The sequence below is a fragment of the Fundulus heteroclitus genome, chromosome 23 (assembly GCF_011125445.2).
Source record: "Fundulus heteroclitus isolate FHET01 chromosome 23, MU-UCD_Fhet_4.1, whole genome shotgun sequence".
Taxonomy (NCBI): domain Eukaryota; kingdom Metazoa; phylum Chordata; class Actinopteri; order Cyprinodontiformes; family Fundulidae; genus Fundulus; species Fundulus heteroclitus.
In genome coordinates, this window is record NC_046383.1 from 25465984 (window position 1) to 25590334 (window position 124351).

The 124351-nt window shown below is 41.2% G+C and overlaps 3 protein-coding genes across 3 annotated transcripts; 1 reads left to right on the forward strand and 2 right to left on the reverse strand.

The window, feature by feature from the left end:
• Nucleotides 1-5843: 5843 nt before the first annotated feature.
• Nucleotides 5844-9115, reverse strand: dusp1 (dual specificity phosphatase 1). The gene is made up of 4 exons (XM_012863009.3): nucleotides 8463-9115; nucleotides 8127-8263; nucleotides 7786-8005; nucleotides 5844-7124 (listed from the first exon to the last, which is right to left on the reverse strand). Exons 1-4 carry the CDS (start codon nucleotides 8869-8871, stop codon nucleotides 6769-6771), a joined length of 1122 nt encoding a protein of 373 aa, XP_012718463.2. The 5' UTR covers nucleotides 8872-9115; the 3' UTR covers nucleotides 5844-6768.
• Nucleotides 9116-16024: 6909 nt separating this feature from the next.
• Nucleotides 16025-44957, forward strand: ergic1 (endoplasmic reticulum-golgi intermediate compartment 1). Its single transcript, XM_012863126.3, has 10 exons — nucleotides 16025-16181; nucleotides 29825-29886; nucleotides 36132-36204; nucleotides 36538-36632; nucleotides 39417-39541; nucleotides 40783-40887; nucleotides 40970-41030; nucleotides 41257-41357; nucleotides 42267-42389; nucleotides 43967-44957. The coding sequence occupies exons 1-10, from the start codon at nucleotides 16162-16164 to the stop codon at nucleotides 44072-44074; spliced, it is 873 nt and encodes a 290-aa protein (XP_012718580.1). The 5' UTR covers nucleotides 16025-16161; the 3' UTR covers nucleotides 44075-44957.
• A 1341-nt stretch (nucleotides 44958-46298) lies between these two features.
• Nucleotides 46299-120855, reverse strand: flt4 (fms related receptor tyrosine kinase 4). Its single transcript, XM_012863323.3, has 30 exons — nucleotides 120393-120855; nucleotides 92235-92331; nucleotides 88375-88649; nucleotides 80649-80782; nucleotides 80394-80553; nucleotides 78158-78297; nucleotides 77903-78074; nucleotides 75248-75365; nucleotides 74894-75078; nucleotides 73307-73472; nucleotides 70319-70454; nucleotides 69589-69697; nucleotides 68171-68530; nucleotides 67652-67798; nucleotides 65508-65639; nucleotides 64942-65048; nucleotides 60729-60864; nucleotides 60159-60263; nucleotides 58534-58647; nucleotides 56418-56506; nucleotides 56052-56202; nucleotides 55851-55945; nucleotides 53570-53692; nucleotides 53317-53428; nucleotides 53083-53182; nucleotides 52759-52864; nucleotides 52528-52652; nucleotides 49396-49516; nucleotides 49115-49200; nucleotides 46299-46855 (listed from the first exon to the last, which is right to left on the reverse strand). Exons 1-30 carry the CDS (start codon nucleotides 120448-120450, stop codon nucleotides 46642-46644), a joined length of 4173 nt encoding a protein of 1390 aa, XP_012718777.2. The 5' UTR covers nucleotides 120451-120855; the 3' UTR covers nucleotides 46299-46641.
• Between the last annotated feature and the right edge of the window lie 3496 nt (nucleotides 120856-124351).

The following is a 124351-nucleotide window of genomic DNA, read 5'->3' on the forward strand; positions in this document are numbered from 1 at the left end:
ATGATTAATTCAGACTGCTGGGTTGCTTTTCTGCAGGGACATGGAAGCTGGTCAAAGTTGATGGAAAGATGGATGGAGCCGAATGTGGGGCAATTCTGGAAGTAAAAGGGGCTGCAAAAGACTTGTAACCAGGGTGTAAGTTCACATTTCAGCAGAGAAGCAACCCCAAACCTAAATACCTGATCAGGCTCAAAATCTGGGTGTAGTGACGGACTCAGACCTGAAAATGGAGAGGCAGAAACAATTAAGAAAGTCGGCCTTCTATTACCTGAAGAACATTTCCAGGATTAAAGGACTTATGTCTCAGCAGGATCTTAAAAAAACTAATCCATGTGTGCTTGTCTTTAGTCAAACTGATTACTGCAACAGTGTTTTCACAGGTCTACCAAAAAAGTCGATCATGCAGCTGCAGTTGAGCCAGAAATCCCACGTCCTCACTAAGACTAAGAAAGTAGAGCACATAACCCCAGTTCTAAAGTCCTTACACTGGCTCCCTGTATCTCAGAGAATAGACTTTAAAATACTCCTGTTAGTCTATAAATCACTGAATGGCTCAGCACATTATATCACAGACTTGCTGTCAGTGTATCAACCCTCCAGACCACTCAGGTCCTCTGGCTCAAGCCTACTCTGCATACTTAGAAACAGAACTAAACAAGGAGAAGCAGCATTTAGTTACTATGCTCCACTTATCTGGAACAAAGTCCCAGAAGACTGTAAAATTGCTGAAACCCTGAGCTCCTTTAAACAAAGGTTAAAACCCTATTTGTTTAGCCTTTTCTTTGAATGTAAATGTTCTACTTAATTTATTGCTGTCAACTGATAAATCATTAGATTAGGTTTGCTGTCTGACTTACCTTGACCTACCGCTGTCATTCCACTGCAACATGCTTTCCTCTGTATGTTTTTCTCTCCTTATGTTTTGTTCGTGTACAGCACTTTGAATTGTCTTGTTACTGAAATGTGCTATTCAACATAAACTTGCCTTGCCTAAACATACAGCCAGAACTAAAGGTGTTTTCGATCAAAAACCCACCAAACAGCTGACGCAAGACTAGAAAATTGACCCACCATCACCTAAAGGTGATTGTATAAAGTTTACTCAGGCTAGAGTACTTCTGCTTTCAAACTGAATTTGTGAAGATTTTTGAAAATCATGTATCAGTATGGGTTAATCACATAAAATCCAGATAAAATATACTGCAGTAAATAAATTGGGGGGCATGAGAACAAATAATTTTGCACATCATTCGATGACTTCTCTTCAGTCATTTGACGACAGCATTATTGTATTTATGCAGCTTCTTAACCTAGCCCTTACAAGAAGTAAATTGGAAAGTAGCCAAATAGCATTTTATGTAACTATGGTGTGGTGACAGACAAGACTAGCAGAAATACCGAAGATGGCTGATGAGCCAAACACAACAGGGAACCAAATGACATTTATTACAAATGATGTTCTGTGTGACATTTGGATGAGGTGTCTTTTAGCTGATCAAAATAATGCAGAATGACTGCAGTTTAGATTCTAGAGCGGATTTACTTGAGCTGCTTTGTATCTTTCCTCTGTTTGCTCTAAGACGTGGGTGTATGTTGTGATCAGCATGGAAAAAGCTGAGATCTGCCCTATTATGGGGGCCAATGAGATAGATAAAAAGACCTATTGGCAATTATATGCAGTGCCTTCCATATGTATTCAAGTAGCTTAACTTTTTGCATAGAGTGATAGACTGGCGACCTGTCCAGGGTGTACCCCGCCTCTCGCCCATTGATAGCTGGAGATAGGCACCAGCACCCCTCGCGACCCCACAAGGGATAGATAGGTTAGATAACGGATGGATCGAACTTTTTGCATGTTTTGTTACAATATATCTTTAATTTTAGTCATTTATAAATCAGCCTTTATACTATTTACAAAGAAAAACCTGAAAAGCAGGGCATGCGTTTGATTTCAGATCCATCAGAGTCAATACTTTGTAAATAAATGTTAAATGAACTGAATTTATAGTATATGGATCTTTTGTAGTATTACTCACCCTGATGGCACTTAACACTATAGCCACATTCACCTGATTACACTTATTCACACACCAATACGCAGATTGGTAGGCAACCTGGGATCAAGTACTTTGCCCAGAGACACATCAAAATGTGGCAGGAAGAAGCTAGAATTGAACCCACAACTTTCAGATTGTAAGATAACTTCTAATAGCATTGAATTGGTGGCAATTACAGCTTCAGATATTTTGGGGTATGTCTTTACTAGTGTCTCTGCTGTAAAATAACTAAAATTGGTTCAGATTAGATGGAGAGTAAATGATGCCACAGATTTTAAGTCTGGATTTAGATCTGGACTTTGTCTAGACCATTGTAACCCATAAAAATGCTTTTACCTACCCCATTCTAACTGTAGGTCTGTAGATGTAGGTTCGTTGGAAGATACTTCTTACTCCAGCCTCAACTCCTTTGCAGCCTCTAACAGGTTTTCTTTCAGGATTGCCCTGTATTTATCTCCATCTTCCGTTCTATCTTCAGTGACTAACTTTCCTGCCCCTGCTGAAGAAAGGACTCCTCCGCACCATGATACTTCCCCCACAACGTTTCCCTGTTTCCCTCGTTTGTTGTGTCCCTCCATAAAAAGACTAAACATACAGCCAGAGGTGTGATGATGGTTTAGATATGGGGTGTCAAAAGTGTGGCCTGGGGGCCATTTGCGGCCCATGAACTGATTTTTTCCGGCCCAAAACTCCAAAGCAAGAATTACACAAACTTAGCCCCGCAGCATAGGAAGTTGACGCAGATTACGACATTTCCTTTTTAATCGGCAAAAAACTTTTACCGATAAATTAAAATCGTCTTCAAGGAAAATGTTAGAACACAGGGTATCCATGTTTTTGTTATTCATGTTAACTTCTTAGTAAATAGGACCACACCAATCCAGTGACTTTTACCCAAAAGCTGAATTTGGTGCACCAAAATCTGCTTTTATTTAATGTATTAAATTTGGCTAAATACAGCAACCATTTGCTTGCATTTGTTTCGAGGGAGTGGTGGCCTTGTGAGATCATGCCACTCTCAACCTGGAAAGGCTGCAAGGTTAGTGGTTCAAATCCCAGAAACTGACACTTTGGATCCCTAGCTGCACATTGACAACCCCCTGCTTTCTAAGAGATTAGCTAATGCTGCAGACAAACTTCATGGGAATGTATGTTCAGGGTTTCCCCCTGCTATGATGTAGGAGGACTGCTACCCTTTATTTATTTTAGGTAAGTTTTTTATATACCAGTAACATTAATACCAAACATGGCATATAGTAGAGTTGTCAAAATAACGGATGCCTCGGTTTTCAAGGGCAACATAAAATGGTCAGTAAAGCTCCTGTATCTGCAGCAGCGTAGCAGAAAGCCTCCCTGTCAAACATTAGCTAATGCTAGCTGCTATTAGCTTGATGGACCCAGTTAGCCCAATGACCGGGTACTGTCATTCAGAGCTCCCCTTTGAGCTGCACGGTGCTGTAGTACACAACGCTCCACTTAAAGTTGTAATTGCATCAGTTCTGCAAACTACCCACTCAGGTGGCTAAACAGAACATTTTCAGATGTTCATTTGTGACATACTGTTTTACCGTGTATCATTTTGCCTCCACTTCACAATTAAGCGTGTGAAAAGGTTTGAGGGAAATGAATACTTGTGCAAGACAACTGCACAGACAATGATATCCAAAGGCGAAGCACTGAGACTTCAATTGTCGGTTACAAACAAGACATTCAGTGATGGGAGTTTCTCCAGCCTGCATTTTTAAACAGCACTCTTGTCAGATACAAAATAGATTTCTCAGAGTGGGTTTGAAATATGCCATAGACCTTTGAGTCAGAGACTTGAAACTACAGTTTATCATCTCTTGCGTGTTCAGTATTCAGCTGGGTCATGGATGTCCTGTCTGACGGATCATACTGTTGTGTGGGTATGTTTTAACCTATATCTTGTAGCCTTTGAGACAGCTGGTGTTCTGCCCTGTTGTGGGAAACAGATACAGACGGGCCAACAACTAAACAAGCAGTGTGGTAGAAACAAATATAAAGAGGATTTAAATGTTGTGCTCCTTGAAATTGTCTCACCCCCCACACAGATTGTGTCACATACCAGAGAAATGCTAACACTACCTTCTTCTTTTTAGGGTGTGAACATCAGATCATAAAGTGTGCTTAATGACTTTCACACAAACTCCTGCCAGCTCCTTAAAACAGGAAATCTAAAGACACAAAGACAGCTGGAGGGGTGGAAGGAGGGTGGTCAAGGAGTGGGGGTCGGTGGAGGAAGGTTGAAGGATGAGGGGACACATATGTCACCAAAACTACAGATTGTCTTTGGAGAGATGAATAAGCCTTTTGTCAAGGAGCATCTATGGTGTTCCTTGACACATGTTTCTGATAATCTGATCATGGATTCCTGTAGAAATTGATTTTTTTAGGGAGTTTTCTTCCTTAAACCTTACTACCCATTTATAACAAAGATGTGTATTGTTTCAAAGTTTTAGAGGAATTCTTCATCTTACTTCTTCCTCTGACGCCACGCGACAGGTCCCAGCCAATCTTTTAGCTAATTTGTAACCCAAGCACACCGCTCTCCCTTTCACATTCACTAAGCCCAACCTCCACCATAACATGTGGAGGCAGAGGACACAGGCCGGTGCTTGACTGAGCCCTGAATGCTCTTTGGTTGTCACACTTTTCCCAAACGCCTTGCAGCTGCCTCCATTGTGGCCCGTCAGGGAGGGGGAGAGGGTGGGAGGCTCCTTAGCTGATCTGTGAGCCTCCTGCTGTTGCCCCGGTCTCACATGGGTTCACAAAGACGGAGTGTGGCCCAAACAATGGCTGACGCCATGACATCATGGCTCTTGTTATGGTGAAATCCTCGTGCAGATATACGATGGGATTCCATCGCACAAAACACATCAGGGAGAAGTACAAAAAATGACTTCTGGTTTGCTTTCCCTCCTTGGAGGTATTGAAGAAAACTTTTTTTTTCAACGTGTAATATTTTTTTTTTCCATTTAGAATTATTTTTTTTTACCTTTAATAATCAAAAACTAAAGTAAATATTCCTAGACGGTGTTATGTCTCAATAAAAAAAAATATATAAATACATTAAGATTCAATAACCTGTGTTTGGTTGTAGCCATAATTTTGTAACGCTGGCAACAAACACCAAATTAAATACAGAAGCTAAGTATGAAATACAATCCATGTTATGTTGCTTTAGCATGATCTCAAACTAAAAAAAAAAAAAAAATGGGGGCATAAGTGTAGCCTTTAATTAATTAAATTTCAATTCTTATACTGAAGTTGATTGGAGTGTTTAGGAACGTTTACTTGTTATTTCATTGTTTCTATTTGCCGTGCAACACAGAGGGCAACTTTTTTCTGTCACTCTTTAAAATGTGGGAGAATAGAGAAGATTTCCTTCAAGCAAGAAACCTTTGACTGGTTATCAATAATTTCCTGGGCAAAAAAGCCCTATCTCTTAGCCACTCTTCAAAATGGGAAAGACGAGTTCACACCTCATTCAGGTAATAAACTAGTACTCCATCCCTTTCAGCTCCCTTATGGTATAAACATGATCAGTATATTTAATGCTTAACTTTCTGAAAGGTAAGGCTCAGGGTCCCCTAGTTACGCTTCAGCTAGAAGGGATGGGACAACGGTTTGGTTTTAAATAAATGTTAAGATGGTTTTTAAATCGAAATGTCCCACATTGACACAAGCTGTGGGCTTTTGAGTATTAAAAAAAAAATCATCACATGGGAAATACAATTTGTCAAAGCAGAGACACAGGAGAGCATCTTTAACTGAGTAGGAAAAACTCAATGAGATTTATTCACACGTATAAAAAAACACTCTTTAACGAACATCTGTAAAAATAGCTGTTATAAAGAAATATATTAATTTAGTCAATAAATATGTCAGAACACAGTCAAACAGACCCACCGGTCCCCCATTTTAGTAAATTCTGGGGTTCCCGTCGCAGCGCTGCAGTACATAGTACAAAAACATGAGGTATTTCAAAGTCGGAATAACCCAACACGTCATGATCGTCAGTGATATCTAGGAAGGCAAAAAAAAATAAAAAAATAACAATAAAAGGAACAAACGTTTTGGATCCTAATCGCCAACCTGTTCAACTCTTCAAATGAACAGATTCTATGACACATCTAGTCCTAGCCTGGGATACATTCGTCTCTATTCAAATGCCATATTGGACACCAGGTTTTCGCACGGCTTCCTTAACAAATGAAGGCGTTTGAGAGGTTAGAAAGAAAAAAAAAAAAACATTCCTGAGACAACTGATAGCCCTCTCGGTTTTGTTTAAACATGATTGTGATTATCAAAAGCACTCGCCTTCATAAAAATAAGAAATCTGTCATTGAAAGAAAGAACACTCGAGACTTTCTTCTTCAGCGTCTCCCTAGCGGGGATGGCTTTCACATTAAGGAAGCAAAGCGTGAATACTGCCTGATGGTAGTCGTCAAATCTCCCTCTGAAATAGTCAGGTTCAAGCTGTGGACTGGCCCAGCAGAGTCAAGTGAACTGCCCCCCCCCCCCCCAAGCTACAGCACCCATTGTGTGTGGCGATACCAGCATCACCATACATGGACAAATGGATCAGAACCACTTTCTGTGAAGTGCTTCGTGCAAAGTCACTTGGTATTTCAAGTACAAACGCAGTCCGTTTTGTTTTGGTGCTTCTTTTTTGTGTTTGTTTTTTCGGTCAGCAGCTGGGGGAGGTGGTGATGGGACTGTGGCGGAAGGCGAGCTGAGCGGACGAGGCGTGCACGGGGATGGAGACGGGGAAGTTGAACACGGTGCTGCTCTTGCTGATCGCCGGGCTCCCGGCCTCCGAGGAGCAGGTGGAGGAGGCCAACACCTGGGACTCGAACTGGAGGAGCTGACCCATGAAGCTGAAGTTGGGTGAGATGATGCTGCGCCGCTGCTTGACGAACTCGAAGGCCTCGTCCAGCTTGACGCGGTTGGTGCGCATGAGGTACGCGAGGCAGATGGTGGCGGAGCGGGAGATGCCGGCCTGGCAGTGCACGAACACGCGGCCGCCGTTGTTTCTCACCGAGTCTGGAGAGAAAGAAGGGGAGAGGAAGATTAGGACTGCTGTAAACGACATGCGAAGGGTTAAAACGACGTCGTTAACAGGAGAGAGGGGAAACGACAGCTTTTGCCTCACGCTTTCTCTTTAAATGCGCTCATTAGCAAACAGGAACACGGCTAATGGCGGCGCAGGGCGTGAGCCGGTGGGGGTTGCTCCCAAAGGAGGCGTAATGAATGGACAAAAGAGGGGAACAGACCCCTGCTGGGGGTATTGAAGTGGCAGGAAGGCTGACAGTGAGTGAAAAGAAGTTGCCCTTTTGTTCAGCCCTATGAAGGGGTGGGGTGGGGGGTGGGGGTCTATTCAACCAAAGCCAGCTTCCCCCTTTACATAACTTGTATGGGGCTGCCGCTTCGCAAGTCATTATTTAAAAAAAAAAAAAAAAAAAGGACATCCCTCTTGCTACGCCTCAGGGGTGGCAATGATGTAACCACCATTGTGCTGCAGCAGGGAGCCAGCTGGTTAGGTTTTGGAGGGAACTTTTTTTTTTTTTTTAAATTTCAAATCAAGCTGAGTCGAAGAAGAAGAACAACAAAAAAAAGCGAGGGAAGAGAGGATGAGGGGGGGTAGGAGGAGGTGTTTGTTTTGCTAGCAGTCGAGGAACTAGTTCTGAAAACACCGTCCACTCACCGATAAACTCGATGGCCTCGTTGAACCAGGAGCTGATGTCGGCTTTGTGGTTGTCCTCCACGGGGATGCTCTTGTACAGGAAGGAGTCCTCGAAGTGGTTGGGACAGTTGGAAGAGACGTTGATGAGGGCGGTGATCCCCAGCATGTCCAGCATGTCCTTTCTGGACGCGTGGTAGGCACTGCCAAGGTACAGGAATGGCAGGATCTCCACGGGACCCCCCTGAATCAGGACAGAGAAAGGAAACAAACCAGTTAGTCACCTCCATTGGCAGCAAAACGGGAAGTAGGGGAGAAGGTGGAGGGGGGGGGGGGGGTGATGAGGAGTAAAAAAAAGCACAAACCTGATCATAGAGAGGCGTGTTGCATGGACTGCAGTTTGGGTCTGGGTTTCTGGCGCTCAGGGGCAAACTGAGCCCCTGGGGAGGGGAGGCTTTGGTGCACATCTCTGGATACTCAGAGGAGAAACGCTCAAATCCACCTGACAACAACAAAAAAGCAACGAATGCATCACTGATGATCGCGGGCCAACACAGAGGCAAGCGCTTTTATTTATGACTGACAAGTGTTCATGCGCGGCTATTTTCGAGCTTCGCTCAGGCCCAAGGACAGGACCGGCTGGCACGGTGACAGCTGCGACGCGCAACAACAAACTCCGAGTCGGGGATGGCTTTGCTTACCTCGGAGGATGAACACGCTGACCCCGCAGGGGCTGCGGCAGAGCGCGGTAACAGCCAGCGTCAGCGTCCCGTCCTTCTTGGCCTGGCTGAGGTCCGCGCTCCGGTCGTCCAGCAGCACCACGGACTGGTACTCCCCGGACAGGAGCCGGTTCCTGGTGTCCTCGTTGGGGACGATGTGCTCCAGACCCAGGCCGCCCCTTGCCCTCCGCCGGACGATGGTGCTAAAACGCACGTTGGTGGAGCCGGAGATGTGAGAGGCGTTGAAGGAGAGGAAGGAGCGGCAGTCCAGCACCAGGCAGTCCGGCGCGTCGCCTGCCATAAGAGCTCGGAGGGACGCGCAGTCGATGGTGGGAACTTCCATAATGACCATAGTAGAACAGCGGGCTATGAGTTTTAAATCCAAAAACATATAGGGTTCGACGACAGGGATATTCAAGGTCGACGCTATAACAAAAATAAGCGGCGATCTTTGGAGTGAGTCCTTTGTTCCGGTTAGCTTTTTATAAAAGAAAGTCGGTAAAGCGCAAAGAAAAACAAAACAAAACAAAAGTTTTAAGGCTGGGGTTTGTGTTCCGTATCTCCCTTGTAGAGTTCCGGGTTGTTTAGTTCCTTTAGAAAATAATCTTAATGTTTTAACGTTTCAAAGCCTAACTTCTGCCTGCGCTCCGTAAAGGGAGCCTTTTATATACGCACCTCCTTGTGAATGAGCGTGGACTGACGTCAGAGCGCCGCCTCTCCTGGCGAGCCGCCAACCTCACGGACGTCATCGCGATCGGTCTAAAGTGCAGGAGGGCACAAGAACGAGGGCTCGCGCACATCGGCACACTTCTGCATTAACGAACTGCACGTACGCGGGCACGCGGGGACTACGCTCTTTCTCGCGCTCTCTCGCTCTCTCTCTCTCTCTCTCTCCCTCTGTTTCTCTGTCTTTAGTTTCCTTGTTTTTGTGTATCCTTTCTGTGGCAACTGACACATGTATAAAACAAATAATAAGACATAAAATATAAATTTGCATTTAATATGCTTTGCTGTACATGAGGCAATTTTTGGTTAAACACGTGGTTGGACCACTGCTTTGTAAACAAGGTTGCTGTTCTTTTCCACGTCAAGCTGTATACATGCTAAACCGCAGTTAACACGATGTACCTCATATTATAATACCTACCCGGTTTTATGTCCTATGCAATGCAAAATGCAAGCACTTTGCATTACTGAAATGTGCTATACAAATAATAATTTGCCTTGCCTATGTCTTTATGCTTTTTATGTCTTTCAGTATTCTATTACGTATCTTGTCACAAGTACTTCGATATAATTATTTTGTATGTATTATATTTATGTCAAACGAATAGTGTTTGAAATTGAACACTGATTACAGTTAAAATACAACATTTTATTGTCTTTCTTTCTTTTTTTTATACAAATTTTGCATTGAACTTCCAAGTGTGTCCATTTTAAATAATTTCTGCTGATTTTCACAATTAGATTGTATATATATGTGTTTCATCTAAATCAAAAACCACTGCTGTTTTTATAAGCGTTTAGGAATGATGTTTCTTCTAAAATAACAATTTGACTTAAGATAGCTACAAGTTTAACTCCTCCTGGCCAATAGGGGCGTACTCGTGCTCGTTCCGACCTTCAGTTGTAATCCTTGCCAGCCAGTTGCCAGGTCCTTGTGTTAGCTCTAGCAACATCTGACTTAACTGTCCAGAACGAAAGCGGCAACCTCCATGTGGCTTCTGAGTCGGCACCAATGTTCAAAAGCTTGACCAATTTTACCCTTCGTTTTGCTTCTTTTTTGGTCCACTTGAATCTGAGAAATGTAGCGCAGAGAAGACGCCATTTCTCAACACTATCACGGAGCTACTACAATCTGGCAACCGCTGAGCTCCATCTCATGTGACTTCAACCTACTATTCCTATTGGTGCAGAATCCTTTTGTGTCGAAGTTGCCATCTTATCCAAAAGTAAATATCTATATATTTTGGACCCATCTAAATAAAAAAAAAAACAGCTATATTTTTTTCAGTAACATTAACATTGTTACGCTGCACTACTCTAGACGTTATGTGGATATTAATATTTTATTAATATCCACGTAATATTTTTGAAAAATTCATCGTTTTGAAGAAAAAGTTGTTGCAGCGACTTTTAATATTAATAGCAAAACCAATTATAGTGATACTCAGAACTATAAACCTGCCCTTTGAGACATCATCTGTTTGTTTTTTAGATTAATGATCAGTCAGATATATAAACTGCAAGATATATATATTTTTTTCTTTGTTATTTTATGTATCTTATATGCAATACAACATAACTTTTTTTCAAAACTTAAAAAAATGCAGCATTATATTATATTATATTATATTATATTATATTATATTATATTATATTATATTATATTATATTATATTATATTATATTATATTATATTATATTATATTATATAGCAATGATTCATCGCGCTTTAATTATTAACCAGGTTTTATTTCAGATATAAACAGACAATAATCAGCTATGCTTGTTTGGGTAAATATTATAATCTGAAATGTCAACTGTTTAGAATATATTTACAGACATACTTCTGACATCTAATTTTAAACATTAATTTAAATTGATGATATGTTGGTAAGTCAAGAATTTGCCAAAATTTCCATGATGTTTAGTATTTAATTGGATTCCTATTCTGCCTCTTCAGAAGAGAGTTGACAAATAAGATAATAAGTAAATATCTGGCATGGATGCCATAAAAGTTTATTCTTTGTTTTTATTAGTCTGTGGTACATAGTGTTCAATGTGGCGAGAGTGAAGGCTAACCATAAAAGTTAATCACGGTATAGAAATCTGAAGTCCAGTAAATTTCCAGGCGCAGAGAAACAAAACACTGTTGTACCAGGAAGGCTGCAGCAGATGAAGATCTCTTGACCTCTTAGTTTTGTTTCATATTACAGATAAATAGGGTGTTTCCCTTTTTTTTTCCCAGAGAGATGAGAGAATACATATTTCAAAAGGAAAAAAAACACGATTGCAGTCTCCATGGGAAACCCTTTTCATTTGTTGGTGTGGTTTGCTGACTCAGACTAGGCAACACTCCTGGTTCAAATTACGGAAGCAGGATGATTATTATTGACCTGCAAGGGGTGTGTGTTGAAAACAAAAGTTTGCTAACGAAGAGGTAGTAACAGACGGTCTGGCAGACACCAAAGATTATGCCTTTCAGTCAATGCAAAATGTCAAATCTTAAAAGTGTTAACCTGTGTGGTTCCCACAAAGATGAACTTCTGTTGTGTTTACTGAGCGGGCCATCGTGTCATTCATGTTTTACTGCAACCTGAAAAGGTGTGGAATCCACACGTCTACTGGTTTGTTTTTCTAAGTGAAAGAAAAATGGAAGTGTTATGGTGCAGAGGAAGAGGGGGAGCCAAGGCCCACTGAACAGAAAGCTAACCAACCACAGCTGAGTGTAAAAACTCTCCGGCAGGTTTAACCTCACACTCCCGTGAGATGAGTCAACTGTGAGGCACATGCTACAAAGCAAGAATGTTACACACGATATATGGGGGAGGGCCCAGAATCTCCTGAAAACACTCTGTACCCAAACATTTTGTTCTAGCAGCAAACGCGATTTCCCCCCAGAATCAGGAAGTGTTACGGTTAAGAGAAAAACTACAGACCCGGGGTGAAACTTCACATCAAAACAAACCCGTGTCAGTATTGTATCTTTTTAGTGACCTGCGGAACGCAATATTTTTGTTCTTTATTACAACAAGTTTACCAACCCAAACACATCCGTCAGATTATTGTTCTCTAATGTGATCTTTTAAAATTCCCAAGGCATTGCATGAGTGTACACTGTGTCTGACTTCTGAACCCGAGCTCCTCTGAAAGAGCCTGTGTTGTCACTGTGCTTTTGATTCCGACAACCATGGCTTGTAACCCACACCAGATCAGAAAGAGAAGTGAAAAAGCGGATGACGGAGAGGCATTTCCTGTGGTCAAGCCTAGCTGTCACTTGCTGTCATCCCAGCCTGTTTACTGTCAGTGTCACTAGGGGCAACAGTTGAGCCATCACTGGGAAAACACAGGGTATGTACTGTCTGCTAAGTTTTTATTGTGGACTTGTAATATGGGACAGATATATTATTTGTTTCCTGGTTGTGGCCGAAATCTCACTCTCTGCTGAGTTTGTGGATTTTCTGCTCTGACATATGCATTTTTCAAACGTGGCATATAATTTTTTTTTAAACTAAAACATTCATCATCAAAACAAGAAACGGAAAGGTACATTTGTTTAGGGTACAATCTCTATTAATAAAACACTAGCCATGTTTTTTTTCTCAATTTTTATTGTTGTTTGTTTGCTTTTGTTTTTTTATATTTTTTTGTAGCTTTGATTGTGTTTATTTTTGCTATGCTGCAAAGCTGGACTTATATTTGCTGCTGCATTTTTGGCCAGGTCACCCTTGCGAAAGAGGTTTTGTTCTCAATGGGTTTTTATCTGGTTAAATAAAGATTACTATCTTGGCAGAGCTGACCTGAGTCACACGCAAACTCAGTAGCTGCACAGGGCCCCAAAACCAACAAGGAGTCCCTGAAATTTCCTTATAGCCCAGGTTTAGGGAATTTAACGTTATGTTTTTACAAGTAAAGTTTATAACTATACTTAATAACCACAAAAATTAAGTGCCAAAAAGATAAAACAACATACTCATACTCATAATTGTGCACACCAAACCTTGTGATCCCTAGTATTGTAGAGGTTGTTGTTTCCTATCTTCGCATCTACACTGGTGTGATAAAAAAAACTAAACACATTTTTTTATGAAAAGATGAACTTCAGCAAATAAAATAACATTTTGTAAAGGTTTTGTCACGTATTTCTCTTCCTCTTTTGTAAAAACTCTGTATACATTATACATGTACATACATGTATATTTAAAAAAAATCTCTATCTTTATAAATATATATTCAAAATGTCTTAACTAAGCGCAAGGTGGAATCACAGTCAAATCACACATGTTTGTTTGCACAAACATGGCAACTAGAGCTTATTCTAAACCTGAAGCATGTGTTAAGCATGTTTATTGGGATTAAGGGTGTGGAGTTCACACAGTGTCTGCAATGGGAGGATGGGGTAACCTACTTTTGTCCTGAGCCTGGTATCTTTTGTTTTTTGTTTTTCATATTTAAGAGTTGACTCACCGTCTGACAAGGAAATTCAAATGCTCTACCAGTGCTAGTAAGTGTCTGAACCATTTTTAGCCAAAATAATCAGAAAGCAGGTCATGTCGTCAGTTTCACTTTGAACTTTTGGTATCCCACTTGTCAAAGTGAGTTACTCTGTATCAGCGCAGGAAGCATGGCTTATGAGGATATATTGTGTTCTTAATGGATCTGTGCTGAGGTATTTCAGTTGCAATTGCATCAATGTGTAGCAAAAAATGTGTGAGAGATGTGGTACTGGTGTAGTGGAGCTTTTCAACACGCTTGAAAAACCTGCTACAGTCTGGTTGGATAGAAATCGGATGATTAAATATCTATGCTAGTACCAGTTGAGTAGTGAGGCAGCTGGCACCACTTTATCTTCCCACTACTGAAACAAATGGAAGATATGAGCTAGTGTGATGGGCTATCAGACGTTTAAGAATAATTCAGAATAGTAGAGTGTTTAATTTTGTTAGTTTTTTAAAGAACATTATGCAAGTAGGACAACGGTTTTCATGCTACACCGTTCTACATGTCCCAAATACCTAAACTGCAGAAGTATGAACAAACTACTTATAATGGCAATGCTTAATGTGTCCTGCATATATGAGAAAAGATGGCTTGTATAAAAAGGGGGTTTAAGTGGATTTTGTGACTAATGATATTTGGAATGGGTCATATATCACATAGTGTTGCTACCTTAGATTGGTTAAAGATGTAGCGTCACTCGTACCTTGTTTGTGGGTGACTTCAGGGCATTTTTATAACTTGTCTCCCATTCTACACATTTTGAATGGCTAAATTTAGCAAAAGTTGCAGCAGCACACAAACACTTTTGGAAATTTGGCATTCACTGTGAAGAAACTATAATCAAATTAGCTGTCTTTGCTGTTAATCACAGTTTCTACATGCCTGCAAACAGTGGGTTTGAATATATTTGCTGTCTAGCCAAGACCAATGAGGAAATTTTACTGAAACCACAGAAATCACAACTGAAATGATGCAAAATTTAGTGGAATGCCATGGAAACTGAGAAAAAAACATGAAGTGCAGCCACAACAAATGATTTCCTTCTGAAACCTGAAACAACCTCTTGAAAAAAGGGGAACTGAAATAAAAAAGCTTTTTTACTGTGAGTTACTGTGCAACACACTGTGGGATAACAAGTATTTTCATCATCTTCATCATCATCGTCATCATCATCATCATCATCACCATCATAATAACAACAACAACAATAATAATAATAAATAATAATAATAATAATAATAATAAACCTTTAAGTTGAAAAAAATATGTATGAGAATTGTTTCAAGTTTTACTTATAGTTAGTTGAAAGTATTTTTATTTTATCCTTTTTAATGTTGACAAGATATCAGTTTTCCAGTGGCATTTCCACACAAGCACACTATGTGTTCAACAGTTGGTTGTTTTTTATATTGTGTTTAAGTTTTACTATTAGACAATTTTCTATTTAGAGAGCCTAATGTCTTTCTTATACTTCTTGATATCCTTTAAACCGGTTTTATAGAATAATGGACACATCCAAAACATTTGTCTAGTTGGGTTTTGTAATGAGATTTATTTATTTATTTTCAACAAATCCTAAAACAACAAAGTGCTAAAGCTGCTGTACTGATACGACGGGTCGGTAAAGGGCTATTGAACTGTTTTTGGCGTCTTAAACAGCTTAGGTCAGTTGTATTTACAAATCTATAAAACTCTCAAAGTTGTTAAATCAGGACTCAAATACCCCCCTTACAAAAACAGATACTTTAAAGACCACAGTGTGATGTTTGATGTATTTATTCTGTGTGTAAATGTTCATAAAATAAGAGCTGTGTTTGACATCTACACTGCCACTTTTTAGGGATCACCAGTCAACATAAATAGCTTTTAATTTTGAATGAATGTGCATTTATCAGTGGGTTAATTGGTCAAAATATCAACACCTTGTAGGCTAATATCTTTTTTTGGATAACATTTACATTTACTGAGATGCAAGTATGCACATTTCCACAACAAATGTATGCAAATATTTTGAATGCACGCCACGAAAAGCGCATAGTTATACTGCAATGTGCTCTAATTGTTGTTCTTTGTTGGATATCTGTGTATAAATTGAATGAGATTTTGATTTAAATAATTTATTTAGAAGAGACCAAAACCTTTTCTATTTCACATCATTGTTATAAGCATTCCAAAAGCTGATAGCTGTATGATAAGCTCCTTATTCACTTTATGAATGTAATTTTTCTAACGTTTGAGTCGAAGCAATCAGCAAGTATCACACGCCGATGACGCGCTCGCGGAGGAAACAGAATCACAGTCCACCGGAAGTAGCTCTCAGCCAATCAGCTTTTGCAAAGCGTCCTAAGCTGACGTTCCACCGGTTCGGATGAACAACCGGTAGCACTGGAGAAAGACTGAAAAACCCGCCCGTTGTTTCTCTGTGTCCGCTAATTTTCCCGTCAAACGCCCAAACATCATGCCTTTCGATGTTAGGAGGTGAGTAGGGGGTTTCTGCTCGCCTGGGGTTAGGATTAAAGGGACTGTGAGGATGTTTGCATTGTGAGGGTCCCGGATAATGAATCAACTGTTGGATACAGCCCCGCACACACAGAAAAGCCCAATATCAGCTGGGCTGTCTGCGTTTGTGAGGGAGTTAAATAATTGTGACCCCTGTTGTTTGCTTTTGAGTCAAAAGGTGTGATGCTCAGGTATGCTGCAAGAGGGGTTTTTCTTTTCTTTTCTTTTTTTCTTTTTTTGTTTCCTACGGGTTGCTACCCGCGCGCATGTGCAGATTTCTTCATCCAGCTCGAGGACATGAAACTGGTTTGAACAACCACAAAGTAGTCAACACCAGTGACAACAAAGACATGCCTTTATCTCTGCTGTTCTTGTTCCTAAACACCGACGATCAATAAACACTTCCTCCAGCTAATCGTGGGATAAATGGGGAACAGCAAATAGTCACGCCCAGAGTAGGTTCGGTGGGAGCTGTCAACATCCTAGTTGAAACTCGTGATGTTTGCTCCCTGCCACCCTTTACAAACTCAGCAATAGATACCTTACTCAGCTCTTCTTTTTTGTTGTTGTTGATCTTATTGTTTCAGCACATTAGGAGCTCCAGCATGGAGTCATGGTTAAACCACCTCAAACTCACATCATCACTATATTTATCTCACACACCCCCGCCCACCTAAAACCAACCAAGAAACCAAGTGTATAACTTGATCCATTTAGATTTAATTTTATTTTAGATGATTCTTCTAGAATTATTCCATCTGGTGTTAAAATAATATAACAGATTGATTATTTGATCTATTTGGTATGTTATCAATAACATTTATTGTTATTTTGATGCATACATATGAAACAAACACCCACTGCATTCAGTGGTAGTTTCCAAAAAAAAAAAAAAAAAAAAATTATTGTGCAGAGTAGGGCTGCAGCTATTTATTGTTTTAGTAATTGGTTAATCTATCAATTATCCCCCCCCCTATTTGATCTAAAAAGATAGATAAAGAAGATAAAGATAAAGAAACATTTTAGATGCATTGTAAATGGCAAAAAATGTGTAAATAAAACTCAAATCAATGCTCACACAATGGCAATTTAAATATCAAAGTCTTCACATGTATATCTATCTATCTATCTATCTAGCTTGATTAATATATTACTAATTGGATACCATACCGCCTTTATTTATAAGGCACTTTATAATAACATATAATAAAATACTAAGCAGATAGTTGGTTGGTCAGACCATCTGCTCTGGTTGTCAGGAAAGTATCTGAACTGGCATGCTGCTTTACTTATCTCTGTGTGTGTGTGTATATATATATATATATATAAAAGTAATGGGAGGTGCTCTTTAGTTTTCAGACTATAATTGGTGTGTTTTGGTGACGTAGATGTTTTCAGAGGGCTACAACCACCATTAATGTGTTTGATACGCCAAAAAACAAACTCTTCCCGGTCCAGCACTTTATCTGGCAACTCATTAAAGGGACTCTAAAATGCAGCAGGATCATGAGAGGAAGTGTTAAAAGTTTTGAAACTAACTTTTTAAAACCTTGATAAATTTTGATACTGGTTCTTAGCTTTAGAGGTCGACCGGTACATTGGCCGGCTGACATTTTGTGCCGATATTTGCATTTTTTTCCCCCCTTGTATCGATTTTAGCCGATACGTGCGCATGTGTTCGCCGATCCATTAACACACCGAGCAGCCATGCCGTCAATCACACGAAGCGCATCATACATTGCTGCTCCCTCCTTGGCAGAGAGCAGCTGATAATGTTTTAAGGCTCGGTGTCAACAACAGCAAGGGTATGTTTTGAACTTTTTAAAGTAGTTTAATTTAGCTGTATATTGCCTTTTGAGAGTCTGTCTCTGTCTCACTGTGAGCGGAAGGAAACAGCGGTGTGTCTAAAAACCCACATCTGATCTCCAGCTAACTGGTGGCCACCACTGTGCGTGTGTTCGTTTCCATGGAGAATCATGTACGTGCATGAAAACAATTACAAATCACCATGCATAAGGCATCTAGCTTTACGTAAAATGTCCATACACTGCAGCAGGGGATCCGTTGTTACTCTCCTCATCCGTCCCACTGAACTAAACAAGCCCTCTTCATTAATTGCGAGCAAAGAGCTGCCGTAACGTGACGCACGTGTTTTTTTCCGCTGTACCCTTCAAACTGCGGTCTGAAGGATTTTGTTACGATTAGCTGGTTTAAACGCAAGTTTTGAGACTTGTGTAACATTTGTTATCATTGTGCTATTTTTAACATGCCCATAGAGGAAGAAAATACATCTATTGGCTTCGAGAATTGGCCCCATAAAAATCAAATGAAACAAAAAGCTTAAGGCTGATATACGTTTCTATTACCTTTATTTTTTTTTTGTCAAGAACTAACTAGATAAGCAGGTATGCTAACAGTCTCAGTGTTCATTTTCTCTGAATAATTAGCTAAACCGGTCAGCGTTTGCTGTTTTTAGGCTCACAAGCAGTCTGTTCCCATAATGGGTGACATTTGTTCTCGGTTTTTCTCCCACTTTACAGTTTCATTGTGATGACAGGATTCATTTGCCGGACATCACGTCGTGAAAGGACCGCGTTCGGTGTGAGGTGTTTTTTTTTTTTTTTTTTTTTTGGGGGGGTGGCCATGGTCTGTTCAGTCTTGGTGCCATTGTTCGGACCAAGAGCTGCATTGCAACAACTGGAGATAACTCGATAGACCAACAAGGATCCCTGTTTCGGGGGTGTTGCATGCTGCGCACTCATGCGGTGTTAGTCATCAGTGCGAGAGTGTGTAACACGTTTCATTGCTGCGTTATTGCACCATGCAACAGGGTAGCGTGTGTTCCCAGAAACCCACATTGTGTTTTGCTTAACCACACCAGAGGGACAGTCAAACGTACGGGTGGATGTTGTTCTAAGTTCGTTTCTGACTGACCGCTGGCATCCCTAAAAGGAAAGCTTTTACAGTTCTACGTGTCCTTTTGAACAATGCCATTCCTAGTACTTTTATTTGGTTCAGTCAGAGAACTTAAGCTTTCATCCTTTAAAAGTAAAACTGACTGGTCCCTGTTCATGTTTAAAAAAAACATAATTACTATGCATAATTACTATGCGAGGTAAAGAGGAGTTAAAGGTTCCTGACATAAAAAAGATGAAATGCTGAACAATATGTAGATTTCAGAATAAAGAATAAATACACATTAAAAATGCTCTGTTAGGCATGCCTAATGCTGATTAAGCATGGCGTTAAGCATGACTAATAACATGACTTATACTTTTGCAAGCGGAGAAGGTCAAAAAAAGAGAGAGAGAGAGAATCCCAGAAAAGATGCTAGGTAAATTCAGCAGCATTTACAAAAAACTGAAAACAAAGCTACCAGGAAGCAGCTGTCCTCCAGTTTTAGTTATCGGCCCTAAATTATTACCAGAGTGTTAAAAATAAGCAGGTGTCAAGGGCTCATGAACATCATCAAGTCGTGCAAGGCGTGATCACGTTGAGGCTAATTAGGGGAAGCTAGAATGCTGATTTGGTGTACAGCGTCAAGCAGGCACGTTTGACTCTCTCTGATCAACAGTTCAGCCCTCGTGAGGCTGATTATGTGACGCTGGCATGCTGGGTAACATGTGCCGATATGCCGCCATCTGGTCACTTTTCTCAAGCAAAGGTGAGCGTTATGTGAGAACGGCTACAATCCTTAATCCTTCATACACCAAAAAGAATGTGTAATCCAAAAAAAAATTATTTTTTTTTTTCCCCAAGAAATCGTGCGCTTTATTACATCCATCCTAGACAAAGTCATGACTAACCTTTACAGTGAATGAGTAAAGTAATACCTGTTAAATAGTAACTTTAAAATAAAATCCCTTCTTGGAAAGGCAAACTTTCAGGTATTCAAATTGAATAAAAAGAGACAATGATATACGACATTTCAACCTTTGCCCTTTATTTCCACTGCTAGGTTTTGGGCTTTTGCACAAGGCAGTAGGGCATCTCTGTCTTTCATGTGTTGTACGGAAAAGCAGCGTGGCACAGCTTACTAGCAGAGCTGCACATTACATAAAGGAAGGTTTTGATGCAACATCTCTATTGCATTCAAAATCTGGCCACTTGGATAGACTTTCACTGGCTTCTACGCGGAGCTTACTAACGAAGGTGAACGGTGTGGGGAAAAACGCTGCTCAATCACATCAATATATTATCGTTGCAATATGCAACAATATTGAATCATGCAGTCCTACTTTAGAGCTCGTAAAAACATCTCGGTTGGCACAAACTCCACTGTGTTGTCTAGATTAATCTCCATATTAGTTTTTGGGTTTGCTAATCAGCACAGCTATATATATATATATATATATATATATATATATATATATATATATTCCTTAAATGACAATATTTTGATAGGGATGCACGATATATCGGCATTAAAATCTGTATCTAAATCTTTAGCTCATTGGTATTGGTCCAAAACCGGCCCAATATTAAGGTTGGCTGATTATTTCCATCTTGTTTCTGTTTCAAATGAAGGGAGGGTGTTGGCCATGTGATATTTGTTTAGTGATGTGACGGCGATAGTGATAGTGGGGTTTTTATCTGCAAAATCACTGGTGTCATTTCAACTTGTCACCAGAGGGGGAAGACGTCTGCAAAAACTCTGGAAGTTACACCATGGTTTTTAACTAACAAGTATAAGCTTGTTCTATATGTTTTATTCTTAAAAAAAAGAAAATAATATGCTATATATTATAAAATATATTTTTTTGTGATCAGAAGGTTTGATAAAGAACTGGCACACAAATTAGTTTTTGTATATAAGACATAAATAATGTTAGGGCTGTGTTAAAAAAAAAAAAAAGATTTTTCAATTCGGAATTGATTCTCATGTTAATTTCTAAAGATAAAATCAAAGATCGACTAAAAAAAATAAAAATAAAATCATTTTCCATTGTGACCTTCCGTTGGCATTTCTGACTCACGCTCCACTCTGGGAGGGAGCGTGAGTCAGATTTAATGTCACATTTTTAATAATGCACCAGGTTAGTGACCAAACAGCCGCTGTAGATATCTGTGGCGTCTCTGTTTTCTACCCTGGATCTGTTTGGGTATTCTGCCCCACAGCATGTCTGTGAAAGCAATCATCCCAACATCCAGGGAGAGGGTTTGGTCCTTACAGCTGCCATTAACTGCCATTACTTTATTAATTTGCTGTTGAAAGTTAATATAACTCTAGTATAAATATGTTGTGTAACTACACAGTCATGTAATTCAGGTAACCGCTAAAAAAATGTTTGATACCAGCAATTCAAGTTGAGATCAGATAGAAAAGAAGCAATTCTAAACTTGAGAATCAAAATCGAATCAAAACATTTATATTATACATTTAAATTTCCTTTTCTATGTAATGTGAAACTGTAATGATTTCCTCAAAGGTTATCTCTCAGGGAGAATCTCATCCCAGCTCATGCCTACTTGAGACATATAACGGTAACCTTATTCCACATGACGGAAGAGCTCAACATGTTGATGACCTGAGGACTCATCCTTTAAAGTTTAATGGACCTTTGTGTCCATTAAACTTGTGTCATCTATTGACATAAGGGATGTTTGGTTTGAGCTCCGCTGATGTTATGTGTTAACGTGATGATTAGATCATTTTGTCTAGAGCTGCCGTAACAACATGAAGTTTTTTTCTTCTCCTTTATATTTAATTAATCCTCTTATCTTAAACTGTGACAGCTGTCTCATCCTTGATGTCCACCTTTAGCAGATAAGTGAAAAGCCCATACACAGTAGGTGTAAGCACACCGTGCAGTAAAGCCGTCATAGTATGTGATAACCTTAAGTGTCCATTATGTGTACTTTAAGGAGAGGATGAACTAGTGACTAACAGTGACTCATTCTCAAGACAGGGTTTATTTAGTACGTTTTTCCGTGAAAAGCAGCCCCGTGCTTTCATTTCAGCACTTTAACAAAGCACTGCTGGTACGCCGTGTCCTTACCACTGACAAAACACGTCAGTCTCTTCAGAGAAGATTTGGCCATGACATGTCAAACATCAGCCAGAGGTTAATGTTACGGCAGAATATTACATAGATTTCACTAGGGCTGAACGATAATTCAATAACAATATATATATTGATCGATAGACGTATATCGATGATATAAAAAAAGGGTCAATAAAAAGTTCAATAGAGCAGTTTTCCTTTCTTTTGCATTCTAGTCTATCATGTAGGTTAATATTACAGTCATTACATCCTGCCAACCAATCACAAACGCAGACCCAGGAACGCTCCATCTCCAAGCTCCGCCCCCTTCAAAGAGTTCAGAGAGCAAGCGTTCATTTTCATTTTTTAAAAACTTGCAGTTTTGGTAAAAAATTGGTTGAGTAAAGAGTTGAGTTTGAATTCATTGTTTGTGTGTTCTGTATCATAAAATAGGTTGCTAAGCAACAGCATAAAACTGCCAGGGCTGCACTTAAAATATGGTTTGAATTTGTTGATAATAATCAATATTTTTTTCTATATAGTCCTGCCCTAGATTTCACCCACATGTAAACCGCTGAAGATATGTCACTGCAGCTTTTTAAACCTCGTTTCAATAATGCTGTCAGTGGAGCCGAAGCTTACCGTAAATGTTCTTGAATGTACGCTGTGTACATTCTCTTTACCGAGAACGATTAAGTAATTGATTTTAGATAAAGAAATTCTGTGCTCAAACGAGAACGTCAGAAGACTGTGACTCAGCTGCACTGCGTGATGGGAACTTTACAATTATTACTTCATCGTATTTATATTCATGTTAGTGTAATGTTTTAGATCATGGGTTCACAAATTGGGGGTCGCAAGATCATCCAAATAATGATCCAAATTCCTGATTTTACAATGTCAGAGATATACTTGGTTTCATATAGCAAATTTAATTTTATGCTTTTAATTGTGGAAAATAATTTTTTTCTCCTTAAATCATGACAATTTGACATCAGAAAACATTCCAGTTTTTTCTTGTCAATGTGTTAATCTAAACATTTGTGAGTTTCTTTTGCAGAAATGTAGTCATCTGTGGCCATTTTAAAATGTTATTTAATCTACAATGGCCATAATACAATTATTTTGTAAATTACGATAATAATGTTATGTACAATAATAAACAATATTTGAAGTAGAAGTTGTGTACAAGAATAGAGTTGTACATTACAGGAATAGTCACTCAGTTGTTTGCACAATCTTTTCAAAATCCTGATACTAATAATATTTTATGCTGACTTGCTAAAAAGATTTTGTTTGTCCTTATTAGTAAAATTGATACCAAAGTATAAGTTCACCATATACGTAATTCCTCATTTTAAGAGAGGGAGGACAGCGGTTTTTGATGAGTTTTCATAAAATGATTACTTTATTCTCGTGGTTTTATGACTTTATTCTCGTACTTTCCATAAAGAAAATAACCTTCCCCCGCCCCACCAAAAGGCGGTCACCAGTCTCTTGTGCTGTTATTTTGGCGGTCACGGGGCGAAGAGTTTGGGAAGCCCTGTTTTACAGGAACCTTATTGTATGTTCAAGGGTCTTTGGCCAGTTAGAGGTGTTTCCCAATTGCTCTCTTTACCAAAAACAAGCTCATACATGTGGGACAGAGAGACAAAAAAATAAATAAATAGAAAACCTCGATCACTGGAAAAATGTACAGTTGAGGATATAAAGTATGTTGGCTGTAGGTCCCTGCTCTGTTTGTAGTTGGACAAGGCTTTTCAGACGCTGGTTGCCGACCGATTTGGTGCTAAATATAAAGAGAATTCATGTTACCCTGTGACTGAAGCGTTGTCGGTGGAGATTAGTTCGCGATAATCACTTAACACGAAATAACAAAAAATGGGCAACATGATTTTATTGCTTCAGAATACCAACAATTATGTATGTTACGGATACTGTAACATATAACTTTTATTTTTTGGTGTTTAGGATTTACATTTACAGAAATTACTGTGTTACTTGCAGTATTTTACACCCTTCTGCCGTTCAGCTCTTTATAGAGTAAAGCAAGCATATCAAGCTAATATTAGCGCGTTAATTGGTCAGCCCATTAGCTCTGGGGGAGCCTGATGTCGGCTCCGTAGGACATGTATCTCATAGCTTGCTAATTGTAGTGTTGAGAGGAGTGGTGGGTGGCGCTTTTTTTATTTTTCACACATTGACAGTCTACATGGTAATGGAGAGATGAAATGTTTCGCAACAATAAAGCCGTGACTCTTATTTGCCTTTGTGTTGTAGTTTAGGCTCATTTGGGCTCTAAGACAGTAAAAAATCAGTGTATTTGACTCCTATCCTGAAGCCAATAAGTAATCTAGTTACTTTATTAAATTTTATTATGTAGGACGCTTCATTTCTGTGTAATTTTAGATTATGATGCTCTATTTGCTAAAATCACAGATTCTTTAATGCCCTGAGATGAAATTGGTCCCCCTTGTCAGCTGCTGCCTTTTTAAGTGGATGTTGTTTGTGCATGCTTGAATCATCGTCAGGAACAAACCATTCAGAGTGCCACACCTTTTGCTTGTCGTTTAATCTTTTATTTTCCTTTGTTAATGTTTCGTTTTTTTGATTAAAGATCAAAGTTTAATTACAGGTGTGTAAAAGTGTGCTAAATATTTGCACAGCCGTGAATAAAACATAACATTTTTGTTAAAGGCACTCTTTTAAAAATGTTTTTATGAGGCTGGCCCTGATAAGTCAAATCTCCCCACGTTTCCGTTTCCCCAGTTTCTCAAACAGTGCGCCGAGCAAACACGGCGTGTTTGCACGAGCCAAACTTCTAGTTCCTTTGGTGAAAGTTGTGTCCACAAGTCTTCTCAAATGGGATCAAACCCAGAGGAATGTGTGCGAAAACCAGATGAGTAAAAATCAGCTTCATTACACCTGAAAGCATTTCGGTGAGACAAATCATCTCTTTCCACCTGTCAGGTGGTCTCAGGAGACAATGAGATGACAGACACTCCCCCTTTAACACGCGAAGGCTCGACATTCAAGAAGTTTTCTCAATCCTGGCGTGTAACAGCGACTCCCTCAGCTCCCTGCAAACTCCTGTCTGAACCGCCTGGCTCCTGTATCCTGAAGAGCTGCCTGTCGGCATGCAAGGGGGCAGGCTAAGGTCACAGAGCCATGATTTATTATCTCCTGGCTTGACAGTCAGGGTGTTTTTGCAACTGGATTTTTTCCCCTCAAATGTAATACATACACATTTCTTTTGAGTGGAAACGATAGTATTAGCCTTTTTTTGCTAGCTGCCTAGCAGTGCAGCAGCGGGTGGGGGAGGTGCAGTGCTGTGTTCAAATCAACACAACACTCAGGTCACGCCAACCTTTTCTCTGGCATCTTATTAAAAGGCTTTTAAATCATAGAAGTTAACTAAGTATTAAGGTCACGGGTTTCTGTTGAGGTCATATTTGTCTCTAAATGTGTCCTTTGTTCAACTGCTACATCGACACACAGTCAAAACCGCATTTTGTGTCTGTTCTCAGGGAACATGCGCAGCTTCCTGGCCTTTCACCGGTGCCCTTTCAGACTCAAGGCTTTCTGGTTGAGTGTTACATTTTAACTCGGCACAGCTGTCTCTTTCAGAGATAGCCGGATGCGTTGTCTGAGCTCCGCGTCGGCAACATTTGGATTTCTAAATCTTTTACTTCTCAATGCAACATTGTAATGGAGAGGTGGGATGTTTTTGCAACAATAAAGCTGTGACGCTTGTTTGCCTTTGTGTAGTAATATTTCTCCAAGACTGCTGCCGTTGTGTAATGAAAGTTTCAGTGTATTTGTTTTGACCCTTCTTGACCAATAAGTAATCTAGTTGCTTTCTTTAATTTTATAAAGTAGGACGCTTCATTCCTGTGTAATTTTAGATTATGATGCTCTACCTGCTAAAATCGCACAGACTCTTTAACGCCCTAAGATGAAATTGGTCCACATTTCCAGCTGCTACCTTTTAAGTGTATCTTGTTTGTAAATATGGCCAGAGCTTCCCACCATGCATCTGTCCGAGGCTATTTACAGCTCGCATTTAGCGTTGAGATTCTACCCCGGGTATCGAGTGACCGGATGAGTGAGATTTTGTTTCCTCGCCGAGGTTTTAATTTAGCCGCGAGACGCTGCCGGCTAAAGATACTCGTGTCTGCCCGCAGATGCTGTTACAGCAGAAGGAAGAAGACCTTTACATGTGCACCAGCAACTCAGCAGTATTTACCCATTTGTTTGGTGCAATGCTGTCAGTGCTCCGGGTCAGACCCTTAAAACCTAGCTGCTGTAGTTATAAGTTTATAAAAAAAAAAAAAAAGGAGCAAGCATTGGACCGCTAAGAAAATGGCACGGTATGAAAACCACAAGTAAAAACACCACGGTTGCACAATATCAGTATATTTAAAGAGAAGTAGGCCCATACAACCTCTACATATTTTCCCTAGCTTGTCAGCTGTAGTTGCAGAGCAGCATTACCTAAGCGTGAACGCCACCACTCGCTTCAGTCTCTGCACAAGAAATGTTTCCAAGCAGCCACATTTGTCATCAGTAAGCAAGCGAACAATGTAAAAGCTCTCTTTCCGCTGACCGGCAGTGCACAGCAACATGTGGGGGAAGGGCAGGATTCTGTTACTGTATTCTACATATGACTGGAGCAGACTTCAGCCTTACTCTGCCATCTTATTAATCTCATTGTTTATTGGTTTTTACGTTTTGTGACTTTTAAAACCCTGGTATACCTTGATTTTAGTGTCTCACCGGTGCTTAACCAGGAATGAAGCAAAACACGGCAACAGAAGCTGTTTATTTGATCCGCTACAAATCATCTGTTTAAAAAATGTTTTTGAGAAATTCAATTTCAATAAAGCAATATTCACTGGTTAAATGTCAGGTGATGCCGATTTGAAGTTTGACGACATTGTCTCGGTCATCAAACCTCTAAAAGGTCATCGAGGCAGCTGCCCGACTGAGAAAAATTTAGGTAACAGAAAAGAAAAGTGAACTGTTTTCAGTTTAGCATTTGCTCATAATTTGGAATCGGCGTAAAACAGGAAAAGAAAAGGTTAGGTTGATGTGTGGAAAATCCCGAAAGCTCTGTTCAGATGTGCACCCAATTACTGGACGGAAGTATGATCATTTTGCTCATTTGACTTTGAAACAACTAAAGGATGTCTCACACTTTGTTTCTCCCAATAGTGATTCAACTGGTTCAAGATTAGGAAGTAACCAAAACCATGTCATGATTTAATACCGGCATCACCTCTATCTGTTCTTCATCACAGCGTCAAGCTTTATTTGACTTAACATGAGCAAATGCAGTTGTAATCCATGTTTCTCTCGATTGTGAGGAGGTTTTCATGTAGTTTGCTAAAGTGGTAGGCTAGGCTAAAGTTGGCATGCTTCCTCTCTGCTTTGTTATGACTTAATTCATTTGGCTAGTAAAATGTTTCAGTGATGTTCCAGTTAATCCAATTTGGACAAAACCTCAGGAAAAGCCTTCTCTTATTTTGGAAACTCTGCACTTTGCTTTAAACAGCACATTTATTGACAACAGCTTCAGCCGCTCTCTTGCCCTGCAGACCGCACACCGACCACTCTGAGCACAACATCCTTGTAAACAGTAAAATGGGTCATGAAAATTCATTATTTTATCAAAGTAACATGCATGGCCTTGATAGAGTTTTAAAATACACTCAAAAAGTTGTTTCTTAAAGAAATGTGCTGCAACACCATGACTCCCTTGCTCGCATTGTGATTAATGCTAACACAAAATCAGATTTTTGTAGGAATAGCGAGGATTTGGAATAGAATTTACTCAGGGACTTGCATTTGAGTGGATTAATTCAATTATTTTGGACCTAAAGTGAACATCATGGAAAAATCACTTGAGTAAAAAGTAAAATTTTTATTTATTTTTTACATTTTCCATAGTTAGGATTTTGTTTTGTTTTTTTCTAAGACAGTCTCAAGGAAACCATCCCACCACAAATGGAAATATTCTGCGTTCATGTGCATATTTGAATCATAGTGCCATTCACCAATCAGAGTGCCACACCTTTTGCCTTTATTTTATTCTTTCATTTTCCTTTTTCAATGTTTCATTGTTGTGATATAAAAGATAAATGGTTAATGACCGGTATGTAAATGTATAAACTTTGGAAACCGGTTCGATTTTTAGTAGTAGTCATACAAGAACAGAGGTTTTGGCTAAATATTTGCACAGCAGTGAAAAGAACATATACTTTTGTTTAAAAGTACCTTTTTATGTTTTTTATGAAGCAGGCCCTGATGTGCACAAGTCAAATCTCCCCGCGTTTCTGTTTCCCCAGTTTCTCGAACGGTGCGCCGAGCAAACACGCCATGTTTGCAAGAGCCAAACTTCTAGTTCCTTTGGTGAAAATTTTGTCCACAAGTTTTCTCAACAGCTCGGGTCAATTGCACTGAGGAATGTGTGCGATCCCAGACATAAAACCAGATGAGTAAAAATCAGCTTCATTACACCTAAAAGCATTTCGGTGAGACCACCTGTCTCCTGAGACAGGTGGTCTCAGGAGACAATAAGATGACAGACACTCCCCTTTAACACGTGAACGCTCGACATTGAAGAAGTTTTCTCAATCCTGACATGTAACAGCGACTCCCTCAGCTCCCTGCAAACTCCTGTCTAAACCGTCTGGCTCCTGTATCCTGATTAGCTGCCTATCGGCGTGCAAGGGGGCAGGCTAAGGTCACAGAGCCATGATTTAATATCTCCTGGCTTAAAAAAAAGGGAAGTGAAGGCAGAGGCTGAGGCAAAATGAGAGCAAAAGGCCAGTCCCGGGCGGACAGGAAGCCCTGCCTCTCATACTTCCTCCTCCGCCCTGCATTGCATCAACTGTGATCACATTTCTGGCTGCTGACACTGGAAGAAATGTGGACAGATGTGTCTGTTTTGGAAGGAAAGGAAGGAGAGTGAGGGTGAGAAGGGAGGGTGGGTACGTGGGTGGGGTGTGTGCAGCCAGGGATGGCGTTCGGGACCGAAAGTGTTTCACTGCCCAAAAAGGACATGTGCAAGAACTCCTGGATGGAAATAGTTTCTGGGTTGTGTTTTAGATGTTTTTTTTTTCCTTGAATTCACCCAAATAGGGAGCAGTATTATTACACAGAAGTACCGGGTGGAAACGATTTTAACCAAAACCTGCTTGTATTTTCTATTTTTATGAAAGGGTGACGCAATAAACCCCAAGCCGACTCTCAGAGCAGCTCCAAGCCCTCGCAGCTATGATTTTATTTACAGAATGCTGGTTTACATGTTTGGTTTTGGCTTTCAGTGGCACAGATCATAATAAAAGGGCAGCCCCCCCCCTCCCCTCCTCCTTACAGAGGAAGAGGTGTACCCTGTAAAAAGGTTTATGTTTTTCCAGCCTCAGCTTGCGGCCTGAGTCTGTTGCGTGTGATGGCGTCCGTCCAGAGCTAACATTCCACCTCTCCTCTGTAATATTGCACGCCGCCATGGGTACAGAAAGTGCTGCTTTTGCTCACCCCGTACTGTTTACTTTGGCTGCGTTTTTCCCTTTCTTTTTTTTTTCTCACACCCCCTTTCTTTGCTTTGTTTCCCTTTTTTTTTCTTTCTCCTCTTAGATTCGATATCTACAGGAAAGTGCCAAAAGATCTCACCCAGCCAACCTACACGGGAGCTTTCAGTGAGTAGGCCTCCACGCACATGCAGAAGAACCTATTTGTCTTTTAGATTATGTTGATGTTTATATAAAACCATGTACCCGTGTACTCTTGTAGAGAACACACCTGTTACGAAAGTATTCGCACCTCCTTGAAATGTATTTACAATTTGCCACACTACAACCCCTATCTTCATTTTATATATATATATATATATATATATATATATATATATATATATATATATATATATATATATATATATATATATATATATATATATATACTTTTTTTTTTTTTGACATGATGAAGCACGTGACTCTTAATTTTCCAATAGCAGCAAATATTCTCTGGGGTTTTGGTCTGGACTTTGACTGGGCCACTCTAACACATTAATATGCTTTGATCTAAATAATTTCAGCTCTGGCTATGGGGCAAGCCTTCTGCTAGAGCAGGGGTCTGTAATTTTTGCAATCCAAAAAGCCATTTGTACACTCAGTCCAGTTTAATAAAGCTTGACCTTCTGAAAAAAGAATACTTGTAATTTTTGATGAATATCCACTGTAGGTGGGTTATTGTAAAAAAAAATTTAAGGGGCCATCATTTATTTGTTTATTTTACATTTTCAGATTTTGAAATGAAGAAAAGCAGAATTTGTGCAAAAAGATTAATAGATTTTCTTTTAAGGGAAAATTATGTATTAGAACAAACAAACACAAAAAAAGCAGCTTTCATTTCCAGCCCAGTGACATAAAGATTACTGGTATTCGTACCCGTGTCTTGACGGCATCTAGGCAGGATGGTCGCGGATTTTCTGAGTTTCAATAAGAGAAATGAGGAGGTGATTTTATTCAGTCCTAACAATGATAGGCAGCCCATCTCTTCCATACCTCGGTGAACTCGAACCACATGTTAAGCAGCAGGTCACAAACCTCGGTGTAAGCCTGGATTCAGGTTTCAAGTTCAACAAGCAGGTCGGCACTGTTTTGCAGAAAAGTTGCTTTCGGTTACGGCAGGTTGCACAAACAAAAACAGTTGATGTCAAAACATAGCCTGGAGATAATAATCCATGCTTTATAACAACTCGACCAGATTATTATTCACTTTATGACATTTTATGACACTTTATAACCTCGAGCAGCTAGAGGTTCAGCCTCCACTCCAGTCCCAAGTCTTTTGAAGCGTCTAAAAGGTTTTCTTTCATTATTTCCCTGTAATTATCTCCATCCTCACATCAGCTCTGACCAGCGTCCCCACAGCATGATGCTGCCACCACCATGTTTCATCCTGGTTATGGTGTGTTCAAGGGGATGTGCTGTATTGGTTTTCTGACGCCCAGTGTTTTGGGCTGGTCAAAAACGTTAATTCTTGTCTCATCTGACTAGAGCCCTTTATCCCTTTGCCGTGTCCAATATGCAGCTTTTTTTCAACACAGCTTTTTTTTCTTGTCCCTCTACACCAGATTTGGGGCGTGCATGACCAATTGTGGACTTGGTCCACCAAATGACGGCAACTTGCATTTTTTTATGATGATATCAGCACAAATATGGTAGTTATGTACAACCTTTAATGCAGCAATAAATCTCCCCTCTGGTGAATCCAGTCCAGCTTACATAAGCCATAATGGGTTAAGAGGGAAAACTCGGAATATTGGTTAGTTTTTTTTTTTTTTTTTTTTTTTTTTTTTTTTTTTTTTTTTACACGCAAATAACCCACGTTTGGTAGCCCTTTCAGCTGTGGCTGAATTTTAATACTGAGTACTTTGGTTTGGTCAAACTCGAAATGTTCTGCGAACAACATTAGGGGCAAACTTTACTCTGAGTGAAACGCTTTCCATGAGATATTTAAAAAGGCATTTTAAGGATTGTAGCTGCAGATTTTCCTACATTTAATAAAAAAAAAATAAAGAAACAAATTCAGTTATACACTATTTAAACAATTACGTAGTAATTGTGCTACTGTAGATATTGACAGTCTGTCACTTTTATTATTGTAGTTTTCAAACACAAAATGATTTCATACTCATCTGAACTGTTTTTAGACAGACTGTGTGCTGCTGTTCCTTATTAAGGTAAATAGGAGCCATCTGAAGAAACTCATGCTTTCAAATTTCAGCATTCCTCTTCTATGACGTTCAACCTGCAGCCCCCTCTCCCTACCCTCCCTCCTTCAATCATCCACGTCTTTTTTTATTTATTTTTTCTATTTTGTTTCCCTCAAAGCAGCCACACTTTACGTAGAGCGATCCAGGGCAATACTTTGTCAGACCTCCTGGAAGTGTTTTAATAGATGTTATCTAGATGGTCGTCAATGTTCAATGTTCCTAACAAGCCTGTTAAAAAGTCCCGGCTGGTTCCCATTTAGTTTAATCGATAAAAAAAAATACCAAAGGCGATACAGTTTGCCACACAAAACAAACACCAAGAAGATTATTCACAAGGAGTGTTTGATGAACACTTGGCATATGGTAGGTCATAAGGATGACGCATCCCTCAGGTCAGGCTGTTGCTGGATTTAATCTTTTCTTTTCCCTGAAGGCATGACTTTCAGATACTTGTCTTACAGAGGGCCCATTTAAACCTTTTTTTGTCCTCCAGATGTTCAATTTCCTGTTTTTTTTTTTTTTGTTTTTTTTTAAATATGCTGCACCATCTGCCATGGTAAAGTGTGTGGACTTGAATGCAAAAGTGAGTAAAAGAAGTAGAGGAAGTCAAAAGAAAGACCGAAACACATCCAGAAATAGCGTTTTCATAAGATCCCAATAATATCTGGCTGATAACAGCAACATCGTTATAACCTCGTTCAAGGACCATGGCAAATAAAGGGAATGGCTTAAAATTGGGTTTGTTCAACAAACACAAAGCAGAGATAAAGAAAACATGACTGGCTAGAGCAGGAGAGGGAGAGAGACTCCCAGGAAGTGGTGGGTCTTATGATCTTCAGTGGAGGCACTAGCCAGCTGCCTCCAGCTCAGTAAACACCAAATTACCCGGAGCACTCGAATGCGAACACACACACATAGGGAAAAGTCAGGAGGAAATGCCTTGGGCTGCAACAACATATTTAGATAAATTATTTAAAACATTTTAAATGTTGCAACTCTGACCTTCATTTCAAGTTTTAAAAGGCATTTTGTCCTAAAATGATCCACTTCATTTCCTGCCTCCACATAGAGCCTTTTGTTTGATAGCAGGCGTAATCCTAGGCGGACGATGGAGGAAGTATCCAGAGCACCTTTGGACTTTGGTTAGCGGGCCATTTTAATAAATGACGAGGTAACCTTAGTTCACCTGGAAAAACAAGGCTGCTGTGGAAGAGTTTAGGGGGAGGGCCCGCCAGCTGGTACCTGTCTGTTCAGCACCGAGGTTTACCCACCCTCGGAACTGCGTAAACGTGGCACAACACACGTTTTAGGACAACTAAGTATGTTGGGAATGCTAATGATCCTGGACTTCCATTGCCTCAAGCACATGAGAAGCAATCAGTGGAAGGATAGGGACGTTTTCTTGTCGGGTCATGTTTTTTTTTCTTTTCCCTGCTTGTCATCAGTAACTCATCGTCAGTAACTCATCATCATCACGGATTACATTGGTTATTCACCGCCCGGTAGGTTACAATAGACCCAATGACACATTCTTGGCGCCTCGGTCGTTTTCTTGTTTTGCCAGTCAGCTGATGAGAGCAGAAAGTATCGCCCACCCCCAATAAAAAATTACAACAGAGCAGTTAAAACTGAGTTGCCGTTGCAAACTGAGGACTGGCTGTAGCACATGACGGAGGAGAGAGGAAATTAACTAGTTATGTACCAACATCCACCAGAGAGAAGGGAAGTGTGAGGAAGTCCTTCCTGTAGACAGTGGACTCCCTTCCTGTCGCCATCCACTGTCTAAGGGTGTGGGTTCTTTACTCATTCCCATATTAGACAGCTGTTATTGTTTCATTCAAGGCAGGGCAGCTCACACTTTGACTTAAGATAAAAAAAAAAGCTAAATGTTTGAAGCCTCTGTTTGTCTTCAACAGAGGCCCACATTCTGTTTGGGAATACGTTTTTAACGTTGTAAGCTATGAGCCTTACAACAATAGACCCGCGTTTGCCTCAGTAGTTTGCTTTTCCGTGCATTGTCTTTGCTTTCCCTCGGCTTGTCTCTGCAAAAAAGGGGGAAATAAGCCAGGCTAGCCTAGTAGTTTGAGAATAAATGGGACGAGGCATGGGTTGGGTACCAATATTGAGGTATAAGTTTTGAAGGAGTTAAAGTTTTAAAACAGTGAAAACCTTCCTTTATAATGTTATTTTGGTTTTAATGAGATACTAGAGAGAAGGGATGGAATGGCCAATGTTTTCTCCAAGTGTATCGACTGGGGCTGGGCGACATGGCTTAGAAATTTAAAAAAAAATATTTTCACCAAATCCGATTATTCGATTTTCTTCACTTTTGTTTCATTTATTTTTTTATAACCTACTTTTATTGCACTAATCTCATCTGGGAGTCGACCTGAATTCAAAGTGCAACTTATTAAGAGGTTTAACACCTGCTTATAAAACAACGTGGCGGGCCTCGCCATAGTAAATAATGAAAATATAACACGTTTGCTGCTAGTTGTATTACACATGTAGGAACAGACTTCACTTGTGTAGCTTCACACCAGCTTAAAAAAAAGTAAATGAATAAATTAAGTACCTTACCTAAGGGTAAAATGTTTCCTCTTTGGAGTATTTAGACAATATATTTTCCTAAACATATTCAACATTGCATGTTAATACCAAAACAATTTCCTCTTTCGGGACTGAAATAGTGCAAAGTTTCATGAAAGCCCAGGAGAGTACATAGGCAGGTTCCCCAAAATCAAATCTTCTGGTGTTGCAAATTCGAATGAATCGATAAAATCAATTTATTGCCCAGCCCTAGTGTCGATGGTAAAGTGATGGAGTGCCCCTCCCCCACCGGTTGCTGCAAAGTGTTGGTCAGCTGGCTTGGACACCCTTCCTGCGCTTACAAGAGAAAATAAATTGGCCGTTTAGGAATATGTCCAGTCCCAAAAAAAAAGGCCACTCACAGTCATTGCCTGAAAACCAGAGAAAAGTGCCAGAGTGATTGTAGTTTCAGCGAGCTGTCGAGAGCGTACAGGGATACTGTGATACAGTACTGCTGTGGTATATTTAGTCAGTGTTGTTGTACAGTGTAAGTTTCATACAGGGATGTGTGGTTTGAGAAGTGCTGGGCTGGTTATTTATCTGCCTCTTGGTGTCGCAGCCAGAGGAAAAATGTGTGATCTGACCTTTGAACAAAGGCCAGTCATGGTAAGTCTTTGTAAATCACTGTCAGTGTTTCCACTGCTGTCTGGTTAAAAAGCAGTTGTCACTCCTCACTCTGGGCTTTAATAACTCTGATAACGCGCTGCCTTCCTTTGATGCCGGGGTGAGGAGGGGGGGGGGGGGGGGGAGAGACTTCAAGTGTTTTGATGAACCTGGATTGGTAACCTGTGTGTCATGGTGACACTCCCTGCTGCTTGTTGGTTAAACATTACCTTTTGTAAAGTCTCCTCCATCGCCGGCGGGCTTGGCTGCAACGCCCTGTCAGCCGCAAGGGTCATGTGCTCGTGGGATCCTAGGAAACGGTTGCCACGTAAACGCGCCTCACCTGCTGACGGAGAATCTCGCCAGACCGGACAGACCGCAGCAGCGCTGACAGGGATCCATTCCTTCAGCAAACACATGATGCTTTTTTTTTTTTTTTTAGGCTCATTAGTTTGACACATAAAGTTGCTGCTTTTTCCCCTTGAAACTTTTTTTTTAATTATTAACTCAGTGTACGAGCTCTTTGATTTAACACAGACTATTCCTTATTTAGGCCTTTTGGAGGAGCCGCATTTAGGATGAGTTTGTTTATGGGAAAACTAGCTGTTTGGTGGCTCTCTCAAAGAATGGCGTGAGCTCACCTCTCTCCGAGAAAGGATGCTGTAATGGCTGCCTGGTGTGCTGGTATTCAACGGGTAATGAGTGTAGGATGGTCTTTAAAAACCTGCGTAATGGCAGCTGTAAAACTGGCAGTAAAACCGCTGTTTAAGGGGGAGGTAGGGAGGGGGGGGAATCATGACTTGTGTGATTTCATTTATGTCAATAGCTGAGGTCAGCCATTTCTAAATACGGCCGGATTAGTCCGGCTCGTTGGTGGTTTGCATCATTCCTTTTTACAAGCGGGTGTAACTTGAGGTGAATGTGGAGAAAAACAACGTTTTAAGAAGGCTTTCCTTGTCTCTGTTCCCACAGTATCCATCCTCTGCTGCGTCTTCATACTCTTCCTCTTCCTGTCCGAGCTGACGGGATTCATAGCCACCGAAATGTACGTAAGACCGTAACGTCCGGCGTCTGAGAAAGGCGAAGGGAGTTGCTAATGAAGGCCGATGCCCAAGCGGCGCTGCGGCCAGGCAGCGGAGACAATGTTCCTCTCAGGAAATTGACTTTGTGCATGCGTCAGCCGTGTGTAATGATGGGATGACATGGAGAAGGTGTGACAAAAAGGAAATTACAGACACGGGTTCATAAATACTCTGTCTGACAGAAGATGAGTCTTTATTGAAAACGTTGTGCAAATCAGTTGTTGTTTTTTTTTTTTTTTTTGGACAATTTTGACTCTTGATGTGTGCCTGACCCTTTTTGTCTCTTTCCCCTCCAGTGTAAATGAATTGTATGTGGATGACCCTGATAAAGACAGTGGTGGGAAGATAGATGTGAGTTTAAACATCAGTTTGCCAAACTTACACTGTGATTGTGAGTATTTACGAACACACACCTCTGCATAATCTCTATTCCTCTGCTCTGTCCTCTCTGCTGTGGTACGATGTTTTCTCTCGCATTGTTCGAGGCGTTCCCTTTAGGAATGCCCTGCCTGGCTTTTGTTGGCTTAAAGCTTACATGTACTCAACACAAGCATGGGTTATTTTTAGGGTGCATTAAAGTTCTTGTTTTTCTAGGAGGTAACTTTCTCTGATGGTGAAGATTACGCACACATGCACAAATATATCCCACAGCTCTACTAATAATTGGATGCCTGCGCTTCAGAAACCTGCCATCAACAAGCTTTGGTCTCCTTCTGGCCTGATCTTTGACCCTTTTTTTTTTTTTACCAGCGATTCAAATTTTTTGGTAATCAATTCAAGTAATCAATGGTTTGGGGTGTTAGGAGGGGAAAGCGGGGATTCTTCCATCCCAAAGCCATATTTGACGCGCATTTGAGATTGTCGTCCTTTCGAACCCCATCGTGTCCCAACTTCCAACCGTCCCTCCCAAGAACATCCCAGGAACGAAGGAACCTGAAATCTCTTATAAAACCGGAACCTGGTCCAATGCCAGTGGGACTTTTTGCAAAGCAGGGTTAGCCGTCGGTCAGCCCCCGCACCAAAATCAACATCCTCTAACTCCACTGAAAGCTGCTGCCACCCTCATAGACACAACTTAATACTGCCTGGAGAGAAAAGAGCAGTTTAGGTGAAGGAAACCTAACCAACTGTGAACCACGGTGTTGGTAGCATCATGCTGGGGGTCCGTTTCACTGCTGGAGATCCATCGCCGTCCACCATGCACCACAGGCTTGTTAATGGCGGAAAAAGTGAGACTGCCCGACAGATTATTGAGAGATTAGTGGGGGTGTATGTCTATATTTATATTATGTATGTATGTAGACTTGGACCCTGTGTCAAATGGAAAAGCTACAATAAAATATCTTGTTTTAAAATACTAGTTACTTGATCATTCACTCCAGAGGGGGGAAAAAAGCAGATCAAAGGCACCGTTTCAGGCCCAAAAGTGAAAGATGATCAGACGAGTGTTTGCAAACTTTTCACCGGCTCCCGTCTGTATGTTTTCATTGGCTGACCCAGATTCGTCATTGTGTTCTCATGCGACCCGAGCTCGGTTTCAGCTCAGAGCGTCCTGCTTCTGCTGCCGCTCCGCTTCGCTCCGTCTTTGACTCCCTCGTGTCAGCGAAGTGGGCCGGCAGCAGGCTGAAGCGTGCCAGGATACAGAGGAGTGACTTCTTATTCGCTCATCATGACTCCCCTCAGAAACTATGCCCATCATCAAACGCCGGCATGTCAGCGAGGCTCGAGGCGCCGCACAAAACTCCCAATCACTTCAAGATTTTTCTCCCAAAAATGGCAGCGTCTAATAAACGCTGGAACTCTGCTTTCCCTTACGGAGGCTCTGGATTAACGGCGCCTCGGCTGTCGGCCATAACTTTAGATGTCCGCAGTCCCCCGCCCACCCGCCTGCATGCCCAAACAAAGGCGGCTGTTTCTAATTGAGCCCCTCCATGATTGCTCGTTTTGTGTGTTTTGAGGATTGAAAGCAGGTTTTTTTCTTCCCCCCCCTCCCCTAAAACCCGATTGTGCCTTCAAACAGCAGCTCCACCGGGTTTAGTGTTTCACCACGCCGGAGCAGAGAGCAGCAGCGCTCTGTCGGGTCTGGCTCGCTGCGAGTTAATACTTTATCAGTCCGCTTTCCAGGCCTCCAAACAGGTTGTCATCCGTGGCTAATTTACGCAGAGCGAGAACCCATTTCGTCATGGAAGGCTCCCCCCCCCCCCTTTTTTTTTTTAAAATAAAACATCTTTCTTAGCTAAACATCTTCGATCGACACTGACTTTCTTCTTCTTGTTCATCGTCGTCTATGACTTCATGGAAAAACGAATAGCCCCCCCCCCCCCATTTAAAGACGGATCAGCTTTAAATCAGCCTCCTTCCAGGCCTGAATGTCTTAAAAAGGGAGAACCTCAGCGTCTCCCTCGCCTGCTTATATTTGTCCGCTGCATTATTTTGAGATCTGGACAAAAACAGAGTGAAGATTAAAGGGGGGTGGGTGGGTGGGGGGGGGGTGTAAATGGTCTTGAATGTCAGAGGTCAGACAGGCGGCTTGCAGATCCCAGATACAGCACACCTCTCTGGCTTTGCTGCTGGCCAGCTAGAGAATTAGGCCACTGCCAGTGTGCCAACACACAGGAGCCCGCATTGGGGGGGGGAGGGGGAGGCCTGGATGGAAAATCACAGAAAGAGAGGGAGCAACAACGGTGACGGCGTTTGGACTTTGTGTGTTGACTTTTTGTGGGTCACTGTGATACCTGCCGCTGTGCCATTCCTCCCCGTTTGACGATGAGGCTCAAAGCTGCAGATAAAACCCGATCTGGTATCAGTTTAATCAAGTTCAGCTTGATTAAACTGCCCCCCCCCCCCCCTCCCAGATAGTGACGGCACCTTTTGTTTCTGGTTTTTGCTCCAAAAGTCTAAATTTGTTGACAACATAAAAATGTTTGTTTTGACAACTGGCCGTGTCAGCGCCGGGCGGAAAGGTTTGATCGGTCGTTTTTGGTTTTCACCACGACCAAAACAAAGCGCTCGTCATCACGGAGCGAACCGGTCAATTATTTCTGCCTCGTGCTGTTCCAGCACCTCGCCCGAAACAAGCAAAACGTTTAAAAGTTTTAAAGTGAAGTAACCGTATTCCGAACTACATGTTAATCGTGTCTGTTGTTTTTGTTTTGCTGTTTTTTTTTTTTTTTAGTGGTGGGTTTGGACATCCAGGATGAAATGGGGCGCCATGAGGTCGGTCACATAGACAACTCCATGAAGATTCCTCTGAACCAGGGAGAGGGCTGCCGCTTCGAGGGGGAGTTCACCGTTAACAAAGTAAGGCCTCATCGCACCGCGGGCCGCAGCCTGATGCGTGGTCTAGATACAAACGTAGCCTAAGGTGGATTACCGTCGCAGGAACCTGGTCCAGAAACCAGGCGAGAGTCTGGGGGCCGCTCCTTTTACCAATGTTGCTTCCTCTTTAGGGACCAGGGCCCCTGATAGGACCTCAGAGGATAGTCATAGAGAGGAGTCCAGGGCTCTCATCTTTGATTAACGTGGTTCTGCTGGCGTAACGTTTAGAGCGGTTCGCAGCAGAGAATGAAGCAGCCGGGATTAAAATCAGGAGGTGGAGGCTGTCGCTCTCGGCAGAAAAAGAGCTGCACTCTCTGGGTCATGGGTCGTTGTCTGCCTGAAGCGGAGGAGCTAAAGAGTTTTGCTGCTTTTTCTTTCTCATGATTATGGCTTAAGGGAGCCTCAGGTGGATAGATAGATTTGAGTTTTGCCTTCAGTAATGTAGGCACTGCTCCAGACTGTTTTTTTTTTTTATTTGAGCCAATAAGGAGAAGCTCTTATTTTCTAATCCATGATCCTCAGCGGTGGTCATGAGATCGTAGATTCTAGCAGCTGACTAAACGGCTGCGAAAACCCTTTTTAAAACCATCTAAACTCCAGAACACGTTTATTGAAATTGTTGGGGAAAAACATCTTGTGTAAAGACCAAAACTTTGTAGTCTTTGTAGAAAAAAAACCTACTAGGGCCAAACTGGGTTGAACTCCCAATATGTGGGATTTGGATGAACTGATAACGAAAGCCAGGGATGATATCCATTCATGGACACATGATTTAAAATGGAAAAAGAGAAGGCAAAAATAAGAGGGAAAGAAAAGTCTGGGTCTATTTGTTTGTCCTTGTTGGGTTTGAGTGAAACGTTGAGTTCCTGCCCTCGTTCGTCCTTCCTTCCTCGGTCTAAATTGAGAAATGATCCCTGGGATTTGGTCACATCCATGTGTAGCGCGTTGCCTGCGACCTGCGCAGCCCAGTCTGCTCCGCCTCGCCACATCCCCCGCGTCAGTTTTTCCATTACCTTTTAAAATGAATAACCCAGCAGTTGCATGTTTAACGCTCTTTAGCTTAAAATAGTTAAAAATCTATTAAAAAAAGAAAAAGTGAAGTGGCAAAGAGAACATTCCGTTTCCAAACACGCCTGCATGCATGTAGACGCGCTGCGTGTGGCGCAATACACATCAGTTCACCAGCTCTGTGTGTGTGTGTGTGTGTGTGTGTGTGTTTGCAGGTACCAGGGAACTTCCATGTGTCAACACACAGCGCTACGGCGCAGCCCCAAAACCCCGACATGACTCACACCATCCACAAGCTGGCCTTTGGAGAAAAGCTGCAGGTTGGGACGAAGACGCCCCGCAGGTTTAGGCAGGTTAACGGAGTTAAGACTAACGGGATCTCTTCTCTCTCTTGACATTCAGGTACAAAAAGTCCAGGGGGCCTTTAACGCTTTAGGAGGGGCAAACCGCCTGTCGTCTAACCGTACGTACTCAGACCGCCCGTACGCTCGCTCACCGCCGCCACTATGCAACATCAATGCAAGCCTGCTGGCTGCTCACATCCCATGAGGCAATGGAAAGAAAGCACCTAGCGCAGGAAGGCTTGAGTCACAGAGCCAACACCATATCTAGCTTCTTCCAGATGCTTTACCTTTAAGAAAAGAGGCTTTTTACATTTCTTCTATTGAAATAACCTTTTTCTGTTGCAGCGCTGGCCTCACACGACTACATACTGAAGATTGTACCGACCGTGTATGAAGACCTGTCGGGCAGGCAGAGGTTTTCCTACCAGTATACAGTAGCGAACAAGGTTTCGTATCCGCTTTCTTACATTTGCTGCCCTTCGCTGCACGGCTGTATTTAGACTAGAAATCACGCACTTTTCAAAATAGGTGACTTCAGGGGCACTGGGATTTTATTTCGGGGACAGCAAAGTGATTAGAGGACAGATGATTTGTAAAAGAAGAGATGTAGCCATCACCGATGTGCTGCTTTTTGTTCATACGTCGCACAAAAACCTATTAAAATTCACCGATGTTTGCTAAAGGAAGCCGTCCCCACAGCATGACGCCGTCACCGCCGTGTTTCATGAAGGCGTGGGGTTGCAGCATGCCACGGTTGGACAATAGGTCCATAAATGCCTCAAACCTCCGTTGGTGAACCTGCAGTGACTGGAAACTCACCCAAGATGTCAACAAACCCATAAACACACTTCCTAGAACTGTGTTGACTGAAAACCGGGTTCAGAGTATAGAGTAACAACAGTGGCGGTCAACTGTGAACGTGGAAATGGAGGCTTGAGTGGAGAGTAAACACTGACGTGAGGATTCTCTGTCATGCCAAATGTGCTGATATGATCTCTTTTACTGAGGGGGCGACTGAAGACGGGGACTTTTATCCAAGTTTATTAAAACCGTGTCATCAGGAGCGCTGAAAGCATCGCTGCCTCCTCAAGTTTACCTCCTCCGACTTTAATTAGTCCAGGTTCCGTTTTAATGACTCATTTCTGACTTTTAAGCAAGTTTCTCCATAACGCGTTGCACGGCGACGCACCGCCTTCGCTCCCACAGAGAAAAAAGATCCAACACATTCCTCTGACATGATTCCCAAACTAATTGCATTTCCTTTATCTGTCACCACTAATTAAATTGCTTTGTTTTTCTCCGATGTTGCGACAAATCTGTATATAATGGTCTTCTTTTTTTTTCTTTCTACACAGGAGTATGTGGCTTACAGCCACACAGGCAGAATAATCCCTGCGATCTGGTTCAGATACGACCTCAGTCCAATCACAGTCAAGTACACCGAGAGGAGGCAGCCTTTTTACCGCTTCATCACGACGGTCAGTGGCGGCTTCAGTGAGAACGTTTATTTTTCAGGGTGGCGCTTCCAACGCTGGGCTGAAAGGCTGCTATCTCTTAAAACCTTCATAATAAATGTGTTTTTATCTACACAATTATTTTCACAATCATGTCTCCAGAGTTTATCTAGGTGTGTTAGTCGGATTTCATATGAAAGAGTGAAGAATAAATAAATGATGGCAAGATCCTTTAATGTAGTTTTTTAGGAAAGGCTAAGAGAGCTGGGAACATTTATCACAAAAATTGGCATAATTTCTACAGATTTTTTTTCTACAGTGAAAAAAATAGCCCAACCTCTCAGTATTAACACAAAAAATTCAAAAATTAAAACATGAAACATGATCAAATTGTGTTTATTCTAAAAGTAGAGCATTTGTTTTAAAATACAATTATTCCTACAGCCACTTGGATGAATATAGTTATAATGATGGAGACTAGAAAACATTTCTGCAATATTTCCATCAGAGTCAAATTTGTCATTAATATCTTTCCTCCAGTCAGCTGACAGGCACTGATTAGCAACAGGTTGGGGAGGGGCAGCGCTGCATTCTTTTATGCTCTGCACCGCCACGCAAAGATGTTAATTTATTAGAATATTCATCAGGTCATTTTCTTTTGTAAATAGCTGAATGCTTTTCGATAGGCATGTGTTACTGAGGCATTCTAACTCGGAGTCCGAAGGGTTTGCACCAAATGAGAGAATTTCTGCGACACGTTAACTTCCTGATATTCCTGTTAAATGCACCTTCAGGAGCGTCAAGCATGCTTTAGTCCGACCAGAAATGAAAGCTTTTCCCGCAGCTGTGTCACAAAGGACACGTAAGACGTGACAAATGCAATTCTGGGTATTTTACCTGCAGTTTGTCACGGGAGATTCCCAAAAACTCCGGTCCACTGCAGCCACTAAGAGGGGCCGCTGAGAAGACGGCCCTGCCAGAGGGGGAAACCACTTAATCCAACTACTGGAACCAACATGGCTCCCTTGTAGTAACTTAGTTCTGTACATTGATGCTTAGAAACAGTCCACCCTGCTAGCTCCAGGCTGCTCCATCCTCTGAAACTCAGGGTGTTTTTTTTTTTTTTATCTGCTGTTCTGGGTTGCAGTTTCTAGTAATCCTGTTTAATGTAAACACCCTGAACCTTATTGACTATCAAAACATATGAAGCTTTGTTCCTCTGGCGTCACCAACCTGCCTCTGCTCCGTCTCCTCCCTCGCCACCTCCAGCCCATCGGAACCGTTTCCTGCGGGTTCAAATCTGACTCGGCGGATGGATTGATTGATTGATCTGACGACCCGCGCCTTCTTTTGCGTTTTAGTTTCTCATGCAGCAGGTTTGAGACATGAGTGTGCAGGCAGTGTTGTCATTAGTCATGGCTGAAGACTGCAGAGTCCAGGGCCTTTTGGTCTGTTTCCAGCTCATTCTTTGGAGCGAGTGTAATGCATCCTGACCTAATGTGATCAGGACCAGCTGACTCTGGGCCACATTATGCTGAGGGGGGGGAAGAGCCTTGAATCACTCAACCATTGATCCTGACAGAGTGATGTTTTTTCTGCAGATTTGTGCCATCGTCGGAGGGACGTTCACCGTGGCAGGGATCATCGACTCGTGTATATTCACCGCCTCTGAGGCCTGGAAGAAGATCCAGATCGGGAAAATGTCATGAGGACTGCCTCTCCCCCCTCCCCAACCAAGTTCTTCTTTTATTTATAAGCTCAGAGTTGCTAGCCTGCTAGCTAAATCCGCTTCTGTTTGAAAACAAGCCAGCGACCAATGAGGAGGAGTCCCCAAGCATGCGATATAACTAGCAGGCTACCCGGCTGCGTCTCCGTTACTGAAGGTCCTCTCCTGCTCCGTCTCCTCTGCCGCTGACGCGTGCGTCCTGACTATCACATGTCTTCTCACGCCGTCCCCGGTGTCAGGACAGGAGAGGAAATCTCTTGTTACGACTGATCTGGAGGAAAGATGTGCCAGAAACCTACCAGTGTGCGCTTCTGTTGTGTTTGTGTTTTTTATTTTATATATATGACGTTTAAAATGGCTAAGATTGGCTCTGACGTGAAAAGTTTTAAACTTTGGTGCTAAAACGCGGTCCACCATAAATGAAATCACTCAGAAATGTAAAAGTATCTTCCGTCTGTGCCTTAGGGGTCACCTTTCCCTGCGTGAATGATCGCCGTCAGCTAATTGTTTCACTCTGATTGATGGTTTCGGTGTCGGTGCCGACTTGCTCTGCGGATCTTTCAACAGGACCTTTTTTTTTTTCGTTTTAAACCAATCATGTCATCAGCTGCCACATTATATAACACTAGATTGGACTGTCTGGGTGACTTAAATGATTGGAAGTTATGCAAGCACAGCATAATTGTTTAAATGGCTGGTTTTATTATTCCCTTTCATCGTACTGTTGTCTGTGATTCAGCACCATGATAGCTCAGTCAGATCCTGCTCTTCTGCTTTCAGAGCCATTTTTTTTTTTCCCTTTCATTTCTAACGACTTCTGTAATGGCATCTGTTTCCAAGTAAAGGGACCATATAGTTTAATTCTCCAGGTTCTGTTTCTTTTTCATTCATCTTCTCTTTTACAGTGAACCATACCTGATTATTCGATTGCTGAATAATTCGACACCTGAACGTGGTGCGTTAATTAGGTTGATCACAGACGCAGCTCAGTAAAATGGGTTTGAAGAGTTATTCAAGAAGTCAAAACTTATGTTGACAAATAAAAGGCAGTAAAATATTATAAACAGTTGTTGCTGCACCAGGAAGCTCAAAGTTTAATTTAGCAGGAAATGGGAATATTTAATAAAGGTTATCATGGGGGATAACCACGAGGGAAGTCCTTGCTAAAGTAGCTAGCTGTTCAGAGTGCTGGGTCCAGGCACAGTAAAGGAAAGTTTATTGGAAGGAAAAAATCTGGTCAAAAAGGCAGAGAAGCAACCGGTGTAACCACTGCCCTTGGGATTGAAAAGCAAAACCTGCTGTTTGGGGGGGAGATAACAGAACGTGTGAACATATCCAGGACGTTGGCTAGAAATGTCACATTTCTTGGGTTCAGCCGATCCTGAAAGGGGGGGCAAATTCAGAGGCGTCATCCCTGGGAAAATACACCAGCTTATATGAAGACTCCAGACCTAACAGGCTGAAGGCCTTTATTAAAGCAACCTGAGCTTTTCCTTGAGACCTCAGCAGAGCCACGGGCTGATTGGCTTTCTGCCACGAGCCACATTGATGCGGTAGGCCAACTCATTAGAAATCCTGTTGAACTGGTCTTAGTAAAACTACCCTAACGTTGACAAACTGGATTTTAACTTCACACACTGTAATAAAAACTTAACAGAACCGTCACCATGGTTTGATGAATCCAGCCAAAACAAGTTTCCCTGTTTTTGATTTAGTAAAATCATCACGATGGTATTCAAATGAAACGAGCTATACCTGTGAAGGCTTTACCTCTGATTAACATTTCACTTGTTGATAGAAACTGAAAATGGAACCTTTGAATACAGTTTTTATTTTGTCTGTAATCGTGTAAATATGACTCAGAGGTGGACTTTGCTCGCTGACGGCCCTTATTTTCCCTTTAGCTGGCAGGCCCAGCCACCACCCTGCAGCTCGTCAGCGGGTGATGCCGGGCTGCAAGGCCTCTTTGAGCCCGCGCAGCTATCATCACACTTACGTCCACCTCTGATGAGAGGTGCTCTGAGTGACTCACTCCTTCAGTCGCCCTACATCCCTCTGTTTACCTTCGTCACGTCGCCTCTTACCGGTGGCCACCTCCATCAAACGACACAAGCGGCATAATTATATATGCTCCAGCAGACGGGAATGAAAACGCAATTAGCAGATCTTTAAATGTCACAGTAATGAGAGCCAAGAAAAAAAAAAAAAAGAGGATACATTGTCTTTATTTCTTATTTCTTCCTAAATGAGTCATAACGTGTAAAAATAATGGGGAAAAAAAACTCTTATATAAAAGATAAAAATATAAACGTATGTAAAGAAAATGATTTTCCATCATTTTTGTCATAATACTGCCACCCAGTGGCTGGTTAAAGGAACTTCAGGCACATATCAATAAGTCCGACTGCTGAGGAGGAAAGGTGAGAGGAGTAAAAGCCAGCTCTGCTCAGGTCTTCATCCAAGGTCGATGATGAGATGTTGCTATAATTTCACAATCCTCCATCAGGCTCCCAACATCTCTGCTCCCGGGGGTCGCCATCTTTGGGAAGATCAGACGTTCGACGAGGCCAGGGAAGGGGTCCCCGGCGATGAGTAGAAGTCACAGAAGCCCTCCTCGGACAGGTGACCGTACTCGTTGTTGTAGAAGGTCTGCCCCTTCAGCTGGCTGAAGAAGCTGGGACGGTGTCCGGAGCTGCCGGCGTTCTGACCCAGGGAGCAGTGGGGGGCTGTCAGGGGCTCCGTGCTGCTGGTGCTGCTCATACGGCTGAGGAGAGGGCGACACTTTAATACAGCTCTGGTGACTGCGGGCTGTTGAAGACACTTGTAAGAATGTAATTGTACACTGAAATTTCACAGGTCAAGAAAAAAAAAAATCTATTTCAGTTCCTCTTTTGCAATAAAGGCAATCCCACATAAGTTCAAGGCCATGCAAAGGTCACAACCCTTGAACTGCACAAGTACCTTGGTGCTTACAGCCACAAACTTCAGTGAATTAAATGGAGATGTTACTGAGATAACACCATTCCCAGGGTGGTGGCATCATGCTTGAGTTACTTAGCAAATAAGCACCTGCCGAAAGGCTAGCATGCATTTCCTTTCAGCCTCCGTTCCTTCGATGCCTACACATAAATGTCATGGTCAACTAATGCCTTAGAAGTCCACTTGATTTTATGAATTCGCTTATACGGTCCAGCTGCAGAAAAAGATGCTCTGCTCAGATCAGACCAAAATGCCTTGAACACAAGCTTCATTGCAGAGCATGGTAGTGGCAGCACCATGCTGCGGGGATAATGGGCGATCCCGGAAGAAAACCTCTTTGAGGTTGCAAAAAAATGGTCAACCTAATCATGCAAATCTATGGTGGCAAACTCACCCATTAGCCTATATAAAGCCCAGACTGAGACTCTTGGCCCCGTTTACACTACCCTTTTTTTTAACTGTGCCGAGAACGGTCCGAGCTCAGTGACTGGGATAACTATCGAGTGTAAATGGAACATAAACTGAACTGAACCGTGCCAGACACAACTGATCCGCGCTAAATATAGACCAGTTCGATAATAGATTCTACCGTGCCAAAACCGTTTTCCGTGATGATTCTGCTGAAGCAGTACAATGAAACCTCAATGTCTGTCGTTTGATTGCGCGTAAGCCCCTGATTAGACAATTTCGTTTGTTCTTATCCAATTCCCAAAAGCAGGACTCTGTCAAGCAAATTTACACAAAGGTGCCTTTATCGCCTGACTCTCCGCAAAAAAGAAATATCACAATTACAACCTAACTTCCTGAATGTTACGGGCGGTGCATTTGATTTGCTTGAGTCCTCCTTCAATCTAGAGAGCAGTAAGTACCACATAATCGTACTAGGAGGCGAGGAAACAGTGCTAGCTTGACGTGTAACGGTGCAGAACCAAGTGGCACGTATTTAACTGATCCAAGCTCGGGTCCAGACTCAGCATGGATCGGTTAAAAAAGGGAAGTGTAAATGGGGCTTATGGCAAGACTTGAAAACTGATGTCCATAGATACTCTCCACTCAATCTAAACTAAAACAAGAAAGTTTAGCAGCTGTAAACGGTATTGACTTGGGGAGGCAGAATACAAATACAAGCCGCACTTTTCAGTTTCCATATGTAAAAGGGAAGGTTTTTGAAACCACGCATCATTTTCCTCCATATCACAAAAACGCATGACGTCTGCCACCTAGTATCCCAAAGGAAACGCACTGAAGTTTGTGGCTTTGAAAAACTCTAAAAAAAACTCTAGAGAAATGACTCCCTTTGCCAGGATTTCTACATCCACAACTAAATTAGGTGTTTTCTGGGGGGTTTTAAAGACCACTTTGTTACTTACAGATCCATATCTTCAGGTTTTACCTGCAGACTTCAGATAGAAAGGATCCGTATTATTCTAAATGTTGTTTTAATGCTTTGAACTCTAGAAGACCCTTCCAACGTCACTTGAAAAAACTGAGTGAATGAAGGTGAGAACGCGGCCTTCGGGGAGAGTTTCGGTAAGACCGAGCACATCATCTGTACAGCTTACAGTAATCTGTTGTAGTACTTTCTTTAAGATCCTCTTCTATACTTGGTACTGTTGCGGGATAAATATGTCCTCATTTCTACTGGCTGATGTCATTTCTCAAACTTTTTCTGAGAATGCACTTCTCAAAACCCCGACTAAAAATGGGGCCCTGACTCCAAATGAGTCATCCTGTTGTTTGCTTCCACATGTAGAGAGCCCGCTCTTGCATATTTCCTCTGCGAAGCTGGTTTCGCTACACATGAAGCGGCGTGAGGCGACTCCTCCACATCTTCCAGCCCAGAGAGAACGTATTCTCGTGTTGACTGAAACATGTGGAGCATCATTTGTTTGCTCATTGCTCTGAAATGGAGTCATCTGCGTGAGCAACGGGCATTTATCAGGCCTGAAAATGCCACGCTCCGTCACTAAGTAACCGTCTGCGAGCCTCTTGTGTGTCACTTTCCGTTTTCGGTGATGCTGAGCATAGTTCTGGCATGACGAACCTTTTCAACACGGCGCCCCGGTGGTTGTGCTCGATCCGCTCGAATTCCTCCGAGGCCAGCACCATGCCGCTGTCGGTCTGGTTATCCTGGGAGAGGACACCGTTTGAAAACGTGTAAATTGGGGAGTTTCGAGAAGCCGTGCTGCCTCGTCAGCAGCTCTTTGTGGTGATTATACAAGGAGAAAAACTCCCAAAGTCAGTAAGAAATAAACAAAAAGCTCATCGGTCGGTTTCAACAAGTAAAAAAATAAATAAATAAAAAAACAGAATCAAAGAGCCTACTTGTGGAGGTTTCTGTGACTGCATCCCCTGGCGCAAGTCTTCAAACGTCTTCACACTGGGCTGACATGTTTTAGAGGGCCCAACAAACACCCAGCCGGCAAAGGGCACGCAGTTGTAATACCTGCCCGGGATTTGGAGAAGAGATATCGTTCAAACAAGAGGAAAACAGTTCATGCTGGAGGCCTAGAGAAGGTTACGGGGTTAAAACAGTGAAGGATTTATTATTTCACCAACAATCCTTGTAGCCAGGACTCACAGCCCAAAGATGACATTTTCTACAGTTTTTCCACCAGAATGTGGCTTCAGGTCTCCACACCTCCTAACTTCCTTACTTCGCAGAATCTCATAAGATCAAGCTGCTGCTGCTAATCTAAACCAATTACACTTTATAGTCATGTTCGATAGAATTAGAATATGTGTTCAGATCAAGGCAAACTTTAAGCAGGTATTGAATATTCATTTTTAAAGCCCAAATTTCTTTATTAAGATGTTTTTATTGGTCTGACGTAATATTCGAGTCTAAAATATTTTTGATTTGTTATAAGCAGAGCATTATCATAATGAATTTAAATAAAAGGCTTGAAAACCTCAATCTGTGTGTAGCTAATCTATGTAATGTGTTTCACTTTGGGAACTGAGCTACAGAAATAAATAAACTTTTTTTATAAATCTAATTTATTCAATAAGTCCGTATTTCATATTCGTGGACATGTTTTTTATATATAAATAAGTATTCACATTAGAGTGGATATGCAATGATGAGCATAAACCAACACTAAGTGTTTTTTTATGAAATGTTATTGCAACTGGATATTAAAGGACACTTTTTAAAAGTGTCTGTAGTTACAGTTTCTTGTGGGGCTTTATGCATTTCCATGGCTAATGGTGATTATTCAGAGTTCATTTTAATCAGCTATCTATTTTAGTTATCCTAATAGTTATGCTTATTTTGATGCAGGGCGGGTTCACATTTAACTAAGTTCATGTGGGTTTGCTGCCACCTACTGGAAGGTTTAGAAATTGCTTCTTTAATCACAGGCTGCAAATTATGCATTTCTGTTTCTTCTTTTTTTTTTCATAACTTAATCTCTTTAGCAAAAATAGAAAATATAGGTTATCAGATTTGTGCAAACAGTCAGGCTTTAACAAAGATACCACTGTGTAAAATAGCTTCCACCAGACAAAAAACAATGTCCTCTTTCACTTTTATGACAGAAAGATTATTTGTTTCACGCCAGGGTAGGAAAGAAGCCATGACTGGTGCCACCAGTTTGGGGTTTTCTGGCTTAATACAGTAAAATAAATGCCCAGAAAATAGGAAAAAGGAGTCAGCACAAGTAAAGCCCAAAAAGGTTATATAGTATGTACAACATTTAAAAAAAATAAAAATTCAAATCAGTTTACACATAATATGCTGATTCACAGCAACTGTTGTCTCAAGACATTTTAAAAGGCAAATGGATCTAGTTTATTTACAGAAATATAAAGCCAGGTCAATCCCATCAAGAAGACGGATTGAAACTGAGTTGTATGTATTCACGTTTGTTATAAAACACTTCAGTAAAGCTAGGCAGTAGCTCCAGATTTATTTGTGGAGGAGGGGGGGGGGGTTATCAGATTGGACTCTATTAGTAGACACCTTTACTGTAAGGGGCACGTGCTCATTGTTGTCACACAGTAATGTTCATGTGTAGCCTTTTTATCATCAAAGTAAGTCAAAGGGTAACTTACAAAAATAATCTTATTTGAAATGGAAATTATGAAACAAAGTGCAGCGTTGATGAGTATGAAGGGTGTTTTCCCCACAGAATAGAGCGGAAAGGTATTTCTCTCTGTTTATCAGTGGTGTTTTATTAGTAAAAAAAATGGCTTCTCTCTCTCTGTGTTGCTCTCTCATCGTCGCTGTTCACACATCGGCAGTGCTGAAAATGCAACCTGTCACCTGTCATTGTTATCCAGGTCATTTATTAAGAATGATGATCATTAAAAGCAACTGCTATATAAATACTGGCTGTGACAAAAGTTAAAAATCTACACTGCAGCAAGGACACGGTTTGGTGCTGTGGTGTGACCCCGTCTTCTTACACGGGAGATGGTGAGAAAATTAAACTATTCAGTGGCGCCTGCTGCTGTACGGATGTTACAGATCATGTAGCCTGCCTGATGTTGCTTTGATTTAATAAAAAAAAATAATAATCATAATTATTTGACTTTTCATTGTTTTCCTTTATTGTGACCAAAACTCTGAAGAAACTAAAAGTAGAGATAGTCTTGTGGTAAAAACCTACATACGTCCGTAGTAAAAATTTATTTGGTAAGTTTACAAGTCTTTATCTGCTGGCTGACGCTTTTTCCATGAGCTTACAGTGACGATGCAGTGAAACTAACTGAGAATAAGAACATGGAGTTTTAAGCAGTTAAATCTGGTTGAAAAGTTTGCCAAAAAGAAATGAAGCCAATGTTGTTGCTTCACTTCCTCCTCTGGATGTCACAGACACGCAGACTTAAGACCACAGGATTCAGGGTTAGGAGTTAGCCTTTTTGTGAAAGGTTAGGGCTAGGCTTTTCTTTTTTATTAATTCGTTAGAAATACGCTATGTAGGCACATCTATATGTTTGTGAGCATGTGTCACGTTGTGCGCACTGGACCATAGTAATATTATTATTATAAAATAAATGGTATAAAATAATCATCCAGTGCTGTTTTTTAAACAGAAAGTCTATTTTTTTTATCAATATTTCATCCAACAAATTAACAGCAAATGTCACAAAGTTCACCAAGTATTTTCCTGTAAGCTCTTTTTAATCCACTGGTCACTTGCTGGTTTATTTTGGTCACAGGCATTGATGGCAGCTGTCAGAGTGTCACTAGTTTTTGTTCCTGTTTTTGATGTTTTATCGCTAGCGGATCACACTTTTCACTTGATCGTCTCCATTCTATTGTATACTTGTTTAAAACATTTCTACCTTAAAAACATCTCTAAGATGTACCCGTGTAAATAATGATAATAATAATATTACTACGTGTCATAATATTCATAATAACAACAGTATTATTGCCCAGTTGAATGTGAAGCCTTTCGTAGCCCAGCTTGTTTAATATTCACAGCGTCTGAAAGGACGTGTCGGTACCTCGTGGGCAAAGTGGTGCAAGCCAGTCTCAGTTCCTCCTCTGATGCAGGACGAGATGAATTCTGTGAGAAACCGTCATCTTCTGAGTTCTGCGAGTGGTTCAGGGGGATGTAATCCTTCCCGTCCTGAGAGGAAGAAGAGGATGTTCAACATAGAAGAACTCTGCGTATCCTAATATAAACTGAAGACAAGTAAGCGTTGTGTGGTTGCAGCAGCTCCAGCAGAACTCACCGGTAGACTGTTGTCCTGCAGTAGGTCTCCCAGGATCTGGACCAGAGCAGGAAACGTCGGCCTCTCTTTGGGCTCGCCATGCCAGCAGGCCAGCATGATGCCATATCTGCCAGGAGAGGGCAGCAGAGTCACAACAACAGCACACCCCCTGTCTAATTTAGCCACACAAAGGTGATCCTGATGGATTTCCTCCGTGTGGCTGTCAGCTGAATGACACTTGGCTCCTGAAACTGGCCTGATAAATTAGAGGGCTTTAGATTCATAAATCCTACTTGAAAGGAAAAGAAAGCCCATTTCTCCCCTATATGAGGAAGAAACATTTACATTTCAGGAGAGGCTGTCTCCGGTGCTCTCATTCTGACGCCGTCTTTCAACCGTTTGCAGAACTCTTCATCAATCTGCACTCCTGGGTACGGAGATGCACCTGCGTGCACACAGAGCGAGGGCGGCGCATAAATTAACACGGCAGGAGGAGGGAAACAAGCCTGCGGGAGTTGGCGTCTCTTCCGATACGAATACAAACGACGGGCCTCGAGTGTGGTCTGAGTCGTAGATTACCCAGTGAAAAGATTTCCCAGAGGAGGACTCCAAAAGACCACACGTCACTCTGGCTGGTGTACACTTTGTCAAAGATACTCTCTGGAGCCATCCACTTCAGAGGCAGACGAGCCTGCGGCAGCATCAGAGCACATGAAGCGAGACAGAAGCATAAACACTCAAAGGTAATCATTAGGAGGGCAGTTTATTAAACAAACACAGAGAGTTTTCTTGTCCAAATGCAGTAAAGAGAGCCGGACGAGGACAGACATACGTTGCCTTTCCTGACATAATCGGGGTCTTTGTAAATGTCTCTGGCCAAGCCGAAGTCACAGATCTTCACCACGTTGTTCTCTGACAGGAGGATGTTCCGGGCTGCCAGATCTCTGTGGATGCACTGCGGACACACAAACACAGTCATCGGTATTCTGCAGACAGGTGTCTCTGCACGGAAGGGTTTCAGTCAATGTTTCCCACCTTGTTTCTCCACTGAAGTGTGTGAATTTTTATCGGGCCCGACCAAGCAGAAATGTTCTTTTCGGTCTGGCTGCGGCCTGCTCCAGTCCCAGTTACAGTTCGCTCTGGTTTCCACAGGGGTAGTAGCACCCCTGTGGAAACTATTGGCTGTCTTTGGGTTCACGGGGTGCTTGGATGAGTGCCATTTGAAGCCCATTTACCCAATTTGAGTTCCTTAGTTATGTTTATTAACAGATACAGCTAATACTGATTTCATTATCACCCTGTCTCTGTTCATTGCAGGGAACATGGCCGTCTGTTACTGGCTCTCGCACAGTGCCTCACTAAAGTATTCACGCTCCTTGCATTTGCAATTGTTGCAAGCACAAACTCTTTTATACAGGTTTTCATCCACCTTCCCACCAGCTCTGACCATCTTCTCAGTCCCGGCTGCAGACAGGCGACCCCACAGCATGACGCTGCCACCACCAGCATGTTTTGCGGTGCGGATGGTGTCGTCAAAGTGATAAAATTCTTCCGTTTGTGTTTGTAAGGCAACAAACTGTGAAAAGGCGACAGTGTGAAATGCAAAATGAGAAAAAGGGATCAGGGTTCTGAAATGATCCATTAACACCGAAGGTTACAGTTTGTAGTATTTATTTTTAGCTTAGTGTGACTAAGCTAAAAATCTTCACATTCTACATAAATAACCTCTCAATTTTATTCTAACCTGACTATTATTGTTGTAAGAATTATTTGACTTAAAGTTAACTTAAATATTTCACACAAACGTTTGTATAACCTCTTATTATAGATATTTATGATTATAATGATGAAATAACCAGTTATTTTTGAATTTAGAAGAAATAGTCATTGTATATACAATGTATATACAATTGTATATACAATGTATATACAATAACACAATGACATAATATGTCATTGTATTATTAATGAATTTTAATGGTGGATACATTATTTTATTTTACAGAATAGAAATAGGAGTAGTACAATGAGTAATTCAGCTGAATTTGTAGAAACTAAGTTTAATCGCTGCTATTTTTAACGACTCGAAGTAATTGACTGTTCCTGCGATCAGCTGCTTGGTTTACAGAAATTTCTGTCAATGAACTGAATCTGATCTGTTTGTCTTTTAAAAAGCATTGAGATGACATCTGCTGTGATCGGGCGCTTTACAAATCCACTGCATTGAGCTGAATCAGTAACTGCCACTTTAACAACATCCTAAGATTAAACGTTAATATCTTTTCAAACGTTTTATGTACAAAACGTAGAAAATAATTGGCAACTTCAGCTGTTGGATAAGTGCACTGAAGACGTTCATACTTTGACTGGATTTAGCCAGAAAAGAGATGCGCTGATCAGACATTTACTGGCAGATTTCACTTCCTTTTCACCTTTCTAGCTTTTTTTCCATAGAGGCTATAACATTTACGCTCTAACTCGCGTGAGGTCGGTTTTAATCAACACAGAGAGCAACGAGCATTGACCCAAAGATTTATGCTGCAGGTTCATTGATGAAGGTCAGAGTTTTGAATCCAGGGATTACGGGAGTGTTCCCATGTCCCTAACTTTTACCTGAGTTTTGCTAAACTCTAAGGTGTTTGTACAGAATCTGCTGTTCGCTGATGCTTTTGAGAAGAAAAAAAATGGAGGTAGCTTTCAGTTCTGATGGCTTTAGCAGGGAAAAAAACTGATCCATTGGTAAATAAACTGCCGCATCACTTATTACAAGGGATAGAGGTTAAAGTTTATTTCAAATGTCTGATTATTGTTTGTTATCTTAGTGCATTTGTGTGGTTATTTTCTTTGATTTGTTTTTATTCCAATAATTTACTATGACATTTTAAATATATGTTAAAATTGTAACCGTTAACCCCATCGATGGTTATCGAGCAGAACAAATAAGGTGAATGGTAAATTGTGTGTGTTTGCCTCAAATAAACTGGTAAAGCTAACGGGAGGAGCTACAGCCGCCCTCACATGAACGATCCAGATTCCAACCCGCTCCCTCTAAAGCAAACCTCGGCTCCACACGGCCTAATTTGCTCCGTTCACAATGCAGCGGTGACATTAACCTTTCTGGAGGCCAGGAACTCCATCCCACGAGCCACCTGGAAGCTGTAGCATATTAGGTCCTCTATGGTCAGCGGGGTTTTCCACAGGTCCTCCACTGGAGAAGGAAACACAGAGGCGGAAAGTAAAGATCACAAAGCTACATTTATTTGGGATCTATGAGCGGTAGAACCCATGGCTCTGATCACGTGAAGCTTACTCACGTTTCTCTGCTGCAGGGTTCTCATTAGATGCCTTGGATGATGTAATCTGAGGACTGCTGAGGGGCGAGGAGGACGGCGGAGGAGCTCTTTGATCCGTCTGACCGGCTTCGATCATCCGCCTCATCTGGCTCTGGGTTTTGGGCGAGCGGTCCTAAATAGGACACAGATTGGCGAATCATCTCCAGAATCGAATCCAAAACGAGACACGCGTGTTGGAGTAGACTAAAACCGCAAGCCGGAATTACATGGATGGAAATACTGCGCAAGTGAATATAGCATAAAAGCGGCTGAGCGTCCAGCAGAAGCAATGTGAAAATGTTGATTTAAAAAGCGGAGAAGGCTTCAGGTGTTGCTGCGGTCACATACCCTGTAGGGAAGGAAGAACTCCCTCTTGGCTCGCAGGAATTGGGACAGATTCCCATATTTGCAGTATTCCACTACCACCATCAATGGACCTGTTGATGCAGAAGTTTCAGAAAAGACTTTGCTCTAATACTTCTGTGTGCAGAATTACAAAGCAAGCGAACGTTTTGGCCATATCATTCATTTTAAGCATATTTACCAACTGCAAGCTGTGTAAACCTGGGTTTAAGCATATGAGGGGATGTGTAGTTATGTGATGAGGGAAGGAGAGTGTGGTCTTAGTAGAACAACAACCTACAGTAGATCACATTGTGCATAATTATTAGGCATCTCCTATTCCTGAGGCAGCATTGGCAAAAACTAGAGATTCAGCTGACACTTCCAGAGGGATGCATCACTCTCAAAGTTGCCAAAACACATCGCAGAAACACTTGACGTCACAAACGGTCAGCAGGGTCGATAGAAATGTGATGAGGATTAAGGTGCAAATTAACTGCCTAAGATTGAAAAGGAATCAGACGTGAAGCTTCCAGGAACCCGCTCTCCTCCACATATTCCAGAACTACAACCTACCTGGGGAACCCAGAAGTACAAGATGTTCTGTGCCAAGATGGCCAAGATAAGGGAGGCTGAAACCTGAACCTCCCCTGAACAAGACAGCATAAGTTAAAATGTCAAAACTGAGCCAAGAAATATCTGAAAATACATGTTTCAAAGGATTTATGGACAGATGAGATAAGAGTGGCTTATGAAGGGCCGGTTGGATGGGCCCGGCTGGAACAGCTACAGGTTCCCCTCAGACTCAGACGCCAGCAAGGTGAAGGTGGGGTACTCGTATGGGCTGGTATTAAGACCACTAAACTTGTTTAGTTTGAAGATGCATTTGGTCTTCTTCCCTCAGAATGAAGACCATGATTTAGATGCAGGACAACGCTCGATTGTGCACAGGAAAAGATAATGAGATAATAATCTCCTATGAAAGGTTTATTAACACTTTGGTTTGACAGAGCATGCTGTTGTTGACTCATTAAATGAAACATTGTTTGTGAACAATGGTGGTGGCAGTGTCATGCTGAGGGGATGCATTTCTTCAGCAGGGAAACGGACGCTGGTCAAAGCTGATAGGAGCCAAATACAGCGCGATCCTGGTAGGAAACCTGTTCAAGACTGCAAAATATTTGAGACTGGGGAAGAAGTTCACCTTCCAGCTGGAGAAAGACCTGAAACGCCCACCCAGAGATACAGTAGAACAAAGCATATCCGTGTGTTAGAAGGGCCAGATCCATGTCAAATTGAGAATCCATGACAAGAATTGAAAGTTTACTTCAACAGAGGATCTCTGTCCAGACAGACTGAGCGTAAGCTATTTTGCTAAGAAGAATGGGCATAATGTTTAGTCCCTAGACATGCGAAGTTGGTCTGGAAATACCCCAAAAGACCTGCAGCTGAAGTTGCATCAAAGGCGGGTTGGCAAAGATTGACTCAGGGGAGAATTATATGTTTTTTTATTATTATGCTATTGTACATCTCTGTAAAAACTCTATTTATAGTAATATCCACCTGTATATTATATTCGGTACATATCCAGCTGTAAATTTAGTTCACAATACTAGTTATCTATATATTATACTCATAGGACAAATTTATCAGTAAAATTCTGTTAATAATAGTATCCATCTCTATATTTATATCTATATTTCAGCAATTTCCCTCTGGGATTATTAAAGTATATCTGATTCTGATTCTGATTTATTCAGTAAAAACCCATGTCCTGTACTTATGGAACCATTGTTTATCCTGCACTTGCTGCTATTGCACTTCTGGTTAGACCTAAACTGCATTTCGTTGCCTTGTACCTGTACCTGTGTAATGACAATAAAGTTGAATCTAATCTAATCTAAAAATCGAATCTAATATCTGCACATTTTAAAATATTTTAAGATCCCTACATACCCCTCCTTCTAATTTACTGTACAACTGCGAACCACTTTGTTTTGGTCTATCACACGAAATTCCAGTAAAATGTGGAAAGTCTGTGGAGGTAACCTGATGAAATTGTGAAAAAAGTTCAGCGGGTGTGGATAGATGGTTATAAATCTGTGGTAATCTCAGGACTCACCATTCGGTTTGGTGCAGGCTCCCAACAGGTTGACCACATTCAGATGGTTACCGATGTGAATCAGGATCTTTAACTCCGACATCAATGCCTTGTGCTCGCTGACCGTGGCTCCCTCTGCAACACACATACAGCTGCTTATTTCAGACGGCCGTGTTTTTCCTCTTTGTGCTGGACTTCCACTTACACCCCCCTCTGTGCACGCACAGTGGAAGCGTGAACAATTATTTTAACAAGCTAGCCGAGAGTTTCTGCAGGTGCAGCTGATTAACGTCCAGCCCTGAACGTCCTTTTGAAGCTGTTTACTGCTTCACACATCTTTCTGAAGCTTCTCCTGGGGTCCTTTAAAAGCTCTCATCCAGACTGGCCAATATTTGTAGGGAAGCGCAGACTTTATGAGTAATCAGCCATTATTCATACAGAGCAATTTTTCTTCAAGCCATGATTCTTGTTTTTTATGTGAAACACCTTTCAGCTTTAGGGGAAATCGTTAAAAGACAAAACAGGACGAGTTGAGGGTTGGCCTTCTGAACCGCAACAACAAACCTAAGATATTACCAAAGGCTTTCCACAAAGACAAATATTTCTGTAGATAATTAGTTCCTTGAAGTTGGGGCTCTGTCTATGGTTCTACTTTGTAAGCAGAGTACTTTAGTCAGAGCCATTAAATAACTGCTGCATTTAGGGCCAAGACCTTTTAAGCATTTACAGGAGTCATGTAAGATTTCTTTGTATTGCTCGGTTATATAACTTAATAGACTAAAAGAAAAAAAACTAACCTTAACAACATGGAAAGAATTTGTAGAACAAACACTGAGACTTACAGGGCATCCGGGACATAATGTCAAACTGTATAATTCATTTCAAAGGCACGGAGACTAAAATATCATCAGCAAAGAAACAGAATATTTCAGAGCCATAGAGACTGCCATTCTGTCTGCACGTAGAAACAAAAAATATTTAAACAACCATGCAAAATCTTAATAGTATTAAAAAATTAATTTCAAACACAAAACGTATTTTACTTGTTTATTAAAGGAATCAATGTTGCACTAGTAAAAGAATATAGGTGTTATTAAATCACCATAGGAAAGGAGACACTTTAGTTGTAAATGTTGCGGTAATTGTTTTGCTGTTTGCACACATGTCGATGAGGGAAAAGTGAAACGGGCACAACTATTGTGAAAAAGTGCAAACTTAAGGGATGAAAGTTGGGGACAATTTGGGAATGTCGTGTTTCTGAAGTGTTTACCGTGGTTAACCATATAAATGGAGAACACAAGGTGCCCTGAGGTACACTGTAACTAAGCCACTGAGGGTATAAAATTGGGAAAAGTAACTACAAATAACTTTAGAAGTACAAGCAAAGTAATCAGAAACAAATAACCCATGACTTTAGATGATGGAAGAGGATAACCTGACCAACATGATCAAATTTGAAGAAAAAAAAAAGCAGTCTTTGCACTGTGAGTTGCTCTAAAACTTTCACCAAATCTAATGAAAACAGTTTTATGATTAATAAATGGCAATTTAGATTGACTTCCATATTGTGTGAATAAAAGGCTTCTTACAACGCTGCGTTGTCGTACAGAATGCATATCTGGTACATACCAAACTCAAAATCTCACCTTTCAGCATCTTAACAGCCACCGTGTTTAAACTTTTGCTCTTGCTGATGCCGTAGATTGATGCCTCGACTACTTTTCCAAAGGCACCATGGCCTAAAACCTTTCCTGTAGGGAGAAAATATGTGTAAATGTCAACAGTTGTGCAAATGGTTGTGGTAGGACGTTTGCAAAACAGACAAGGAAGAGAAATATGATATGAATTGCAGCATTTGGAGGGGGGAAAAAGAACGTTTTGCCATGAGATCCTGTTGTGAAACATGCTTTTCCTTGGGGCGTTTTGAAAAGCTCTTGTGGAAATGAGCACATTTTTAACATTAGCACTCCACTTGGCAGCTCTCAGCACAGCTGGCTGTGATTTAAATGCATGCTGTTATAGATTCTGGAAATGGAAAAAGAATTCACTTTCTCCCATCTATTAATGCTCAACTATCCCTGGGTATGTTATTACGCTCACACACCCTTCCCTCTCAAGTGCCTTGTTAGCCATCCGTCCATCCATCCATCCATCCATCCATCCATCCATCCATCCATCCATCCATCCATCCTGTTGACTTTTCCCAGGCTGCTTACCCAGTTGGAGTCTGTCTCTGGAGATCTCCCACTGTGACGAGTCATAGGGCAGGTATTCGCACTGCTCGTCCAGCGGCACCTCCGCCGGGTCCATTATTATCGACAGGTAGCCCGTCTTTATGTCTACTGGGTTAACCTGTAGTTCACGGAGGGAAAGGACTAATGTAAGGGGAGGGGTTAAGAGGTCAGGATAGAAAGGAGGCATTAGGCGAACAAAATGTGCACAGTGTAAACACAGAAAACAGGAAAAGACAGATGGGAAGCCTATATGTCAAAACGTGCATCGTTTTGTAGGTAGTCGCTTCAAAACCAAAGGGAAAGTTGTTTCGCCAGAGGGCAGCTGTCTGCGTTTGCTTGACTGCATCAGTCAGGCTCAGGCAGGGCCGGATTATCCATAGGGGCCAGTGGGCCAATGCCCAGGGGCACCAACCATGGGGGGGGGGGCACCACATGACACATGCTTTGAAAATATATTTTTCATAAATTGTTATATTATTTACTTGAAATTGTTGAAAGACCATGCATTATTTGTTTTGTGAACACTGATGTCACAATAATGATAAATGATAAATAAATCAAGATTTTTTTGATTTCAACATTTTAAAATGAGTTATTGGAATATTGCTCACTGCTCATATGCCTTCATGTAGTTGTGTAAGTTAGTAAATAGTAAATTACATTACAGAAATCCCCTTGATTATGTCGGATGTTTCTGACCAGAGGACAGCATGGGTAAGGGGGGGGGGGGCTTTGAGGTATAGTGCCCAGGGGCACCACATTGTCTTAATACGGGCCTGGGCTCAGGCAAAGCAAAAGGAGGGAAGGACATCCTGGGCTGTATATAAACAGACAGGCAGCCTGTTGTCAGCTGTGGTCTCAAAGAGGAGACTGTTTCTGTATCTAAACTTACTAAAGAAACTTCATCTTTAGTAAATTAATCTCCTGGCTGCGCCACAGAGTAACCCAAGCATTATCAGCAGCGCTGGATATTTGTCTGAAGGATTACTGATGGTAGTGTAGGACAAGACATGACCACGTTTGTAACAAGGGGTCTAAACCGTCATACCAGGTGCATCTTCATCAAGCGTATAAGTCCAGTACAGAGTGGCAATGTGTAAGGTAGAACAGTGATTCCCAATCTTGGTCCTCAGGGACCCCTGTCCTGCATGTTTAAGAGGTGTCTCTGTTCCAGCACCCCTGGTTTAAATGATTGCATGGCCTCCTCTCCATGCCATCCAGTCCCACAGAAGCCTCTTATAAAACACCTGAAACATGCAGGGCAGGGGTCCCTGGAAACCACTGAGGTAGAGGGAATTATGATGGAAAGTAAAATCTATTCCCAAGCTTAACAAGAAAGAAAACATGGCACTGGATGTACAAGAGGAGAACCTCAGAGGGACATAGTGGGTTGTTGCCCAGAGAAAGCTCTACAGGACGTTGAGCTGTTAGTCACTGTGACTGTTTATAGAGCATCAGTGGATGATTATGTTGATCCTTTATGTAATTATGGTTTGGGTTCACCGGCTCAGAGAGGGAATACCTGTTTGTTTAAGTCTTTGACCTACTGTGGCAGGGAAAGGAAAAGAAAACATCAGATGATGATTTAATCCTATGCGATTTAAGAATAGGACATTTTGCACAGCAGCTTAATCTAGTGCAGTGCCTGCTCTTGTGTTTGGTCAAAGTTACTCCATGAGGCTTTGCCACACAAACTTCATGCCTGTAGTGGTAAGAAAAAAAAAACAGCCAAACAAATTTACATGTGAAAAACTGAACCATCTTTCAAGTTTTGGGTTTTATAGTAGAATAATAATGATTATTCAAGAAAAGAGATTCCAAACTGCCATTGTATACATAAAAATATGACTACCACCATGTGAGAAAAACAACCTGTTGCAACCAAACTGGTGGTGGAACTGAGGGTCGCTAAGGCCTAAAACAGCTCTTCTTCCTCAAGGCTACAATAGAAAGCGTTTTATGTCTCAGCGTGACAGTGTGGTATGGGAGCTGCACAGTACAGGAGAGGAAGGATTTAGCGCAGGTGGTGAGGATAGCACAGGGGATTGTGGGATCTACAAGATCTGGACATGGTTTATGCTGCATGAGTTCAGAAAAGGACACATTGCCATACATTCCACCCACCAGGACAATACACTGTTTGACCCACTTCCATCTCGGGGTGTAAATCCCCTGCTTTATCACGGTATGATGGTATATCAGTTTGTTTGAATGGTGATAAGATATTTAGCGATAAAACAAAGTCTGTTACTTTGACAACCCTGTAAATGCAGACTGTGGAAGAACCACAGAGCTGGTACTATTGGACCTCAGTGCAGCATTTGATAATGTTGATCACTCCATTCTGTTAGAGCACCTGGAAAACTTGGTCGGCCTTTCAGGTACAGCACTCGACTGGTTTAAAACCTACTTAAAGAACAGGAACTTTTTTGTGTCAGTAGGTAACTTTACATCAGAGACAACAATAATTACATGTTGGGGTCCCCCAAGGGTACAACCTGGGTCCCCTCTTGTTCAATATCTACATGCTCCCTCTAGCTCAGATCAATAAACAACAACAATATAAGTTGCCATAACTATGCAGACAACACACAGCTTTACATCACCATTTCACCAGGTGACTATGAACCAGTTCAGGCACTGAGTAAATGCCTAGAAGAAATCAATGCCTGGATGTGCCAACATTTCCTTCAATTGAATAAAAACAAAAATGAAGTAATAATTATAGAGGAGCAATCAAAAGTTAGCACACAGCTTCAACTGCTACCGCTAGTAACCACTGATCAGGCACGAAATCTGGGAGTAGTGATGGACTCAGACCTGAACCTTCAAAAGCATCTAAAGACAATTACAAAGTCGTCTTTTTATCACCTGAGGAACATTTCCAGGATTAAAGGACTAATGTCTCAAAAGGATCTGGAAAAACTAATCCATGCGTTTATATTTAGTAGAATTGATTACTGCAACGGTGTTTTCACAGGTCTGCCTAAAAAGTGGACCATACAGCTGCAGCTGATCCAGAACGCTGCTGCCTGTGTCCTCACTAAGACTAAGAAAGTAGAGCACATCACCCCAGTTCTAAAGTCCTTACACTGGCTCCCTGTATCTTAGAGAATAGACTTTAAAATAGAATAGACTTTAAAATACTCCTGTTAGTCTATAAATCCCTGAATGGCTTAGCACCTAAATACATCACAGACTTGTTATCAGTGTATCAACCATCCAGACCACTCAGGTCTTCTGGCTCCAGCCTTCTCTGCATACCTAGAACCAGAACAAACATGGAGACGCAGCATGTAGTTTCTATGCTCCACTTATCTGGAACAATTTCCCAGAGGACTACATTTTTGCCAGCTTGTCTTATATCTTGTTCTGCTGCTGCTATTCTGCTGTAATGAGTTTTCCTCTGTAATGTGTCATATATAAGGTGCACCAGATTATAAGGCACACCATACATTTTTGAGAACATTTAAGCATTTTAAGTGTGCCTTATAGTCCGAAAAATACGGTAGTTTAATTATCTGAAACACAAAAGTTTGACAAAAGAGGAAAAGCAGAAGAAATATGTACAGTAAGCACTCCTCTTTCAGTCACAATAAACTGCTAACTGGGGCCTGTAGAGTCTAAGACAGAGGTCCCCTTGTGATTAATCTTTTCTGTTTGTATGGTGGACTTAAAACTGTTTGTAAATAACAATATAACTCCTGATAACACTTGTTAGGACAGGACAGGCAATTTTTGTGTGTGTGTCCAGAAAAAAATAAAACCCAGCACACTAAAATATATTTGGCCTCTTGAATTATGACAAACTGATTAAGAACAGAATGTTGTCAAGGAGAATGAAAAAGAGACTAACCGGCAGAGAGCCAATATACAGGAAGGAAAAGAAGAATATCTGAGTGGCATGAAAAAGGAGAACCCTAAATCTCTAGAATCACCCGCTGAGGAAAAATAAACTTCATAAGGATGTTCATCATGGCCAGGTTGTCAGTAGCTATAATGATGATGATAATAATAATAATAATAAGGAAGTTAACCCAGGACCAACAGATCCGCAAGTTTTGCAGGATGTGACAAATATTTACACTTCAGGCTTCAAACCAAACGGACATGCAGAAGAGGCCCCTTCATCACAGCCTTTTAGTTTCTCTCACAAACTCTGAAAATAGCGGGGGGAAAAGTTAAGGCCTCTGACCCGTTTCACGTTGCAGAAGATGAGGATCAGCAAAGCCCAGAAGAACACCGCGATGACTCCTGTCCCGATGAGGATGACTATCTCCACATTGGCCCTGTCGCTGGAACCTCAAAGAAGAAAGAAAAAAAAGTTCCATTAACAAACATCCTGCCTGAGTCCTTTCCCCTGTGCTGCCTACAGGGGGTGCTGTGTCACAAAGCATCTGCCCCGTCTCTCTGACATTAAATCTTGTGCTGAAATCAGTGTGCTGAGCAGAGCCTTTTCAGGTATTTGTGTTGGAAGCACTTCCAGCAACCCTGTTCAATTATTCATTCTGCATACAGAGTGTCCAAGAAGTCAATGGCTTTAATTTGGTTGTGGAGAGCAGAGCATCGGAGTAAGCACAAAACTTTGGACGTGAAAGGTCTGAAAGTTGAAAAACAGGCCCGCTCTGTTTGTGAGGCTGGAGCTCAGGGGCAGCGGTGATTTCAGGCCTGAGTGCACTCGAGAGTTATCTGTGCAATGTGTGTGTGTGTGTGTGTGTGTGTGTGTGTGTGTGTGTGTGTGTGTGTGTGCAGCTGTCTCACCAATGACCCTGACGGCGGCTGAGGAGTGGACGCAGCCTCGCTGGTTGCAGGCAGTGCAGGTGTAGAGGCCAGCATCCTCCTCTGTGACCCGCTGGATACTCAGCGTGCGGTTTGAATCCTGCAGCTGGATCCCTGAGGGGGGGGGACGTGAAGGATGATTAGTGGCACATGCTCGCACGTTCTGTTAAACCCTGTTTTGCTGCAACTCTTTCACCCCTCGTGGGATTTTCTTGATTTATAAAGATTCTTGTCAGAGGACCAGACTTCAAATGGGAGCTCTTGTTTATTACTCTATCAACCTATGTGTTTAAGGAGCTTGTCAGAGCAAACCCAGACTTGGTGGTCACTCACACCTGTACTGACCCACTCATCTCCACTTTTTGAATTGTATTTTATTGGGATTTTATGCGATAGACAAAAATAAAATAAAAAAGTTCACACTGTTAAAGTGGAAGGAATATGATACTTGCTTGAAAAAAAAAAATTCTAACGCAAATTTGAAAAGTGTGGCGTTCATGATTAATGAGCCCTCTGAGAGTCAAAACCTTTATTGGGCCATTCTAAGAAAAAAAAATTATTTTAATTTCAACTGTAGCTCTTGCACATATGTTTGAGGTTAGGGCTGTACGATTTTGCCAAAAATCGAAATTGTGATATATTTCAACCTTAATTGCGATTGCGAATTAATTTTGACTTTTCTCTCCATTAACAACAGGCAACAAAAATGGCCTGTAAATAAAGATGTTTGTAAAGAAAGACTATTTAAAACAATATTTTTTTTTATTAATCAGAATATTATTATTCAAGAGAATAGCTTTTAATTGAGTTGGACATCAGTCCTTGTTGAACATAAAGTGCAACCAACAAGCAAGTCTGTGTATTAACCAGTTTGACCATTACTTAATGCTATGGTGGAATTTCTGAAGGTTTCTGGTAAAAACGTACCATTATATAAACTCTAAAACAAATAATAAAATTAGATTATCTCACTGCTGCAACTCTCATCCTTTCTATGTGGAGGTAAACCCACTTTAAATACATTACCAACACCTAAAGGACGCGTCTTATCCATATATAGCCAAAAATTGCAGACCTCTGCGATTTGGAAATTGCGTTGTTTTTTTCCATTGTGATTATATTGCAAATGTAATTAACTGTGCAGCCTCACCACTGTATTACAGCTGTCATACATGTCCTGCACCACTCTAACATACTTCTCATGTCCTCCAGACTGCCTCATACAATACCACAGCTCCTCTCTTGGCTGCCTGCCCTTTTTACATTATCTAGACAAGCTGTAATCCACCTGTGTGCTCCCACCTCAGCTCTTCTAAGTCACTCTGTGTTCCTGCCTGTTCTGGAAAAATAATATTCACTACAACCATTTCCACCCTCTTTGCAAAGTCTAAACGCCTTCTTCAAAGTAAACTCTACACCATTTCTCTTCCCATCCACACCACAGAGCTTGAACCCTGCTCCTAAGCCTCGAGCCTTGCTACCGCTCCACCTGGTCTCTTCAGCACCCACCTACTATGTCCACCTTCCTCCTCTGCAACATGTCAGGAAACTCCATCTATTTATTTCTTAGTCCCAACACTACTCTCAGTCCCAGACTAATGCCTTTCCTCCTCTCTCTCTGTCGGCAGACACATCTTCCTCCTCTTTTTTTTAGTACCTGACCAACAGTAGCCTAGTTTCCACCAGTACGGGTGTTGTTAACCCGAGCCTCGATCGATCTGGTAGGGATATCATGTCTTGACTCACATGATAAATTTGGGAAATGTTTTAAGCCGGATGCCCTTGCTGAAGCAGACCTCTGCATTTATGTGAGCTTGAGACGAGCTCAAAATAGGAAGCAAGGCAGTGTACCCCTTTCAACGCTGCATTAATAAAAAGTTTCCGACTGAGTAAAATAGCAACATTTATTATTTCCGGTATATTGCGTCTCTACTATACATCAGGTAGTAAGAAGGTTCAGGCAGAGATCCATGTTCTATCTAAAAAAATGTCCTCAAGGGCAAAACCACTGGGAGGTTTAGTTGTTTGTGAGTTTGTACATGTGCGGTTACGGGCCTGCCGGGTGAGGCACCGCGGCTCTGTTGGGGAAACGCGTGCGTCACCTGTGTGTGGGCGTGTCTGTTCACCTGACATTTGGTGGAGGGGCTGGTTGTCTTTGAACCAGGAGAGATGGGGCAAAGGCCTGCCCTCCACGTCGCACTCCATCCGCAGAGACTCGGTTACGTTCACCGTCTGGTTGGTGAGGCTGCGCTTGTACCGAGGTGCTTCCAGGGCTGTGAAAGGAAACGCGATACCAACCACACATCAAAAAAACAAACAAAAAAAACAGTCCAGTTTAAGAGTATGGACATAAGACTACGGAGAAAAACAGAAATGAAGCATGTCCGTCTTGAGGTTTTGTGCTGTGCTTTCTGTCGGCACATTTCTCTGCAAACACCAAGTGCTCTCTGTGTTTCTGTGCCTGGACGTGGGTGGTGAGGTGCGTGGGCTTCACTGAGTGTGTGTAACTGTCCGCCTCCATCCAGTCCCAGCTCCTCACCCTTGTCTATTCTCAGTGCTCAGAGTTGAAATTTTAAAAAGCTGTCGTTGGAATGATTATCTCCCGTGTTGTGTACAGCTCTGTGTTTGGGGCTTTTATTGCTCACCTTTGACAGAGATGTACCGAAACAGGCACTGTCTCTCCTCGCTGCGTCTTCCCTGAGCTTTGCACACATAGTGTCCCTCATCCTGCAGCCGTATGGACTCCATGGTGAGGTCCAGGACCCAGCTGTTGGAGTGCTGCTGGAAGGAGGGCTCGGCCTGCAGAGGCTCGGCATAGTGGTGAACGCTGCTGCAGTCCAGCCCCGGGGGCTTGCCCTGCTGGTCCTGCAGAGCCTGGGGGTTGAGCCGGTACCAGTGCAGCTGATCGTAGGTGTAGTTGTCGGCGCTGCAGGACAGAGACACTTTCTCCTGCTCCGTGGGATGCTCAGAGGGATGAACATCCACGCTAAAACCTTCAGGGATGGCTTTAAGGTTGAGAGAGAGGGAGCAGAGAGACAAGCACTGCTTTTATAAACAATCCATTCGCATTACGACAAAATGAAAAAAAAGATAAAGGAAAGGTTTTACAATGATGTGTAGCCAAGGAATGTAGATACAACGGTCTTTGTTTTAAGCATCTCAATAAAACGGTGTAGAGAAATCTACTTTGGGATGTTCAAAGAGGATAACCTGGTGGCTCAACTCACCCCGGAAAGTTTTATTGAGACTTTTTCTTTAGGTTATAACATAAACAGGGCATTCCAAAAGTACTCATTCTCTTTGAACTCTTCCAGTGTAGCATATTTTACAGCGACATCAATTTATTAACGCAAAGCACTGCACGGTTGTGAGGTTGAAGGGACAAATGCGTTGTTTTCACAACTCTGCAGTTTGTTAAAGAACAGTTTTGAAACAACAGCATCGATTTAAAGCAGGGCTAGGCTTCAAATCTCAGAGGTCACTGTTCATCTAAAACTTCTGAAATGTCTACCAAGACATGCCTGCCCACCTAAACTCACAAGGAGAAAGTTAACAATGGACGCAGCCAAGAGGCTGGTTACCTCTGGAGGACATGCAGTGATTCACAGCAAGTATTAGGGCACAGCCAAAACTATTTTTATTTCAGGCATCAAGCTTTTGTTGTATCTTCAGTTTTGTTGATAGAGAAATATTTATAAATGATAGTCATATTCCCTGGAAATCTTACACTATTATCTTTTTTTTCTATTGAAAGAAAAAACAGGCAGATTAAAGCCAGTTTTAAAAACGATACAGCAGCTTTCCAGTTTGCAGCTACATTTCTCTTCAAACACCTCTAATCTCATAAGACTCTGATCCTTTGAGAAATGATCGTCGTTTGATCAATTTTTTTTATAATATTTTATAATATTAAAATGAAATGTATTGTACTCGGCCAGAGAAACCGCAAAGAAAGATATACCTCACTGCCCAGACAAGTAAAGCCCAACTATCTGGTCAGGTTTGTGCAAAGCCAACTGGTTTTGTGCTCATGTATGCGAGACGCCAAACCCTTCATACTCACTGGTCACGTAAAAGTAGATGGGAAACTCGTCTTTGCCCACTTTGTTTTCAGCAGAGCACTTGTAGATGACTGAAACACTGGCGTTGCGTATTGGAAGCCTGCTCACAATCTATTAGGAGAGAAAATGTGAGTAAGAGTTGCATCCATAGGGAGGAAGAGGGCAAATTTAAAAAGGAAGCACCGCCTGCTGTCATGTGGGCTGGATTTAAACCAGGTTTATTGCTGAGTGGCCGAGAAAAAAAGATCAACCCAATCTGGCGTGACAGCAAAAAAGTAGGATGTTTGTATGTGAGCATGAGCATGCATTATTGTGGCCATTTCCTTTAATAGCAGAGGTACGTAAATGTGCAGGCGTGTGTATGCGCCACTCACACGCGTGTCTAGATGTGTTTATAACCAATTCCTGCAGGAAGTCTGCAGAGGAAGCCTGTTCTAAATATTTCTACAGTGGAAATGGCTCTTGACTGGCAAGTAATTTGGTTTTGTAGTTAAAAAAATCTGGACAAATGTTGAAAAAGAGCACAAGTTAAGGACTGGTCCAAACCCATGCCAGTAACCATGGTTATTTTAGGGTGAACTTTGTTCATAATGATATGAAACAATTCGTCTGAAATAAAATGGAATATTTTTTTAAGGTTTTAGTGAGAAAGCCAAACACAGTAGCCGTATATTTCTGAGGAAGCAGGTCTTTTCTTAGAAAACTATGCAAATATAAAAAGTTGGGATGAACCTTCTCTTGGTTATCCACCACTTCAACAGACGTTTCAACAGATTCAACTTCATTCACGGCGTTTTCTGAGTTAATGTCCTGCCAGTTCTGACAGTCTGCGATCCCGTCGCTCCTGCTCTTCCTGTCTCGTTGGACTCTGGAGGGAAGCACAAACAGGCCACATGACATCTCCTCCCCTCATTGACGTGTGCATCCGCCAGTGACCAGTTGGCAAGAATTCACAAACATCAAGCTACATCCTGAGCTTCAAAATAGGACTTTTTTTTCCCCCTCCGTCACTCAAGTTGGACTTTCAGATTAGCCTGTAAATCAATTATCACAGGTATCCTAGCAACTAATGGAAACAACCATTTGCATTATGGTGATCCACAGTGTGAACATCATAGCAGAGCTAATGAAACATGAAATGGAATTTCTTTAGCATGTTTGCCCAAAGGCAACTTTAACACATTGGGAGAAGGTAATGGGATTAATTCTCACTTTATTGCCTAAGTAATCTGCAAAAATACAAAGGCTATCTAAAAATGTCTAATGACTTAGTAAATCAGTACTCTCGTATGTATTAGGGCTTCACAATATATAAAGTATATAGTCCAAATCATTAACAAAGTATTGGCACCCTCAGCATAACTAACCCTAACCCACCTCCTACTTAAGATCCTTTTAAAAGACACATTCAAGCTTGAGCTAAGACATGTTTTTGACGCTTTGAAGTGACTCCTGTAGGGTCCGAGTTGGCATGTAAGGGTGACGAAGTGCCTTGAATCATTATAGAAGTAGAAGTATTATTTAATATTTCAATATTATTGACATGCTATTGTCTGCAATCAACCCATATTTTCCTGTCCCCTCTTTTGTTTATGTCATCCAGTCTCCCCATCACTTCAGCATCTGCCACCAAATTCTGTATCAGATGTGGCCACCGCAGGCGGTCAACATCTGTCTAATTGACCAGATATATTATTGGCATAAAGAAAGAGAATGCACTAAAATATAATACTCTACCAAGTATTAAGCTACATCAAATCAGTCATTTGTGATTTGGCATACATTGATTTTGCATTGATTAGAGTGATTTGACTGTAGGTCTAGAGATATGTCAGCATGCATAGGCTATTAACTAAAATAATTTTCTTTAAAAAAAAAAAAAAGCACCATCAACTGAGAGGATAAACCACACAGAGGATGCTGGAAACATTGTGCTCCTAGAAGAGATTTATATTTCTGATAAAACTGGATTCATCACAAGTTATGTTGTAATATCGATTTATTTTCAACAGCACTGATTCAGTCTCATGACGCGCAGCTCTTTGTAAACAAAGTAAATTCAAGATAAAAAAAAACAAACTTTGCTTTTTCATTATCATAGTATCCAAGCGGGAGGAAGTTTTACAACACCGAGTTTGGTATACACTACGGCAGCTGCATATAAGAAAACACTTTGAAAGTATTTTTAAGACTCTTTAAACTAGGACCACAAATAGCACAGTATAACCTTTATTTGTCAGCATGTTAACTTAAGTAAAGTCAAGTTTATTTGTGTAGCACATTTCAGAAGTGCTTTAGTATTTAAAGGCATAAAACTATTGTTCTGAAAACAAATAGCCAATCTTACTGGTCTTCTAACACATAATTAGGACACACACAACTGTGACATTTATCCCAGATCCAAGCTTTCACCTCCAAGACAAATCAAATGCACAATTAAGTTTAAATAATAAGGATGTTTTCTACAAGAGATGCTGTTGGGTCATCATAAAATAAAATCCCTTCTTCGGAAGATTAATTTATTTAGATTAAAGGCTAATAATTTGTAAAATGACACTGTTTTATTTTATGCTTTTTATCCATTCATGAGGTGTGTAAATACAGAAGACTGATTGGTAGATTGATTGATTGATTGATTGATTGATTGATTGATTGATTGATTGATTGATTGATTTTCTTTACCAGAAATGTTCAATAGCTCAGCAGCACATCGTGCTGAAATGGCAACATTTAATGACATGCAAATGGCTTGACACCTTTTAATTCATAGTGTGGGGTTGCAAATTAATTCCTGCTTTACTGATGGGTAAATCCAGTATTGATGCCAGGCTCAGCACCTCAACTGTATAATGCACAGCTTGACTTTCATCATACAAATCTCAGAGCAGTGAACACCTTATGTCTAACTCAGAAACTAAAGGTCAAACTATCACTTTATCCAAAACCTTAATTAAAAGGTTTCAACCTTTTGATTTATGTTTATACAAAACAACATAGTGTTTGCACTGTGTAGCGGTAGGGACCCAAGACAGGCTTGTATTTTTTTTCCACATTAGATTGCAAAAATAAATTCAATTCTGATACACCAGAAAAGGTCGAAAAAGATATATATATCGGTCACTGTCCATGAAATGTCACATTAAATGCACCGTGAATGAGAAAGAACATAATCTGGGCCGTTTAAGCCTATTTTTACAAAACATGCCACTATTGTGTGTTTTCTGTATCTATACTGCCATCATCATCATCCGGCGCTCATGTTGCAGACCCACATAGAAAGGTCAGAGCTGTGATAACTTCAGAAATTAAGCCTGCAGGGGAAGAGGGTGGAGGTGTGCAACTATCTGAAGGACTTTAAGGTAGAAGCAGGCATAACACGGAGGCTTACAGAAATAGGAACAAAAGTAAATATGGTCTGTCTGGAAAATCCATTATATCATGCTGTGCCCCTCAGTGGAGATAGAAGCAGAGAGAGAAAAAAGCCCTGGGCAATGCTTAGTGATAAGTGTTTATGTGCCACAGTGTTTATATGCCTCTAAAAGCATGTGTGTGTGTGTGTGTGTGTGTGCGTAAATATATATATATATATAATATCATCATGAAAAAGTAAATCCCAATATATTTTTACATTGCATAATTCCAACCATTCCTCCTCCCAAACTGTTTAGAATATGAATCAATTATGTGTATTAATCTATTAAGGACAAAAGTATTTCTTACGGTCGCTTTTCTGTGCTGTTGACGACGCAGGGACCCCAGGCTCTCCACTGCCAGCTGACGTTGGGCGCAGGGAGTCCATAGGCGGTACATTTTAGCGTCTGGCTGCTGCCACTGCGATAAGGACTGGAAGGAGCGGCAGCTTTTTTCTCATAAATCTCTGGGGGAACTGGAGAACAGGAGAGCTGATCTATAAATCCAACAGGCCAGCTATAGGGTATAATCACAGTAGAAGGAAACAAGAAACAGTGGCCTGAAATGGCTAATCAGCAAGTTGCACCAATAAGGCTTTTCCTGGTCGATGCCAATTTTCTTTTTCCTTTTATCAGACCTGTCGATTTAAGTTTTGACTGATTCTTAGAATCTTTTTTCTTATAAAAGTATAAGAGATAAAACAGGAGAAATGTACAAAAAAAACCTGATTAATGAGGTAAATCTGGAAAGGTTTAGTCTAACTTACTCACAGTAAGAACAGTTGTTTTGTGTTTTTATTCAGTGTATATGAATATCAATACTCAATTGTGAACATGGCCAATGTCTCCACAGAAAGCTACTTCAGAAATGTAGCAATACCCCTTTAAATGTTGCTCACCCTAAATTTGAAAGGTTATCCCATTGGTTCTAACTTTCTGGAGACATTTGTGTGTTAAATTCAGATTTTTTTTAATGTAAATGTACATATCATGCAAGATCCACTTTTCAGCCCTTAAATACATTTTGTGGTGTACTCTAAGAGTGAAGAAAATGTAGTTTCTCCAAGTCCTGCATAGATATGTTTATATTCTGTTTGGAATCATATTTTTCAAAAACCATTCAGTTTTTTCTATTCCCTTATATGATTTTGAATAATAATGTCACACTATTTGCTGCAGAATTGCTAAACAGGGTCATGGATTCCGACTAACCACATGCCTGACTCCATTTTCATTCCTCGCTTCAATTTTGTAGTCCAAGCTCAAGGATGCCAAAGCAACAAGTGGATAAGTCACAATGTTATGTTGTTGGGTATATTAGCCCACACAAAAAGTTTCTGTGCCAATATATAAATGTATATCTACTATAAAACTACAAAAATGGCTGAACAGGGTGGAATGTAATTCTCTCTAACCTGGCGGGGGGCGGGGTGTGAAGTGCCTCCTTTCCTTTTAAAGAGACAGCACCAAAACGAGTTGCTCTGAGACGTACCTCAGAACAGGTGCAGAAGGAGGACTGTGGGGCTAAATTAATGAGGAATTCAGATGAAAGCATCATAGTTCCACTTTATATAGACAATAATTGAATGATTTAAATGTGAAAAGGAAGGATTTAAAAGCATGACATGTCCCCTTTAAGGCATATTAAAAAAGTAACAGGTTTTCTCTTTTCTTCCCAAAATGTTTATTGGACTGACATGAGATTTACTTATTTTAAAGTTATAAATACCTAATTTCAATGTTTGTACAGTTTGCAGTCTCTTAAGGATTTTGTGATCATGCTGTCCTCACTGAAGCCAAACTCTAACCCTAGTCCCAAGAATACAGCCCTCTGCTACACATTTTGCAGAAGGTATATATCTGCTTGGCCACCCAGAATGCCGTGCCATGTACGTACCATTAACAACGAGCGTGATGTTGAGTCTCCTCTCCAGCAAAGCGGCACTGTTTTTCAGCACCACCGTGTACAACCCAGAGTCCTCCTGACAAACATCTTTAATCTCCAAAGCGTGGTTAGAGTGCATTTTTATCCTTTTCTTCTTGAACTCTGGCCGCTGGTTTATCAGCATGCCGTCTTTATACCTGGCAACAAGATACACACACACACCCAGCTGTTGCAGCACAAAACACATTGATGCTCAGGTGCTCTGCCTCCTCACTTAATCTCTAAATTGTAGCCGTGTCAGGCCCAATTATGCTTCTGAAAATATCCTATTGCTTTTGGTAAACACACCAGAGTGGCTTATCTTACCATTGCGTTTCAGGTGTGGGGAAGGCAGAGACGTTTAGTTGTAATTTGAATGACTTCTGGCCAGCAGTTACCTCCACCACAGGTCCATCTCTGTAGTCAAGGTTGATAAATGGCCTTTCTGGAATAGAAGACATCTAGTTTTTACATAAAGCGCTTATTGCTTTAAAAGCTTTACACGTCAGTGCCCAACATTCACCTCGGTGGACTTGTTTTCAAATTATTTTATTTATGTTTTCTCATATGCAGTGGTTTAACATTTTTTAAACACATTTATGGCTTGAAGCAACGTGTTTGGTCAGCTTAAGTGAATAATTGGGAGATTTATGTGAAAAATATCCGCTTGCTTCGGGGAGATTAACGACTGATCCCTGTTTTTGTTGTTGTCCGTATTGACTGAACTCATCTTTCAGTGCAATTTTGTTGTGGGCACAAATTTGTTAAATGATGCACAATGTTTACATTTCAGAGGTTTCCTTTGCCCTTTACATAATTCATTTTAATATTTGGAATACTGTGATGAAATAAAATGTAAGATTTAAGCATGCAGCCTCACATCAATAACATGAAAAATAAATTAGCATTTAAATAAAAGAACAAACATAAGAATTTAATTATGCTTCCTAATTTATCATTCTCTGTTTTTTCATTCCCAAGTAAGAAGACTTGCTTTTATGGAAAAGCAAAATAAAGTGATCTGCAGACGTGTAGAAAGCACAGATAAGTGGCCGAATGAATGAAAAATAGATCCACAATACATTAGATCAGAGTTAATAATAATAATAATAATAATAATAATAATAATAATAATAATAATAATAATAATAATAATAATAATAATAATAATAATGCATTTTATTTATAGGCTTCTCAACACTCAAGGTCACCTTACAAAATCAACAATAAAACACTCAATCCAATAAACATTGAATCAACAAAAAACAAAAATAAAAAAAGAACAAGAGAAAGGATGGGATCCATAAAATCAAATTAAATTTAAAAATCATAAAGAGTATGCCTGTCTTAAAAGATATGTTTTAAGTGAGTTTTAAAAGTAGTTATGGACATGGAGTGTTGAACGTAGTGGGACAGAGAGTTGAAAGATATGGGGCTGAATGACTGAAAGCTCTACACCCCATGGTTACAAGACGAGCATGTGGAAGGATGAGCTGAATGGAAGAAGAGGACCTGAGAGAGCAAGTGGGTATCTTGATATGAAGGAGCTCGGTGAAATACTTGGGGGCAAGATTATTGATAGCTTTAAATGTAAGGAGAAGAATTTTAGAAATTGTGCGATATTTAAAGAGAAGCCAATGAAGTTGCTGCAGGACAGGTGTTATGTGACTGATAAAGGGTTGCAATATCAGTGTGCGCTGTTTTAATTTTGCACAGCACTCTTTGGACAGCAACATATAGTAGCTTATTATATTCCATGTGCCACACATTCACTCAATGCATCCTGAACAAACAAACGGTACACTGTACTGTAGCATGCTGCTCTAGAGGCCAAGTTGCTAGGACATGTGGAGTGTTGATGAATCAAAATAATGTGGGAAAATTGCAACTGATACTATATAATTTTCAACAATAACATTGGCTTTGCATGCTCCCATCATTTTGTGCAGCCCAAGAACATAGCTTTGAGGAACTTTTACAGATCCTTTTATTTTTCTTTCTACAGATGTTGGCTTATCTCAAAAAAGTATTTCAAGTGGTTCCAAATGTGAAGAAATTAACCTCACGTTGCAAGCATTAAGACCTGCTATGTCTTTGGTGTATGCGTGACGCTTATGATGCAGCCCTGTTTTGTATATTTTTATTCAAATTTTTATTGTGAATATAATGTAACATGCTCCTTTATGTATCTATTTATTGTCTTATAATGGAATTTTTTATAGTAGTGTTATGTGTGAATGCAGTGCGACACATAGTTTGGACTATGTAGCAGCCAGATTCTGTAACCCAAATCAAATTTCCTTTGGGACAATAAAGTTTATCTATCTATCTATCTATCTATCTATCTATCTATCTATCTATCTATCTATCTATCTATCTATCTATCTATCTATCTATCTATTTTAAGTATATTTTGACAAAGCCAGTAAAGCTGTTTACTGCTGAGTCTGGAAGGAGTAAGTTACAAATAATTATTAACTGAATTAATCTCATCTTCATCAGTGCAAACAGAACATCTGCATGGTGTATCAAGTAAAGATATTATCGGATCACGGCCATGAGATTTGAGTAGCACTCGTGTAAAATTCAGAGCAGTAGTGCCTGTGCTCTGCTTCTTGTAGCAAAATGATTGTTATGCCACTGAATTTATTTCAGCACGTTCAAAAAGCAGCTTCCTGTAGCTCAGTTTGTGCATACTACAGTAGGTTTGCAACAACAATACTTAAATCTACATATCTTCATACATCATTAAAGTGAACAATAGGTATACAACAGTGTAATAGGAAGACAGAATGTTGTTTTTAAAGAGAAGTAGCTATCTACTAGCTTCTATTTAGCTATTTAGCTTTAGAAACCCTCTGAGAATTGCTAGCATGCCTCTAGCTTTAGGTATTTTTTACAGATTGCCACGGTTACTGTGAGAATTTGGAAGCCCTCAAAACAATACCATATTATTGTAGTAAATTCTTCTGTTTTCCTCACCATGGACAACAACTTGGGTCTGCATAATTTCTGTTGTTTCCATGGTGGTAACATTGCAGATGTACGGTCCAGTGTCTGTGACATTGACACGGTGGATGGTCAGGACCTGAACTGCCTCTGTGGCATGAGACAGAGCTTCTCGCTGGGGCTTAGTCTCAAACAAGCTCTTCGTCTGGTGAGGACAAAAACACACTGTGGGTATTATTAGGCACCAGCTGAACTCTTTAGCTCCTGACCGTGAAATCTGCTGGGTACCTGTTTACCAGGAAAGGACCACTGGATGTCCACCCCGGTGTTGAACTCCACTAGCGCCGTGCAGTTCAGGGTGAGAGCCTCCCCCACCATCAACTCTACCGGCTCCTCAGGAAACAGCTTGACTTCGAGAATCTTACTTCCTGTGCGGGAAAAAGAAAAAAAAGTGGGAGTGAAACAGCAAAAAGAGGTCACTGTGACATCGTCAGCATCTTTTTTTCCTTCCGCCTCGCAGGCCCCCCGAGGAAATGACTTTCCTCTGGACCCGAGAAGCCATCGTACTATAACAGGACAGTCTGTCACAATTTTGCACTTTTTCCATTCATCTATCAAAATGCTTCTGGGAGAGATCAAACTAGAATAAAGTGAAGTCTAAATTAAAAAAGAAGAGAGGAAAGCTGAGAAAGCTTTGGACGTTGGCCAGAAAGCCTGATATAGAAGCCATCTCTTTTGGCAGTCAGTGGAAATGACGCTGATGTCTGTGCAATACACTGTGATTGCTTGATTGTTTGAAACACCCCATTAGTGCTCATAGTGAAGACTCGGTTTCTCCTCTGACTGATGCAGCTATTATGTTTTGCTGGCAGCCGTGGGGTATGACTTTCCTCTCCTCCTCTGAAGAGAGAGGTGAATGATCTCCAATCACGGAGCAGAGCCTCAGGCCAAGGTCCTCGAAGTTCACTCACAACGAGTGGAAACTTCAGCAAAAGTTCATCAAGTCAGATGTCTAAAATGCGATCATTACATCTCTTTCCTCATTCTTCTTTACATTCTGCTGCCGTAATGGCTTGTGTCCCACTTAGAGAAGGGTGTAGCTTTTGAGGAAATGGTATGATTCAATAAAAGCCTTGACATTTTCTGAATTATGACATAATTGGGTGACTCATTGCCACACAGAGTTATTGTGTAACTTCACAGTAAGTTTAGCACCACCTCTGATTTCCCATCTAATTTCTTTTTGAACAAGAATAGAACATAAAAATTAGGTTGAAGCTTAGATTGAACGTGAGTCATCATAAATATATAGCAGTTGAACCATGGGCGGTTATTGGCCTTATTTTAGACAGGGGTTTTAAAAAGTTGCGGCTTCAAATTTTCCTATGCTATTTCAGTGCCGGATTTATACAGAGTGATGCAAACTGCTCGTCACCACCTGTTGCTAAGCGCTGCTGGCTAGGTGGCTGAAATAAGGCTCCTACAGTTTTATTTAAGAAATCAGGCTGTTTGGAAGTATCTCCAGTCACAACAAATGACCTTTCCTGGCATAAAAACTATGCAACATTACAGCTGTAAAAAGGCTTGCAGCTCATGACAGTCACATTATTCCCATGTTTTAAATTGAGCAATATGTCTAAAAAAGTAGCAGGAGTAATGTTCAGCGAGAATTCGAGTTTATAAAACAAGAATATAAATAATTTCTTCAGTAAGGAGGAAGTCATTAGAAATAATGTCTGAGCTGCTGTGATACTACTGTAGGGATCCAACAAACTGGCACCCCATGAAAAGATTTAAAAGCACCTTTTGCTTGGCCCTAAATGTAAACTGAAGCATCAGATGACTGGCACAGGACATGTGATGAGCAAAACAATACTGTGAATGAAAGAATTTTGTACTATGGATTTTATGCTAATAAAAACAGCAACCAAACTACGGCCACACTTCCACTTCACATTTCCTGGTTATGTCAGATGGAAGTTGGTGTTTTATCAACAGAACAGTTGTGTACTATATATACACAACAGTAATCTATCAGACACAACAGATCCAGGTGATCCTTCATATATGGAAATCACTTCCTGTTTTGGCATTAGCATTGTTACAAAGTTTGTAAAAAGGAGATTTTAAAATCAGCTTTCTGCTTTGAATCAACATTGGCAGATTGTGATTTATTTGTATTTAGTGCAATTGATAGGTCTTAAGGCTCTAAATTTTGATATTTGCATTTTAAGGTAACGGTGTATTGAAGCTATAGTTGACAATATAAACACAATATGTTTGTTTGGCAGCTGATTGTGCTGATTGTGATTCTTGCTGATACAAATAGACTGACCAATAAACGAGGTACGTAGGTAAAACGGCATATGATTCTAAAAAAATCAACACTAATAAATTTACAAAGTGTTTCTTCCATATTCTTGTGTATTTCTTTAGTGATATCATCTGGACAAAATTAAAACATTTGTTGGAATTCCATACCAGCCCATCATGGTATGAAAACACTGTTGTTGTTGTTTTTTACCAGTAGCATGGATTAAGTAGTTGTTGGAGGAGTAGTTTATGCCTTCCAGTGTGGCCCTGCATACTACAAAGACCGTTGGCACACTGTCAATGACGTATCTAGGAATGGACCAGCCTCGCTTGTTGTCCCACTTCATCCCACTGGTATCCAGAGGGTATAACTGTGGATGAAAACATGCAAAAAAAAAGTGATTTGATAACTCTAAAATTTAAACAATTTGACAAATTGAATCTGTGACAAAACGTGAGTGCAAACCGAGTCAAGAGTGACGTTCAGATCTGGAACCGTGACCAGACACGGCACTATGACGTGCGTGGCGGAGCGCGTGATAAAAATGGTCTCCAGGGGTTCACTGGCTCCACCTCTCATGAGGAAGGGCTGCGTAGGGTCTGGATGCAGAGAGAAACAGGGAGCTGTTTAAAGGTAATCTTGACACCAGCTGGGGTAATGGCAGCTATTATTGGGGTAACTTTGTGAACGAACACACAGATCTCTCCGGGCCTGATAATGTCCCACCCTGCGGTCGGGCTGTATATGGAGCTTATCATAATAACCAGTGGCGCAGTCTGTCTCCATCCAGCACATAGCATTAAGAACCGCTATTACATGCCAGCTGAGAGACAGGCAACCAATGGGTTTAATCCTCCTGCTACAGCTTCACCCCAAGGTGTCTATTGTAGGAAAATAGCTTTGCCATTTTGCAATGTTTTTTTACCGTCTCACTCACAGCAACTGAAAGTGTTTCGGAGTACATCACGGCTAACATTACACCAGTTTACATCACACCAAGATCTCTTACTCCCATGGCTCTTGTCATGGGAGTAAGAGACACACAATATCACACAATTCTTTTTTTTTTTTTTCAGTTTTGAACTTTTGCTATTATATTTCTGTAAAGCATTTGCCCAATTAAAAAAAAGGAGCTATTACCAAAATTGCTAAAAAAAAAAAAAAAGACCTCCATTTCAAAGTATAATAGTCTTTCCATCAAGGTCAATACCAGTTAGATGGAAGAATCAAAAAGCATTCATAAAGAGTACCCTCGAATTGTCAAAATAAAAAGTATTTAGCTGCTTTTTTCGAAGATTAAGCAGAAATCAACATAATGCAGCTCTGTCACCTCAAGTCTGGTACCACTAATCATCTCTGACCAGAAAATCTGAGCCAACGAGCTGAAGGTCTCCGGTAAAAGCAGGGGAAGAATGACAGATCTTCAAAAGTGAGGTTTGAGATTTTAAAACAGATTCTAAAACGTGTTAATGGCCGTAATGCAACAGAACTGCAGTTCAGTATATAAACTGTTTTTTAGCTAGTTAAATTCATTTAATCAAGGACAGCACATGACAGTGTTTCATGGTAAAACAATGCACCACAGTTTTGTACAATGGTTGCATTATACAAAGGGTCACTAAAACTACTGACGGGAGATACATGGAGATACAAGTTAGAAATGTTTGTCCAAGCCGTAGCAAAGTAGGCTGGTTTACATCAGTATTCACAGATTCGTTTTTGTTTCAACCATTGTTTAACCTGGGAATTGAAAACTAAAAAATCTATTAACATTTTAATTCCTGATGCTAAACTGTTCCAAATCTGAGGACCTCTGAGTGAGAATGAGGCCTGAACAATTGATGTTTTGTATTTTGGTGGTTTGTAGTCTCCATTAACTGCTCCTCTTGTTCCAACTCCTGTGCTGCTGGCTTTTAAAATCACCCTGGTCACTAGCGCTGGGACAAAGCCATAGATGCATTTAAAAGTCAAGCTTAAAAGGGAGAAATGTAAAAAAAATTATCAAAGCTTAAGTAGTATTTTCCCCCCCGTATTTTATAATGGTGCCATTTTGTTGTGTTTTTTGGTCAAAACTTTCAGTACTTTTTTATTCAACAGCGTCACAGGTTTTAAAGCAGATTGAATTGTTTGGCTCCAAACAGTGACATAGTATGATAGATTAGACAGAATTGTGGTGTGCAGATACAACTGGACAGCCTTTACGGAAAAACATGATCTTATAAGATGAAAACAGTTGATGTTAGTATTAATAGTTTTTGACACTTCAAAGCCTCAAAGTAAAGACAGGAATCCAAAACCACACCCAGTCATTTCAATTCATCCACTTTTGGATTTCTCTCCGATCAGTCACAATAGAGAAGTTATTACAGACTTTATGCCGAACTGTAAAACACATTGACAAGGTTCTGGCATAGATCATGGTCAAAAAGTGATTCTTAATCCACTGAGACACTCCCACCATCTCTCTGCTCAGTAGCTCTGCTGCCTGTTGTGGAGTCTTTGCAGATACATAATATGACGCCTGGCAGAAACCCCTCTGTCTGCAAACCTTACAACGGCGTTATCTGCGTACATTTGACATTGGATATGTTCACAAATGTCCGGGAAGTCATTAATGTAGACAGAAAAGTGACCATGACAAAATGGAACCCTGTGGAACTCCCATTATGCAGTTTTGAGAGCTTGATTTTATCCCATTTTATCACATTGTACTGCAATTGGAAGGCTGTGGGTTTGATTCCAGCTTCTTCCTGCCATGTTGATGAGGCCCTGAGCAAGGCACGTTGGTGTGATTAGAAAGATGCTATGTACTGTAAAGTCAGCCCATTTATTCATATCAGCCCAATGATATCAGACAATTTTACTTTGCTGTAAATATGGTATTAAGTCCAATTGTCAAACGTGTCAGAAAACAGAAAAGAAAATTCAATTGTTACTAATAGCTTTTAAACTTTAAACTAAGATTGGAATTAGGATTTATCGGCAGGACGAAGCTTCATGAAATTAGTGACCGGAATTTGTTCGTATAAACCGGCGGTGGTCAGAGAGCCCGGTGGCACCTTTGTATGGCAGGCCCGCCTCTGTCCCTGTCAGGGTGGGAATGTGTGTGTGAATGGGTGAATGACTGATTGTAGAGTAAAGCGCTTTGGGGTCTTCGGACTAGTTAAAGTGCCACAGAAGTACGAGCCATTTGCCATTTGTAAGCTCTGACAGGTGCATTTTCTCTTACTAGTAATGCTTTTGTACTTTGAAATATTGAACTATCCTCTGTTGTTTTGGGGATCAGACACTCAATAACTGGGAACCACTGGGTTAGAGAGCATACCATTTCTAAGAAATCTGAGCACATCTGTGATTTCTAGTTCACCCTCTTTCATGACAAAATCTGGAAAAAAAAGTGTAAAAACACGAGAAACAGTCTAATTATCAGACTCATAAGCGGTTCACGTCTGTGTCATCATTGGAAAGGAATTACCATAGAAAGTGGAGAAAATGTGAGATTTCTCAGTAGTAGAAGAAGGGTACTTAACGATAAGTGAACTGCCAAGAATTAGACTCCAATCAGCACAGTCGGTGATGTAATCAGGATGTGAGCTACAAGTGATCCCAAAATTAATCAAGGCTTTAGCAGCCCTACAGTGACCCATTTTTCAATACAACTGCTTTAACCTCGTTACATCTGTTAGCAGAGACAATTACGAGGACCATGAGGTATATGCACACATGTGCAAACAATATAGTGCCTTGCAAGTATTCATGTGTCTCAAACTCTTTTACATTTTGTAACCACAAGATTTTTTGTGTGTGATTTAATGTGATGGTTAAAAAACAATGTAGCACAGAACTGGGAAATGAAAAGATACATGGTGTGTAAAAAATGTGTTTCTTTTTTTTTCTTTTTTTTCTGAAAAGTGTGGAGAGCCTTAAAATTTGAATACAGTTGGGAGTATGTATGTCTCAACCAGCTTTACACATTTTAAGCTCAGTCAGTCTGAACGGAGAGCATCTGTGGCTATTACCAATTACTGTTACAGATGTTCTTCTTAAAAACAGCTAGGAAGGTGTGTGTAGAAGTAGCCCCATACAAAGAGGCTATTGGTTCTCGACGCAGCATCCCAAGGTCTGACTTTTGATCTCAGGACCTTTTCTGCATGTCACCCTCCTTTTTGCTTAAAACATTTCCAAAACACACCAGTGGAATCTGCTTACTCATTGGAAAACAATTGTGTTTTTATTTTGGGGTTTCAAATTAAAGGTGGTTTAATACAAATATGTGGTCTTTCACATAAAATGTTGATAAAATACATCAGAGATTCTGGTTGTTACATGACAAAATGAGAAAAAAATAAGGTTTTGAATATTTTTGCAAGACACTGTATATTAACATTAATGTTTTTGTTTGGGTCTGAAGGGCTCCGCCAGGCTTGACAGAAACCTGGCTAAACTGGCTAAACTGCATCAAACATCATCTCCACAGTAGAGAACAAGTTGCATGAGCTAAGGCACATTGGAAGATGACATTTTATTGATGCCACTATAAATGCCTGTAGGTATACCAAAACACCGACTAAGGAGATCACTCTCAGATTTGAAACTTGACAGATGATGAATATTTCAGCACGGTGATGTTCTAAGGCACATAGCTGAAATCACATGCAACTTTCAAAAGAGGAAGAATTAAAAACGGTCTGGCCAAGACTTTCGACCAAATATAATCCCTTTGGACGTCTGTAGGTGTTTTAAAGAGTGGCCGAAAATGTATTTAAGATTTCTAAATCAACCATGTAAATTTAAAAAAAAACTGTTTAGTTGAGTTGAAAGCATGATATTGTAAACCTGAATATTTGGATTTAAAAGTTTAGTTCTCACCAGAACTCCTATCTCCTGTTAAGTAGTTTCTAGCATTAAGGTGAAATAAAAATGATTCTATTAGATAAGGATTTATTCCCTTCTGCATTTGCTGTGGTGTGCTTGGTGACATCAGGCTGCGAAGACAGTTTGAATGGTGGACATCTGCCCGTCTAAGTGAATCCATGAGCACAGCCTGTCATCCCATCACCCGCTGGGTTTAATTTATGGCTGCTATTACATCTGTTTCTGATCAGCGTGCTTCTTAGATCTGTAGCAGCTGTTTTGGCACCTTGTTGGGGGGGATAAACAGGCGCTTCACATGAGCGGTCTGGGCAGCGGGGCTCCCTTACATGACAATCATCCGTCTTTCTTTCTTCTGGACTTTGCACATATCTACCACAGCCCAAACAGCGAGGCAAAAATAAAGAGATAAGCCCCAAAGCCAGGCTTGCAGTCTTAAACATTGGCTTTGAATCCTCTGTGCGACACAATGTGAGAATAGCAACGACAAAAAAAAAAAAAAAAAACTGTTGGCAGGATAAAAGTGGTGTCGTTATCAATTTGATTACTTTGAAATTCATAAGACACGATGTTCCACTGTAAAAGAAAAAAGAATAAAAGAAGTGAATAGGCTGATTATTATTGTTTTTATCAAAGGCTCTGAATCTCTAATTTCCGAAACTTTAATGCTGCCAGCCTCCAGGGTGTTACTAAGGCTAACTCAACATTTTCCAGTTTTAATAATGCAGCAATGGCTTTGATATTGAAGTAATATTCACACAGAGGATCTGTTTCAATGAAAAAGCGCTGGTTTTGCTGCTGCAGACCACCCAATGATACCAGAGGCAAAAAAAATAAAACCTGGAGGTTTTGCGCAGGCATGGAGGGAAATGGAAAATGCATCCTTCAGGAAAAAAAAGAAAAGATTGTTCAAAATGAGATGTCCTGTCAAAACAGAAAATGTAATCCTCATAATTACCTTGCATTTTTCTCAGACAATTACCTTTAAATGACATGTGAAAGAAACTGAGTAAACCATATTGGAAAATCAAGTACTTGTTTTTATTTCCAGCCTGTAGGAGTCATTATTAAGCTTATGTACAGTGGTGTTACTAAGGGGGGAGCATTGAAGGAGAAGGGTGTGGGATAAATCCTTCAGCCACACACCCTTGTATGCGTATGATGTAGGAGAGGAAATAATGGCCTGTAAAAAAAGTTGTTTGATCTTTTCTATCATTTTGAATTTATTTATGCCTGTCATTTGTCCTTCATCACACACCACTTTTGGGTGTCTAAAGGCTGAGACACACTGCTTGCATCCGAACCCGCACACTCCAAACTGTTGTTTTTTTTTTTCTGACAAACTGGCTGCATAAATGGCAGTAGTGGGCCAAGCTAACAGCTAACCGTTAACAAACGGCTGTCTGTGTCATATACCTTCAGACAAAAGATTGTGCATGCACACACTATGGCGCATGACTAACGTGCACAGCGCTGCATGTTTGAGGGGGACAGTAGTTTTAGTTCAGGATAAATAATTTTTTAAAACTTTGACTTTTGCACGGCAATGGATGCATTGAAAAGAATGTTTTATCCCTCTTTTCCCAGGCAGCTACTATGAGAGAGTGGGTTGGAAGCCAGTGTTGCCAGTTCTTGCGGAAGAAACAAGCAACTAGCTTTATTACCTCTACCTTGTATACAGTATAAATGAACAAGCCCAAAGTCTCTGAGAATAAGCGGACTTGGCAACACTGCTGGAAGCCCGGAAAACAGTGCTGAGCATTTCCAGAAGTCCCTTTTCCCCTCTGTCATCAGACTATTTAACAAATGTGCAATAAATTTTGACTTTTTGGGTTACTTATTGCTATATCAAAATTGTTATATTTAAGGTACACCGTTTTTGAATTGAAAAGTATAAATAAAAATCAGTTTCATCATTGCTATGTAGATACATGTTTCCCATGGTGGTTGAATGTCCCTTGAGGATTGCCATAGTGTAGGCCCTAGGTATTAAGAGCTGGCTGGTGTTTTGTTTGGAGAGTCGGCAAAATAGGGGTCACACTGCAGCGCAATCTTTACAGATGTGGATACCGGCGTCTTTGTTTTTGAGCAATGAAAGCCAACAATAGGAGTTGACCACATCATTACAAGAAGAAGAAAGGTAAGAAGAAAACTATCAACGATGGGTGGAGCGGTGACTTCTACTTTTGTGGAGAAGTCTGTGTGGATGTGTTTCAAGAGCAGGGATGGTGATGTAAATGGCAGAGGAGTAACTTGTGAACATAGTCAACTTACATACACTATCGAAACCCAATAAAGTGGAAGCTAGCTGGTTCGCAAACAGTTGCTAAACTTAGCGTAAATGATAACGCAAGAGTTAACTCCGCAATTATCTGTGTATGGTTTAGCGTGCCCACCACTGGTAGAGCTTCCCTCTATGGACCAATGGAGTTGCGAGACTGAGTATTCACGCAAGAGCATGTAACAGCAATTCTACCAGCATAAACAAGCTGGGCAGTAAACATAAAGCTGCAGTTGCTACTCAGACAAGCTAAAATATTGCTGTTTCACTTTCTTATCTGTTTTCTGTACTTCTGAGCTCCTACCATGGGTAAGTACACTGTTTATTGAAATTATTTATTGATTATTTATTAATTAATTAACTGAGCTGTTTGTTCTTGGCCAGAAATTGTGTGCAGTTTACCTTGCAGTTCAGAGATTTTATTTTGTATTTTCCCCAAAGTGGATGTGTTTTACTTTGCCAATATGTCTCTCTTCCTGTCTGACTCATAATGTTCCTGTCAAATTGCTGCGTAGTTCCGACCAAGATAGACCAGGAGTCTACCTTGGTGGGAACTACGCAGGCACAGTTACATAGAACTGCAAGCAAGTCTGCCCGGCCCCATTCACTTTATCCAGATGTAATTGCTACGACTTCATACAATATGATTCTCTGTCAGATCGTACTTCCTTTTGCCAAACCAACACTCACTGTTTTTGTGTTTTTTTCTAGCCAGGCTACGAAATCCTGGCATACAAAGACATTTAAAAGTGCTGGGAACTTCTTTCATACTCATGTACCGTTAACAGCCAGCAACACGAATAGCTATTACTATCTGACTCCATAAACAACTTATTGACTACTTCCTCTTTTACTTCAAAATAAGAGTCTCAAATCTAGATACAGGAGTCGAGCTTAAAGCACTGACCTTCCAATCCAGGGCTCATGTTAACAGCCTGGAAATAAACAGCAACTAGATAATGCTCTGTGAGACAGATTTCATTTTGACCATAAAGATTATGACATTTCATTAACATGTGCTGAGTTAGTTTGGCTCACCTCTGACAAAGGCATAAATGCTGACAGCGGTGGTACCGTCAATGATGGCTTTAATATTCTTATAATAGCAGCGATAATAGCCTGTGTCTTGGCCCTGCGCATTATGCAGGATCAGCCTCTTGCAGTACTGCGACCCCTTCTGCCCTGGACATTCGCTGACAGAGACCGTCCTCTCACTGGGGGACCCAGTGGTCTTAAGCTGGTCCTGACGGCTTGTTTCTTCCTTTCCAACCAGCGTGTTGTCCGGCCAAGACCAGGCCAGAATGCGCTGTCCCCTGATGAAAAGAGCAATCAAAACAAATCGTAGCACTGACTGAGAATGTCAATTATTTTTAAACAGAGCAAATGATCATTACTTTAAGACAAAAAGAAACATATTGCTGTATAGTGAATGTTTTTGTAATATTCACAGTCAGTGTCCAGTGAGTGAGGTGCACGTTGTTTGTTTTTCCAAAAAAAATGCTTGCATACATCTATGCACCCCTTTTTGTTTTGCCATCTGTCACATGAATTTAGTTATCTTAACCTGAAGGCTTTGTGAGCCAGGCTGCATGGGATCTTAATGGCTGCCTGAAAACTGATAGCGCTGCTCTCATCACCTGCCCACATCAAACACAAATGACCAAAATCTGCAGACAGGCCCGGAATGTGATGACTGGATAAAACATGAAAATGATAGAGCTCTGCGAAAATACCCAGAGGGTAATTTTCTAGACCCGTGTGAATAACGCCTATCTATCTAAAGCCAAGAAAACAGCACTCCATGGAGTAGAAATGGTCAAAATTGAAGCCGATACCCTGTCTTAGAAAAATCTCAATGTTAATGCCATTACATGCAAATGAGTATTTAAGGCCTGCTTTAGCAAAGGTCCAAAAGTATCACCCGCTTTCCAAAGACAGCAGATTTTCTTCTTCATTCAAACAGAAGGTTTAATGGAGTGACAGCTTGGCTGCAGACAGCAAATTTGATATTAAGCGAGGATCAATGACTGTTATTACGAGAAAATTTTACATTAGGCAATTTAAATCCATACATCAGAGCAAAATAATCAGCGTCACTAAATACATAGATATAGGTATATTTATAAAACAAAAATATGGGCTTGAATAACACGGACACGGCACCTTCAGAAATCACTACATAATCAAGATGTTTTCAAGAAACATTAACTATTTTTCTTTCAGTTACAGTAGTTATTTTTAATTTGTGTATTTAAATTTTGTTTAAAAAAATTACTTCAGCTTGCATGATTAGCATTATTAAATAACGAATAACTGAACAAGCAATCTGTTACCTTGTGTAGGTTAACATATACTCTCACTATAATTTGGTTGAATGGGCCCTTGGCAATAAGCATTTTGTGGCCATCTCCGAGGTTCTGTCATAATTATGACTGGATATCTGACGGCTCTATTTATTAGAAAAGGAAGAGCTCATATAAATAAGTTATTTTCCTGGCAGACTCGTTGTTTATGCATGGCCAATAAATCTTTAAGCAGTGTTGAGGTCAAAGCCGTTTCATACACTTAATGTTAACCTGCTTTTCTAGTTCTGGTGCACATTTGGCGTCATTGTCTGGTTGGACCACCAAGCTGTTAATTAACTTAAAACTTAACTGCTTTGATCCAAGCTGTCACCTTATATTATAATTTTTATTTTTTATTTTTTTGGTGTTTAGGAACAAATCTGGAACCACCAAGGCTCATCTCTATCATGAACTGAAAGATGGTGGAACACCGGTATCACTATCCACAGGAGAGCGAGTTTGACGCCCACATGGGCTGAGAGAATCCTTACCAAGAATGAACCCCCTGCCTCAAAGTCCATACTTCCAAAGTTAATAGAAATTTTCAGTTTCTTAGGGACAATTCTTACAGCGGAATATTTATAAAGCTGGCTAACATCAAGCTTCTGGAAAGGCTCTGACCTAAACCTAATTAAAAATATCACGGTCTATGCTCAAAGCTAAGTCTCTGTCCAGAAAACCAAAATATTAAAATGATTTAAAGTCAATGTCTTGAAGAAATGATGGAATATTTGGTTAAATGTTTATTAACAGGGTAATTCTGGCTGTACATTTAACCAAATATTACTTCAGCATAAATTTGAAGCCTGTATGTAGGAATAATTATTACCCTGTTTATCAATATAGAAAGTCCACAGTAAGTTTAAACTTGTGCACCAGATTCTTGTTCTCTTTTTTCAATCAATTGAAGTAATTTTTTCATGAGGAAAAAATAATCAATCCAAATGCATAATTAAAAGCTCAAAATTCATATATTCATACCAATTAGTGAATCAAGCTTCTGAATGGTAGTGTACTGTTACTAAATGATAGATTTAGAACAATAAGATGCTAATGTGATCTAATATCATTTTAGGATTATTTTTGATATACAGAGACCATTTTAGGTTGGTGGTTCATTAACAACGAATTTAGTGGAGTAGTTATGATCATTGGACTAGACAGTAGACAGTGTTTTGATCGTTTGTAAAATAGAGGTAAAAGATGAGTCAAGCTAAAAGAGCAAATTTAAATCCTCTGCATGAAAACTTTCCAAATCGTTTGAGCTAAACCTATAATGCTTTTTTGGGTATTTTACATCTCAATAATTTTGCACAAGATTTTTTTTATGTTGTTGTTAAACTGGAGAATATATAATGGTTATTGCTAGGCATAGCTACTACTTGCATTATATTGCATGAATCTACCATCTCTCTCTTACATAATCTCAAGGCCACTACCACTACTTTTTTCAGTATGACCCTAATTATACAGAACCAATGGTTCTCCAAAAGTGATGCCTGGTATAGTTAAGCTGCCAGAGTACAAACACAACACAAACATGGAGAATAGTTCCATATCAAACTGTCAGGATTCAAAAACTAATTGTATCAATTGAAACTTTTTACTTTTAGTCATTTTAGATGGTAATAACTTTGGTTTTTGTGTTGGCCCTGCTCCCTGTAGTTAGTTGCTTAGCTTCCTGAACGTCAGAAAGCTAAACATGCAACCACCTCCACAACCCTAACAACCCAAACATTAGTTATTGCATAGAGGTTTGGGGTAATATGTAGAAAAGTAATCTAAATTCACTTACCAAACTTCAGAAAAAAGCCTTACGAATCATTTATAATGTTGGATTCAGAGATCATACTAATGCACTTTTCTTAAAGTCTCACATAATGAAAATCGAAGACTTAATCAAATTTAAAACTCTTGCTGTAGTGTACAAGGCAAGCCGTGATCTACTTCCCGGCAATATACAAAAAATATTCAACAGTAGAGAAGAGAACTATAATTTGAGAGAAGTTGTGGCGTTCACACCATACTTAAAAGCCTGGGGCTCAGCCAAGCAGGAGTTGTGTTGTGGAATGGGTTAGATATAGAAATAAAAAGGAGTACCATGCTAAGACAATTTAAAAGCAGGTATAAATATGTAATCTAAAATATGCATGTAACCCAAACATTTAAATGTGATAATTTGTAACATTTTCAATAAGTACTACTAGATATCGTCTTTCTGTACAATTGCTTTCAAAATAAGACACTGTATTCGTGTAACTGTGCATTGATTTGTAATGCCTCCTTTTATCAAAAGACTGCATATGTTACATGACATAAATATTGTGATTGGGGGTAGGTTCTTATAAGTTCTTGAACTTCTACCTACTCCTTTTGAGTGCTATTAAAATGCCTTAACATCTCAATGTAAATCTTACTTGCATTGTTGCTCAAAGAAATTGAAATAAATAAATAAATAAAACTTCGATTAAACTCCATTTTGTATCATGTCGTGCTTGGGAGTTACTTTTAGTAAGAGAACAGTTGCTGATGTGCATTCCAACACAAACGTACCTGCATGTAATAGAAAGTGTTTCGTTGACAGAAATTACACGATCGCCTTTGGAGCCATCAAGCGTGGGCGGAGTCATAGATAAGCCAATCGCCAGGCCTGTGGGGGCAAACAGAGCAGCTGCGTTAGAGTCGTGTTACACTGGTCAGTCAGGACCGAGGCATTTTGACGGAAAGCTGCTGCTGGTAGACCATCAAATCTCCAAAACACATTGGGAATCTGAAATCAGACACGCTTGTCTCAACATTTACAAGCTGCGAGGCAATTTACAGCAAGTCATTCAGTCCCTCATGCTGAATAACGCCCAGACAGAGAAATCATGACCCACTCACTCATGATGAAGCAATGCTGCTCTCAAGCTCTGTGGCCTTCGACTCTTAAACAGCCGCAAAGACTATTTGGCCTTGATTCATTACTGATACATCCACTTCCCTGGCTTGTGCTCAGTTAATATGGGCTCCCTTGAATGGCATTACCATCCCAGAGGCCCTGCAGGGCTGTATTAGCATTTAGTCAGACTCTGTGCCTAAAGTCTATCATGGATAAATGTGTCACCATGACTTATGCCTCACCTGGATATCATTAGAGATGAAAACAAACACACAGCAATAACAAGGATTGAGGGAACCCAAGGTTGAGCAGAGAGAGATTTTATTTAAAGAATGATGATATTTTTTCCTCACATACGAATCAGTTTATTTGAAAAATGTTGAGATATGTCTGCAGAGGCTGGCGTACTGTACATTGGCTCTTTCCCAGCTTCATCCAACTTTCAAAGGACAGTCAAAGCAGAATCCTAATCATCTAAAAGCCAACGTTTAATGCATTTCAAACACGAGCTCAATACTTAGGGTGCAAGGGTAGGTCAAAACATTAGCACATTTTTACATAAATAACCTATTTATCTTTAGATATCTGCAACATAGACAACTGACGAGGCAGCGGCAGAGGCAGGAATGGTTGCTCAACACTCTGTGATGACATGGTGCCAATCAAAACCTGGATAGCTGCTTATCTTGTACACAAACCCTAATCCTCCAATACATCCTGCTGGTCGGGGAGCACAATGGCGCAAAGCTATTCTTGTGCAAATATTTTCCTAAACATGTTTACAGTGACGGCTGATCCCAGTGGAAGAAGACTGATCAGCTTGGGGTCCTTCCAAGTCAACAAAAGCTCAAAAATACCCCTCAGCTTGGAGAGGTCACCACCGAACAGAGTGCTAAGTCTACATCAACGCTGGGAATTTAGGCGCACATCTTGAGAAACGTGTCTCAAATGTGAACAAAATACGATGTGCAGGGGCGGTTCTAGACAGGGGCCAACAGGGGCCTGTGCCCCTGTAGAACTGTTCATGGCCCCTGTACTAAAAACATGATATTAAATTTCTTAGGATGATAAATGCTGACAAAGATACCGTGACTGACTGGTCATTTGGATCAGTTGTATTTTTTTCGTTTATGTTTTTACCCAATAATAAAATAACAAAATAATAAAAAAATATATATATAAAAGAAATAACAATAATTAAAAATTAAGCTGTTTCAGGTTAAGCTCCCGCTGTATTGAGAAAAGATCAGGGGTCTGCAACCTGCAGTTCCAGAGCCACAATTGGCTCTTTGGCTTACTTAATATATTAAACGATGAAATGTTGACCTGTTAAGTTCCCCCCCCCCCCCCCCAATCTTTTGTTCTGTGCCCCTGTGAAAAAACACTGGCCCCACCCTGGCCCCTCTGCTAAATTTGGTCCTGAACCCCGACTGAATGTAAAAGCATTGGCTGTCAACACTCTACGCCATGTATCAAAAAAAATATGGAAAGTTAAAGTTAGTTACTGGTGAGGTGGCTACCCAACAATAATGTGTGAAAAACAATGTTCTAAGCTGTCCACATACTATTCTAAATAATATACTAATTTTCCTATTTAATATAGCCCATGATCTTTATGACAGCGAGAGCTAAGTAAACAGGTGTTTGAATGGCGCAGTGCTTCTTAATTCCAGTGTTGTAAATAAAACAAGTATTTGCTCCCTCTCCCGCTTTCTTACATTTTTGCTTTTTTGTCACACTTAAACGTTTCCGATTATCTAAAGCAACTAAACAAGCTAAGTTGAATTTTCAACAAAGATAACCTAAATAAATACAAAATGCAGTTTTCAAAAGATGATTTAATTTATTAAGATAGAAAACCTACATAAACCAACTTGGCCCTATGTGAAAAACTGATCCCTGTATATTACACACTTGGGAAGAATATTTGGTGCGCCTTATGTGGACAAAGACTCACATAAAAACATTAATTCAATAATCTAGCCATGCATTCCAGCAAGCCTGCCTCTGAGATGCTAAAAGAAGGGCTTTGATGTGGCCTAGTCAAAGCTCAGATTTAAATCTGAACTTGCAGTAGCACAACCTTAAAGGAGCATAGCGTAGGTTCTAGGATTTTTGCAGACGTCTGCCCCCTCTGGCGACAAGTTGAAATGACACCAGCGTTGTGCACGTGCTTGGGAGAAGAGGAAAAGCATCTGCCTCTGTGACTGCGTAGGTTTCTTTTTTAGAGGCGTAATGTCTTCTGAGGTAAGAAATAAATATTGAAGTTAGCTTGTGTTCTCTCGCAAGTGCATCAATTACAGCAGAGACTCAACAAAGTAGCAGGGTGAACATCCTACTTCACACCCACGCACACACTCAGAGAATTCGACTCAAATCTAGTGTAAAGTGCTTTAAGTGGTCTGTATGACTAGAGAAGTGCTAGATATGTATCAGTCCATTTACCGTTTATTAATGTTGAGAATCAAAACAATTCAGCAAAGAAAGGATGGACAAAATTCCTTCTCACTGTAGTAAAAGACTCATCACCAGACCAGATAGTGTAAACACTAATTGATAGCTGTTGCCACCAAGGGTGGCAGAACCACTTACACATCATGGAAGGTTGGTTTATATGTTTTCATTTATTTTATTAAATTAATTAACACTGGAGATAGGCACCAGCAACCCCCGTGACCCCATGGGGGATTAAGAGGGTCAGAAAATGGATGGATGGATGGATGGAAATTAATAAATCATTTGAAAACTCCAATTAGGATTCACTCACATCTATAATATTAAAGTTGTTTGATGATTTAAACATTTAAGTGTACTAAAATGCCAAAAGAGAAGGTATCAGATACTTTCTCTCAGCACTGTTGAATGATTCAGTATTTGACGATGTTACAGATAGATGATTAACTTGCAGCTGAGCCAAGCTCGGCAAACTTAACCGGTTGCTGTTGTTTGAACTTCTGTTCTTTACATTAAATTAATGCTAAAATAAATTAAATAAAAAAAGGTTCATTATTTTAGATACGAGAGAGTAAAACTGTTTTATTTTTCTTGTCTGGAAAGGAAACTGAAATCTTTTCAGATTTATTTTTTTTCCCCCCACACCAATGAAAAATGTGAAAACATGAGTTGAATACTAACAGCAAAACTACCAAGAAGCATATTTTCAAATTAAAGTAAAAGTTACATCTGCGTGCTGATGCAGTCCAAAGGGCAACTTGAGGAGCAAATATTGCTCACTAAAATAAACTTGCTGAGGGTTAAAGCGGGAAATGCTGCCAGTGCATGGATGATTCCCAGCTTGGTGCCCAGCAGGGTATTCCTTCTCCTACTTCCCTCAGAGATCCTTAACTCAGGTTCAAAAGAAGAATCGGTTTCCCCAACACATTGTCTCTGCTCTGATGTGAACCTGTCACAGCCCTTAGTCCCATCTCCACCCTCATCCAACACAGTTCGGTTCTCCTTCACACCTCAGAAAGCTGTAAGGCTAAACAGGGAGCCATTTCAAAGACACATACTCACGGGACCGCAATGAGACTGGCACATAGAGCGACAGAAAAGTAAAAAGTGAAAAGGTTTTTTTTTTTTGCTCTCAAGAGAGGCCTGGGTTGGTCTTTCAGAACATCAGACCAATAAGCTCTAGACCTCCCACACCATCACTTCCACAGATCTGACGGTTTCCTTTTAAACACAAGGCACAACAAACTTTGATTCCAAGTGAACGTCTCAGTCTACAATCACACAACTTACAGCAATTTGATCGATAAAGGATCTTAGAAGCACAGTGAGAGAAGAAATCGTTTCGTCTGGTTACCTGTGCAGATAATTCAGCTGGCCACTGAGGCAAATGAAAACATATATATAAAAGATCACACAAAGAGACTTTACTCCTGCTTTGAGGAAATACTTCTCTGTGTTTCTTTTAGGCTCAAGGAGAATTACAGGTTTACTAAATATTTGTTGTTGTTCTCCAGAGGAGAACACTTACTGATTTTATTCAGTTCTGCTGATCTCATAATACACTTTTTCCCTCTTAACTTAGTATATTGGATTGCTTGCTCGGGCTCTCGTCACTATCATTTTCCACCATCCAAGGATAGTCAGATAGATCTGAGCAAGAGACCATTAGTGTTACAAATGAGCCATAAAATCCAGCCAAATGATCTCTGCAGGTGACTGCAGTGACTGTGGTTTGAGATGAAACATCACCACTATGACAAATTTAAGAAGAACCCTGTCGCAGAGGGAGAACCGATGCTTCCAGCCAGTTTTCATATTTAGAAACGCTCATATGGAAACAAATAAAAAAGGAATTTGCCTGAACCTCGGGTGCTTTCTGTCTAAAGAAACAATATATCATTGAATAGAAATGCCACACTGGAATAGAATGAAACTGTCAAACGTAGATTGCAAGTCTGCCGACCAGTTAAATTAGAAGGGGAACAACTCTGCACCTCTGGAATTAGCAACAAATTCCCAGAGTTTTTTTAAAACACAATAGACTGAGCATCAGGGTTTAATAAGCAGTCTGCAGTTTTAAAGCAAAGGCAAATACACTGTTTTAGTGATAAAAGCTTTAATAGATGAGAGACCTATTCAACCTGCTTATGGTTTATAAATGGCAGGTGAAAATGTCAGTCCATGTCGCTGCTGAAGAGCTGGAGGCTCGACTAGTGAAGATTAAGCTGCAGCCTTAAAGACATTAAGTTGTGGTGTCAGGAAAGAGGTCAGACTGGATCTTTGAAAGCTTATACTGTTATGTGCTAAATGCTAAACTGATGCAAACATATAGTAAGTATATAGTAAGTAGCTCACAAATTTCAATGCTTTCTTTTTTTATGGAGGCAATTTGCATCGGATCTTTGTTGCCAGGAAGAGTGATCGGGTGAAAGAGGACAGGGCAGCTGCTGTCCCTCTGTCAAACCGAGGGAATTAGAGGAGCCTTTGGAAAGGAGAGGACCTTAACATGATTCTTTTACCCATGATTAACCTGCAAGGGAACACAAGCACCACTTTACGTTAAACTACATTTGCCATGGACAACTAACACTGGACATAAATCAAATGTTTATCAAATCATTAAATGCTTCAGGATGCCAAAGAACTTCTGGTAAGTGTGCAACTTTCTCCTGTATAGGATGTAATGCAGGAAGGTCACCAGAGAAGAGCTTGTTCAGCGGCAGCAGAAGACAGGCCTTCCGTCCTTCAAGGGGCGGAGCTTTTCTCAGAAAAAGACAGGAAGTTTTGCCGTGAAAGTATAAGGTTTGGACTGCAGAGGAATGAGATTTTCAAAGGGGGAAAAAAGCCCCCTTCAGACTATTTTGGCATGCTGACCGCATCATTAGACCAGAATCTTGTTGAAGTGAGTACCTCAAATAAAGAATGATGCGCTGGGGGTCCTCAGGGCCTGTTGAGCTGGTAGGGGGGCATGGTCACTAACATCTCAGGGCAGATGCTCTTCCCCTCCTTTGGGTTGGCATTCTGCTAGTGGGGGGAGGGGAGGGAGGGGGAGTAGTGACTTACCCAGCCTGGATGTCTAGTGTCGAATGTATGGTGAGATGTTTGAATGTTAGTGTTGGGGAGGGTTTAAATCTACGGGTGGTGTGGGGGTGGGGGGGGTTTGGTGGACGTTCTGGTGGGCTTGTGTCCGGCCCCCTGTCCCGGTCCTGGTCCGTGTAGTCTCCCGGTGCGGGTCTCACCTGGGGGGTGGGGTTTGGGATGGCTCGTGCGGGCTGGCTGGCCAGGGTCCCCCATCTTATTAATTTATTTATTTAATTATATATTATTATTATTATTAATTATTATTATTATTAATTTTTTTTTTTTTTTTGGGGGGGGGTTAAATACAGTAGGCATGGGGGGTGGGCTGGGGGAGGTAGAGGTGTTGGTCCTGGTGGGTGGTTGGCTGGCGGGCCCTGCGGCCTCCCCCCGGCCCCCGGGCTATGGTGGTGCCGCTGGAGGGGCCCCTTTCTCCGGGTGGGGCTTTCGGGGAGCGGGGGTGCCTATTGGAGTCAGTAGGGGAGCTGGCTCCCTGGGTTGGCTCCCCAGTCCTTTGCTCCCCATCCCCGGACTCCTCCCTCTGCCTGCTCCATCACGCCGCCACACATGTAGGTCCTTGGGGAGAGGGCGTTACTGGAGGTTGCCACCTTTTGGTGACGTCCCTCTCCCCAATTTTATCATGCATTTTAGACACTTTCACTCCAAACATTTTCACAACGCACATCCATGTAGGCCACGATATGGGGGGGGGGTGGGGTGAAGACGTCTGGGGGGGGCTTATGTTGTGTGAGCCTCGCCCCGGGCGGCTCCCTTCACCCCCTCTCGCATTTAGACATTGAGGGTTCTTCTGGGTAGTTGCTTGGAGGGGGGGCGCTGGCACCAGCTCCCTTCCGGAGGGGGGGGTGGGCTGTGCCGTGCACCCCCTTCGGTGCTCCCAGTTTTAAACACACCTGAGAACAACATGCAACAACACAACATCTGAGCGGGCGTAGGGAGGATCGGGGGTCTTTTGCACACCCCCGATCTCCGATCGCGGCACGGAGTCTGGGGCCTGGAGGAGGTGCGGGCCACTGGGTACGGGGTCTTGGCGGGGGGCTGTTGCGGCTGGCCGGCGGCTTACCGGATCTGGGGCTGATGCCTCTGCTCTCCCCAGGAAGGGATGGGGGGCAGGGGTGGCTAGGGTAAGGTCGGGGTGGGAGGGGGTTTATTAGGTATATAGTGGGTGATGGGGGGCTCTGGTCGGATGGCCCGTACGGGTCGTGTCGGCCCCCCCTCTTTGGGGGGCCTGGTCCGGGGGGCGCCTGGTCCGAGGGCGGGGCCGGGGGTCGGGCACAGGCAGTCGTATTGTTGAATTGTGGTGACCCCCCCCACTTGGGATTTTTGGATGTGAATGCTATGTGGGAATGTGTGTAAAGCGTCCTTTTTTTATTTATTTTTTATTTTATTTATTTATTTTATTTATTTTTTATTTTTTTATTTTTTTTGGTGTCTGTGTGTGGCGAGTGGGGCACAAGGGAGGGATGGTGTGAATGAGTTTTCTTTTTTTTTTTTTTTTTTTTTTTCTCCAGGTTTGGTTCGGTCCGCTCCCTCTCCCAAGATCATCTCAAGTCTCCGCTAGGTGCGGAGCCCATCCCCCCACGTCCTGCCCTCCTCCGCTGCGTTGGCGGGCGCCTTGACCCTCTGGCGCGTTGACGGTCCTCGGGTTTGGGGCGGGTTCCCGGGTGGGCGCCGGGGCCCCTGCCGCGGGGGCGGGGCGCCCCTGGGGGGCGGCCGGGGCCCCTGCCGCGGGGGCGGGGCGCCCCTGGGGGGCGGCCGGGGCCCCTGCCGCGGGGGCGGGGCGCCCCTGGGGCCTCTGGCCCCCAGGGCCCATGGCCAGGACTACTTCAGCGCGGCCGGCTGCCGGCGGAGCCCACGGGCTCGTCCCCGCGGCTCTTGAGGGCGTCGGCATTGCGGTGGCTGGGGGATTTCCTCGGGGTCGTCTCTCCTCTTTCCTCAGGGGGGGGTTGTAGATTTCCTGTGAAGGCCCCTCTCGGGCGCACTGCTTTGGGGGCCCCTTCGGGAGTCCGGGGTTATGGGTCCCCTGACCCCTGCCTCTGTGCTCGGGGAAGGTGGGTCTTCGGTTCTCCACAATCACTATCAAGCCATTTCCTTCTGGATAATTTTCACCTAAACTAGTGCACTCTCACAATCTCCCACAGGTGCTGGGTCCCAGGTATTAAATGTTCACTTATATACAGGAAGGCTATAATTTATTTACTTTCTTTTACTCTTTTTTTTTTTAGGTATCACATTACACATGTCAGCTTAAATAATAATACATATGATTTAGCAATGGTATCAAGGTGTTACACGATTGTATCTGTTGCTTTATGTCTGTTGGTTGTGCTGTTCTTTTTGTGTCTCTTTCCAGGTGATGGAGCAGACAGAGGAAGTTTTATCATTCTCTTCCTTTTATCTCTTCTTTCTTTCACCTCTTCTTTCTCTTTTTTTTCTCTTCTTGTTTTTCTTTTACTCTCCTACTTTCCCATTGTAGTGTCCATATAATTTGAAATTCTCCCTGCAGGAATCACAATAAAGCTATTTACACACACAAATCAAGCGGACCATTAAGGCGAAAGCTGTTTGCTCCACTTGTGAAAGTCGAGCAAATCTGTCGAGCTCTATTTGGCATTAAGATATCAATTTTTATTGCCACATTGCTAGACAGGACACTGGGAAAAAAAAAAAAAAAAAAAAAAAAAAGAATGAGATTAAAACATCCCTCAAGTACGATTTGGTGATAAAGGGCCCGGTGGATCGAAAACTTTGAAATTTGGACTCTAGGGCCAGGAAACTCCCCAGATCTTAGTCCTATCGGGAACCCATTGAAAAGTCGCATTAACTGAATATATTTCTCCATTTGAACCTTTGAAACTTATGACAGGTTGACCTTTGAACTTCATCATATTATGGAAAGAGCTCACAAAAATATCAGGATGGTGTACAGTTTGGGAAACAACATTTCTGTGAAACTCTAAGCTATTGGTAACAACCCTTAAAATACTCTCTAAAGCCTGCTTTGATGATGACAAAAGCACTAAACTCACCACCCATCAGCCCCTATCTGGCATAATGTGTTGTGGCATTTTTAAAAGGGGTTTGTAATAAACACTATGAGAGGAAGGGAGAATAGTTTTAATTATATTTAATGATTTGCACGTCGAGACTTCAGATTTATAGCCCGAGGAGGGATGATCTAAAGAAATAAATTATGTGCAGTGACATGATTTTTGCCCTCAGGGTGTGAGCAATGAACTGAAAGCCAAATACCTATTGTAGCTGGCTCTCGGTGATGGATGCCTGCCTCACAATCTGTTGAAAGATTGCGCGCTGACAGACAGGATGCAGACTGTAAATCTCTGCAAATGTCAGGACTGAGCAGCAAGCCCTGAGAGATCATCTGTCAAGATGGTAGAGGTGCGTTTAGAGGGACGAGGAAGTGGGAAGAGACGAGGGAAGAACTCTCCACTTCGGCTGCTGGAAGCGCTCCAACGATGAGTGGATGGGTCTATCGCGAGACAGCAGCAGAGGACTATTTTATCACAGAGAGCCAAGAGGGCATTGCACCTACGTGGAGTGGAGCGAAAAAGCTCAGAGGAGTGACGATCATTGATAACCTCTTGATATGTGTGGCTCTGAACTCTTAGCACTTCTGAAGATGGTCTGCTTCCAGCGGTAGTCTGAGGGCAACGTGTGCCACGGTTTCTTGCATCACTTGTCATCCTAAGTGGCTCACTCATTAATGCTTAATAAAAAAAAACTTCTTGTGCTGTGATAAAAGCCAGCCTCCTTTCTATTGTTTGGGCTCTTTAAATTGATGGAAGGAGGGAGGAATGCTTTCTTCCCCTTGCAGGTGACGCTTCTGCATTGGCACATTCTCCTTCTGCCGCTTCAGGGACAGATGTCTGCATGTGCAGAACAGTGTATACGTTACGTTTCCCAAACTGTGAGACACCCAACACCACAGCCTGTCCATCTGTCAGCTCTGTAAATGGTCTGAGAAAATAATAATAATGATGACGATCCCATTAGTAATTGTTGGCACGGGGTCAAACTCAGAAAAATATACAGTTTAACGTACAGATTTGGGAAGAGAACGCCAAGGAAAACCAAACACGTCGACCTGCCGAGGCCTCGCTGCTGATACCATATCTGGCTGAGGCAATAAACACATTTCTCTGAGATGGCAGATGGTTAGGACTGCTATCGCTTACTTTGCTCATTTATATGCGTATTATTTTAAACTAAAGACCAGAGAGAGGCGCACAGGCCACATTCATAATGGAGGCTTTGTTTCGGGAAATCAGTTTCAGCTGGAGGACAATCTGAACCAAAGAATTCAAGGAAGAGGCAAGGATGACCTGACCCCTGAAAGAAATTACACTTTTACACAGCAAATTGAACCGTTTTGAGGATGCTTTTATAGCATCAGCCAGCAAAAAAAAGAAAGAAAAAAAGAGGAAAAGTGTTTAAATCATGGCCCCCTGGATACTCGCTTCGGAGCTTGGACAAAAAAAAAAAATGTTTCTAGCAGACTGAAAACGTTGATTTCTTTTTGACTGGCCTTTTTCTTGAAAGTCTTCGAACTCTGTGACATTTTCAGCAGGTGTTGTAAGTTATGTCTAAAAGCTATGAATACACTATGAGAATCAGAATATAGCTTTATTTGCAAAAGATTGCGTGCACAAACAAGGAATCTGACTTTGGGTTCAAGCACTCACAGGGCAAGCATAATTATATACACCTTAGAGGAAACAATATGAAAGATAAAAGGAACTATTTGTTTATATAAGTGTATGCACATCCAAGAAAGAAAAAAAAAGATAGGTTGTGATAGCACAAACAGGCTTATTTTGGTTCACAGCAGAGGATTTGCCTACCCGGGATATAACGCACAGTCGTCCAACTCAAGTCTTCGAGGGCCAAGTACCTACATCTTTAAGATTTTTCTTAGCTCGACTGGATAAAAGCTAGGTAATTAGTATGATTCTGAAGAGCTTGGCTAAATGCTGAACTTCCCAGACCTCAAACCTATAGAAAAAATAAGACATAGGTCTAGAGAATATGACACCAGTGATGTAAACCGAAGAGAAAAGAGCAGAAGAGCGGACATAACATTCTGCATTATAGAGCGACTGTGCAAACAGGATTAGATTTTCTGGAAATGTCAAGCCTTTGGTTTACCTTTCAGTCAAAACTTGTCCAATATAGGTTTCATGCTACAGAGCCGAGAGATCCAAAGTGTGGCCCGGGGACAATTTGCAGCCCTTGGACTGATTTTATGCTGCCCCCAACTCCAACACGGGATCTGATCAATTTGTTTAATTAAAACGTCGTATGCGCAGATTTTGTGGAGCAGGTAGAAAACATATATATAGAACCTTCGTATTTGCTAATATTTGTTCTGATGCTGTATTAGTTTCCCTCTTTGTGTCCTTCCATATTTACCACAACTTTGAGAATATGGTGCCATTTCTCTTGAAAGCCTGTTTTTCATGACAATTTCATGCTGGAAATGCAACAAAAGAAGGATAATGGGTTTATGAATAACAAAGAATAACCGTTCTAACTAAGACGCTCCGACTCTCCCCTTAGGCTTCCCCTTAGGAATGACTGGTGAACGATTTAAGCACCCTGCTTTTCCTAAAGATTGTAATCAACAAGCTGCAGCAACAACAAGCCATTAAAAGGTACCGTATTTAAAAAACAATGTTGAAACTTGGATACTACAAAAGCCTGAGAGTGGTCCCTTTCCCTAAAATGTTAAATGAGGGTATTATCTTGAACATGAAATCTTTTTGGCCTCCTTTTTTTCCTGAAAAATGATTAACTGGATGGTCAGATTGAAGAGTAACTGTTGATTTTTCAAGACAAAATTCAGTCACATTTAGCCATGTTGACCTATATTCAGAATAAACCTATTTCACTAACAATGTATGGCAGTTCCATATTGACATCAAACGCAGTGACATAGGCAGGTCTGGTTTGTTCCTGGTCTCCACTACTCACCCACATGAGCTGTGAATCACTGTAGCTCCTCCAGAGTTATCACAGACCTCCGCCACTTCTCTGATTAATGCTCTCGTTTTCCTAGCCCGTCAGTTTCCATGGACGGCCATTTCTTGGTAGCTTTGCAGCTGTGCCAAGCTCTTTCCAAACATTGGACTGAACTTGGCTCTTTGAGATGCCAATGCTTTGGGTATTGTTTATATTCTGCCTGAAATGTAAGATGACTGTCGAGGGCTACACTGGTTTTTATTTAGGGGTATCAAAGTAAAAAAAATGGCTGATTACACATGAACTCCATGCTTTTCTGGGTTTTATTTGGCCAAAAAAACAAAAAAAAAAAACAGTATCCCTCTCTTTCGGTTGGCGTCTCACAAAAAAAAAATCTCTATACACTCTACAGCTTGTGGTTGTAGCATGACAAAATGGAAATAGTTCAAGATTCGGGAAGCCTTGTGCTGTATCTCTGTATCTCGAATGAATGGTGATTGGCTTGTTGAGAACTACCTTACAAATGCGAACACGTCTGTGAGCCAAAAACTTATTTGAGCTTGGTTTCCCTCATTTCCCATGCATTCCAGCTGTTGGTGCAGAGATAAGCCCCAGCTTTGAGAGATTAGTCCTAAATACAAACAAGCTGCACACTTTAACCTGCAATGATGTTCAAATTTCCCTCGAATTTGTGAGGAAGAAACGCCACAGTAACATTTCTGCTACCAAAATGTGAAGTGTCATTTTCTTTACCTTTTTAAACGACAGCGACTTAACTGACTTTGTGTAGCCGCTCTCCCAGAATGTGACACTCTGATCAGCAAGGGAGCGCCAACGATAACTCAGCTCTGACATCCCCAATTACAGGAAACCTCTTCATTGACAGCATTTCTCACATCAGAATGACGGTTCGCTGAAAACATCTTTGTGATTTTAAAAAGAAATCCCTGACGCTGCTCTCTGGAAAAGTGATTTCTCTTTGTTGTTGTGAAAAGCTGTCTTTCACTGTGGGGCAGCGATGTGTGCAGCCCGCGCTCCGTCCAGCTGGCTGTGCCAATCAGATGTAAAGAAATTAAAAAACATTAGCCCGCAGCAGCAGCAGCGCTAATGGAGAGAGGAAATTAAGTGCTCCTCGATAGGAAAAATGTTTCACAGATAAGGGGGAGGCGGTGCAAATAGTTTGTTTGGTGGTGTTCTCAAACATGCAGAGGGCATGGAGGGGATCGTATAGAGACGCTTGCATTAGACACACTTTGCTGGGCTGCATGCCTCTGCGCTGATGGAAGGGCCAAATGTGAGCTGAGAGCCAGAAGCCTGTATTACAAGGACAATTGGGCCTGTTCGCTCACCGTGTGCGTCAGGCGGCACTTTGATGTGTCAGCTTCCCATACCGGGCCGACAGAGAGAGAGAGAGAGAGAAAATGCGCGACCGGCCGGTGCAAAACGCACTCCAGAGGAACGTCTTTGTTCTATAATTTCTGCTTAATAAGTCAGAATACCAAGAAGTATGACATGTGAAATCATATCTAAGTGTTATGCAAGAAAGAACGATTGTGAAAAGCGTAAATATGTCATACATCAGCTTTACAATGCAGGATGGTGTCGGTTTTTCATCGTCCTCCTCGTTCAGATAACAACCACAGAACCATTAACCTTCCGGGGTGCATGCCAGTGTCCCTTGTAAAATCCAGCCTTTGCTGCATGACATTCGATCTGTCTGTCTTTCCTTATGCCGGCCTGCTTCGTGCTTTCTCCTACCACACACACAAATTCCTCAAAAGTCATGAAAGAGAAGACTCCCCAATCTACTCTGCCCACGTCTCCTAAATTGCAGCAGGAATCCTTAAATCCAGATCTCAATCCCTTGTTGCCACTGCTGCGTCCGCAGCTGCTGCAAAGCGTGCAGCACACCCTGAGCTCCAACTAAAAGTAGCTCTGCAGAGTTGCAAAGGGTTTACACGCTGGTATGCAAATGTTTGCTCAAACTTTTCTCAACTGAGAACCATTTGATGAGGAGATGGACTGAATCCTCAAATTCCTTCTGTTTATCCTTTTGCTAACATTTTAAAACGTGAAACGGGGACGGATGAGAATGTATCGTAAATATTTCAATGTTTTAAATCTTGTCTAAGATTGTCCTCGGTGTCCAGAAGTGTGAAAATTGCTTAAACAGAACCTGGCTGGCGACACGTAGTAGGATAAAAAATAATAAAAATAACACATCTTGCTGCATTGTAAAGAAATTCAACAACAAATGACAAAGTCGGTGACATGTGTCAGACTGTAATGGGTAACACAGCCTTTACTTTGGGACTCCAGGGAAGCGCAGTGAAAGCCACGATCCATGAATAAAGAAAACACGGAACAGCGGTAAACCTTCCCAGGAGGGGTGAACTTACGAAAATTACTCCAGGAGCGCCTTAACGACTCCTTCAGGAGGCCTCAGAAGACCCCAGAGCAATATCTAAGGCACTGTTAGGCTCAGTGTTCATGATTCAAAAACAAGAGAGAGAGAGGGGGTGGGGGGATGTCATCTGTAGCAGCACTCTAGGGGTGAATATCCCAGCTGACCAAAGCAAACACAAAGGTCCGTCTCACATTTGTCAAAAAAACAACTTTATGATCCAAGAGACTTTTGGGAAAATGTGCTGTGGCCTTATGAAACAGAAGAATTTCCCTCTGGCAATCAGACGTGGTGTTAGTTAGCAGGATGAGGACCAGGATGACTTGCCATAGTCCACACAAACGTGAACTCTACCCTCTAAAAAAGAAATCCTGAAGGAGAATATCTGGGAATCAGTTTGTGACTTGAAACTCAAGTGCACATGGACTTTGCTGCAGGACAACGATCCAAAGCACACGAGCAATCACCTCTAAGTGGCTGAAAAAAGAAAAGGAAAGAAAGGTTTCAGAGTTGTGTAGTCAAGTCTCGCCTTAAAACAATTACAATTGAAACAAGAAAGAGTGAGACAAATATTTTCCACAGTGATGAACAAGTCTCTCTAGTTATTGTAACTTTAATGACAACTGTGGTCATCAAGGGTGGCGACATCTGTAATTAGGTTTGGGTTTTCACACAAAGCCAGGATGTGGGCCTTCTTCCTGCAGTATACGTCAAATCCTGGTTTGAAAGCAGCATTTTCGTTTGTTTGTTTATTTGTTTACTCGGGTTATCTTTGTCTGATATTAAAAAATGTTGACAACCTGAAATGTTTAAGTGAGACATTGAAGCCAAAACAGACACCCTGCCTACTTTTAAAACTGGGATTAAAACGTTTTTAACTAAGCTTGTAGTTAGAGCGGCTTAGGTTACCCTGAGCTATCTCTGTAGTTATACTGCTATAGGCTTAGGTTGCTGGGGGACATCAAAATCTAGTTCTCCTACTGTTCTCCAACTTTGTATTTGTTGTTGTTATTTCAACTTTATGCTCTGTCTTTTTTCACTTCACAATAGGTACACCTGGTCTGGCCTTCTGTTAGCTGTGATACCCTCCGGTATTTTATGCCATTACCCTCTAACATAAAAAGGTTTCCTGGATCAATGTGTGCTTCTGTGCTTTTGTTTCTCTGCTCTGTCTTCTCTAACCCCCAGTCGGTCGAGGCAGATGACCGTTCACACTGAGCCTGGTTCTGCTGGAGGTTTTCCTTCCTGTTAAAAGGGAGTTTTCCTCTCCACTGTCGCTTCATGCATGCTCAGTATGAGGGATTGCTGCAAAGCCATCGACAAAGAGCTCTACGCTCTGTCAGGAAGAGTGAATGCTGCTTGTAAAGACTAGATGCGATCTGCCGGGTTTCCTTGCGTAGGAAACATTTTGACCAATCTGTATGATTTGAGTGAATATGACTCCGTAGAGTGCCCTGAGACGACATGTGTTGTGAGTTGACGGCATATAAATACAATTTTATTTAATTGAAATAAAAATGTAGAAAAACAGAAAAATGTTACAAATGAATTAAGCAGTGGAAGATAGCATGAAAGGGTTGTATTTAAGGGACCAAGTTAAACACAGCAGCGGGTACAGACAAGGAAGGTCATCTTTAGCGTGACTGATCCGACTCAGTTTTAACGAATACACAGATGCCAACATGAAGGACGCATTAAACAAAAACGTTTATTGCATACCCATCACAGATTTGGCATAGGAGGTTGGACATTATGATATTATTACTTAATATTATAATGATTTTATCATTAAAATTTTCTCACTGCTATCTTTCTGTTATCACAGTGTCTCCATCACTTTCCATGACCTTTGTCCTAAATCACAGTAAAGGACCATTCAAGTGGCTTTAAGTATGACAGGAAAGCAGAGTTTTAACAACCGACAACTTCCAATTATTATTATTATTATTATTATTATTATTATTATTATTATTATTATTATTATTAAAAGTTAGATCTAATTTCAAAGGTGCAGTAAATGTGCTATGATGTGAGGTTAGAGTTAGGATGAGATAAAGATTTGGACACTAGATCTATTCTGTGCTGAACCAGAGAAGAATTTTTTTTCCTCTATAAAGTTCATACCATCTCAGAAAATAGTAATCACCTTTTGAAATAATAGATTTGTTTATTTTTCTTTAACTATTTGTTGAACCTGTTTACCGATTACGTATATTAGCTATTGAATGTGTTTGCTGAAACCACTGAACGTCTTTGCATTCGGATGCATTGGAACAGGATTAATTCATGACACTCGTCAGACATCTAAACCTTTCAATTTTCATGCATCTGCATTCAGATCAGTCTTTCCTGAGGTCTCGTGTGGGCTCACACTCATCATTTTGTCACATTCAGACAGCACTGAAGGGGGGCCTTTCCAACCTATGGAGAACACCTGCTGATTTGATAGATCCAGCGCACACAAAAGGGAAAAGAGTGAAACGTCAGTGCCAATGAATTTAAGCCAGTTTAAAATGCAAAGTTTCCCTGACAGCCACGCCGTTTGAAAGCAGGCGAGGGCTGCAAGTACAGAAGGCACAGGCAGCGCCAAGCAGGGGACTCATTGCTCTGTGGGTGCGACACGGGGCACATTACATCTTGTGTTAAAAGAATATCCGCATCTAAATTTCCTGTTTTCTTTATGACAGGGATGCTTCTCCCAAACATCCCTTTTTTCATGGACAGCGAAGATACGACGTCAGAGTTCTTCTCGCTCTTTTGAAGCTTCTGTTTCTGGTTGATCATTCGACGGGAAGAGAGGAACCTTGGATAAACACATCAGGCGTCTTACGCACAAGCAGATGCGACAAGGGAATAAAGTAACAATTTTACATCAAGCAGTCGTAAAAAGTCTTTGTGATGTTGTAAGATCTATAAAAATGTACCTGCATCAAATTAGAGAGCAGTGCAATAAATTGTGATAGTTATACATACTCGAAGGATTCAGGGAATGTAGTAAGCCATGCCTAAATGTTTACTTGAGCCACACAATATCTACAAAAATCTTAGGCTGTAGCTTCTTGAATAAGCTCTGAGAATCTGCAGAGGAATGGGATGCAGTGCTCTGGACATCGGGTCAGCTTGCCTCAGGCTCTAAAACACACCCTCTTTCTCAAAGAAACCATAAATAAAACTCTCCGCTTCCGCTGTCAGCTGAACACAAGGCCAAGCCGGAGCCAAGCGACGGGCTGACTGGCAACCCAGCTTTGATTTCATTGTTACAACAGCGGTGAATGACATCCACCCTGTCCCTGTCCTCTCCACTAGTAGTGTGGGGGACAGGCATCTCCAACATCCTGCCAGAGGAGGGGTGTAACATTAAGGATGCAGCAACAAGCCATCTGGGCCGGCTTCCTATGTTTTAGAACCTGTGTCCCTGACCAAAACTTCCCGTATCTTCCTCACAGGCACACCGGACAGCTCAGTCGCTTCCTCTGTGCCCGGACATTTTGGTTTGTCATCATTTTCATAACTGAGAAATTGCTTCCCCTGAACATTCTGGTAAACAATTCGCCTCGACTGTCCTGACTATGACATTTCAGTTGGAAAGAAAAATCTACAGAACTCTAAAAATACAGTGCAAAAAGATTTGCAGCTTTTTAAACTTGTTGGAATAGCTCCTAAAACTCTTACTTCAGTTCTTCAGAGCGAGCATGGGAGGGCACATTTTTCGAAAATGGGCTGTGGGCATATTAGGGATTCCTGTTTTAACACAAAAAGATTAGCTTAATGCAAAGTTTCCTACGCATTAAGTGTGTTTAGCTTTCCACAGTTTCTCTGCAACACCAGTATTTGGATCATGATCAAATATTACGACCATAGGTATGTGTAGACAGACTAATACACTGTTTTTTGGCTCCTCTTTTCTCCCAAAAGTGACCAGAGCAACACCAGCATTACTGCAGACAAACCCCCAATAGCTTCAGACGTAGCGGAGCCGACTCTCATCCCCGTTGCTTTACACTACACCATGAACTACTACAGTTGTACACCAAAGGTCAATTCATGAAGACGCCAACAGAACTGCATCATTTGCAAAATCAAAAGTGACTACTCTGATGTTTCCCAGACCAGACACCCTGTCTCCACAACTACTCCCTTGACCTTGTCGGCCGTTCTGCAAAGGGTGAAGACCTGGTGGTTTTACTGCTAGACTGAAAGCTATGATGCTCCGCTTAAATCTGAGGTTTCCAAATTAGCTGGCGCTTCTTTTCAACGTCCTAAAATAGACTGAAGTGTGATCCCTTCACAGTCTGCTAATCCACAGGTGTTATTCCAGTTGTCCGTGCAATATTGGAGACAATATTGGAGACACCACAACAGCTCAAGAGCTTTCAGAGACTTCAGTATCAGGGGCCGACCCTCACCCACCCCTGGTGCCATGCCGCTGGGTAGCTCTTCCTCCTGGATTCCTGCATCAGGTCGCCGTGCTGCAGAGCTGTAGCTCGGTTGTATAAAAACTTTGATAAAAAGTGGGGATTCCATTTCAGCTTTTATTCTTTATTTTAATCCGTTTATTTAAAGGGGACATATCACATTTATCAGTTCTTCCTTTTCACACTGAAACCATTCAGTTGTGGTCTGTATAAAGCGGAACTGCAATGCTTTGGTCTAAATTCCTTGTTAATTTATCACTGATTTCTCCCTCTTCTACCCTGCTCTGAGGTGTGTCTGAGAGAAGCTCGTTTTGTTGCTGTCTCTTTAAATCCACTCCACCCCGTTGGTCCATTTTGGTGTAATGAACAGCCAAACATTTTGACTTATCCAATCAGCATCCTTCAGCCTGGACTACAACTTTGCTCGGAGAAATAAACATGGCGGATTTGCGAGACTGGTAAGCTGGAAGTCCATGACCTTGTTTAGCAGCTCCACAGCAAATCCTGTGACTGGTTTGTTCGACAAACGTAGTAGAAAACTAAATGGTTTGAAAAATATGACCCAAAACGAATAGAAAGTTATCTTTGAAGCTCCTGGATAGCCTACATTAAACTTTTTTTAACTCCTAGAGACTCCATGCACACAACAAAATGTATTTATGGGCTAAAAAAGTGGATTTTGATGATATGACACCTTTCAAATAGATAACTATTTTGTTTCTATCTCAGCCCATGAAAAATAGCCTTGGTAGTCCCTCCCTTCTAGCTGTACAGCCTTAGAGGCTAAATCACCGTGTTTGTTAACTCCTGGGGAATCAGGAGCTATAAAGTAAGCCTCTGCTGCCATGCCAGATCTCCTGGTGAGGTAATTGACTGCGGAAGCTTAAAATGCTGAAGAAAACAAGGCAAACTAGGGAGTACAGGGTCAACTATTATAGAACTGAATGCCTGAAGGGAGGAAAGCTGGCAATTTCCTCAGGCTTTGCCAATAAACTTTTTCCCATGCATCTGAACCGACCTCCAAACCCCAGCAACAGGTACAGATCAGCTGTATACACCCAGCACATGCAACGTTCTCCAACTGAGCTGGAATTTAAAAGTGCTTTTGAGGCTAGGTCTGGTAATAAATACTCTAAATGATTCCAGTTTCCAAGCAACAAAGTCACTTTAGAGTGCCGTATTGAATATATTACGGCGCATGTGTCTCAGGATTCAGTTTCAGATCATGAGCAGAGAGATCAGTCCTCCATAAAAACTTTCCTCAAGAGTTTAACCACCAATTGCCATAAACGTCCTTTTATTGGCTCATATCGGAAAGTGTTGAAAAACTGAATTCAATAAAGAAAAATAAATTCGCGTAACATATTTGCAGCTTCGGATTACAGTCTGTGCAGTCAATCAGATTGACTATGTCTCATTAAGCCTCGACATACAGAAGATATATCATCTTTCCCATAAATGGGAGGGTTTTAGGGACCCAGCAGTGAAAACCACTGCAATGTGAAACTCCAGAATGATTTAAAAGGACTGAAAGAGCAGGAGTCAGAGGGAAGAGAATCAATAGGTTAAACGTCTCCTGCATGGTAATTACTCCAAGCGCCTTGAAGGGGGATTTTTAGAATATAAAGAAGAGAATGCAAGACAGAGACCTACAAAAGGGCATTTTGTTTGCATCTGAGTGGCTCTGTCTGCCAATAAAGAAATGGCTCCATTGAACAGGGCATACATAATCTGTGTAAATCGTATTTAACATAGACTGACAGATATAAACAGAAGGTGACGACATCATTGTCGATTCTGAAAAGTATGTGCTTTCAAATTGCTTGGTTAGGTAGCATTATTCTACGGACAACGAGAATCCAACACCCACGTTATCACACGCGCAGGTGTAAGAAGTCATCCTTTTCTGTCAACGTCCCCCGGCTGTCTTAGATTACCGGCTAGGTTTTAATTCCCAGCACGGTCAGGCCAAACAGGTTGAACAGACCACTTCTGGGAAGTCTGGCTGTTATTCCACCTTTAGTCTGCAGCTCCTCATGCACTAAGTGTTTTGGAGCATTGCACAAACATAAACTCCTCCTCGTCTGTAATCCTACATCCATCCTGCTGCAGCTCGGCACCTTCCTGATGGGGATAGGATCATCTTCAGATCACAAGACAGACATGGGGTGCTGAAATGTCTGGCTTAGAAGGGATGAGAGACACGGAAACACGTAGAAGCCTGGCCATGTAATTATTTTGCTGCATAATGTAGAATTAAGAACTATGATAAAACAATTTTGTTTTTTCTTTGTAATACTGTTGGTGAGTTTTCTTGTGTTTTGCATCTTGTATCATGAAACTGGAGAAGAAATTAGCAACAATTCAAAAATTCAGTAAATACAAGTATTATACTTAAGCAATATACTTAGTATGGGGTTCCATTGTAGCCCGGCCAGTTTTGTACAAAAGTTGCCCTGCAAGCTTCAGAGTCAGGACACAAAATGACAGCATCAACCAATTTATATCCACAATATGTGTTTGCATGACTTTACTGAAAGCATTCAACAGGAAGCGATGTGAGGTCATCTCTCACATTGCAAAGACCAAACGCACTTCTTCCGACAGGTTTCGAACACTGTAAATGGGGTTATTCGGCTGCTGGAAGCTTTCTCTTTTGGCATTCGAGGTCTGGTACTAATTCAAGTTGTACTGACAAATCATGTTGAAAGCGGCTTGATTGAATACAGGTAAACAATTCGTGTAGAGTGGAGAAAAAAAACGTCTGGAAGGCACTGGTCACGATCAGCCTAAAACCATCCGCAGTCTGACTGCAGTCGGATTGCCCTAATCTACTTGAACAAAGCCAAAACGTTGTGTTTTAGAACATAGCTAAAACGATTTAGACTAAATGGACACATGTTGGCTTATTTTGGGAACTGGAAAAATCCTAAGCAGATGAGATGGGATTTTAACAACCCTACTTGTCTGAAATATGAGCATAAAAATGACACAAATTGATTATTTTTGGACAAATGCACTGAGTTGCTCCAAAACTACTCACGTAATTGAGAAAATAGCAATAATTGTGAAGTGGAAAAACGTTCAAATTGTTAAATGCTTTTGTATTTAGCCAACTTTACACACTGATACCGCTAATTAAAACTTATAAACAACCAAATGCCTTCAAAGGTCATCTAACTCATTGTCCTGCACCGCAAAAGATTGGCAAGAAGACATCTATTGTTAAAAGGTAGCTGTAGGAGTCCTTTTTTAAGTTTGCCACAAACCATGAAGACGACACAGCAAGCACGGTGGTGATCTGGTCAGATGACATCCAAGCTGAACTTTTTGACCTTCACGCAAAACAACACTGCACATAAGGGAAAAAAATCAGTTCAATATGAGATAGAGTGTGTTGTGCAAGGTATAAACACTGCATTAAAATTATACTTTAAACTAGGATCAGGGGGCTGATGAAGAGGAAAATTGGTTTGCAGCTTCATATTTATCATGGATTAAAGGGATATTTCTTTGTGTTGTTTGTTCTTTAAAAGGAATCTGTCCTTCAAGTTCAAGTTTTAAATACATTTAACTACACCAGTAATTATTAAAAATACAACTTAACATTCTAAATCTAACTACTTAAATAAAAAAATTTGCACTTAATCATTACATTTGATTTATTTTTTAATTTAATAATAAAAAGTTACTTACAGTTTGTGAGAGAAGGTTGCTCAGGCACTCATTCTTGCAAAAACCACACCTGAGCACAACCTATTTTTGAAAATGTGAACCCTAAATGAACGCTAAAATGCTTGAGTACAATTTGACATTCTGGTTTAAGGTTTGAAGAATCAAATGTAGTCATTTGAGAATTTTACATTACGAAGGACAAAGTCCCTATATGTGTGAAAACAGTGAAATCATTCTTAAGCAAAATTGTTAGTTTGAACTTATCCAATTGTTTAATCAAATGTTTCAAGTCAAAAGCACTTCTTTATTAATATTCACAGTGAGTTTAGTATGAAAAATGTGTCATGTAGCTATCCGTTTCACCAATCATAGTTTTGGCTCGTAGGTCTACTTTGTTCTTGACTTCTGCTTTCCCTCACTGTCAAAAAAATTACATCTTTAATTCCTCTCATACAATAATATTTTGCCAGAGCTGTTCAGCCAGTGAGCCTCTAGTTATGTCTTTTGAATAGCTCTGTTGTTATTTCGCTCCGGCCTTTAGATTGGTCTGCACACAGCCTTCCCGTTCCCCATCTCTCATTCATTTTCGAGCTTTTTGGTCATCTCAATTATCGCAGCGCTTTTCTAACTCTGAAAGCGGCCAGTTGTAATATTCAAACTCATTATGTTCATTTCTCAAAGTAAAACGGCTTTGCTCCATTTGCAGAAACACAGCTGTGTGGATATTTTCATTTTAACCAGGACTTACTCATTGGCCGTACCCTACTCAGAGCCATTCGTTTGCGACGCTGAATTCAGAAATATAAAGTTAAAAACACCACAGATGGTATTCATCTACTATCCAACACCTACTTAGACACATTTTTGGCTTTTCCCTGCAGATTCCTGGTGCTGAGAGAGCTTATCACCATTCCCCAGTCATATTTGCTGTTGCTGGTGTTTTAACACGATGACCAAGCATCCAACGGCCCAAGGGCCCTCAAAACACTCTGGTAGTGATAATGGAAGCACCAGAGCCCCTGTTTATTTGGGCTTTCCTGCAGAAACCTTCCCACAGGGTGCAGCAGCAGCATTCCTAGCCCATCGGAGCTGCTCTCCAGCTGATAGAAGAAAATATTGGAGGTCAGACATCATGAGTGTGCTCCTCTGTGTCCCGAGGTTGAATTCTGAGATCAGCACTGAGAATATAGGGGGCTGTCGCTGGCCAGTAAAAACTCAACCTCCACGAGTGGACAGCTCCAATAACACTCAGAGCTGAGAGTCAGATTTCTGGGATGATCTGATCAGGCGGTGGTATGCGTACAGAAAACACTCCTCTCCAACGGAGAAAAAGTCAACAGTAGGAAGCAAAGTGTGAGCTAAACATTGTCTGGTTCTTCATCTCAGTTTCAAATAAGCTCATCCTTTTTATTCGTCTCTTTTTTTACTGCGTGTCTTTTAAGTGGCTAATTTGGCTGTGTTAAATTTATAACGGGATACAACAACCAATTTCCGGCTACAGGTTGCTCCATCTGCTCCTAATTTCGCCACATTATTTAAAGAAGAGACTTAGTTTGCTAGCAAAATGGCAGAAATGCCCTTTGGTTGCATCTTGAAGCTTAAAACATTATAGCTGTTGTGTAAATGATATCTCATCTGCACTTTAAATCACAATGATGTCTGATATATAAAAAAAAACATATCCTATTTCTGTAACCTCGGGTGAGGCATTTAATCTCCTCTGTGTCTTCCTGTGAGGCTACATTAGAAAAATGTTCCTCTCTTATAGAGAGGGCTTTGCCTCCAGCATACAGTGGCCCATTTTGTCACTTTACATCCACACATGCAATGCACTGTATTGGGATTTTATTTGATAAACCACACCAAAGTACCGTCTTGTGCCTAATTAGAAGGAACATGATACTTATTTTTCAAGATTTTGAAACAATCTAAAAAAGTGTGTTCTGTATGCTTTCTTTTTGATAAAAACAGAGCAACCAAATGTTTTCAGAAGTATCCTAATTGGTATATACGAGTCCACCGTTGCAGGATTTAATCTCAGTATAAATACAGCTGTTTTGGGAAGGCTTCAGAGGATGTAAGTAAACAGACAGCATCATGAAAACCAGACGGGTAAGGGACAATGTTGTTGTAAAGTTTAAAGATTAAAGAGATCTATGGGGTAAGATAACTGTCAATATAAATGCATGCGTAGGTGTCTGAATTTGTAAATGTGAGCCAATATACATGAAAAAACATAAGATTTTTATTTGTTCCTTGTTGTAAACTCAGATGGTTCATCTGTGAGAATACCAGTTTAGAAGTTACGAATACACGCAACAAAGTTATAACTTTGCAACAGTACATACGAGTACAAATCACAGATTTACGAGTACAAATCTAGAACACCTGATGGTGCTGTTACACACCTTCCAGTTGATGGCAGTAATGCACCTGAAAGTTGTTCACCAACCACCTTCAAACAAGAAGAGGAAGAAGACAACAGAACTTGTATTCTCACAGATGAAACATCTAATGTCGTGTCATTACCGCCACCAACTGGTAAGGAGTGTAACAGTTTCATCAGGTTTTTTAAATTCATACTCGTAACTTTGTGATTTGTACTTGTACATTAGCAAAGTTGTAACTTTGAAAATTATATTTGTAACTTCTAAACTTGTATTGTCACAGACGAAACATCCGATGTCACACGTATGTATTAGTTGACAGCAAGGAACACATAAAACTCTTCAATTTATTCACTTTTATTGACATTTACAAATTCAGACATCTACGCATATGTTCTTATTGACAGTTATCTTACCCCATAGAGATTTGTTTCATTCCAATGTGGAAAGAGTATTTCACAACCATTAAACTATCAAGACTTGGCCAATCAACTAGACTAACATACAAAGCCAGACAAGAAGAACATTAGTCGGAGAAGCAGCCGAGAGGCCCATGGTAACTCTGGAGGAGCTGCAGAGACCCACAGCTCAGGTGGGAGAAACAGAACAACCATCCGTTGTGCTCTGTAAAATGCTGGTCTTTGTCAAACATTAGTAAGGAGGGAGTCAAAAAATTTAACAACATGTCCGTTTCGCACTTTGCCCTAACAACTCTAACCTGACGCCGCCAGATAGATTTGCTCCGCATATCCATCTGGAAACCTTCCGTTGAAGTAATTTTGGGAAGGGGCGAAAATACTGGTTAGCTGATTGGCCTATGTTGGTGATAGACGGGCCAAATAAACCAATCAGATCAACGAAGCATATGACGTACTCTTCAACATGCTTTGTCGTCGCTCTGTTACGAGTGACGACGAAAACACAACCACAAGCCAAGCTACTGTTGCTGCTGCAGGTAAAGGCTCGTTAGCTCAGCAAAGAAATACTCTGTAATTCCGATAAAACTTGCTCGATAGCCACGCTAACGCTAGTTTCATCGGCTGAAGCCGCCATGTTGTTTAGACTGAACTGACGCGCTTCTCGTTGCGTCACACCCCAACCCGCCTCAAAGCCAACGCTGATTGGACGTTCGTTTGGTGAACGGCTCCAAATTTTCTTTAACGGAGAGTAGCCAGACTGATCTGCGAGTGAAACCTTGAAAGCTCGCGAGATCAGGATGGTCTCACGAGGCTATAACAACTCACCCTAGGGTGCAAATGTAACAGCTAGTACAGCATATTCTGGTCAGATGAGACCAAAGTTGAACTTTTTGTCTTACACACAAAACACAATATGTGGTGGAAAACCTGACATTGCACATCACCCTGAGCTAATCCTCGTGGTGAAACATAGTGGAGGCAGCATGATGTTGGTGAGATGTTGTTTTTTCTTTACCAGGGGCCGGGAAGCTAGTCAGAGTTGACTGGAAGATGAGTAGAGCTATATACAGACCTGGAAGAAAACTTCTCAAGGACCGGAAAAAAATGACTTGAGATTGGGGTGGAGGATCACCTTCCAGCAGGACAAAACCCCCAAGACATGTAGCAAGAGCAACGATTTGTTTCTGTTCTGAACGTATACATCCCAAAAAGCGCAGCAGCTCCTAGATATTAATGAAAGGAGTGGGAGTTATGATCCTAGCCGCCATATGGCGACTGCCCCCTCAGAGAGCTGTCTCCAGCTCTTTATGAACAGCTGTTAAACAGCAATCACAAACGTACAAGTCAACAAAGCCATTCAGCAAAAACTGCAGACAGCCGTAATGTAAAGCAGGGACGCGAGTCGAAGGGGTAAGGAGAAGGAATGTGTTTTACATTAAACAGCCTTACATGCATTTTCCACTGGAGCACAACAATGCACACATGAATGCAGATCAAACTGCTGCTTCTAGAGGATATGAACAGATCTGAACCCTCAACCCACCACCCACTCCCCCAACTGGGTATGGTCCAGATCAGTGGGCTCTCCTCCCACCCAACGAGCCTCCAAAAACGTGACCTACATACAAAACATATATGATCTCTTAAAAGTCGCACAGCAAACCCTGCTATCATTTACCCTTCAGAACTTTTAGTAGCATCAATCACTGTCAGCCTCGTTTCTGTCAAACACAACTACGGCTTGCCTCCCCTTAGTGCCTGTCTGCTTGCAGGTTGGTCACGTATGCTTATCGACTGACTCTCATTCTGAGAGGAACTTCATACATGGCCTATAAAAGTTGTCGTGGTTGCTCTCGAAGAAGAGTAGTGCTCATTGCAGTGCAAAAAAAATTTAAATGACTTTTTATCTAAATGTATTACACTAGCTTAGAAATTACACAGTTCAAAAAAGCTGTTAGAATTTAATGTAATGACAAACTGGTCTAACTATGAATTTGTATTAGGTAAGTTTATCTTTTAAAAGACACTTTAAATGAGATGATTTGCATCCAACTTTCAAAATACACCAACTCCATTTAAATCTGTTAAAGCTTTTTTTTCCTCATGTGGTTTGCAGACCCATGTAACAAAGAAATAAAAAATGCAAACGTTACTGAAATAGTAGTAAACTCTTAACATGGATCCTTTAAAGGAGGCATGTAAATCCTGTTTTTTAGCTATGCCTGCCGTACGGTGAACGAGTTCCTTTTGATTTTAGCGTTAGCGTTGTTGCTGAACTAGTTAAGGAAAAGCAAAATGTTACAGAAACAGCAATTAAACTTTTTAAATGTGGAATGTAAACAGTTTCTATGACAAACACAGCTAAGATGCATTATTTACAGGAAATAACTTAAGGTTTTGACGCTAAAAGCTTGCTAACAAGATTGACTTTAATGTTAGCGCAGTTTTATATCTAGCTAAAGTTGGGTAAAAACTTGAATTCTTGCACTAACACGGAAGCAATTCTGCTCTCACAGCAACTATTGACTTTAACTAAGTTGATACATTTATTCACAATTTATTTTAAAAAAAATGTAAACAAACTTGTAAAACATGTCCACCTTGTAGTAGCCTACTTTTCAAGAACCTGCTCTAAACAAATGACAAAAAAGGGTCGCCTGAAAAATATTTTGGGGTGATTTATTTTGCTAATAGAGTTTAATTTGATCATTATTGAGGATGAAATTTACATAACAATATGCTTTAGTCTATTTAAATCAGCAATTTTAATGTTTCCCAAAATTCCTTTTTACAGTGCAGACTGACCTATTTTTATTTATTTATTTATTTATTTTTGGGGGGGGGGGCTGTATAGATTATTATTATTATTTTCAACTATTAATTAAAAAGCAAAACGTGGAGAGCTTTAAAAGTTAAGTCCTCCCGATATCATGAGGGAAACTGTCGAACACGACCAGCTCAGAGAGCCCAAACTTTCCGTCTCACTGATGAAGTCTCTCACCTGAGGCGTACGCTATTCCAATCCAAGTCCGGCAGAAAAGCGTGAAATATGTCTTCATTTCCAGATCTCCGGTCCCAGAACTGCACAGGCTTGAGAGGATTGTTTGCCGACTATGCTGCTGGAAAAGTGTGTAAAAGTGAGTCGTCGTTTTTGTTTTTTCCCCTTTTTCTTTCGGTTCACCAAATTACAAATCCTTGATTGTGAGAGGAGGGAGGCGGAGGGGGGGAGGGAGCGCGCGCTCAGGTGAACCTCGCTCAGTCGACGCGTGTGAGCGGACTGGGTTTGTGTCAGAAAACCCGAAGTGCTGAGGAAAACAAAATGACATGGAAAAAAAAAAACATTAAAAAACTTTTTTTCCCCTCCTTTTGTCAAAAGGATGCACAAGGCGCTGAATGGGATTTACAACGATTTCCCTTTCCTTTGCTCGTGACTGGAGCGCACCCACCCACTCAGTTCATAAAACAAGCTGATTTGGAGGAGTGGTGGGAGGGAGGAGGTGTGTAGAGAGAGAGAGAGAGACTGGGGGAGTTTGAGGGGGGCTGTTTCACACTAACATCCATGACACATTTCCTTCCTGAGATGTCCCATCCGTCTCATCCTCCGTGTTAAAGACCTGCAGCAGTTACGCACGCCGTGACGAAAGTAAAGCTCTCATTAATGTCCATTCAGAGCTGAATGGAGCTGCTGATTTTCCCTCTGTTCAGAAAAGCTGGTCTTGATTTGTCTTCTTCTTCTTCTTTTAGGTTTAAGGCATGTGCAGGAGCCCTGATATCTTACTCGCTCAGCAGGCAGACAGGCTAATCCTGATGCTGGGGATGTTTCAGGCAAAGCCACCACAGGAAGTGCCACCAAACGTAGATAGAAGCAGAAGACACCACTTCCCTGGGATGTGTAAAATTCTCTCCTATACAGGTCCTTACTCCGTGGAAGTCGATCCAGCACCTTGCAGAAGCAGTCGTACCCATCTCTTCATATTTTGTCACTTTACAATCACAAGCGGCAACATATTTGATTGACCGACCCAATGGACAGAATATTGTAGAACTACCTTTCAGTGCAGTTACGGCTGCAGTTATTAAGGGTGTGTATCTACTACTTTTTCTTATCTAGAGACTAAATTGTTTTGTGAGTTCGTCTTAAAACAGCTTAAGCTCAACCAGACTGGGTGCAAACAGAGCATAAATGAAAAATCTTTTTTCAAGTTCTGCCAGTTCTATGCTGGCTGTTGGTGTTGACTTTGACTAGACCACTCTAGCATGGCTATGCTTTGATCCAAATCATCCCATTGTACCTTTGGTTGTATGTTTAGGGTCGTGTCCTGCAGAAAGGATATTTTGCAGCCTCTAACATTTTTTTTTATTTTTTTAATTTTTTTGTATTCAGCTTCTTACAATAAACTGACCAGTTTTGGACCGAACACCTTCTTCCACATTTTTTGCTGTGTCTCCTACCTCCTACAGCTCCTACCTGTGCACAGATTCTCCTACTTCCGCAGTAGATCTCTGCAGCTCTTTCTGGATTACCATGGGCCTCCTGAATGCTCCTGTGATTAATGCTCTCTTTGCATGGCCTCTGACTTTAAGTGTCATGGCTTAGTAGATTTTTAGCTACACTATACTGTAAAGTTTCAGGTAATGGACTGAGCATTGCTCTGTGATATTTTCGACACCCCAACCAAGCCTAACCATTATCGTTTTATAGCCAAGTCAACTGTGTTCCTTGATTTCATGGTGCTGATGCTTCACTAAGGCGTTCCACAACCAACCTCTGAGATCTTTAAAGAAAAGGTGTATGTATTCTGGCATTAAATTAAAGGAAGACCGTAAACAGCCTACCTCTGAGACTTCTTTAAGCAGATTAGTTGCACTGGTTTATATTTAGGGGTGTCAGTTGTAGTGAGAACTAATGGGCTGAGGACTGTAGGAGCACAAAACTACTTTTATTGTAAAAAATAATAAGTGAAAATGATTTATCACTTTCCTTCCACTTCATAACTGTGTACTGCTTTGTGTTGGTCTATCAAATAACATTCCCAAAAACTACTTATCAGTTCAGGTCAGATTTCAGCCATTAATTTAATGTTCAAAAAAGACGAACACAAATTCTTCCTGGGTTTTAGGAGTGTTCTTCCTTTTTTTTAGTGCAATTAAGAGCCAGTCATTATTCACTCAGAGAGTGAGATATAAAGGTGCCTCCGATGAACTGCGCAATCTTCCAGGCTTATCCAAATCCCGCTCCACCCACACATCCATCACCCCGGGGGAGTCTTCAGAGTGTGAAGAGTTATCTTCAGCCGAGAGCCCAACAAACGGGCCTCGCAGTCGAGAGGCTGTCAGCTCTGTTTTATTTCACGGGCAGCGATCTTTGCAAATTGAAAACCTGTGTACACTCGAGAATACGAAAAAGTCAAGCAGGGTATTTGGGCTGTGCACTTTGGAGCTGGAGAGTCAGGTGCAGCTGCGTGAGCTTGCTCTTTAGCTACGAGGGGCAGAAGCGGGATGCCAGTTCAAGCCACTGTAATCCATCCCACACATCTTTGCTGCCCAGCGCCGGGAGTGCGCTGCAAATCAATGATGTGCTCAATCTCCGCGTAAAGATTTGGAGACGGTTACAACAAAAATAAAGCTACGGCTGAACCCGGATTCTTTCCTAACTCTGCCCTCGGACACCCATCAAGCTGCAGCTGGCGATGAGACGAAAGGAGAACAAAATATTTTTCAGGGACGTGGATGTGTTGTCATTCTCGGTTATGAAGAACCCGGAGCGTGTGGAATAATACAGAGTCCGCGGGATCACGGCGTGTTGTTGTGGTCATGCGTTTCCCTCCAGACCCCTGAGGCAATCCGCCCCTCTGTTCATAAAACACAATGTTGTGATTGAATGGTTGTAATTAAGATGTTTCTCCTGGTTTCAGCCCTGGAGCGCCCCTTGGCTTCAGAGGTAAATAAACATCCTTAATCGTGTTGATATTGGAGCCAAGCTTTGGCCAGGGACTTACCAAATCTCATTATGGATGTAAAACAGATAATGTTCTCGAAGGAGAACTGTCGAATGGTCACATTAATAAGACGCTGCTTACCTCCGGACAATGGCCACAGCGGCCCTCGTGAAGGACGGCTCTGCAGTGTCAGATGAAAAGGTCGAAGTTAAATAATCCCGCCGGCTCTGGAGAGACATCCAAGAACTCAAGGACCCGTCCTTGAAGTGCCAGCACTCCATCCGGCCCATCCGCAGGTCAGGAAACAGACCGCAGCTCTACATAGCAGCTATCATAGGAAGGATGTGGTGCAAGTAAAACGCTATCTAGCTCAGCGGAGTTCACATCCATGGGCCTTCGGGCCAAGCTCCACTGTGTAGGGCTGCTTTGAAGTGGTACACGGCGCTCAGCGACGGCTTTGTTTTGATAGCGTCAGACAAACTTTCTCATCAGCCGTACAGTAGTTCATGTTTGGAATTCAGTAGCTCGGGCAGCCTGCCGGATCGAAGTTATTCATTCACAAAATCAGCAGCCATAAAGTCAATGCTACGGGTAGATCAGTAATTGTGAGAATAAATTCACTTACAATTCGGTGTTTACGTTGCAACAATTAAAAAAATTCAGTCTAACAAAAAATTTTTTGAGTCTGAAATAAAGCAGAATTCCAGGCAAAATGTTCACCACATCATTGAATGTTTCAAGTTAGAAACATGGCGTAATCTTGAACTTTTCCATTTACAGATGTCTCCTCCTATACCATGTCAAAAACAATATTTTAGCTCTTCTAACAATAATTACTGCACCTTTTGGTTCACCCCACAGGCTGTAATTTTATGTTTTGCTGCCTTTTGTTGCAGTCCTGATGCAGGGGGAGAAAAAGGTGACCCGTATACAGAGCACTAACCCTTCGATGAAGTTGAATCCCGAGTCTTTGCCGCATGTCAGTCCTTTTCTCTCTGCATCCATTTCCTGTGCTTCCATC

Excerpts from the sequence above, each read along its gene's own strand:
- dusp1 (XM_012863009.3), bottom strand. The coding sequence starts at position 8,871 with ATGTTTTTGGATTTAAAACTCATAGCCCGCTGTTCTACTATGGTCATT. Across the intron at positions 8,264-8,462 it reads CAGCGTGTTCATCCTCCGAG|GTGGATTTGAGCGTTTCTCC; the intron begins GTAAGCAAAGCC and ends TGTTGTTGTCAG. Across the intron at positions 7,125-7,785 it reads CGAGGCCATCGAGTTTATCG|ACTCGGTGAGAAACAACGGC; the intron begins GTGAGTGGACGG and ends CTTTCTCTCCAG.
- ergic1 (XM_012863126.3), top strand. The coding sequence starts at position 16,162 with ATGCCTTTCGATGTTAGGAG. Across the intron at positions 40,888-40,969 it reads CCTTTGGAGAAAAGCTGCAG|GTACAAAAAGTCCAGGGGGC; the intron begins GTTGGGACGAAG and ends CTTGACATTCAG. Across the intron at positions 41,031-41,256 it reads AAACCGCCTGTCGTCTAACC|CGCTGGCCTCACACGACTAC; the intron begins GTACGTACTCAG and ends TTTCTGTTGCAG.
- flt4 (XM_012863323.3), bottom strand. The coding sequence starts at position 120,450 with ATGAAGACATATTTCACGCTTTTCTGCCGGACTTGGATTGGAATAGCG. Across the intron at positions 75,079-75,247 it reads CCCACACCTGAAACGCAATG|GTATAAAGACGGCATGCTGA; the intron begins GTAAGATAAGCC and ends TCTTGTTGCCAG. Across the intron at positions 52,865-53,082 it reads GAGACAGCCTCTCCTGAAAT|ATATGGCATCATGCTGGCCT; the intron begins GTAAATGTTTCT and ends CTCTCCTGGCAG.